Source organism: Gallinula chloropus, assembly GCF_964237585.1.
Source record: "Gallinula chloropus genome assembly, chromosome: 7".
Lineage (NCBI taxonomy): Eukaryota > Metazoa > Chordata > Aves > Gruiformes > Rallidae > Gallinula > Gallinula chloropus.
The window spans coordinates 25,782,139-25,925,514 of record NC_140092.1 but is presented as its reverse complement, the minus strand read 5'-3'; the positions used below and the strand labels follow the sequence as shown (position 1 = coordinate 25,925,514).

The following is a 143,376-nucleotide window of genomic DNA, read 5'->3' as shown; positions in this document are numbered from 1 at the left end:
GCTGGGTTGGGGTTGGGGGGGGGGTTGGGGGTGTTTTTTGGGGTGTTTTTGTTCTTTTCCCCAATCTCTTCCGTATCGCTGAATGGTTCTCGCGTAGTTTCCAAAGCAGAGGGAGCCCGCCGGGCCCCACAGCCGCAGAGCCGGGTGCAGCGCAAGGCCGGCGGGTGCCCGCACCCGGGACGGGCGGCTGGCAAGCCGCATCACCCGACAGGACAGAGTCCCACCCGAGCCGTCCCGCGGCCCCTCCCGGGCTCCAGCCCCGCTCGGGGGGCGGCCGTGCCCATCCTTCGCTCGGGGCGCTCCTCGGAACCATTATAAACCCAATCGACTCCAGCAATTCCTCCCGGGCGGTAATTAGCCGAGCATTCCGAGCCGAGAGCCTCTTCCCTGCAGACCGTCCAGAGCTGGGATTGCTGCAGCAAACAGCATCCCTCCTGATGGTCTTACAGCACGTCTTAGAGCCGGGCAGCTCCAAGACATGAGAGGAGCTTGGATCCCACTCATGCCTCAGCCATAACTTTAAAAGGCCACTTAGATAAAGCACCTGCAAGCACGTGATTAGGAGCACAGGGCTGTAAAAATACCACAGCAATCAGAAAACAGGTTGTTTTTTTCTCCCCTTCCTCATTTTTGCCCTCCAAAATGAAGAGATTGTAAATAGAAAAGTGCCAAGAACAAGCAGCTGTGATTATAAACAGATAAACACATCAGATAATCACAGCTGGGGGGTGTGAGGTGTCCCCTTGATAACAGAATTTTAAAATCCCACTCCCACAGCGTGTGACACCCCAAGGAACTAGATTCTTTTCCCTGTGAAAAGCCAGGGAAGATGATAACATTTACAGAGCCTGAGGGCTTCAGAGAAAGCAATCTACCTCACTGCTGCTGGAGAGGTCTCACTATGTACAACCCACAGCACTGGTGAGCCCACACACTAACACCAGCACCTGAGCCATGCACCCAGCCAGTGCTCAGAGGGGGCTGCTGAAGATGAGCAAGGATCCTCTTTGCCCTGGGGAGCCACGTGTGTAATTATCTTCTGCAATGTCAGCTGAGAGATTAGAAAAGGCAAAGGGAGGCATTTAATTATCGAGGACTATCCCCTCACTATTAAGTAAAGTAATTAAGAACACATTTAAGTCATACAAGCAGTAACAAAGCTCTCCTTTTTGGAAAGGGAGATACATGCAGAGAAAAGAAACCAGGTGGAACCTGTGCATCTATCTCACAGTTTCATCACCAAGTCTGGGTTTGCTTTTTTTCCCCCACACCCTACATGTGTCCAGATCATTACAGTACTGTCCAAGATTTATAAGATGTTGATGGAAAGGAGGCTCTACTAAGCCAGTAAATCCAAGGTTCCACCAATACACCTCTGTGGTGGTTCAGCCCCAACCAGTGGCAGAGCCTCTGTGGGTTGGGATAAGGACAGTTTCCTGACAAAAGCACCATGAAAATAGAACAACAATGGGTAATGGCTGGTGAGAACACAGATAACCTTACTGACCCGACCATTACAGAGTGCTGCCCGACACAAGGATGGACAGATAGACTGACCTACCTACTGACTGACCAGCCAGCCACACTCAACTGTCCTGGAAACACCAAGCCTGTGCCCTTCCCCAACCAGCCCCTTTTATGGGGAAGTGATGTCTGGTGGTGTGGAAACAGCCTGGGCTAACTCAGCTCACCTGTGCTGGCTGCCTGGGGAGGTTGACTCTGGCCTGGCCAGAACCAGGGCAGCTGCTCCACTGCTTAAGCTGAGAAACACAAATGCATGGCTGTAGCGAGTTAGCTCTGTGGGCATCCAGCACTGCGCATGCAGGGTACCAAGGGGGCGAGGGGGGTGACACTTCTGGCTGCCCCACAGTTCCCACATCCCTCCCACAACGTCCCTGAGAACCTCCTGACTGGGCTTTCCCAGCTGCTCACACACAGAGGCTGGGACTCTTCTGTACTGTGCAAGAGATTTTGCACCTGAAGCGAAGCTGCTACAGAGTATGGCTAAACAGGGTGCAGTGGGGACACTGGGGACAAACTGGAGCAGAGGAAGTCCCACCTAACCCTGAGGAGGAACTTTTTTCCTGAGAGGGTGGCAGAGCCCTGGGACAGGCTGTACAGAGAGGTTGGGGAGTCTCCATCTCTAGAGACATCCAAACCCCATGATCCTGGGTGCTGTCCTGTGCAGCCTGCTCAAGGGGACCCTGCTCTGGCAGGGGTGGGTCGGACAGAAAGGCTGTTTTATTGGGAAGGGACACCTCTCACCATCACAGGCTGCTCAAGGCCTCATCCAACCCGGCCTTTAACACCTCCAGGGAGGGGGCAGCCACCACCTCCTTGGGGACCCTGTGCCAGGATCTCACCACCCTGGTAGGGAAGTATTTCTTCCTATAATATCCAATCTAAATCTACCCATTTCCAATTTAAACCCATTCCCCCTTGTCCTATCACTCCAGGCCCTTCTAAAAAGCCCCTCCCCAGCTTTCCTGTAGCCCCTTCAGGGACTGGAAGGCTGCTGTGAGATCCCCTCAGAACCTCCTCTTCCCCAATTCTCTCAGCTTCTCTCCAAAGGAGAGGTGCTCCAGCCCTCTGATCATCTTCATGGCCTCCTCTGGACCCATTCCCACAGCTCCATGTCCTTGTGTATGGGACTCCAGAACTGGACACAATATTCCAGGTGTGGTCTCATCAGGACAGAGCAGAGGGGGAGAAGGACCTCTCTTGACCTCCTAACCACCCTCCTTCATCTGCAGCTTTGTTCAGCTGTTTGACTTGCTCCTGCTGGAGCACCAAAGTATTCCATACCTCAAAGAACAGCCTCCTCCAGCTCCATGAAGTTACTGAGCCTTTACCTGGTATGAAATTTAGTTGATCCAGGGCCTCAGCTGTTATAATGGTACTTAGGGGAAGATGGGGAGATATTATTAAAGAAATAGTTGGGGCATATTATTAAAGAAATCTTTGCACATCTTTGTTTTTAAGAAGTGTTAAATCAAATTAAAACCCAGCAAAATTTATCACCAGCAATCAGCACCTTGGCTTTTGGTGCAAGATTCCAACAAATCTGAACTGGAGACTGTTCAGAGGGGAATAGAGTATCCCTCAACTTGGAAAAAAAAAAGCATTATACTAATAAATGTAGAATAATCCATTCATTTTGTGGGACAAATCCAGGCAGCTGACAGTACTGGGAAACAATCAGAGTAGCACTGAAGAAGGACCAGGCACCGAGCTATATTCAAATCATTCAACTAAATACTTGGCTAGTAACCTTTCCTGAAATATATCTGCTGGGAAGCAAACCAGGGGTTTGTTTAGACCCAGAAATAGGTCAAATGCATGCCCTTGCCAAGCTCTTCAAAACATCTCATTGTGCTGTAGCCCTTCAGGTTGGTTAAGCAGACACACACCCTTCCTCTCGGTCATCAGCAGCCCTGCTTGTTCTTTAATTAAAATGGGTTCTCCCAGGTCCCATCAACAAGAAATCCACCTCAATGCCACCCTGAAAAGGAGGTGAAAAGGGTCAAATGGAGATGGTGCTTCCTAGCAGGGAGTGGCTGAGGGTAGGTTTTTGTTTGCAAAGGGGACTTGTGCACCAGGTTTGTAGACAAGGATGGTGCTGCCAAATGGCTCAGCACCCTGAGACCGCCTGGAGCACTCCAAACCTCAGCCCCATGAGCCTCCCCAGCTGCCAGCTCCTTCTCTGCATCTCCTCATCTCCTTGCTACCCCAGGCTGCAAGTGCACAGAGAGGGTCATCGCCCCTAATTATAGAATCCCAGACTGGTCTGGGTTGGAAGGGACCCCAAGGATCACAGAGCTCCAACCCCCTGCCACAGGCAGGGACACCAACATCCAGGCCTGGAGCTACACAAGGATGCCCAGGGCCCCATCCAACCTGGCCTTGAACACCCCCAGGGACGGGGCACCCACCCCCTCTCTGGGCAGCCCCTTCCAGCCCCTCACCACTCTCTCTGCAAAGAACTTCCCCCTAAGATCTCATCTAACCCTTCCCTCCTCCAGCTTCACTCCATCCCCCTTGTCCTGCCAGTCTCTGCCTTGAACAAGCTGATTCCCCTCCTGTCTCTCTGCTCCCTTCAGGGACGGGAAGGCTGCAATGAGGTCCCCCCACAGCCTTCTCTTCTCCAGGCTGAACCAGCCCAGCTCCCTCAGCCTCTCTCCATAGGGGAGCTGCTCCAGCCCTCTGAGCATCTTCATGGCCTCCTCTGAACCCTCTCCAACAGCACAAAACCTTTCACTTCCAACATCTAACCACCATAAAGCACATCCTACAGCTGTAAACCAGGGGATTTTTCAAGGGCTCCACGTATTTGGGGAAAAGGCCACAGATTAATCTCATCCCCAAACTCCTGCCTCCAAAGTACAGTTGGAAAGCAAGCAGAACTCAGAAACTAGGACAGGCAAGCACACCCAAAACCAGTTTAACGAGGGCGAGACTCAAGAAGGCTGAGGCAGCAAAACTCTTTGTGGACCCTGATTCAGCAGAGCACTTTTCCACGGGCTTCCTTACTTCACTGCACCTTCTTAAACTCGGCAATTCTCACAACCAAAGCTGGCTGCTGGGCATCCTCGCTGGGCAGAGCGTGAAAAGCACTTGGATTTCATTGGATCCAACCCAACTTTGCCAGATCCAACCCAACTTCATAGAATCATAGAATGGGTTGGGTTTGGAGGGACCTTAAGAGGCCATCTAGTCCCACCCTGCAATGAGCAGGGACACCTTCACTAGAGCAGGTTGCTCAGAGCCCCATCGAGCCTGACCTTGAATGTCTTCAGGGATGGGGCCTCCACCACCTCTCTGGGCAACCTGAGCCAGTGATCCACCACTCCCAGGGTGAAGAGCTTTTTCCAAATACCCAACCTAAATCTCTTGTTTTCCAGTTTAAACCCACCACCCCTTCTCCTATCACTCCATGGCCTTGGAAACAGTTCTTCCCCAGCTTTCCTACAGGCACTGAAAGGCCACTATAAGGTTCCCCTGGAGCCTTCTCTTCTCCAGGCTGAACAAGCACAACTCAGCCTGCCTTCATAGGAGAAGTGCTCCAGCCCTTTGATTTCACCAGATCCAACCCAATTTTGCCAGATTCAACCCACTCTAGACAGCTACAGGGAGACCAGAGGAGCGGCAGGGGAAAGAACCTGAGCTGAGTACAGCCCCAGAAGAAAAATAATACAAGGGCAGGGAAGAATATAACCAGAAGGATATTTTGATTTGAACAGCAGAAGACTTCAGTTGGCTGCAGCCAATAAATTGCTCCACAGATGCTGAGAATCAAACATTTCTGAGAAGAGAGAGGCAAACAACCCTTCATCCTTCGATACTTAAATTGAAGAAGGCAGCTTTTAAAAAGAAACCATCTTCTCTGAGGAACCAGACTGCACCAGAGACTGCACCCTACCAGCTTTTGGCAGCCATCAGGAGCAATTTCCATCATCATCTTTGGCATTACTCACTCATCGCTCAGCGACTTTTAAACCTTCCCTAACCAGTCAGGACTTTCACACACAGTTAAAAACCACAGAGTTTAGAGTCCTTGTTGGCTTTGGCACTGGAGCTGTCAGGAACCACGCTGGGAAGAGTGTTAAATATCCCCATTTCTATTCCAGTTGAATCAAGATAACATCAATGTACGGAACACAATGTACCCTTCGGATTCACTACAGCTGTCAGATTCATTTTGTGGTGATACCCAATCCCTGGATGAGACAGAGAGGTATGTAGGACACTGAGAGAGTAAATGCCCAGGATTTTGGGTTGCTTTTCACTCAGGCTGCTATGCACAGCTTCCCAGCCAGAAAAAGGATTAAGGGGTTGGGGTTATTTTTTAAGGTCCATTCCTTGCAGGGAAAAAAGAAGGAATCACAGTATCAGAGAATCACAGAGTCGTAGGGGTTGGAAGGGACCTCAGGAGCCCATTGGGTCCAACCTCCTGCCAAAGCAGGGTCCCTAGGACAGGTCACACTGGGAATAAATACTGTGGAGTTAGCTGTCTTTTGGAAAGGGGTAACAGGGGAGGTGCAGTAAGGAGTTTGGATGTCTCTGCAGCATCTCTGTGCACCCATGCCTCCCCCCATCTTCATGGGATGGTGCAGCGATCGCTGTCCTTTCAGGCTGGCAAGCGTAATGGGGAAAAGGAGGAGGGATACTAGCAGTTGTAAAGAGCTAAATGCTAGAGAAATAGGAGCTGGAGAAAGCCTTGGGGCAATCAGGCTGGGGGGAATCAAGTTTGCATGTTAGGTGTCTGAGTTTAAAACCCTGGCTGCCCAAACCCTCTGGAGATGCAAGCCCTCAGTCAGGCCAGCATTGCCCTGCTGGATCTGAACACTCTTGGAGTGCTGAGATGTTTGCTTTGAGGGCTGGGCTGCCTCACACAGCTCACTGCTGAGCTGGGGCTGCGAATGGGGCAGGAGATGAAGCAACAGGGCTGGCACGCTGGAGATCAAGGCGTGATGTCAGCGAACGCCTCAGCTCCACGGGACAAGTAGGGTTCCCAAGGGACCACTCTCAACCAGGGAGAATCAGAGGAGCATTGAGGTTGGAAAAAGACCCTTGAGATCGAGTCCAGCTGTTATCCAGACACTGCCAAGCCCACCACTAACACATGTCCCCAAGTGCCACGCCAGCCAGAGGGTCCCACTGAGACCCAGTGTCAAACTCCATCCCCTTCATGGCCGATCCATGTTACAAAAGGCATCAATCCCTTGGGAAAGGATCCACAACTCCTTCTCTCCCACCCAGGCATTATGAACTCCTCTCCCACCCAGGCATTATGATTCTTGCATTGGGGAGGGGGAGGATTAATTTTTTCAACATCTCTCAAAATCTGTCACAGCCCCTGGGAAGCCAGGATCACACCACATCAATTCCTACCTTTTGTCGTTATTCTGGTTGTCTGTAGGTTCCATTATGAAGCCTCCACTTGAGTCAGCTTATCTGGAAGAGAAAAAGCAGATATTCACCATCTCTCTTACAAAAGAGCAGCATGTTGTGCTCCGTCAATGCCACCCAAGCTCTGCTCCTACAGCCACAAAGACAGACCCAGGAACATCCATCCTCAGAGTCAGCAGGAGGGGGAAAAAAAAATCAAGCATGAAAACTCTTCAATTCCCAAAGCAGCAAGTCACCATGGTCCAGTGATGTCCTGCACAGTTGTTACAGTGAACAAAACATTTAATTCTCTTTTTTTCCCTTTGCCCACGTGTCCCTGTGTGTTTGGGTTGCATCTGTGTTATGTTGGAAACCTCCATGTTAAATTTAGTCTGCAAAAATTGCTTTTCACTGAGAAAACCAAGACACACACTGCTCAGCTCCAGGTATTTCCAGGGTTGTGTGAATCCCTCTGTTCTCCCTGCAGTCTAAATCATCCGTCAATTTTGCTCACGATACAACAGGAAGATCACAGAATCACCAGGTTGGAAAAGCCCTTTAAGATCATTGAGTCCAACCGTCCCTGTCCTGTGCTGACCCAGATCTCTCAGTACCTCATCTCCCCATCTGTTAAACACACCCAGGGGTGGGGACTCAGCCCCCTCCCTGGGCAGCCTGTGCCACAGCCCCACAACTCTGCCAGGGAAGAACTTTTCCCTCCCAGCTGAGCTGACCCTGCCCTGGCACAGCTTGAGGCCATTCCCCCTCGTCCCATCTCCTGTCCCCTGGCTGAAGAGACCATCGCCCACCTCTCTGCACCCTCCTGGCAGGGCAGTGGAGGTGGGGAGAAGGTCTCCCCTCAGCCTCCTCTTCTCCAGGCTGAACACCCCCAGCTCCCTCAGCTGCTCCTCAGAGGATTTGCCCTCCAGCCCCTTCCCCAGCCTGGTTGCCCTTCTCTGGACACGCTCCAGGACCTCCATGTCCTTCTTGGAGTGAGGAGCCCAGAACTGGACCCAGCACTTGAGGTGCAGCCTCACCAGTGCCCAGTCCAGGGGCACAATCCCCTCCCCAGACCTGCTGGCCACGCTGGCTCTGACACAAGCCAGGATGCCCTTGGCCTTCTTGGCCACCCAGGCACACTGCTGGCTCCTGATCAGTCACCCAGCACCCCCAGGTCCTTCTCCCCAGCACCTCTCCAGCCGCTCTGCCCCAGCCTGTAGCTCTGCCTGGGTTGTTGTGTCTCAGACCTAGAGAACCTGAGCCAGAAAATCATTTGAATTTTTGCTGTCTGACAGCTTTCTCCACAACCCTCACACCTGTCCCTGGGGGTATTGAAGGCCAGGTTGGATGGGGCCCTGGGCAACCTTGTGTAGCTCCAGGCCTGGAGGTTGGTGTCCCTGCCTGTGGCTGGGGGTTGGAGCTCTGTGCTCCTTGGGGTCCCTTCCAACACAGACCAGTCTGTGATTCAATGATCATACACACAGTTCAAGAAACAGTGTCCTGGAAGCTTGTAAATGCTGGGTACACTCTGCTGAACCCTCCTTTTGGTTTCAGAGAGACCTGCAAGAGCTGCACACGCTGTATCGTGATGAGCGTTCACAGAAATGGCCCTTAACTGTCTGGGGACAAGAAACTACATGTGGTTAGTCACCTGTCTTGAACAGCAGGGACACAGCAGCCACCTCCTGACATCAGCTCTCAAACAGGCTGTTCACAAGAGTACTAGCTACCTAAGCCAGCATCCATGTCCATCACTGCTGAGCCCTTCATGTCCACAAAACAGGCAGCTAAACTCCAGCTGGACAAGCAATGCTCATGCAGCTGCTGTCAAACAGGAGCACAGATGCTTTGATGATCAGATGAAGCAACTGACCTCTAGGTCATGGCTTTAATCCCAGGTAAAATGCCATCAGATAACTGTCCTGCCACTGAGCAGGGGAATCCTGCCAGGCACCCATCTCAACCTGCAGCTGGGAGGTTCAGCCATAGCCACACGTACCAACCTTGGATATCTGAAATCATCTGTAACCACTGTTGGTAAATAAACAGCCTTGAAAGAACAAGGTGCCCACTTTAATTTTAAAATAAACCAAGGTGGGAGAAGTAGGAAGCATGTACTGGAAGAAGTTGTCCCTATTTCCTCACATCTTTTGTTTATTTAATTCTACATTCCTGTCTTCAGATGTTCAGAGGAGTTTCCTCAGCCAATGTGTGGACCTTGTTACTCAAATGCCAAAACCTGAGCTGCAACCTCAGCAAAACAGCCCCCACCAACTCAAGAGCAAGCAGGTCCTGGCACGAAGGCTCCCCCCAAAGTTATGAATAAAAATAAGATATTCAGAAGGTTCCAGATTCTTCATCACGACTTAACAAGGCCACTCTGGCCAGCTAGGTCAGGAGCATTAAACCCCACATTTAAAAACTTGCCAGTACTACCTGCCCTCAGCACAAAGGACATGGACCTCTTGGAGCACATCCGCATGAGGCCACAAAAATGATCCAAGGGCCGGAGCAGCTCTGCTGTGAAGCCAGGCTGAGAGAGCTGGGCTGGTTCAGCCTGGAGAAGAGAAGGTTCCAAGGGGATCCTCTAGCAGCCTTCCAGCCCCTGAAATGTGCCTGTAGGAAGCTGGGGAAGAACTGTTCCCAAGGGCATGGAGTGATAGGACGAGGGGTGATGGATTTAAACTAGAAAAGGGGAGATTTAGGTTGGGTATTAGGAAGCTCTTCAATATGAGGGTAGTGAGTCACTGGAACAGGTTGCCCAGAGAGGTGGTGGAGGCCCCATCCCTGGGGATGTTCAATGTCAGGCTTCCCTTCAACACTGTTCCTGTAGCACAGATCCATCGCTATGGGCAAAGCCAATCTATCTGCATACATAAAGCCACCCAAAGGGGCACCTCACTGAGCAGTCATGGAGGACACTGGATTGGTGCAGCTAAAATACAAATCGATAGCTCTGACTCCACTGCTCCGACCTGGGTTTTTCCACAGAGGTGTAAGCACCTTGCTCCACGCCCCAGCGCAGAGCCCGAGTAGCCAGATGAGTAGCATTACTCACCTGAGTAAAAATACAGCCAGGGGAAGCTCCGTGCCCGGGCAGGTCCCCAGCTGCTGAGACCCCGCTCACAGCGCACGGGGCGGGCAGGCGGACAGGGCGGACGGACACGAGGGGAGGACGGGGCGGGGACAGGGACTCTGGCGGCGGCAGCCCAGCCAGTTCGGGGTTCAGCCTTGCCGCCCCCCCGACCCCGAGGTCCGTGCCCGCTCCTCCCGGGCAGCCCGCGCCGCAGCATCACCGCAAGCGGCTGGGAACCAGCCCGACCCGCGGCAGGGAGCGGCTGAGCCCCTCGGCCACGGCTCCGGCCGAAACCGGCACCGAGGGGGGACGGGGGCGGGAGGGCTCCGGCCGCTCCCCCGCAGCGGCTTCCGAGGCCGGCGAGAGAAGCCGCCCCTCCGCCCCACTTCACCTCTCCCCCGCCGGGCTCGGCGGGAGCCGTTCCTGGTCGTGCCCCGCCTCCCCGGCCTGTTGCGCGTCCCCCCGGGGCCGCGTCCCCCCGCCGCCGCCTCACGCTGAGGGGCGCCGGGCCGAGCGGCGGAAGGGGCTGAAGGACACGGCAAGGCCCGGGACACCAGCAAACGATGAAACCCCACCGGGAAGCCGCCTCGAGGTGGTCACCTCAGGGAGCGTCTGCGAGATGAGCCCTCGGGCATTGCCACTTCCAGATGACTCAGCCGGCTCCGGCTTTCTAGGGGCTCCCCCCCAACCCCCAGCCCCCTGCAGCTGATGGCAGCTGCTTCAGGGCTTTGAGCAGTACAAGCAGGAGGCCTGCAGCCAAGAGGTGCTGTGTCCACACACCTGATTGTCTCCTCTCAGCCATCCCTTTCAGCCGGGGGACCTTTTGGCAGCACAAAGACTGCCCTGCCAGTACTGTCCCCCTTTACTGGGTTACAAAAGCAGAGTTAGAGCTCAGAAGGGTGTTACCTAGCTAAGAAATAAGAGGGGACAGCAAGATGTCCTACCTGGGAGTACTCAGTGGGAGGGAAATAAAAGGCCCTTGAGCATTGCTCTTTGGTGTCACTGCAGGGTTGGGTGACAGGCTGCTGTGGAATCACAGAATCCCAGACTGGTCTGGGTTGGAAGGGAACCCAAGGATCTCAGAGTTCCAACCCCCTGCCACAGGCAGGGACACCAACCTCCAGGCCTGGAGCTACACAAGGTTGCCCAGGGCCCCATCCAACCTGGCCTTCAACACCCCTAGGGATGGGGCACCCACCCCCTCTCTGGGCAGCCCCTTCCAGCCCCTCACCACTCTCTCTGCAAAGAACTTCCCCTCAATATCTCATCTAACCCTTCCCTCCTTCAGCTTCACTCCATCCCCCTTGTCCTGCCAGTCTCTACCCTTTTAAAACATTGATTCCCTGTGGAACGTGAGCACTGCAGGATGCCCAGATACTCTTCTGCATAAGGACCACCCAATACCTACATCTAAGGCTCTTGCATGACAACTCCTCCTAAATAAACCTTTTTTCCCCCAATTAGCCAGTAAATCTGCATAAGAGACAAGCAAACTGCAAGGGAAGTTAATTAGTCAAAGATGGGCTTTCCTATCATCGCCCAAGTATGCGTGCAAGACTTGTCAGTTCTTGCCTTGTGTTTCTGCTCAGGCTCCAGAAGCAAATGAGGAGGATCTTATCTTCAAACATGCCGTGTGTTTCTAAGGAGCTCCTTGGAGTAGGAAGCCAAACAGTAGCAGCAGAAACACTGGGAGAGCTGACTAAGACGCCTCTTGGCCATAAAAATCACTATCTTCCTTTTTTTTTTTTCCCCTTAATGAGCAAATAAACCATTTTCACTGCATGAGTCATGTCAGACGAGGAGAGAACTCCCTCAGTGTCCACACAAGCACACATGCAGGCTGAGAGATGTTCATAAAAGCTGTGCCAGATCCCTCAGTTGGATCTTCAGGCGCTCACACTTCTGTGCAGGGGAGAGAAACCTCACTGGAGAAACCCATTTTTACAACAGGCTCTGCTTCAACCCCGCTCTCCTGTGGGTCCTCTTTGACTTACTGAACCAGTCATGTCAATCACTAAACCCTATGTGAAATATATCCCACCACAGAGTGTGTAGAAATCCCACCTCAGGCTGGGAAGCACTTAATGAAGGTGATGAGCAGTGCCTGGCACTTGGTTCCTGACATCTTTTAGGAGCAAACAGCAACCTTCAGGACACGCAATAGCAAAACACCACTGTGAGGTCTCACAGCCATGAAGACACCACCAAACACAACCTTTGCTTCAACAGAGTCAGTATCTCTGTAGCAGAAGTGACTGCCAAGCAGCAGTGGGTATTTTAGTGGCAGCTATTGGTTAGGAATGTATGAAGAGCAAGGAAAGTAATTCATTTAGTAACATCTGGGTGTCCTGGGATGTACCAGGTCTAAATTTGGACTCGTCTGAGTTAAAATGTGAATTTAGTGCTAGTCAGGGTCTCTAAGCTGTTTTTTCCAACTTTACTTAAATGCTGACACAGTGGAGGGTGTCCCAGCCCATGGCAGGGGTGGGACTAGATGGGCTTTGAGGCCCCTTCCAACCCAAACCAGGCTGTGACTCTGTGAGTCCACGACTGTCTAAGACTCTCTCCATTTCAAGTTGAAATCTGAAGCGTCAGCAGCTAGTCTAACGGGACTGTTGGGCAGGCACAATGTAATTTTGGGAACACTTTTTAATTGTCCTAATTTTCTTGAGGTAAGGACAAGAGGAGGATGGACACCCTCCATGTCACACCACTGGTGAACAGTGTGTGCAGCGCCTGCACACTGGTTTGCTGTGCCTGATACACTGCAGGTTCTGCATCAGGTCATGCTGATACTCGGTCTGATCCCATTCTAATTGCTTGGAGGGGGCAGCTGATTCAGAAGAAACATCAATATATCAGGTGGTCAGGCCCCACTGGAATATTATATCCAGTTCTGGGCTCCCTGGGACAAAAATGCCAGGGATCTCCTGGAGAGAGTCCAGCGGAGGCTGCGAAGGGGATGAAGGGCCTGGAGCATCTCCCCTGCCAGGAAAGGCTGAATGAGCTGGGGCTGTTCAGCCTGGAGAGAAGCAGCCTGAGAGGGGATCTGATCAATGGGGATCAATAGCTGAAGGGTGGGACACAGGGGGACATGGGCAGCCTCTTCTCAGTGTCTTTGGGGACAGGACAAGGGGCGATGGCCTCAAGTTGGAGCAGGGGAAGTTCCACCCCAATGTGGGGAAGAACTTCTTCCCGGTGAGGGAGCCCTGGGACAGGCTGCCCAGGGGGTGTGGAGTCTCCTTCTCTGGAGAGATTCCAGCCCTGTCTGGACGCCGACCTGTGTGACCTGTCCTAGGGACCCTGCTTTGGCAGGGGGTTGGACCCCATTGGGCTCTGGAGGGCCCTTCCAACCCCTACGAGTCTGTGATTCTGTGTAATCCTTAAAAATTGATTTTTAGACTCAATAACTGCCCCAACAGCAGTGCTACGTCCTAACCATGCACTAGCCCTTGGGCTCAGCTGGTCTTCTCCTTCACTGTGTGTTGAACGTGGCCAGCCTTGCTCAGAGGGCAAGATGCTTCCAAGCTGGCAACGCAGGTTTAAAGGGGCAGTTTTGAGGTGGACACATGTTCTTGCTGCCAAAAGTCACAGCCCTGGAAATCCCTTTTTGTCAGCCCTTCCCCTACCAGAGAGACCTCACGCACACAACACAGAACATCAGCTTTCCCAGCACGGCAGCGACCCGGGATTACAGCACTGCCCATCACATCCCACAAAGGATTCCGTGGCTAGCCTGGTCCTCAAAGACTGAGGTTGGAAGCTGAATCAGCAGTGAGTGCTCCTGGAAGCTCAGCCTCTCTGCTTGACATTAATTTGAAACATGGTAGGTTGTTAATATAAGTAATTAATTAGTAATATTAATAATAATTCCCCAAAAATGGCCTTACCCACAATTTGCAGGATGAAGTGACTCCTTGTAGAGACTTCTTGCAATTCTCAGTGTCCAGGTAGTGGAGTGAAGAATCAGTAGTTAAAGCTGCAGCAGCACTTTTCTCTCCTAAAAGGAAAGAAGTCCAGGAGTGGCAGAAGAACAGCCAAAAGCCCCCACATTGGTGTCCCTTATACTCTGTATTGTACCCAAAGATACTGCCTGTGGAAGGGATGGTACTGCACAACTAAGCCTATGAGCAGCTCCAAAACTGCCTATAAAAGGAATATTCGGATACAGCTGAACCTGTGGATGTTTTTTACAACTTCCGAAATCTCCAAGGTTGATGCTGTTCCGATGACAGGTCACAGTCTCACTGTATTTCCAAGAAACACAAGCAGGCAAATACACCAATCCACAGATTGGGGTGGAACTTCCCCTGCTCCAACTTGAGGCCATGGCCCCTTGTCCTGTCCCCACAGACACTGAGAAGAGGCTGCCCATGTCCCCCTGTGTCCCACCCTTCAGCTATTGATCCCCATTGATCAGATCCCCTCTCAGGCTGCTTCTCTCCAGGCTGAACAGCCCCAGCTCACTCAGCCTTTCCTGGCAGGGGAGATGCTCCAGGCCCTTCATCCCCTTCGCAGCCTCCGCTGGACTCTCTCCAGGAGACCCCTGTCCCTTTTATACCAGGGAGCCCAGCACTGGACAGAACACTCCAGGTGGGGCCTGACCAGGCCCCTGCCTTAACATAGGTAGAGTTTCCAAGTGCAGAGGAACAGCAGATGTCTGGGGAAAAAACCCCCCACACATGACAAGTGAAAAGCAAATGTGTTTTATTACTTGGAAACTAAAAAAAGAAATACAACTCCCAACTAATTTTTTCCATTTAGAACCATTTCTTAGTATGCTCTATAGAGGCTGGTGCCAGGAAAGGACAGGGCAGTAACTGGATTTCAACTTAAGGAGCTGAAGAAAACTCTCCCGCTGTCTTTCATGCAATTTTCCACATCATCCTGTTCTCCCTGCAGTAACCTAAGAGTTCTGCCTCCAAAGAGCCTGCTGCAAACTCACTGGATTTAGGAGGAAAAGGTTTTCATCGACTCTTTCAGCCTTTCATCAAGCCTAAAAGTCAGGGTTTGTTTTTTTTTAATGTGTCCAGAAAATACACGAGGGAGATTGAAGTTGGGATAGCAAAGTAATTAAAAAAACCCCAGATCAGATCAGGTAATAAAAAAAAAAAAACCCAAACAAGTAAGAGAGGAGGCAGAAGTGGGTCTTGTATCAAAAATAGTGTGGCCAGTAGGTCTGGGGAGGTGATTGTGCCCCTGTACTTGCACTGGTGAGGCTGCACCTCCAGTGCTGGGTCCAGTTCTGGGCCACTCACTCCCAGAAGGACATGGAGGTCCTGGAGTGTGTCCAGAGAAGGGCAACCAGGCTGGGGAAGGGGCTGGAGGGCAAATCCTCTGAGGAACAGCTGAGGGAGCTTGGGGGGTTCAGCCTGGAGAAGAGGAGGAGGGGCTGAGGGGAGACCTTCTCCCCACCTCCACTGCCCTGCCAGGAGGGTGCAGAGAGGTGGGCGATGGTCTCTTCAGCCAGGGGACAGGAGATGGGACGAGGGGGAATGGCCTCAAGCTGTGCCAGGGCAGGGTCAGCTCAGATGAGAGGGGAAAGTTCTTCCTCGCTGCAAGACTGAGTGGTCATCACACAATGGGCACCACCCCAGGGAATGAGCTTCCCAAGAACCAGGAAAGCCAAATGGCTGCTCTTCAGGACATCCCCAACAGATGTTCTGCCACACTGCAGAGAACCATAACCACCAAGAGCTTCCATGTCCCTTAAGAGTGGGGAGATTTTGCTTCTTTTAAATCACCATTTATAAAATTCCCTTCCTCCCTTTCTAGCTTTTCAGCCAAGTTTCCACACCACAGCTCCTGGGGGCCCAAAGGTGAATCTTCTACAAAACTAAACTGACTGGAACATAACATAATCCATCTCTGCACGCACAGAAGGTGGGGAATTTTGCAGGTCAGATCCTGATTTGTGGTGTTGCTCAGGATCAAGAACACGGGCAAATCTCAACAACTCAAGTGAACAAGACGTGACACAGCACAACTGCACAATAAATTGTGTTAGGGAAGCCAGGAGATCTTCAGTGCTAAGGCCTCCCTCAGTTCTACTGGATTTCTGCCCAGTTGCATAACCTTGGAGCACAGGAGGATGTTATTATATCTCCAGGAGCTTTGGATACCTTGCCTGAACCCTGAAAAAGCCAACAGAAAGCTGTTCTCAAAATCACTGTGTCCCCAGGTGCTGTGAGCCATCGAGTCACCAGTCACAGACACGTACATAATGTCCCTCCCTTGACAGCAAACAGAGAAAGGAGGTGATTTGGGGGCTAAGAAGGTAAATGTTCTTCAGGTAAACAAGGTAAACATTTCTATTAGTACATCTATGCAGCTAGAGACCTTATTAATGTTTGGTGACCTCATTAATGTCTATCAATATGTGAAGGGTGAGAGTCAGGAGGCTGGAGCCAGGCTCTGCTCAGGGGTGGCAGCGACAGGACAAGGGGCAGCGGGTGCAGCTGGAGCAGAGGAGGTTCCATGGGAATGTCAAGGAGGAACTTTTTCCCTGTGAGGTTGAGGGAGCCCTGGGACAGGCTGCCCGGAGAGGCTGGGGAGTCTCCTTCTCTGGGGACATTCAAACCTGCCTGGATGTGTTCCTGTGGGATTTAGTCTGGGTGATCCTGCTCTGGCAGGGGGTTGGGCTGGATGATCTTTCAAGGTCCCTTCCAACCCCCAGTGTTCTGTGGTTCTGTGAAATTACACTCTGGCAAATGTGTCTGTAAACCTTGTCCTGAGGTAACAATTGTCTCTAAAGCAACCATCCCCATGTCAGCGCTACCCATGACTAGACAAGCAGTTTATATCCAAAGTCTGGGGACCAGAAGTCCCAGGACAAGTAGCTTTGGGTGCTGGGACCCCAAGGATCACAGACATCCAACCCCCCTGCCACAGGCAGGGCCACCAACCTCCAGGCCTGGAGCTACACAAGGTTGCCCAGGGCCCCATCCAACCTGGCCTTCAACACCCCCAGGGACGGGGCACCCACTCCCTCTCTGGGCAGCCTGTTCAAGCAGATGTATCCATGAGAAACCCTAACCCCAGACTAGTTATTTTAATTATCAAGCCAGAGGTCAGTGGTCTTTGAGATGTTATTATTATTCATTGTTACAGAACCACTAAATAAAAAAGTCCTTCACACATACTAAGACTCCAGTGAACAATGCCAGAACCTGGACAGATCTGACCTCAAGAGATCCATAGCTTACACACTACAGTGACACAGAACAACAGCAGATGGACAGACAGCACAGGAAGCAAAACCAGACTGCATGTGCCAGGCAGACAGTCCCTACTTTGAACTGGGACTGGGTGGCATCAGAGCCAGGGTGAGCTATGGGGCAAACAAGGTGACAGGCGATCAGCTGCCTGTGCTGTTTGGGTCCAGCTCCTTCAGATGGTGCTGTGGTGGCCATATCCTAGTGAAAGTTGTCCTTCTCTATTCCAGAAAAGGCCACACACAGCAGATGGAAGAAGATACAGTCGCTGCAGTTCTGCTGCACTCCTGACTACTCAAGGACAGGGTATTTTTAAACCCACAACTGTCTGACATGAGAAATTTATTTGCTTGACAAGTGTCAAAGTAGTTGTGGAGAAAGTGATCCCATCTGACTAGGGGTGGCCAGCAGGGACAGGGAGGGCATTGTCCCTCTCTGCTTTGACCTAGTGAGGCCCCAGCTGGAGTCCCGTGTCCAGAGCTGGGCCCCCAATACAAGCTTGTTCAAGGGCAGAGACTGGCAGGACAAGGGGGATGGAGTGAAGCTGAAGGAGGGAAGGGTTAGATGAGATCTTAGGGGGAAGTTCTTTGCAGAGAGAGTGGTGAGGGGCTGGAAGGGGCTGCCCAGAGAGGGGGTGGGTGCCCCATCCCTGGGGGTGTTGAAGTCCAGGTTGGATGGGGCTCTGGGCAACCTTGTGTAGCTCCAGGCCTGGAGGTTGGTGTCCCTGCCTGTGGCAGGGGGGTTAGAGCTCTGTGCTCTTTGGGGTCCCTTCCAACCCATGCCATTCTATGATTCTATGACTGTGCAAAGCCAAGTGCTTCATCCTCTAGCCCCATCCAGCTCCCCAAAGACTCCTGCAAGCTTACTGAGCACATCAGAGTTGGCTTACCTGAAGGAAACGGAGATCTGGGACATGCAGCACACTCAATGCAGTCACCTTCGAGTTCCACGGGCTTGGCCTGAATGCTCGACACTGTTGATGTGGAACAAGAATCAGGCACCTTCGCCGAAGCTTTGAATTCCCTCAAGGCAGGGGCAAGCCTGGGGCGAAGGCCGACCCGAGCAGGTCCTGGAAGGTGAAGCGCCCGTTGTCGAAGGGCCGATGTCCTAGCGGCTGGAATGGAGAACTGCAGCCGAAGGAGCGAAGAAAACAAGCGCAGGAGGACGGGGGTTGTCTCCCAGGCACGGGACTAACGGCAGCGCTCGGAGGCGCTGCGCTAGTCTCGGAGGTGCGACGCGCACTGAGCATCTGCGTGCCCCGTGCGCTGCCGAGACACCGGGCGGTGATGTCACACTGCACCTGCACCACACCGAGGGATGCTGGAAGGCCCCAGGACCTGATCCCAGCAGGCTCTGCTCTTGACACACCGAGCAGTCCGGGAGGAGTTTGCACCAACACCCTGCCCGGAACCACAAGGGACTTCACTTTGCAGTGCCAGCCCCCCAGCAGAGTTCCTTTGACCCCTTCTCCAGTCTGCCCCGCCGCACACAGAGCTGACACCCTACAGCACTACTGCACAGGCAATCCATGGATGGAGGCTTGTGGGCTCCTTCCATGCAGCCTGCCCAGTGTAAAACCCATCAGCACACGAGTGATGTGAAAAGTGAAGTGTAGCTACTGGATTCTGTCAAGCCCTCCCCAGAAGAACAATGGATTTCAAGGGGAATGGGGAGCATCTGTTGGAGGCAGATGAAAAGAGCAGTGAAATTCAGACTGACTTGTGGTTATCTAAGCAAAGTATTTTTTAAAAAATGGAAATTCAGTAGTAAGCTTGGTCTGAGGTAACACTGAAACCTTTTCAATTATCTTAATACTAAAAGAAGACACTGCCTGAGATGGTGGTTGTGCTTGGCCTTCACTGGGCCACTGCTAATGGCCTAAACAAATGAGCTACTGTGTCTGTCCCAGCCTTCCTCAGGGATTTAACAACCCCTGTAATTCTGACTGACAATACCAAAGCTGTTACCAGAGATGTGACCCCAGAGATTACACAGCAACATCTTTAGGAAGGAAAGACCCAAAAAAGGAGGGTGCAGAGAGGTGGGCAATGGTCTCTTCAGCCAGAAGACAGGAGATAGGACAAGGGGGAATGGCCTCAAGCTGTGCCAGGGCAGGGTCAGCTCAGATGGGAGGGAAAAGTTCTTCCCTGGCAGAGTTGTGGGGCTGTGGCACAGGCTGCCCAGGGAGGGGGCTGAGTCCCCACCCCTGGGTGTGTTTAACAGATGGGGAGATGAGGTGCTCAGGGATATGGTTTAGGTCTTTTCCAACCTTGTGATTCTGTGAAGATCAGCACACTGACGTATTTTCCAGAGCAGAGCATTCACCTGAACTTTCCCAAAGAGCAATGAAGGGTTTATAGCCTGTGGGTGAGAACCCAAGGATAGCAAAACGTGACGCTGGACCTGTACTTGTCCTAAAAGCAATAAAAAGCATATATACGATTCAAAGGATCTAAGAGAACACAGGAAGAGACAGCTGTAGGACCAGCCACCTAGCTTTTTATGGGATATCCAGCACATGTGTTCTTGAGGACAGGGTGCAAATATCCAATCTGGCTTTCAAGAGAGCTGAGAAGCCAAATTAATCCATCAAAAGCTCCTTGTAACTGAACACCAGGCAGCTTCTGTGACCAAGTTAAGTTGTTCAGAGATCTGGGTGTTATACCGAGGGGCCGAACCAGAGAAAAACATTGTTATGGAGGCCGTGGCTGTCCAAGAAGGAAGAGACAATCCACTTCCGGGGAGCTGCGTGAGGACGTTAGCAATTAAATCTGCACCCAGCCCAGTGATTCATCCTGCAGATCACATTCTCTTACCCAGCAAGATCTTTCCAGCACTTCATTAAAACAAACCCAACCACTCCTTCCCTAACATCTCATTGAGAAACAAAGGTGCTCGCAGCACCTGCCTGGTTGGCTGACACAAACAAGCAGGAGTAAAGCACGGGAGATGTTCACATCCAGGTCTGAATGCCAGCTGCAGGTGTTTTGCTATTGTTTGGGGTACTATTGCTATTGTAGGGGTTTCCTTACCCCTACCCCACACTTCAAGGGAAGTCACCCCCTCACCATGGAGAATAGCAATGCTGTTACAGCACACAGCTGGTTTTCGCTCTACAAAGAGAGCTGGTTGAATCACAGAATCCCAGACTGGTCTGGGTTGGAAGGGACCCCAAGGAGCACAGAGCTCCAACCCCCTGCCACAGGCAGGGACACCAACCTCCAGGCCTGGAGCTACACAAGGTTGCCCAGGGCCCCATCCAACCTGGCCTTGAACACCCCCAGGGATGGGGCACCCAGCCCCTCTCTGGGCAGCCCCTTCCAGCCCCTCACCACTCTCTCTGCAAAACTTCCCCCTAATATCCAATTTCAACTTTCCTTCTTTTAGCTTTAATCCATCCCCCCTTGTCCTGCCATTATCTACCCTTTTAAAAAGTTGATTCCCCTCCTGTCTCTCTGCTCCCTTCAGGGACGGGAAGGCTGCAATGAGGTCCCCCCACAGCCTTCTCTTCTCCAGGCTGAACCAGCCCAGCTCCCTCAGCCTCTCTCCATAGGGGAGCTGCTCCAGCCCTCTGAGCATCTCCGTGGCTCCTCCGACCCCTCTCCAACAGTTCTACATCTTTCTCATATTTCTTGTTGAAGGTAGGGAGGCCTCTTCTGCTCCTGGAAGAAGAAATGCTTTCCCCAGAATGAGATCATCTGTTTCAGAGACTCAGCCCAATAATCTGTTTCACCATCCTCTTGCCCAGCCCAACCAGTGCCGTGCTGTCAATGAGCAGGTGCCCAGCCCTGTTTGAACTCTGCACCACTTCTGCTCTGGGATTCTTAAAGAGGATCTAAACACGCTGCTAGGAGATCATCCATGAATGAAAAGGTGTGGGGTTTTTTTCTACAGACCCTCTATCTGACAGCATCTTTGACTTACCTTCAGACAAATGCAGGCCTCTTCTGGCTGTTGCTGGGTTTCTTTGCATCAACTTGAATTTTGAAGTATTACAGGGAGGAACACACTGGTTTTCTCTTTCAGCTTCTAGGCAGAAGGTGCAAATTCAGCACTTGAGGTGGACTGTACCCAGCTGTGCATCAAGTTTTCTTCTGTTTCACTGTGATGCTTCTTTTCTTCCCTTTACTGTATTTCTTCTCCCTTTCGATCAACAGGCACACACACTTCATGTGAAAATAACTGGTGGATTACACCAGGGACACTGAAATCACAGGTAAAATGACAATATACCCCAGAAATGAGAATATACCTCTAGTGAGGGTGTCCCTGCCCATGGCAGGGGGTTGGAACTAGATCATCTTTGAGGTCCCCTCCAACCCAAAGCACCCTGATTCTATGAAACCCCCCAGAACTCGCGGTGCCTTTAACATTCAGAGCTGTTGCTACACTGTCCTCTCAAACCTACTTAAATGATGAATAACATTTCCCTGAGTTTACCCTTCAGTTGGCTGAGATCAACTGCACAAGGATGGTGGCACAGGGCAGATTCTCCCCTTCAGCCACAGACCACTGGGAATTTACCCCTGGCTTTGAGTATTAGGGGATGTAATCAATTCAAACTTGCATCTCACTGGCAGCTCATGTTCTTGAATGTCAGCAAGGTGCCTACCACCCCACGAATAAAATGTGGCCCTCAGCTCCTAGGTTTCCGTAGCTCTGGATGCTGTAGAGAAGACATCACTGAAATCATGGTTATTAAAAAGCAGCAGCACTTAGGTGAGAAGTTCTGAGAAGACACATACCAGGAGCAAGCTGGGAGCATGCAGAAGGGGCCAAGCTGCTTTGCTTTTCCCAGTTGGAAAAGGAGTTGTTGGGCAATTTTTTTGGTTGTGTTTGGGTTTATTATTTTTAAATGGAGGGAATCAGAAGCACTTTGTAAGTGTTTTACCACCTGCAGTCAGCTGATTTTGAACATTAAAAGCTTACAATTTTTTTCTACACCAGTAATCACACTTACCCTGGCCCAACTATTACCTGGTGCCTTCATTTAAGAGGCCCAGAGGGGTGGGTGTTGCTTCAGCTTCTGCCACACGCAGGGTCACTGCAGAACACCTACACTAGGATGTAGTTCACCTCACAGAGTTGTCCAGCTCCCAAGATTTCTGCCATGTCATCTTTAATAATCCTCCTAAGTCCCACCTTATCATACAGACGACTTTCTGGAGCTTTCCAGCTACCTGAAGATCCAAGAGAAGAGGCCTCTGGGCTTGCACCATGACACAGAGGTGCTGCAACAGAAACACAGGCCCACACCCCGGTAACAAATCTGCTTCCATGTACTTGAAGGAAATTAAAATCTTCCCCTTCCACCTTTCAGGATCCTCCTATCACTGGACACATGATAATCATTCTCTACACAGAACAAACTCTTCAATTAGTCACAAGTTCTTATTTTCCCCAGATAGTGAATTTTAGAAGTAGCAATAGGGCAAGAGGGAATGGCTGCAAGGTGCACCAGGGCAGGTTCAGGGTAGAAATGAGGAGAAATTTCTTCTCAGAAGGAGTGGTTGGGCATTGGAAGGGGCTGCCTAGGGAGGTGGTGGAGTCACTGTCCCCCAGGGTGTCCAAGGAAAGGTTGGATGAGGTCCTTAGGGACACAGGTTAGAGACTAATAGAAGTGGTAGGGGCACAATTGGACTGGATGATCTTGGAGGGCTTTTCCAGCCTCGATGATTCTGTGAAAGCTGACAAGGAAGAGGCTGCTCAGAAGCATCCAAGGAGCAACAGCAATGAGCCTTCAAAATAACCCCCAAGGAGCAAGTGGGATTCCCCCTTTGTAGGCTGTTGCCCTTCTCTTGCAGAGGCAAAGACCAGCAAGAAAAACACAGGTACACTGAACTACGAATGGCACAGGGCTGATACACAGCTGCTAATTCTGGCTGGAAGTGAAAAGAAGCATCCTTCATCTCCTGGGTTAACACACAAAGACAGCTTTTTAAGCAGAACCATGATGAGGGATATCTATCTATCTATCTATCTATCTATCTATCTATCTATCTATCTATCTATCTATCTATCTATCTATCTATCTCACTTTTTCTCCCCAGGCTCGTAAACTTCCCACTGAAAATCAGACACCTATAAAAAGGAAAATCCCTTTCAGCTGGAGCACATCTTGATTGCTTCACTCAGCAAGATGCTCTAAGATTTAAAAAGGGAAAAAAAAAGAAAAAGAAAGAAAAAAAAAGAGAAAAGAATTGAAAAAAGAGAGAAAAAAATAGAAGCTACCCAAGATCCATCCCCTCCCTGAAAATTATACAGTCAGCAGACTAAGAAAGCACACAGTATTTTTTCCATTCAAGAAATGAGCTTCTCAGTCATTTTTGTTCTCATTTATTTGAAGGGACTGTAAGGAACTGAGGAAGCCTAATCCTGTGGAGAAAATGGTGCAGATTTCCAGCCAGGTTCCCCATGGAAACCAAGCTTCAGCCATCACACCGCTCAAGTATGTCCATTTTCTTGTGAGAAGTTTTGAGCTGGGGGGTCTATTTCAACCAAACTGGCCACCCCAAGTGTCACAGATGACAAGTTTCACCTGCTCAGCAGAAAACAGACCCCCTCCCAGTGTCAACAAGTGTTAAACTAAGGAGTGCTCCATGTTTATTAGCTCCCCAGTACTTCAAGGTTGAGTTGAAGACCCAAAGAAACTCAGATCACTTCTCAAAAGAGGCCAATGCCACCTCTAACCATACACACATGACTTAGTAGGAACACAGGAATGCCTCCCATTGGAGACCATCTGCTTTAGCATCATGTCAGGGTAATTTGGTATCTGGCCAGTGCTTAACTCCGTATTATTCCTTGCTTTCAGCTACGTACCAGTGGCACTGGGAGGATGATTTCAGATGGAAAAAACCTAATCAAACAGATTGAAGGCAGATGTAGGGTCACATTTATTGTGCCCCTGTACTGGGCACTGGTGAGGCTGCACCTCGAGTGCTGGGTCCAGTTCTGGGCTCCCCACCATAAGAAGGACATGGAGGTCCTGGAGCGTGTCCAGAGAAGGGCAACCAGGCTGGGGAAGGGGCTGGAGGGCAAATCCTCTGAGGAGCAGCTGAGGGAGCTGGGGGTGTTCAGCCTGGAGAAGAGGAGGCTGAGGGGAGACCTTCTCCCCACCTCCACTGCCCTGCCAGGAGGGTGCAGAGAGGTGGGCGATGGTCTCTTCAGCCAGGGGACAGGAGATGGGACGAGGGGGAATGGCCTCAAGCTGTGCCAGGGCAGGGTCAGCTCAGATGGGAGGGAAAAGTTCTTCCCTGGCAGAGTTGTGGGGCTGTGGCACAGGCTGCCCAGGGAGGGGGCTGAGTGCCCACCCCTGGGTGTGTTTAACAGATGGGGAGATGAGGTGCTCAGGGATATGGTTTAGCACAGGACAGGAATGGTTGGGCTCAAAGGTCTTTTCCAACCTTGTGATTCTGTGATCTTTTTGGCTTTAGACAAGGATGCTTTGCTCTGCAAGATCCTTAATTTCCTAAAAGGAATTAAAATAGTGAGTGGGGATAGCTGGCTTTCTTAGATGGAGTTCTGTGGCCCAATACAACACCTAAACATCAGCAGGGCAAAGAGACAGGTCTATTCATTCACTAACCATGTGCTCACCTACAAAGGTAATACCTGAGAAACTGAAATACCGGCGAGGGGGTAGTGGGGGTGTTTCCTTTTCTGAGGGTGCAAAGGTTGGCAGGACAAGGGTGAATGGGTTAAAGCTGAAGGAGGGAAGGGTTAGATGAGATCTTTAGGGGGAAGTTCTTTGCAGAGAGAGTGGTGAGGGGCTGGAAGGGGCTGCCCAGAGAGGGGGTGGGTGCCCCATCCCTGAAGGTGTTCAAGGCCAGGTTGGATGGGGCCCTGGGCAACCTTGTGTAGCTCCAGGCATGGAGGTTGGTGTCCCTGCCTGTGGCAGGGGGGTTGGAGCTCTGTGCTCCTTGGGGTCCCTTCCAACCCAGACCAGTCTGGGACTCTATGAAGGTTACGTCAAGTTTATTAGCCTCTGCTTTTGTATGTGCTCATCATTAGAAGGAAATCTGGTGTAAGGTACCACATCATAGATCTCTGCATTTGTGAGGACCAGCAGTGACTCCTGGAATGTACTGCTCTGTGTTTCCTACAAGCTGTTTGCCTGATACCAAAGACAGACTTCAGGATAACCAGTATAAAAAAATCAGTTCCTCTCTCTAAATATTTTGACATGTATAAGAAAACACCTAAAGGAAGAATTCAACTGCCCTAGTTGCCATAACCAGGTCTTTTTGTTTCTAAAAACCAGGCTTACCCAAATCCCCTGAGCTCACTATTTATGTTAAAGCAGTAGCAGCAGTGTATCAACTAGCTGTGCTTACTTACTTTGCTTGGTGACAACTGCAGGCCTGAAAATCTTCCATCTTCATTTGAAAGCTCTTTCATAGAAGCATACTGTCCACGTGGCTAGTCAATTTGCCTCTGCTTTTATCTACACAGAATTAAGTTTCCTTCCTTGAACTACACTGTTCTGAAAATGGCACAATTTTTGGTATGCTGGAGGGAATAAAAATCATAGTATTACTGTGACAGATGAAAAAAACCAGATCTTTTCCTTTTTAAAGTCATGCTATTGCTAGCTAGAAAGCATTAAACAAACAAAACAGCAACTGTTTCAGTTCTGGGACACCCACACACTGTGGGCTACTATTCTAAGGAGTGGATACCTTGGATAATCACAGGCCTCTCAACTTACTTCCACCATTGCAATGTAGAACACTGTCAAATCAGTGCTCTTATACCCTTCCCAACAGTGCAAGTCACTAACTTCAGTTCTGGTAAGGACTGCTGGGATGCTGCTCAACAGGCTGATGTCAATCATTCCTTATCCAAGGTTCCCATACAGCAGAAGATGGAGATTTCCTTTCAGAACAGTTCTGACTGTTTACACTATACCACTCAGTTACTCAGAACCTGATATCCTGCCTCCCACCTCAGCCCCAGCTGCTTTAAGCAGTTGGCAGTTCACAGCAATAGCATCCAAGTCCAAACACACCCCAAACCCCGTGGCACGGGTCTCATCTCCCAGGTACACCCAAAAACCAAGGTGGGAGGAGAAAGCATCCTTCACACCATGGGAAGCAGACTGTCCAGAAAGCAACCCTCAGCTCTCCAAGGCTTTGTTTGCTCACTGAAGAACAGAAGAACACTGACAATCTAAAATGGGCACAGCCCTTTTGTTGTGACTCTAATCTCAAGTACAGCAACCCTAATAGAGGATGCCACATAAGGCCAGGAGAAATCACCCACAAACACACAAAAATACCCAGACCCACTCCTCAGTGTACTTTAAGTATACTTTTTATTTACAGAGTGGAGATGCCTAACCATTTATAAGGTCAGACACCTGATAATTCAGCTTTTTTTTTTGTAAAAGTATGTAAATATATACAGGAAACTCTAGGAAGTAAACATTATTATCTGTGGTACAGTAAACATTTGCTACTATCCTTACGCTATCAGGCACCTCTTAAGGCTTAAATGCTGGTTTCAATATACCCTCTATAAAATAGCTCTAAACTGTATTAAAAAGGGGGGGGAATATCTGTGCCATAAACAAGCTTTTAAAAGAAGCCAGTAAAATGTCTTTGCAATAAAGTTTGCCTTGATAAAAATACTGCTTCATCCCTCCCACACCCTCACCCCTTAAGAAACAAATACCCCAAAACAGCAGGAAGTACTATAAGATTTTTTTTCCTTCTTTGCCTTTTTGGGTTTTTTTTAATTAAAATATTTTTATTTCAGTATTTTATCACATATTAAGGAAGCTGCCCAAAAATTGCAGCTTTATTAAATATTATTTACCAGTATACAAAAAAAATCATCTCCTGTGTGTGTCCATGGGGCTGGAGGCATCAGTGGTATCATATGAGCTATCCCTGTTCCTTGTAACCACAGAACTTCTTTGGAACAATGGAGAGAATTTATAGAGAAGACACTTGACAGCAACTGAAGAAAGGGGCTGGGTAACTGTTGGCAGAGAGAGAACATGGGAGAGCCTCTAGACTTCCTTGTCTTGAAAGCACTTCTGCCATAGGGATTTATTTGCCTCTCTGTTGTTCTTCTTGTTGGAGATGATTCAGGACATAAAGGACAACTTGATAGCAGAAGATGTACTGATCCTGCAAGGGAAAGGAAACCATAAGAATGGGAAAAACACTGGCAGCACCTAAGCAATTCCCACTTGCCTGCACTTCACAGGGGGCACAGTGCCTGATTTCAATACTATCTCTACAACTGAACTTAAAAAACCCACCCCAAACCCCCCAAACTGGAACAAAAACCATCCCCCACCATGGAGAAATGGAGAACCTCAACTTAAAAACTCACAGGAGCTCCCCTGCCCCAAAGATGTACCTTGTATATGGGACATTTCTCCTCCCCTCACACCAAAACCTCCTCGCGCATGGCAAGTGCATCAGTAGAAGATCAAAGTGAACTTCAAGGTCTGGCATCGATGCCAACTCCAACAGAATTCTGATACAGTGCAACTAATCTTACTCTCAATCAGAGAGGTTTGGGGGCTCATTCACATTTTGGGGTGGGAGGAGGGGGTGCTAAGCTTTAAGTTTTAGGGGTTTTGGTGGTGGTTTGGGGGCTTTTTTGTGGTTGATGTTGTTTTGCCCGGTTTTAAACTATGATCTGACAACACTCAAAGAAAAAGTGCAGGCTTCAACCAGACCTTGTGATGCCCATCTCTAAGGTCAAGTTAATTTGCTCTAGATCTAGGTTGTTCTTAAAACAAAGGAGATCAAGACACCTCCCATAGCATCAGACTCAGCAGCTATAGTCAGGCCTTCTCTTCAGTTTATAATGTACTTTTTAGCCAAAAAAAGCTCAGCTGATTTTCCCTATAACACAAGCTTTCAAAGAAGAAAACTCCCAAGATTTTTTTCTTTAAAGTCCAGATCAAAACAGTCCAGTGTATTAGATAAATAGCATGTATTTGTTACTTTAAAATATAGAGTCATAGAATGTGTTGGGTTGGAAGGGACCTTTTGAGGTCTAGTCCAATCTCCGTGCAGTGAACAGGGGCATCTTCACTAGAGCAGGCTGCTCAGAGCCTCATCAAGCCTGACCTTGAATGTCTCCAGGGATGGGGCCTCCACCACCTCTCTGGGCACCCTGGGCCTGTGATCCACCATTCTGAGGGAAGAACTTTTTCCTAATACCCAACCTAAATCTCCCCTTTTCTAGTTTCAATCCACCCCCCCTCATCCTATCGCTCCATGCCCTTGGGAACAGTTCTTCCCCAGCTTTCCTACAGGCACCTTTCAGAGACTGGAAGGCATCTCCATCTCAGGTGAAACTGTTGCCTGCAGACCCCTTGTACTGCTACTCACTGGCAACGCACCTCGTCTACATCTCACAACAAAAATGTTGCATGAGAAGGCACACAGATCATCACTGCTGCATCACAGTCAGTTTCTCTGCACACCAGTGCCTTTCCCATGGGTACACCTGGAGTGGCCAAACTCACCTCTGTCTGAACCATCCCATGTCTCTGCAGACGCATCGTGCGCACCAGGTCTGAGATGTCAAACTACCAAAACAAACAGCAAGTTAAAACATTCCAAAACAAGTGAGACACAAAGGTGCATAGAGGAAACATCCCCAGCATCAAACCAAGGAACTCAGTACCTTCAGCCTTTAGCAGTGAGACAAATAACGGCTCACTATAGCCTACACAAGTCTGGTAGATAACCAGCTTGTGCTGCCTCTGGGTGATACAGATGGGCCCCCCCCCTACATCAGACACTCTCCTCTTGTTTTCACAAGGTCTTTTGCTTACTCTTACTGGGAACTGGTGCAGAAAGTAGAGCCCCTTGGCTCAAGCTTACAGAATGTTTTTTATTTCCCCAGGTCTATAAGGTTCTAGACATTTATTCTGTGGGTGCTTAGAAACCCTGCTGAGCTAAGCATGACATAGCTGATCTTCTCTACAAATCCTCAGGAAGATTTCAGGGCACTGGAGGACACACACGTAAGGAAGCTAGCACCCTCTTGTGGATCACCCTAGAAAGCACAGCCCTGGTTGTGCTGCAGAAGTTCATCCACATCCCCCCTCATCTCCAGCTGAGATGTTTGTGCATGGAGTTTTTGATTCAGTTGTTTAGATAGATACTCTGGTTGGCTTCTAGCTGCCCTCCAACAGTTCTCTGACCAACCATGTCCTAACGCCGTTTAACATGACAGCTTCACTGAATTACATCCAGCCAGGCTAAGGCAAGCATTTGAACTGTTCCATCAATCCCCAGAGTCATCACGGCAACACTGTGCTGTTCCCAAGTCTGCTATGGCAGGAGACATCACTGCAATGCACCCAGAACACCTCACATGGCACCTAACACCGTTGGACTGCTGAGGTGTCAACAAAGAGGACACTTAACAAGACTCCCAAAAACCAGCAGAGTTTAGAGCAGGTACTTTTGCTTTCCACCCTGATTTATGTTAGTTGAAGACACAGACAGCATGCTCTCAGAAGCAATGTGTATTCTTTAAACAACTGAATAGATCTGGTGGCACACCAGATGGCTAAAAGCCCATCTCAGCCCATCCCCTGGGTACTTACATCAAGGTCTCTGCTGATTAACCCCAGAACAACATCTATACAGATGAGGGTCCCCGAGCGCCCTATGCCTGCGCTGCAGTGAGTTACGATGGGTCCCGATTTGTGGATGTGCCTCATGTAGGAGATAAAAGTCAGCAGGTCATCTGGTTGAGAAGGGGTGTCGTGGTCAGGCCAGGCAATGAAGTTCAGATGGGAAATGTGCCGCACTTCACCTGTCTGAGGTGTAAGAACAACACCCACCAAACATTCAGTCGGTAAAAACGTAACACGTGGGAAGAAAGAAAGGGAGAAAGGTGAGTTCCCAAAGGAAACTGTCTTGGAAGAGAGGGATCTGCCCAATGATGTTCTGTAATTCAATAAAACAAGGGAACCAGTGAGCTGAACTGGGAATAATGGAGCTCAGCTAGCAAACGACTCAGTGGTGTAAGGTCCACTGCGCAGACCGAGCTGATCACACAGAAGAATGAATCAGCTGGACCGAATTATTAGGGAATTTATAACCTTACATATGTTTCTGCAGCCAAAGACACCCAGGGAGCCCAAATTTCGTCTCATTAGCATAATGAAATTATCTCCTGGTCCAGTTGCCTTCTCCTATAAAGGTCACAGAGCTGCACACAAGCTGCAGTGAGGAAAAGCTGCTCAGTAATGATCACCAGGCCAAGAGAAGCCATGGGCTATCCCTCAGGGTAGACATTGTGACTGAAAGCAGGCAAGCCAGATGTAGGAATAAAAGCACCAACAGTCAGGAAAACCCCCTTGCAGGATGCAGAATTAGATCCACTTACCTGAATGTCTTCTAGCTCCAGCACTCGAATGATAAAGCCCTTCAGCTGCTGGAGCCTCACCAGAGCAAGCCGCAGCCTATCGTTTATCATGGTGGTTTTATTGAGGACGTCTGGCCAGTAACGCTGGCATTTTATCTTTTCTCCTTCAACCTCCTGAGTCATCATGGCAATCACAGTACAGTTTTGCTCCCAAACCATCTGCCAGAAATCTGCTACAGTAGTAGGGAGAGGTCCTTGGCATGCAATGTAAACGAACTCCTCCTGCCCCACGGGCATGCGTATGAAGCTGGCGTTGATGTATCCACCTTCAATCCCAAGAGGTACTCTGGTGGTATCATCTGCAAGCCCCACACAACAGAAACACCTCCGTGTTAGGTGTGCACACAGTTAGACATTCACACAATAGATGCACTCTCCACAGAGGCTTCCAGATCTTAGTTTTAAAAATTATCACTAAAATAATAGCTGCTTTGGGTACTCTCTTTGAATACAGAAAGAGATGGCTAGGGGAGAAACCTAGATCAGCGGACAGGCGGGATGCGCTGTTCGAACTGCAGTACCTCTGAGGCTGACTATTTCTCACTGAAAACCAACCTTTGCCAGTTCTCACCTCCACTCATCTCCCACCCAACAAACAGAATTTTGTTGGGGGACATTTACTGACAATAGCAGACATGTCTCTCTTTCCAATCTGACATGGGTAAACCTGAAGAAAATCTTGCCTGGCTCCACGTATACATCTTGTTTAAGACACAGGATCTGCTGAAACTGAAGAATCTGTTAACATCCATCCCTATATGCAGTAACCTATCATTCACTGACCTTAAACTGCTTTATAAATGCTTGGTTATGTAGAAAACGAGTGGCAGATGTGTTTGTTTTTCCCTACTCAGCAGCAGAACTGGAGTTGAGACTCATCCCACTCCTCACCCAATCCATCTGAGCACAAGGATGGTAACAAAACACCACCAGTGAACCTGATTACCCAGGACTTACAAGGAAGGATGTTTTTATATCTGTTCTTTTTCCTGTTCTCCTTTGCTTGTCCAATCAAACACTGATCCAAAGGTTTTAATTCCTGAAGGTTCTGTAAGGAAGGGATTACTGATGCATTAGTAAACATGGAGAGCCAAGGAACCAAGTTTTTAAGAGAATCATTCAAAAATACATCCCAGTGCAGACAGGCAAAATAATTCAGTCACAGGAAGGAATCCCAGCTCACACAGCTAAGAAAATAGAACAAGAAAAAGCCCCTGCTGCTAGCCAATTCTCCCAAAACTGAGGTGGCTTCAGGCGCAGGGAAGGGAAGGCTGTTCTCAGGTTCTGCAGCTAGATTTTTGCAGCCTTTTGTTTCTGCCCTGTACTCACCTGGCAATTCACCAGATGTAAGAATAATGTAAAGCCAGTTCGAATTTAATTGCTGGTTCAAGCTAACCTTATCTGCCTTCAGGGAAAGGGAGAGAGCAACTGGGTAAAAGGAGTTGTCTCATCTCTTTAGAGCTGCAAATTAGGGAGCTGTGGTATTTAAGGCAGTGATGAACCAGCCATTATATTTCTAAGTGTTTTATACTAAAAAAAAAAACAACCCAAACAAACCGAAAAGGACTTTTAAAGGACAAATAGTTACTTACTTCGATCTCTTTGGAAGGGATTCCCTGTTCCAGCAATCCCCTCAACATCCTGATCACCGACTTCAGTTTGGCTCCCGAGTACTTGCCTCCAGGGAGCACATTCACAGTAGGCAGTGCAGAAATGTCCTCATTTCTCACTAAAGGGAAATCTAGGAGAAGGACAAGACTGACTGATATAAAAGCAAACCAACCAAACAGACAAATAGCTAAACCTAGGGAAATGTAGCTGTAGTGCAGGGCTGGGTCTCCTCGTTGCTGTTTGCCACTGGACTACCTGTTTTCTCTGGAATGCCTACAGACACCAGGGAGAGGACACAGATGTCCTCGCAGTATGGACAGGCAAAATAACTAACAAAACTGCTACGACACAAAAGCAGCTTTGATGAATGCAGAACAAAAGGAATTATTTCTTGACCTTCCAATAAATACACTGAAACAATTTCAGATACATTTTAAAGTGACCCAAGTGACAGGAGATGGGACGAGGGGGAATGGCCTCAAGCTGTGCCAGGGCTGGGTCAGCTCAGATGGGAGGGAAAAGTTCTTCCCTGGCAGAGTTGTGGGGCTGTGGCACAGGCTGCCCAGGGAGGGGGCTGAGTCCCCCACCCCTGGGTGTGTTTAACAGATGGGGAGATGAGGTACTGAGAGATCTGGGTCAGCACAGGACAGGGACGGTTGGACTCCATGGGCTTAAAGGGCTTTTCCAACCTTGTGATTCTGTAAATCTAAATTCTTCTCACAACAACCTGCAAAACTGATGAATGCACCAGGGATGAACCCTCCACCTAAACATCACATCTTGTGACTTCACTTTTAGCACTTATACCCAACAGGTCTTTCAAGTGGCAACAGTAAGATTATGAAATACATCTTTTTTTCCTCCAGTAAAGCTGACTTTCTAACAGGCCTTCATTGTTTCCCTGAAGCACTATAAAACTAATAAACCAAAAGTCTTCTCTAGCATTGCAATTAAAATCTACTGACTTAAGCCTGTAGGTTAACATGGATTATCCTGTTTATCTTAATAGATGTGGAAAAAGGCTGCTGTGTATGAATTTCAGGAGCTGACATTCCTCACACAACCTATCTTGGAAAATAAAGACTAGATTCGGTCAAGATCCAACCCTACTACAACTACAAGCCCAACACTTGTTCCTATTAATCCTTACACATTTTAAAACTCACTTCTAAGGTTTTGCCTATCTAATAGGAGCCCCAGTTTCCCAGTGATGAGCTGTTAAAAGTTCTTGCCTTTATTTACATATTCCTGGCTGATTGAGTCAATCGGCAGCTCATCACTTCCCCAAGTGATTTCATCTTCATCTGCTTGGCTCACAGGAGGCTGTGGAGGCGATCTAGAAGAGGACAAGGTAGGGAAGTAAGAAAGAACACCTAAAAATAACCAACACGATTGCAATCTAACAAAAAACAGCCAGAAAGTCATTTATAGCTACAAGTATTTCTGGACTGGATCCTGGTATGGATCTCAACACCCCCACTGTTCTTTGCTTTTTTAAACAATCCCCAGTGGGGCTTTGGAAAAGGTAACAGTGGAAAAAGAGCCAGGAAGACAAGAATTTATTAAAAACAATCACTGCAATTACTTTTCAAAGGTTAAGCAGTCCAGTAACATCCAACAGCAGATTTGTGCCATTCACATAACTCACTCCCCATAGAATATCTGTTTTCAATTGCAAGTTCTCTAGATTTGGTGAAGATGGTGATAAACATATTAGGTATTTTAGATGATAATGCCACTGCTTGTGCCAAGTCTCAACCCAAAACTTCCCAGACAATTGAAACGTTTAAAAAAAGTAGATACACTTTATTGAAGCTTCATTATTAAATTCATTATAAAATTATATATTAAAAGGGTAGATAATGGCAGGACAAGGGGGATGGAGTGAAGCTGAAGGAGGGAAGGGTTAGATGAGATCTTAGGGGGAAGTTCTTTGCAGAGAGAGTGGTGAGGGGCTAGAAGGGGCTGCCCAGAGAGGGGGTGGGTGCCCCATCCCTGGGGGTGTTCAAGGCCAGGTTGGCTGGGGCCCTGGGCAACCTTGTGTAGGTCCAGGCCTGGAGGTTGTTGTCCCTGCCTGTGGCAGGGGGTTGGAGCTCTGTGCTCCTTGGGGTCCCTTCCAAACCACACCAGTCTGGGATTCTGTGATTATTTCATGCAGAGAAGGGACCTTGGGAATTTCCAGGATTCAAGGGGACTCAAAGGGACAGCTAGTCACTTGGCCAGGCATTTCCTCATTTTTCTATGTAAAAAATAATTAAAGAGAGGCCCAAGCACCCAAATGGGGATAGAGGGAGCAGTGGAACTGTCTGGTTTTGTCTCCCAGCTCTAAAACCAGATAAAGTAACATTAATGAAGGCTGTAAAGCATCAAACTGCAGATAGCACTGTTGGAATGTTTTCTTCTCCAGCAAATACCAAATACCAGTATAACGGGTTAAGTTACCTGGAGCTACCTGAGCACAGCCCAGTTACTCCTTATAACCTCCTATCAAAGGAATAAACAGAGCTATGGCAGAGTAAACCCAGTATTGAGGCAAATCATAACCTTTTAAACAACAAGAATAGACAGAGAGCAATTCATCTAGACGCTGCAGAGATGTTTGACCGGGTTCATTATGATTTGGGGTGGCTTGTTTCAGTCTGGTGGTTTTTGGGAGGTTTGGTTGGGTTAGTTTGGGGTGGTTTTTTTTGTGATTTTTTTCCCCCTCTTTTTTCCCTCCCTTTCCTCATTCTAACATATCCCTTTTCAGTTTCAGACTTCACAGGTTTACTTTCAAGCAACACCAGGAAAAGAAATCCTACCTTTCTGGCATAGCTTTTACTTCACAATGGTCTTCACAACCATTTACTTGTGTTGGCTAGTGGAAGAAATAGTTCAAAACACATTAGAGGACACAGTTACAGCACTTGCCCACTGTAGATTTTAAAAGAATTAACAGCTTCTCAGACTATTTCTGAAGGGTACTAAGTTCAAAGCAGCATGCAATGGAAGACTTCCCTCTTTTTGACATCTCATTAACCCAAAATAGCAGAAGATGAGAATGCTGAGCACTTGGAAAAAGGTTCTACTGTAACAAGGCCAAAAAGCTGTTTTGAAATTATCCCTGACTCACAGCACCAGCAGAGGCATCTAAATTTTCTCCAGTTGACTTTTTTTTTCTATTTCTAATATTTAAAAACCCTTTATGAGGCAATTTTCATAGTGACAACTTCTGCCTCCTGCCAAGCCACCACTCCTACACAGGAGAAAACTTGGCTTTACCTCTAGATGACAGGTACCTCTCTCTCTGCATGTCTTCCTCAACAGATAATTAAGACTCAGCAGAGAAATAATTTTGATCCTCCTTTCAAGAAAACCCTACAAAACCATTTATAAGGCCAGCTTTCAAGTTTCCACTGCCATACGTGAGAATTTCACTGGTGGATCTCCTGACACAGAGTTAGGTTCCTCATTTGACTCTCAGTTCTACTAACTGGACAGAAAGCAGCAACAGCCAGGGATAAACAGAGTTCTACTGATGTGAAATGTAAGACAAAACCTGGGCATCTAGTGACCAGTGAAATAAAAGAGATCATTTCAATATGAAACAATGTAAAGTAACTCTATCCTTTGTTCTCTCACGTAGTTAATTTACCATGGAACAGTCCTACACTATTTCAAAAAGAAACGTTCCTACACCAGCTACAGATACTTCTGACAAAGATATTCCCATTTAAAAGACCTATACATTTATTTCCACAAGTTCTATGCCAATAAGAACAATAATACATTGAAAAAGAGTCAAACAACAACAAGCAAGCAGACAAACATCTGCCAGCTTCTTGCCATCCCACCTCTGAAAAATCTTCTGGTAAAGATGAGCCATCACAGTCTGTGTCTTCAGATTTATCTTCTGTCAGCTTTCCATTCATCTCTGATGGAACAGGAAAATCAGGAGATATGGGATCAACACACCGAAAGGAGCCCAGGAGCCACCTCGCAGGTGCGACTCCTGTCACCCCTGTGTGGCACTATGCAGGGAATACAGGTGTCAGAACAACATAGAAATATCTTTACCTCCCTCTGCTTCTCCTGTGTTAGAAAAGAGGACTTAGTGTACAAGACAATCAGGCTGTAGGCTTCGTTCTTCAACGAACAGCACTCATTACATGTCAGCTGTTTGCACAGCTAAGAGAGTATCTGTGCTGCTTGGTGTCAGTGAGTTACTGGGTTCTCATGTCAGCAGTGTTTCTGCAACTCAGTTACATTTGCACCAGCAGAAGCTCTAAACCAGGATTCTACACGCTCCTTGTATTAACCAGACCTAATTAAGATGTGCCAGATAAAATCTGACTTGGATCTGTCTGCTGTAGTTACAGAATCGCACATCACAGAATCACAAGGTTGGAAAAGACCTTTAAGACCATGGAGTCCAAGCGTCCTTGTCCTGTGCTAAACCATATCCCTGAGCACCTCATCTCCCCATCTGTTAAACACACCCAGGGGTGGGGACTCAGCCCCTTCCCTGGGCAGCCTGTGCCACAGCCCCACAACTCTTTCAGGGAAGAACTTTTCCCTCCCATCTGAGCTGACCCTGCCCTGGCACAGCTTGAGGCCATTCCCCCTCGTCCCATCTCCTGTCCCTGGCTGAAGAGACCATCGCCCACCTCTCTGCACCCTCCTGGCAGGGCAGTGTAGGCCAACCTATAAGATAAAGTCAACCCAACGTCCTGTCTTATGGATTCAATTGATCTTCGGCTGCAAAGGCCAGATCCTAATTACAAGAAATGGGGAGTAGTGGAGCTCCAATGGCATCCCTCAGCTGAGGTCCTGACACAGCCAGAACATCAGTGTTCCCTGATTTCTCATGTCATGACCAATGACAATAACCCAATGAAGTTGAACAGCAGCAAAAGAGGTGGGATAATTTTAGCTTTGGAAGGTGTATTTTGAGTTTGAGAAGGGACTCTACAGGAGCACCAAGCATCTCGCTTGAACTTTTGGAGCACATGTAGGTAGTGTGACACCAAAAAGGAACAACAAAAATATCACTATGTGCTAAAGTTAAATATAACTGGAACTGGGAAGAAGGAGTGAAGGAAAAGAACCATGCACAGAGAGAAGCAGATACTGGCAAAATTAAGTTTTTCTAAAAAAGACAAATCAAGTTGGCAAATTGTTGCATTTTGAGAGACCTCGACACATTTTGAAGTTGTTCAATCAATGAAATGTTGGAAAACTTCAGCATTTCAACATGACTGTAGCTGCAGAAGCAGGTACCAAAACAAGATGAATTCCCACTTAAAAGACAATTCCAGAATGACATTTTTTTTTCCAGATTTCTTAAAGTGAAATTCAGATTTCTCAGCCCAAAACTTGGACTTCTTAAATTGCTTCTGAAGTTCACTGGAATCAGCAACAATTTGTCTATATTGTACTTGGGAAGTTTTTCTAGCTTACAGACCAATTCCATGTCAAAGTACCTTGCACCATGTTTTGAGAAGCATTTCACTGTTTTATTTTCATAGAATCAGAGAATCGTAGGGGTTGGAAGGGACCTCAAGAGATCATCAGGTCCAACCCCCCACCAAAGCAGGTTCTCTTAGGACAGAGACATATTTTAATGATATGTTATTTTTAATGGTTTGTGTTACCTGGCAGGTGATCTTCTGATGTGGCCTTTTTCAGATGTAGAAGACTCTGAGTCTCTGAGGTTGCATTGTTACGATTTAAGAGGTTCTGAGCTTCCTCATCTACAACATCCAACAGATACTGGACAACTTCATTGTGATCATCCTCATCGTAATACTCATCATCTGGAACCTCTGTTTCTAAGGAGAAATAATATAAAATGACAAGTTTTCCCAAAATACTCTGTCTGTGGGGACACAGACAGGAATTAAAGGGCAGACAGGGTGTCCTTATTTCTAGCTGTTATCATTTCTCCATTTCTCTCCACCATCCATAAATCTACTTCCAACATCAACTGACTCCTCTACAGCAGAGCACATGGCTTTGTGTGATCTTCTTAGAGATGATGTTCTAAAACTGACTGCCAGCCCAACAACGCCAAATTTCACCCTACCCAACAACACCTTGGCTCCCTCCACACTAAAGACTAAATGATGCAGTCTCCTGTCCCACTTCCTCTTACCTGATTTGTCACTGTGGTTAGAAAAATTCGACAAGCCAAGGTAAGGTGTGTCTCCAGATTCTGAGAGATTCTTTAGTCCTTTTGTGTGATGGACATTGTTTGCTGTATTTGCCTGAGAAGGTCCCAGGGTGCCGTTGCCATTTATCTAAGAAAGTGAAGAACAGTACAAATCAAACCTGTAAAGAGCTTGTGAAGTTTGCTGGAGGAGAAAGCAACCCTTAAAAAATTCACTCCTCTGCTCAGCAACAAACCAACACCCCCTACTGATATCATATTCTCGTCTGAGGTAGCTGCACGATGGGTGGGCAGCTTTTAAGGCATGTTAAAAGTTTCACAAGGAAAGAGAAAATTAAGAATAATTAAAGCAACTAAGAAGGAAATACATCATGATGAAGCAGCAGCTCCTAGAAGAGAACACACAGTAGTACTGAATACTATACAACCTCAATAAAACACATATGAAGGCTTCCAGGGGGAAGAAAGAAACCCATGTACCCCAGGTGATATGCAAGCACGTGAACAGAACGGAGCTTTCTGGATCACAGCCTTGAATCCTTCTCATGAGACCATTTGTCTTGCAATAAAGTGGTCTCAGAGAAAGAGGAGATAATTACAAAACTTACATTTTTGTTATGATCTGTGTGTATTCATGTCAACTGACAGTAGGGGAGCAGGTCTGGGGAAGGGAATGTGCCCCTGTACTTGGCACTGGTGAGGCTGCACCTCGAGTACTGGGTCCAATTCTGGGCTCCTCACTCCAAGGACATGGATGTCCTGGAGTGTGTCCAGAGAAGGGCAACCAGGCTGGGGAAGGGGCTGGAGGGCAAATCCTCTAAGGAGCAGCTGAAGGAGCTGGGGGTGTTCAGCCTGGAGAAGAGGAGGCTGAGGGGAGACCTTCTCCCCACCTCCACTGCCCTGCCAGGAGGGTGCAGAGAGGTGGGCGATGGTCTCTTCAGCCAGGGGACAGGAGATGGGACGAGGGGGAATGGCCTCAAGCTGCCCCAGGGCAGGGTCAGCTCAGCTGGGAGGGAAAAGTTCTTCCCTGGCAGAGTTGTGGGGCTGTGGCACAGGCTGCCCAGGGAGGGGGCTGAGTCCCCACCCCTGGGTGTGTTTAACAGATGGGGAGATGAGGTGCTCAGGCATATGGTTTAGCACAGGACAGGAATGGTTGGACTTGATGATCTTAAAGGGCTTTTCCAACCTTGTGATTCTGTAACTTTCATTAGAGGATTAATTAATTTTAAAAGCCTGTGCATAGTAGATCCTTTCCCCTGTTTGAGGGTAACAGGCACAGCTGAGGGTATTTACCTTGGGCCCATACACATCACTTGTCTTTTCTGTTTTCTCCCCGGGATCTCCACAGGAACAGCCTGAACAGAAATGGGAAGAGACAACTTCACAGCATGGGTTTTTTCATAGAAATTGAGTCACCCCCATCCATTTTTTTTAATAAAAGGAGCAAGGTATAGAATATTATGTTACAAAATCAGTAACACTTCTGCTGGCCTAGTGACCAGCCGCTGTGAAATGGCTGATGGACAGCACTTTGTAACAGCTGTTTGAGTGTTACGGGCAATGGAGTCAGAACCAAGCAAAGAGAAGTGTTAATTGCTTAACGACATACACTGGCAACACACAGTTTTGGGAGACAGGACATGATTCCCTTTCCTCTTACATGCACAAAATACAGCCCCACAATCACCTCTCACTATGGCTTTTTTCCTTAAACATCACCTGGGTCTTTATCTAAAGCTACCTTTCCCTTCTTGGTAAAAATAGAGTGGTAGCATGGTATCAGAGACAGCCTATCGCAGACATACCATCACTAGCACAATGAATAAGACAAATTGGAACCAGTAGATACTACATACATAGATACTAGTGAAGTCCTGGATTTTCACATACATTACACCCATACAAGGAAACTTCTAGATGAAATAATTGAAGTGTAACCTTGTATCTTCTGACTCCATGCATGACAAGTTATCTATAGGAAGGGAGTTTTAAGTGGGGTCTTTCAAGGTCTGGTTACAGGGCTTGTTCCTGATGAGTATCTTGACTATGTTTTTGACACACAGCGTGTAGTGTATTTGGAAAATATGTGAGCAATGCTAAACTGCAAGAGCTGCAAGAACTTCACAAGGCAAGATCAATACTCAAAGTTACCCAGACATGTTAAAGGAAGTCTGAAAAACAACACTATGATGGAACAAGACAAATACAAAGTGTCACATTTCAAAGAAAAAGCAAAGGTAAAGGATCCTGAGCCTTAGGGAACAAGGAACTATTTAGCAAAAGGAAGTTAATTAACAGGCATGTTGTCTGGAAATAATTCTGCCTGGCACTGGTAAGCCTCACCAATGCTGTGTGTGTGGTCAGAAGTACCATACTGGAAGAGGAAACAGCCAGATGTCAACAGACTGGAGAGTGGCAACAACATCAATTTGGGCTCTTTTGGACATGAAAAAAAGACGACCAAGGGGAGACCTGAAGCCCTTTCAAATGTAGAAAACTGGTATTTTTCTGGCTGGTCAGGAAAACATCATCATCACCACTTTTAACATCAATTACCATGACGATGGTAAATTGATCTTGGTGTTTGGATTTTTTTAACTCCTTGAAAGACTTAGGCTTGATATTAGAATTTTTAACCTACAAGAGAAATGGAATCACAGACTAATGCTGAATCTCTCTCCACGGAGCTTTTAAAAGAACAGTCAAGCAAACACCAGCTGGAGCTGAGCTCAGTAAGAAGAGTTCTAGTGCAGCCACAGGACAAGGACTGTATCTAAACACCCACATCAGTTCCTTAATTTTTATAAGCTCATTTCACGTGTAATAAACAAGCAAGGAAATCTTACCATTAGCTTTCACTGGCTGTGGGTTTGAGCTATCGAGGCTTTGGGATTTGGGAAGCACTGCATGACCATCCCTATGAAAAGAAACGTTGACAGAAATTTTTACCACAACAATACATCAATCATGGTCATCATCAGCTATTGACATACATGAGTACTACCAATAACATTAGGGCTCAAAGGCATAAAACTCAAAGTGTTTCCATCACATGTAAATACTAAAAGACTAATCTGAATTGCTTTTTAGACCATTGCACTGCAGTGAAAGAAACAACAGGGATCAAGGAACATACAGCGCCATACCAGGATCTGTGCCACAGGGTTTTGACATTCAGCAGGGTGCTGGGACATCCACGTGACAGTAGAACTCTTTAAGCATGAAACTACATTCTTATCTCCTTTTCACAGAGTCACAGACTATTAGGAGTTGGAAGGGACCTCCAGAGACCATCTAGTTCAACACCCCTGCCAGAGCAGGATCACCCAGACTAAATCCCACAGGAACACATCCAGGTGGGTTTGAAAGTCTCCAGAGAAGGAGACTCCCCAACCTCTCTGGGCAGCCTGTCCCAGGGCTCCCTCACCCTCACAGGGAAAAAGTTCCTCCTTATGTTCCCATGGAACCTCCTCTGCTCCAGCTGCACCCACTGCTCCTTGTCCTATTGCAGGCCATCATCTATTATTACAGAACCCTCAGTATCACTTTTAAGACAAAAGGAGTAATAGTATTTAAATAACCTGCATCAGACTTTGAAAATGGTATTTTGAACATTTGCACTTCACAGCTGGCCACAGCCTTGGCTTGACACTAAGCAGAGCAAGTTCTAAGTGCCTTTCCACCCCTTCCACTTCCCTGAAGCATAAACCCCCACGAATACACAGCCCCTTTTTGTGGCATCAGTCCTCAATAGCACCTCACCTAGTGTCACTGCGGCGCTACAGGCTGGGGCAGAGCGGCTTGGAGAGCTGCTGCGCAGAAGGACCTGGGGGTGTTGGGTGACTGCGACTGAACACGAGCCAGCAGTGTGCCCTGGTGGCCAGGAAGGCCAACGGCATCCTGGCTTGTGACAGAGCCAGTGTGGCCAGCAGGTCTGGGGAGGGGATTGTGCCCCTGTACTGGGCACTGGTGAGGCCGCACCTCTAGTGCTGGGTCCAGTTCTGAGCCCCTCACTCCAAGAAGGACATGGAGGGTCCTGGAGCATGTCCAGAGAAGGGCAACCAAGCTGGGGAAGGGGCTGGAGGGCAAATCCTCTGAGGAGCGGCTGAGGGAGTTGGGAGTGTTCAGCCTGGAGAAGAGGAGGCTGAGGGGAGACCTTCTCCCCACCTCCACTGCCCTGCCAGGAGGGTGCAGAGAGGTGGGCGATGGTCTCTTCAGCCAGGGGACAGGAGATGGGACGAGGGGGAATGGCCTCAAGATGCCCCAGGGCAGGGTCAGCTCAGATGGGAGGGAAAAGTTCTTCCCTGGCAGAGTGTGGGGCTGTGGCACAGGCTGCCCAGGGAGGGGGCTGAGTCCCCACCCCTGGGTGTGGGATGGGTGTGTCTGCAGATGGGGAGATGAGTTGCTCAGGGATATGGTTTAACATGGGACAGGAATGGTTGACTTGATCTCAAAGCTCTTTTCCAACCTTGTGATTCTGTGATAGAGTGGTCATACCAGAACCGTGTTTTCCACATACACTCACACAACCAGGCGAGAAAAACAGCTCAGAGGAGGATTTGCTTCCAAAACATACCTAGTGGCTTTGAGCACCACTTTTGGAAGGTAGGTTTCCAGCATCCTCTTGGCTTCTTTCAGAGTCATTCCCTGTGTGCTTACTCCATTAATGTAATGGATAATATCTAGCACATGGAGACTCTGCTCCCTGGCAGCAGCCGATCTGGGGAGGATGTCACTGACATAAACAACCTGGTAAAGGCTGTCGTGACCTCCTGACAACTGCAAACCTTTGCAGGAAAAAGGGAAAACAAAAGAAATTAAGTTTGTCCTTTGTAAATGAAGGGGAAAATTTTGCTTTAGAGCAAGATGCAAGACACTATGGTCTTACCTAGCTCCTCCTTATGGCACGTTAGTGTAATGTCAGGCAGTAGATGAGGCAACACAGGCATCTTGGGTACCTCCAAAACACGCCCTAGCACTAGTCTGACAGTCTTGGGGGCAGCGCGGAGAAAGTTTACAGCATCGGTGTGACTCATGTTAGTGACATCAATATCATTAACCTGCAAAGATAAAAGACACAACACATTCTTGTCAGGGTCCAAGTGAAACAGTCAGCAGCACTGCTGAAACACTTATTCCCCTTCCTATTGTTGACATTTGACATTAAGGGACACAACAGTAGATGCTTTATAGACAACAGTTGCAGTTCATCATGCTTACCCCAGGAGACAGGGTTTGTAAACCTAACTGAACTTTGGCAAGTGAAGAAACAAGTTCACAGCCCAAATGTCAAAATACTAAACCATCTGGAGAAGTACACAGAATCACTGAGTCAGAATTGTAGGGGCTGGAAGGGACCTCCAGAGCCCATCGGGTCCAACTCCCTGCCAAAGCAGGGTCCCTAGGACAGGTCACACAGGTCAGCGTCCAGACAAGGCTCGAGCTCTTGTGCTCCTTGGGGTCCCTTCTAACCCAGACCAGTATATGATTACATGATTCTTTGTCCTGTCTCATTGCAAGGGGGCTGGGCTAGATGATCTTTAAAAGTGCCTCCCAGCCCAAAGCAGTTTATGATTCTATGACGAACATCTGTACTACATGGTATGAACCTGTACACTCCTCAACAGCAAATCCCTTAGTATTTATTTCCTAACAATATGCTGGCCATCGATGCATATGGCCAACAACTCTTCCCCATACTTAAGAAACCATCTTATTTAATCAGCTAATGCTTTCTCTTCAAGCCATTTTTGCCTTCACGAACGGCAGTTGCACACACGCCTAGCCTAGCTGTGAGACATACCAAAATTCCTTCCAGAAACCTTCCAACATTTTTCCCTGATTGTATTTCTTTCATCTAAGTATTATCAAATTACGCCTCAGGTCTTTGATGCCTTTGTTCCTTTCACCACATCTACTTTGGCCCAGAGTTTGCCTTTTCATTCTTTCTTTTTCAACTCCAAGTTGTCCTTTTCATGCCATCCCTGTATCTGACAACGCTCATTCCCTCACTTTGATCAGTCGGTCTCCGGGCCGCAGTCTCCCATCACTCTTGGCAGGATCCTGAACGATGTCGTGAATGTAGCAGCCGATGTTATCGTGGCCTTTGGTCACTGTAAATCCAAGGCTGCCCTTTTCTGACTTGGTCATAGTGACTCGGAGCTCTGCTTCCTAGGGGAAGGAAAAAGCACTTTACAACACAGACAAACAGGAGCAGTTCTAACTCTTCACTAAATTTAAAACAGTTAGAAATATTGGTTTAAGCGGAACACAAGCCTGGACAGTACCAACATGTCAGCAGGCTCAGCTTAGCATCTCTTTTGAACTCAGATGGACAACTGTTCTGCATGTAGCTAGCCTTGGGTTAAAGGCCTGTGGGCTAAACGAAACTGTGAAGGCACATGCCAAAACTGACAGCTTGTATTACCCTCAACTAGCTGCTGTATATAAAAAAGGCTCAGAGTTTCTTTAAATAAATCAACCACATCAGGATTTATCCAAGGAGGTGAAGGTATTTTCCTACAATGAGATACACCACCGTAACTTATCTTGGAACTGAACACAGGGATGTGTTTTGCCTATTTTAATTTGCATGTATTTTGAATTAAAAAGGTAAGAGATCTGTCTCATTCGCATAGAAACTCACAGAGTACCAGGAAGGTTTGAGAAAAATTTCTTACGAAGGGACTTCTTAAGAAGGAAAGGAAGGTTTGTTTCTTCACAAAACAGAGTGTGGGCTAGAACAACTCTGTAACCTGAAAGACCCTAATGACTGAGGTGTATCAAGGCTCAATTTTAATTCTTTTTCCAATCTGTGAATAGAGTATGTGAGGATATGGAAGCAGGAGTCCTTTCTGATACACATTTCTGGGGTGGCAAGAAGTTATCTCAGAAGAGTCTCAAAAATATGCTGCATTTTGCAGCAGAGCACAAAGTCTTTGGGATTCATAGATATAAATGCAGCAGAGAACAGGGTCTCTTGATGTCCTGGCTGCTCCAACCAGGACAACCACACAGAAAACTAACAGGGAGAAGACAGATAACCTGACATTTAAGCTTTGTCTGAGTACGTGGTTTAGAGGTAAGTAAATATTTAATGCAAGTTTTCTAGGACGAAGCGACACACAAAATAGATGCATCCATATCTACCTATGTACACACAGGCACTTCCACATTTACGTAGGGAAATAAATCAAGTCCTAAGAGCCCAGACATAAAAGACCTGCAGATGTTCTTACAAGCAGCTCACTGGTTACTAAGGGCACATGCATGTGAGGTATTTATCAGGCACGTACCCAGGTTAGTGCATGGATACAGTACAGCTATCCCATTTGTAAATGTACAGGCCTAACATCTACCCAGTCACTCCCAACATCATGCTAACACAGCTTCCAGTTGGCCACAGCACTAGGGATGTTTATGCTTCTGGAAGATGGAAAGAGTAACTTACTGGTTCATATTCTTCAGCATTTTTTTCCAGCTGGCTGAGTAATGTATCTGTTGCTCTCAGGTGTGGAGTCGGCTCCGAAGTGGGAGTAGCGTAACAGTCATTTACTAAACTAGACGTGGTAACATCAGGAACAGTTCTACAGGGTGGGATCGATGGCAAATCCAGTGGCAGATTACTACAAAAAAACAAGCAAAAAACAAGGATCAGCTTGTACAACGTGGCTGTCAAATAGAAATGGATATAGCAGCAGTGTGCCCCGGGGGCAGAGAAGGCCAATGGGATCCTGGGGGGCATCAAAAGAAGTGTGGCCCACAGGTCAAAGGAGGGGATCCTCCCCCTCTGCTCTGCACTGGTCAGGCCCCACCTGGAATATTTTGCTGGGCTCCCTGGGATGAAAAAGCCAGGGATCTCCTGGAGAGAGTCCAGCGGAGGCTGCGAAGGGGATGAAGGGCCTGGAGCATCTCCCCTGCCAGGAAAGGCTGAGTGAGCTGGGGCTGTTCAGCCTGGAGAGAAGCAGCCTGAGAGGGGATCTGATCAATGGGGATCAATAGCTGAAGGGTGGGACACAGGGGGACATGGGCAGTCTCTGCTCAGTGTCTGTGGGGACAGGACAAGGGGCGATGGCCTCAAGTTGGAGCAGGGGAAGTTCCGCCCCAATGTGGGGAAGAACTTCTTCCCAGTGAGGGAGCCCTGGGACAGGCTGCCCAGGGGGTGTGGAGTCTCCTTCTCTGGAGAGACTCCACCCCATCTGGACGCCGACCTGTGTGACCTGTCCTAGGGACCCTGCTTTGGCAGGGAGCTGGACTTTATCTCTGGAGGTCCCTTCCAACCTCTACAATTCTGTAATTCAGACTGACAGTGACTTCCTGCAGGTCTACAAAGCCAAACCAACCCAGCATTTCCATGATAGGTCCCATGACCTATTTCTGTAAACACCATCTGCACTTTTACAAGGGTCATTACAAAGAGCATACCTGTCCTCCAGCTCTGACTTGCTAGAAGCTTCTTGGTCAGAATATAAGACGGTGCGAACAGGTTCCTCCTGACCCCCGTGTGCCTCACAGTGACTGTGCCCCTGTGCCACAGCTTCATCTGAAGGCTGGTATCGTGCAGAGCTCCAGCCAAGGCCCACCTGAGCTGGTGAATCTACCACCTCCTCATCGCCACTCCTGCTGCTGTCACTGTAGCTGTCTCTTCTGGAGGGGGTTTTTAGCCTTTTCTTGCTCAGATCAGTAGTATCATTTTCATCTGAGCTGTCACCACGCTCTCCATTTGATGGACCAGAAGCTTCTCTACTGACATCTGGAAATACTTGTTGGGGTGAATGGATGGGAGTCTACAGAGAGCAAGGACATTTCATTCATCCAAGTCCAGTTTTAAAGACAAAATAAAGTTGCAAAGACTGCATAAAATTAGCAAATAGCAATTAGTCACAGGCTTCTTCCATTTAGATATCACCTCAACTGTATCATAGCACATTTTCACCAAGTTCAACACAACTTGGCCAAGACAAACTCTGAAACACAAACTGCTAAATAACTGTAAATTCATCTATGGAAAACAAATATACTCTTGGTTCCAGCCTCAGACAGCTTCCTGAGAGATACCTTCAAGCTGGGCCCAGCATTCATCTAGACAATTACTGTGAATCCCTTCCAACCAGAACATGCCGCTGATGCTCACAGGGCACCTGAAGTCAAACTGATCTCACACAGGAGGGAGACAGGGATGCTTTCAGGGAAAAAGCCACGTAACAGACTACAAAAACTATGGTCATTTATGCCAAGGGGAGACTGGCCAGCCAGGTTATTAACTCCCAGGAGAATGAAGACTGGTTTTGCCAAGAATTAAGCATTTCCAGGAATGTTTAGAAGCAAAGGTGACAATTTTCATTAACGTTTTTATGGCCAAACTATTGTTTCCATGAACACACTGATCTGTGATAATGTCATAAACAAAAGTGTTCATTTTTCTGGTTGGTTTTTCTCTTAATATATGCACTGGTTTAATAAAGTTATTCCATATAACAAACAGGGTCGTTGCAGGACCAGGTGTTTGTGTTTGTTAAGCTGCTTATCTCTTATTCTGAATTTAACTTCACTTTAATTTGTTATTTGCACATTTATGTTTGTCATCAGACTTGAATAGTTTGTATCGTTTGGAAAGTGTATTAAAAGAACTGAAGTGGGAGGCTTGTCTCCATTGGTTTTACACACTTCTGCGTAACAGAAAGCTTATTTTCTGGGACAAATTCCCCCTCTACATTCTCTTTTGCTGCAATCACATTTAATTTCCACTCCTTCAAAGTAACCTAAGATGCCCTTCTGTTCTTCTGGGTCACTTATTGGAGCAAGTTGAAAATATTCTTTGGGACACGTGTAATTACAGTAAGTACACACAGCAACCTTTCCCCTGGGTTTACGTGCACCAAAACCAGACAAATTGGTGTTTCGCAGATTATTCTTCCCACACTTTACAGAAACATCCAATTTCTCTTTGAGATCAACTTCAAATCACTGGGCTGCAAAGAACCCCTCCCCAATTTCCAATGTCTAAAGACACAAAACAGAGGAAAAAACATTAAAGCCCTGCATTCTTTTCATGTTTTTGCAGAACGCTTAAGTATGTTCTCGAGGGCTTTATTGTAGGAACCGCACTGCTGTGAGCACCTTGCCCATCTTTCCATCTCCATCTTGCCTTTCACTAACCCACCCACTACATTGAACACATGAACCTTTAAATAGCAATTAAAAGAAGTAATCATATGCCATACACCTTACCAATAAAGAAGGATCAATGTCTGGTAGTATACCAGATGGTGGTCGACAAAGTAGAAGAGAGACTTCTGGAGATGTTCCCCTCAGAGCAGAGATGACTTCCTGTGGTCACAGTGGGATTAATCATTAGATACAAACCCTCAAGACTGGCAGGACTACCACAGTGTGAATTTCATTAGTAAGATACAAACCTGCTGGGATAAACCTTTTAGCGATGCCCCGTTGACTTTCAGAATGACGTCCCCGATTTCTATCTGCCCACTCTCTGCGGCAGGCTGCCCAGGGAAGAGCTTCTTCACCCTCACAATAGTTGAGCCCAGTTGCTCTGGGGTAAGGTTATCTTCACGGCAGAAGCTGAATCCAAGGCCCGAGCTGTTCTTCAACAGCTTGACCTCAAAGGTGTTCTCTGCAAAAGAAAGAGTAACTTCTCATTTCCAGCACGTTGGCCATGAGAAGGTGTCTGGTGCTCTTACTCCAGACGTGACACCACACGCTCTCCCCCTCACAAGTTCTTCCACTTTACACACAAGCATCACCTAAAACATCCCTCCACATGAAAAGAGGATAAGAAATCCATCACAAGTTCTGACAACATCCACACTTAGACCAAGCATGGGTGTCTCCAAAGCGCTGTTAGCCAGGAAGTTCATTGCACAGCCTCTTAGAGCACAGTGACACAACCTTTCAGGCCGCTGATCAGACATCAGTAAGAGCAGCAACTGGAGCTCCTGGCAGACAGGACAGATCCCATGCAGGAAGAGTAAAACTGTTTCCCTCATCTGGGTAAGCTTCCCTCCTCTTTCACAGGTCTCCAGCAAGAGAAGCTGAAATATGGCCAACCTCTAGTCAGCTACACACACCCCCTTCTCTCTTCATCCAGCTTTTGATGTCTTCTTTCACCTAGACAGGAACAGCAGGATCTACAGAAGCTCTCCTTATGTATGAGTACCTTAACCTCCCCTTGGCACTCTTTAGCAGCAGCCCTCTTACTCCAACCTTACTACAGCCCTGGCCTGCAAGACTGAAGAAACTGGGGAACAACAAGGAAGAGTGAGAGAGCAAATAGGTTATAGTAACTCAACAAAGTTACAGAGAGGTGAAGGGAGATCTTAAAAACAAATGAAGGAGGCACAAAAAAGAAGAGACCACATTATGTACAGGGTCTTGGTACAGTTTCCTGCCAGCTCTTTCTCCTATCTTGCCTCCCTCTTCTATAGGTTTCAGGAAAGATAGAAAAGCTGAAGGATCAATTGAAAGTTCAGACAATTTTCCTACGTGTCCCCACCTGTGGTGACAAAGCTGTAATCCTTGGCATTCATTGGTTTTGTGGCTGGTTTCTCCTGTGGCTCACACTGCCCCACCTGACTGGGAGGTGTGCACTGTGGTGTTACTGGAGCATGAACCTTGGCCACGGAAAGCTGACCTTTTTCCAACAGCAGATGCACCACCTAAAGAGATGAAACATTCTCCAGTTAACTGGCAGTGGTTGTGGAGATAGTGCAGTCTAGAGTAGAGGTTTCTTTATAACTTGTCATGGTCCTGAGGTTTTCAGCAGCAAACTTTACAGACATCTCCCTTTGCTCCTCATTTTAAGGGCTGTGACAACCTCCAGAACACACCAATGACCTTGCAGGCTACCTCCCAACACAGAGGAAAAATAGGTTCTCTTCCAATGAGGCTGTGAGGGGGGTAAGAAGTGTCAGAGAGTCAATAGTTAAAATCAACTGCCATAAATATCACTATGAAAAGAGAAGACACCACTGACAGCATCAAGCGCCATCCAAAAAGGTCAAGACTCAAGGAAAGCTGCAGGTATGGAGGCCCTTGGTCTCCCCAGGGTTCAGACTCAGGACCTGCCTGCAGCATGCTGCTACACCTGCTTCCAAACCTGTGCACCTGGGCTTTCTTCCTATGAAGCACAAGGACAAAGAGAACTGAGGCCCAGGAAGCTGAGGAGCCTAAGAAAGCACACCTAAAGCAGCCAGGACAACAGGGAGAATTCCAATTTCAGGTTCCTTCACCTCTTTTCACTCAGGAAGATTGGGTTCACTACACCACAGGAGCAGAACCAGCCCCTTACCTGCCCGGTGTTTCTCAGTGTCTCAACAGCTTGTTTATGGGTAGCACCTTCCAGACTAATCCCGTTGACGGAGAGCACACGGTCACCTACACACAATCAATGAGTAATTTAAGACAAGGTAGGCAGAACATCAGCTATAAAACATGTGTGATCCACAGACACCTTCAAGTCTCAGCCAGACAGTTATTAAAATAAGTTTTCCCTCCCCTTCACACTCTGGGTCGAAAAGAGAATGTCACAACTGAACTACATGGATGGGCTCCATCTCACAGGTCTTTTCCAACCTGAGGGATATGAAGGGATAACTCCACATCACAGCTAGTGTGAACCATCAGAACAACAGCCTGCCACGAAGCTCAGGCTCTTCATTAAAACCAAACCAGCCTACAGCAAGAATTCTCACTTCAATGAAGAATGTGGCCTGGCTTGCTGACAAGAAGAGCTGTAACAATGCCAGTGATTTTCTGTACTGAGAAGCCCAGCATGCCAAGCAAGAAGGCCACAAATAATACAAAGCTTGCTCTCTCTGGGGCTGGAACAGAGAAGTGCTCTCCATTAAAAAAGGCTGCAGGAAAAGAAAGGAAAAAACCCCCAGAAAGTCCTGCAGCTTGTCTCCTGTTTTGCTCCTTGGTAGTTTTCTGCTGGTTCTGCAGTTGCTCTACACCATTGTTTGAAACCTCCACCTGCAGAATTAGCTTTCAAGGGAGTATTTCAGAGAACAACTTTCAAATGCAGTAGAGCTTGGAAAAACAGCCCTTCTTTCCCTGTGAAAAAGGTATACTGGAAGTAAGGCAAACAGAGTTGCCAGCTTCTAGGCTACAGCGGATCATCAAGCCCACCACAGGTAATTAATTACATGCCCCTTTTTCAGGCCAGAGTCCCAATTGCAAGGACAAAATACTACCTTTTTCTATTCTGCCGTCTGCTTCAGCTGCTCCCTTTGGAATAATTGCTTTCACATAAATACCACCGTGCCTTATGCTGGTATTTACACCACCCTAAAGGGAAAGCAAAAATAGCATTCGTTAAAAGTCTCTTTGCAGCTAGAATATTTAGTAATTAAACACAGTGTTACCCAAGGAAAACTGTACTGAGGAAGCACTTGGGCTACTGGCATGTGCAAAGAACAGCCAATCTATCAAACCCAGAGTATTACACAAAGCGTGTTCTCGCAGGCATGCAGTTCACCACACATGGAGTTGGCGTGGGAGGGTGGTAAAAACACGATGCATCTCAATGCAAGTGCACCCCAAACAAATAAGTGGCCGTTGGCAGAATCATGCCTGTGCTACACTAGCCATCCTCTACATGCTTGCATGCATCTATCAAAGCTGAGAGATGTGGGAGCGCACGGCACGCGGAAGCAGAACATGCATACTCATGCGGTGTTCTACTCCAATATACCCTCTCTGATGCAAAAAGAGCCTGAGGAGTGCTGCTTTCTCTCAGTTCATACAAATTTGAAGGTCTAAGCTGAAAAAAACGTCTGCTCAAGGTCAAATGGCATTGTTTTTGGAGGGCCTTAGCCTTTCTGCTCATTGCAGGGTGGCTGGACTAAATGATCGTTAGAAGTCCCTTCAGAACTCTAAAAAGCCATTAACGGGGGTTGGACCTGATGATCTCTTGAGGTGCCTTCCAATCCCTACAATTCTGTGTAACTGTACTAACTGTACACCTCTCCTTTTCACCAGTGTACAGGAGAGCACTGCAAGGGGCAGGTCAATGAACATCCCACCTGGCCATCTTTGCATCGGTTGGCACCTGCAAAGCCAACGCGCATGCAGAGCAGGGTCAGTGCTACTCAACAGCATCGCTCAACACTCAACCTTTGCTCTTCCAGCTGTCCCAAGGTATGAGCTTGAGAAAGCAGCCTGACTCTGACAGGCTGGGATGGTAAAATAACAGAGTTTCATTCTGCTCCTCTTACAATGCTAGCTGCATTCAGAACAGTGCTAGGCTGCTGCATTGGCACCCCAAGTATATGAGTATGGCCATGTTTAAGAAAAGGCAAACTTAGTTTTAGGTATAAACAGCCAGGAAAAGCCACCAGTTTTGAGCTACTGCCACTAACTGCTCTTTCCTGTTATGATTTAAGCAACTTTTCTTTTTCCACATCACCATGTAGACTGGGGCTCAATCAACCAGAGGTAACATCTGAACATTAAAATAGCAAAATGTATTTCTGAGCCCAATACCAGAAGAGGAGCAGTGAAAAATATGTCCATCTCAGTTATAAATCATCCTCTTCTTCCCCAAAGTGCTCCTCTGCAGCATGGCAAGCCCTGAAGGTAAGCTACCTTTGTAATTTCATAGGCCAACTAGCCCATTCAAAAATCCCTTTTTGCCTCACATTGCAGGAAATCCAATCTTCTGTGGATTTAAACAGCTTTTTGCTTTACCAAGCAGAGGGAGGACACTGAGTATGGTGAATGTGTGTGGCTGTGCATGCTCTTTAAGTAACACTACTGCTTGTGCTGCCTGTCATGCCAGTTGGGGAGGTCTCACTTCTCTACCTTGTAGATCTACTATGTTATTAGGTAGAAAGGGACAAAGACCATCGTGCTGTTGTACTTACAAAGCAGCCTCTGTGATAAGGTTCTATTAGGACTTTGGGGCTCTGCCATGAAACAAGAGTTACTTAAAAGGCAGATGACAAGAAAAGGGATATAAAATACTACCACTTCTCTGCTTTGGTAAAATTAATCCCACATCAGTAAAACTTAACAGTGACTCCAAACAATATTTTGCTTCCTTGTAATTTAGCAATTTAAAGGGTTGCTGGGAGTAGAGAAAAAGAGAAAACATCTAAAAACCTTGTCAAACAGTACCGTGACACTTATTCCCAAGCCGTTATCTTTTTTTGCTAGTTCAACCTCAAAGATATCTCCAGGTTTAAGAAGTGCTGCAGTAACCTGTTTAGAATTCATTTTGTTTGCTGCATTCGCTGAGGAAGGTTCCTTTATTAAAACAAACAAACAAAACACAAAACAGAAACACAAGGAGAGAATGATTTGCCATTAGAACAGAATTCAGAGTTAAGAACCTCAAGGCTGGTTTTGAGTCAGGTGGAACCAAAAGGATCCCACATGGCAAAGTCCCAAAGTACACGTGGCAACTTGCAAGGCTCACTGCTCCAACTCTGCCATTGCTGAGAAGGCTTAGCACAGAAACATGCTCGGCCTTCAGCAGCTGAGCTTTTATTCTCAGAGCAGTGGGGTGGTCACAGAACCAAACTGCTTTGGTATTAGAGCAGCCTTGGATTAATTTGCAGGAGCTGCAACAACTTGACTGCATAACCTCCATCAGCTGAAAGGAGGCATCACCTCAAAATAGGAATTAATTTCTAGTATTTGCTCTTAGGTACTTGTGGCAAGGTGAAGCAGCAAGGTGTCTCTGTTCAGAGCATGGCTTGCTGCTGAACTTCACTACCAAAGAGTAGTTTTCCATGGATTAGATCAGTCACAGAAGTCAACATGTCCTGCTGCTACCCCTTCCAGATGCAGCACTACTACTTTAATCCTGGAAAAATCTGGCAAGGGAATAAACTTACCTCTGGGGTGGTCACTAGGCTATGATAATATTGGACCAACACAGAATCAAAAGGAGGTTTTGTTCAGAATCAACCAGTGTTCATATGCTCATCCCAAAGCTCAACCTGCCTCTAGCAGGACATGCCCACCTTGTGCCGCTGGGAAGCTGTTTCAAGTTTGAGGAGTGATTTTCTCCATTTATTTGAACAAAACCACTAAACTATTAGAAATAAGCTATGAGCATCTGCCATTAGAAGGATAAGCTGCAGGCTAGGCTGTCCTGCCCCCATCTCTTTCAACTCTATTCTCACCCACAGCCAGCTATTTCACTAGCTCTACTGGTGGGAAATAGCCATACAAAACACACTGTGCCTTTTTAGCTGGTTGCTGCTCCTGACTGCTGGAGTAAGTTGCTTCATCCATGTCAGAATCCCCTCGGTCAGAATATTCCACAGACTCCACTACCCCAGGCCTTTTAGATTTAGCTTGAGTACTGTCAGATGAGGATCTTCTCTTTTCATTCATTTTAGAAAGCCCAGACTGGGAATCACTGTAATGCTGAGGATCCTTCTGGGCTCTACCACTGGCACGTTTGCTGAAGAAGCTGGTTGTCTGGCTCTGGGACAGGCTGGCGCTCTCGGTTCTGGAATCCTGGGAGCTCATGCTTCCGTCACGTTTGCCTCCTGACAAACCAGACAAGCTCCCTGAAACAGGCCTTTGGTGACCATGGGACCAGTTGTGTTCTTCTGAAGAGGACTCTGCCTCGTTGTCCTGCACCGATGATGGTCTCCTTAAATAACCTCTGGTTCCATTGCTGATGTGGGCAGCGTTAGATGACGCTGAAAGCCAGGAGACAAGACAGGAATCAGTAATGGATTACAGAATCACAGAATATTAGGAGCTGGAAGGGACCCCAAAAGATCATCTAGTCCAACCCCCTGCCAGAGTAGGATCACCCAGACTAAATCCCACAGGAACACATCCAGGTGGGTTTGAAAGTCTCCAGAGAAGGAGACTTCCCACCCTCTCTGGGCAGCCTGTCCCAGGGCTCCCTCACCCTCACAGGGAAAAAGTTCCTCCTTATGTTCCCATGGAACCTCCTCTGCTCCAGCTGCACCCGCTGCCCCTGCTCCTGTCGCTGCCATCCCTGAGAAGAGCCTGGGTCTGTCCTCCTGACTCTCACCCTTTACATATTTATAAACTTTAATAAGACCAAGTTTTCAGCTTACAACCACCTACAGTTTGGTTTCACCCCTTCATATTATGCAGAACACCTCCTGTCTCCAATGCAGCCAGTGTCCCCTCACCAGTGGTCACCGTAACACCTTTCTTCATCCACTCCCAGAACATGATTTAAAACAGAGTGGGGTTCCTTACAGTGCCAACTGCAGTCAGGATGATGTTTTCACAGGATCACAAGGTTGGAAAAGACCTTTAAGATCATCAAGTCCAACCCCCCCATCCCGTGCTGACCGATATACCTGAGCACCTCATCTCCCCGTCTGTTAAACACACCCAGGGGTGGGGACTCAGCCCCCTCCCTGGGCAGCCTGTGCCACAGCCCCACAACTCTGCCAGGGAAGAGCTTTTCCCTCCCATCTGAGCTGACCCTGCCCTGGCACAGCTTGAGGCCATTCCCCCTCGTCCCATCTCCTGTCCCTGGCTGAAGAGACCATCGCCCACCTCTCTGCACCCTCCTGGCAGGTCAGTGGAGGTGGGGAGAAGGTCTCCCTCAAGCTCTCTCAGCTGACTGGATAAGTAATCATAATGAAACACAGGAAGGTGTCCAAGAAAGCAGAATGCTCAACCTCAAAGAACTCTAGTAATAAGGAATTTTTCTCTCCATACCTTTGGATAGCTTGTCCTTGGGCTGAGAGATAACGAGAGTCACATCTTCAGGTGCATTCTCCAAGATTTCTAACGCTGCGTGGTGGCTGACGCCTTCCAGACTCGTGCTGTTCACGGATATCAGTCGGTGTCCTGCACAAAAGCCTTTGTTCAGACACAACCTGACAGCTACATTTTTATTCACCTGTGGAGAACAGGTCTGAAAAATCTCTCCACAATGCATGGATTAAAAATAACTGAAATGTGAGTGATGCTGGAATAAGTAACCCTTATCACCTTTCCATACTATGATTTCTAGCTTCCCTCCTGCTGTAAAAAAAAACAGATGAAAAAGCAAAAATTTAAGTAGCAAAATAAGCAACAGACAGCTCAGTTCAGGGAACCAAAGAGGGAAATGACAAAGCAAAGTGATAGGTATTAAATAAAGTAATTCCCTTCCTCATGGTATCCATGTGGTTATGTTCACTTCTTCCAAAATCAAAGGATACAACTGGGAGTTTTAAAAAAATTGAAATGGCAGAGAATCACAGAATCCCAAGGCTGGAAAAGACCTTTAAGCCCATGGAGTCGAACCGTCCCTGTCCTGTGCTGACCCAGATCTCTCAGTACCTCATCTCCCCGGCTGTTAAACACACCCAGGGGTGGGGACTCAGCCCCCTCCCTGGGCAGCCTGTGCCACAGCCCCACAACTCTGCCAGGGAAGCACTTTCCCCTCCCATCTGAGCTGACCCTGCCCTGGCACAGCTTGAGGCCATTCCCCCTCGTCCCATCTCCTGTCCCCTGGCTGAAGAGACCATCGCCCACCTCTCTGCACCCTCCTGGCAGGGCAGTGGAGGTGGGGAGAAGGTCTCCCCTCAGCTTCCTCTTCTCCAGGCTGAACACCCCCAGCTCCCTCAGCTGCTCCTCAGAGGATTTGCCCTCCAGCCCCATCCCCGGCCTTGTTGCCCTTCTCTGGACATGCTCCAGGACCTTCATGTCCTTCTTATGGTGAGAAGCCCAGAACTGGACCCAGCACTTGAGGTGCAGCCTCACCAGTGCCCAGTCCAGGGACACAATCCCCTCCCTGGACCTACTGGCCACACTATTTTTGATACAAGCCAGGATGCCATTGGCTTTCCTGGCCGCCCGGGCACACTGCTGGCTCATATGCAGTCTGCAGTCACCCAACACCTTCAGGTCCTTCTCTGCCTGACAGCTCTCCAGCCAGTATCCCCCAAGCCTGTAGCGCTGCATGAATGCATTCATGTGTGCACCTCTCCTTATTTACAGTACTCACCTGGTTTTAATGATCCTTCCAAATCAGCCGGTCCTCCTGGAGAAATGGAATGAATAAAAATCCCCAGATCAAGTTTCCCTGTCTTCTCTCCACCAACTATTTGAAAACCTGTTAAAATAAGCAGGCAAAAACCTCAGTGACCACTGTGTAACAACAAAGTGCCTGTCTCAGAACAGAGAAAAAGTAATTCTAATAAATCTAAAGTAAAAGAAAACTCTGTATCTCAACAAAGTCCCCATGAAAGGAAATGGTAAAGGTTTTCTGATGAAGCTTTATTGTATTCCCTGTTTTTGAGCAAGCAATTCAGACTTTAGAGAATCCCAGACTGGTCTGGGTTGGAAGAGACCCCAAGGAGCACAGAGTTCCAACCCCCTGCCACAGGCAGGGCCACCAACCTCCAGGCCTGGACCTACACAAGGTTGCCCAGGGCCCCATCCAACCTGGCCTTGAACACCCCCAGGGATGGGGCACCCACCCCCTCTCTGGGCAGCCCCTTCCAGCCCCTCACCACTCTCTCTGCAAAGAACTTCCCCCCAGTATCTCATATAACCCTTCCCTCCTTCAGCTTCACTCCATCCCCCTTGTCCTGCCAGTCTCTGCCCTTGAACAAGCTGATTCTCCTCCTGTTTCTCTGCTCCCTTCATGGACGGGAAGGCTGCAATGAGGTCCCCCCACAGCCTTCTCTTCTCCAGCCTGAACCAACCCAGCTCCCTCAGCCTCTCTCCATAGGGGAGCTGCTCCAGCCCTCTGATCATCTCCGTGGCTCCTCTGACCCCTCTCCAACAGCCCCACATCTTTCTTGCATTGGGGACCCCAGCTCTGGACACAGGACTCCAGCTGGGGCCTCACAGGGCAGAGCAGAGAGGGACAATCCCCTCCTTGTCCCTGCTGCCACCCCTCTGCTGATGGGGGTTGCACTTCCAAGCTGCAAGACCATGCTGTTGGCTCATGTCTTCCAGGCTCCTTAAACCTCTAATTAGTGTTCCACCTGATGATATTGTAAGAGTAAGAACAACAATTAGCTCATGTCTTTATAATGTGTTGGGGGGGTTTTGTTGTTTTTTAAAGCCTTCAAACCATCACAGCTGCAAGGTGTCTCCACGGATGAAAATCTTGTGCCTGGACACAGAGATAAACTTTAAAGGTCAACTTTTAGGCTGACTAGCCCATAATATAAATATGCTACACTGCCAATATGGAAAAACTGAGAAACAGACTTGCTAAACATCTCTCAACAGATCTGCAGCAGACACTGTTCAAGCAAGCCCAGGTTTCAGCAGCTTTAATGCCTTCAAAACCCAGCTACTGCATGCACTGTCTTCCTATTTATCACAGTCCTATGATAAATACCCCAACACAGACCTGAAACCCGGTTTTGGCTTCTACGATCACACCCCCAACAACAGTTTTAGAGGCACTTACCTAAGCCAAATTTCTCATCCTTTTTCAAGTTGACCAAAGTGATCTCTCTTTCTGGTGAGGCAACTCTGGTCTGTGTTGTTTGCAGAGCATCAACTGAAAAGCCAACGTTTCATGGTCAGATACTGCCTCCATGTTTCCCTTCAGGTTCCCCTTCAAGTTCTTATTTCTCTGATAACCTGGAAACCTGTCCTCAACTAGTGGGTCCAGCTTTCATCTTCCAAGCCATGTCCAAATAAAAAACCACCCCCACCACCATTACAACCCACTCCTGTCTCTGGCAGTTAAAACCCTTTATTCCTCCTAAGAAAAGCACCTAAAACTCTCTCTTGGAAGCACAACACAACTGAATTTTCCAATTTATTAATCACAGTTCAGGGAAGTATTGAGGTCCATGTGTATGAGCCCCGCTTGGGCAGGCAGAACATAAGCACGTTGGTGAGAGTGAAACTGGGGCTTAGTATATGAGGTTACTAAAAGGTTACTCAGTGAGTTCTCTTAACGGTAGTCCTTTGTTAAAAACCAAGCAACTTTAGAAACATCTACTAGAAGCTATCTTGTTTCAATTTATTTCCTTATTTGCAGATCCACAGGCTGTGGATTCTGCCTCATCCAAAATCTGAACACCCTTTCAATACATTCATCTGACTCTTGAGGGTTACCAACAGGCTCAAGTAGACACAGGCACAAGCAGAAAGAGCATCATTTGTAAAAAAAATAAAATCCAAACTCCTGAAACTTTGGGAAAGGGCAACATATGGTAAGTCAGAATTCATTAATTTGCTACCTAGAGAAGACACAACTCCTTTAGAGGTGAGAATTCCACAGTGATAGAAACCTACTGAGCTCTACACAGTGACACAAGCAGAAAGTGGTGATGCAAGGAGAGAGGTAGACACACTGCAGCACCCAGAGAAGGGTTTTTTTCTCCCACAAAACCAAGTCAAACCTAAAAAATAAAAGAACTAAAAGGAACACACAGTCTCCTCAGGCTTCACAGAGCTAGTAACCGCATGAGTAAGGGAAAGGAGCTTCAAAGAGCATTCTATGTTAGGTAATTGCACCCCTTAAGTCTCAAACTAAGAAGACACTATTCGTATTTGAGAAGTATCACACACACATGTCAATCTCCCCCAAGAAGCAACCCAAAAGAAATACTAGGAGTTGTATTTAGGAAAGGTCCTATCCAGCTAAATGGCAGAGGTATTGGATTCAAGAATAGCAAAGAAATGGGACAGGTGGAACAGTGGCAAACAGCCTCAATTAATTCCATCAGCACATTATTTATCAGCTTACCACTCTCTGTTACCAGCATCGCTGAGGGAAGATTTCCTGAGGTATTCATGCTAACGCCTGCAACAGGAAGGGAAACAGTAAATGCTGTTAGAATTATTTATGTGAAAGCTACCAGAAGCATTCCAGACTCCACACAGTACTCACAGGCTCGTTTACACCTCCACACTGCTGACTTATTTTAAAAATAAACAAACCAGGAAGTAGTTTTGGATGAACAAATCCAAACCACTCACGTCCTTTGGTTGTAGCTCAATGTTCAGAGAAATGGTAGCTCATACAAAGGCAAGGAGTTAAAGAAAGGACAGAGGTCTGAGCTCTAAAACTACTCTTAAGTCCAGATAAAGTTAATGGATCTTTAAGAGACTAAAAGGCTCATTTTCCTAACAGGAGTGCACGAATATGCCTAGCCTATTAAACCAACACAACAGGAGTCTTGTAAGGGTAGATATAGTAATGAGTAAGTGTCCGCACTACGAAGCAACATCTTTCAATGGGTTCACACACACAATTGGATTGTCTTTGGAATGATCAATGCTGAGCAAATACTTTAAAAAGGAAGGAAAAAAAAAGTCTTAAGGTAAGATAATTCAAGCTCCTTAGCAAAGCAGCCCTGGCCTTTTCCAATCCTCTGAACTCTCAGGTTGCATCTTTCATCATGCAAAGAATGTGTGGCCTCCAGCACAGGTGATGTACTTCTGCAGGACTTTCTGCCACATGGCTAAGATGCTTATCAGAGTAAGATGCTGTCCATAAGATTAGGGATAAGAATCACAATCACAAGGTTGGAAAAGGCCTTTATGCCCATGGAGTCCAACCGTCCCTGTCCTGTGCTGACCCAGATCTCTCAGCACCTCATCTCCCCGGCTGTTAAACACACCCAGGGGTGGGGACTCAGCCCCCTCCTGGGCAGCCTGTTCCAGCACCCAATAACACTAATTGTTAAGTTAAAAGCACAGGAAGGATAAATGGCTGCAACCAGTCCCTACAGTAACTCCACATACAACTCCCCAGTGTGTAGATTACAGTCTATTTAACTGCTCTAAACCTTTTACTTTTTAATGTGAACTCTGTATTTTCCCTGCCTAGTAGTAAGCCTATTTATGGGCAGTCACATCCTTGCCAAGAAAATGGACTATGTCTGGCTTAGTTTATTGCAAGAATGGTTTTGTGAAACACCTGACATGCTGTAAAAACCTCGTACCTTCCTGGCTATTTGCAAATGAGACCAAACAGAAAAGAACCTCACAGTTATGGCTCAGAGGTACTAGCCCATAGCCAGCTTATGGCAAAGTGAGTTCACGTCCAAACATCACTCCCTGCACCCTTTCCACACAAAAGAAGTTCAAGCTTGACAAACCAACCCTGAAGACTGGCGAATTATTATTAATAATATTCAATAAAATGGCATTCTGGAGTGACAAAATCAAAGATATTTTCTGGAATGGCTTTTTTTTTGTCATGTACTCATACTCTGCACAGCTGTGTATAGACTGGTGTTGTCCAAAGAAGGAATTAAAATAATTTGAATGGTAGGGGTTAGGAGAGACTTCTGGAGATCTCCCGGTCCCACCCCTGCCAGAGCATGATCCTCTCAAGCAGGCTGCACATGACAGCACCCAGGATCACAGGGTTTGGATGTCTCCAGAGATGGAGCCTCTCTGGGCAGCCTGGCCCAGAGTTCAGCATTCATGGCAACAGTTATTCAGGAATAAACGTGATACTCTTGCTCCCTTTCTCAGAGAGCATTTCTATCAGTTAGTAAGTACATCAAAGCTCAACACCCAAAGCAAGTTTAGAGGTTAGTTAGCAGATAGAGTAACATTATGTTTTACATGCTGACCTACAACATAGGCTTGACCGGTCTCTTCAATGGATGAGGAGTCTGATTCATTTTTCTTTCTCTCAGGGCTTCTACTTAAACCTGCATGAGATTTTGAACTTAAAGGGGAGAAGGAGAGAAGGGGAACCAGACAGAGGGAAAGGGAAGGATCAATGTAACAAAATTATTGTATGAATAATAAATCAAAACTGATGCAAAATGTACATTGACTGTACACAAAGCTGTTGGGGGGTGGTCAGAGAGGCTCTTACTTGCTCAACTTTAATGCTCCTGCTGCTGATCCAGTATCAAGCTTTGGCATTTGCTGAAAGACTCTTCCCATTATGTCTTCTATTTTTTTAGGGGAAGAGTCCAAAGCAGTAATAATATTCTTCCTTGGGGGGTAAACCGAGATGTGGCTCTGACTCAGATCATGAAACGACTTGCTCATAACCCTTGGTCTTTCCTCCCATGAAGTCTTCTCGTTCTTGTCCTTTGAAGAGCCAGGAAGTGGCTGGAAGAGTGAGAGCTCAGAGCAGGACAGCCTCTTGAGAATCTCTGCCTGAACAGACAGAGGTCGAACAGCAAGTCGATTCAAAGTGCTGCTGGCCAGGCTGCCGGTGCTGATGGCTCGTCCCATGTTGAAACCTTTGACAGAGTCTGCATGAAGGTTCAGGCTCCTAAACGAAGCCCTTTCTGTGGATTTTATTCAAATGAAAAACAAACAACATTGAAGTAATGCAGCAGAGTTAGCATGATCTCCCTGTGTAAAGCATGTATTTTAAACAGCCAGCTCACACAAATTTCCTCCAGCTGCTCAGCAACACGTACTGTCATCCCGCACATAAGAACAACTACAGCACAGTCTGCTCAGGAAACAAGGTTTGGAGCTCACTACCCCGACCATCTCCTGCAATGAAATCCAAACCCACAGAATGGTGGAATAATTATCCCTTTAGAATCATATAGAATCATCAAATGCATTAGGTGGGGAGGGACCTTCCAACACCATCTAATCCCACCCCTGCAATGAGCAGGGACATCTCCACTAGAGCAGGATGCTCAGAGCTTCATCAAGCCTGACCTTGAATGTCTCCAGTGGTGGGGCCTCCACCACCTCTCTGGGCACCCTGGGTCAGTGATCCACCACCCTCAGAGCGAAGAATTTATTAGTATGAAGACTGATGTTCCCTGTTAAACTACTGGGCTTTATATACAGACATGTCATCTCTTTTTGCAAAGCAAATACTATCTCCACACCACATGACCTAGAAGACCAGACTTCCTTTAAACCTGCTCATGTAAGTCTTTTCCAGAAGCTGAACAAATAGGGCTCCCCCACCTCTACACTACCAGATCCTACCAAACATCCATCCATCAAATCATAGACTTGTCTGGGTTGGAAGGGACCCCAAGGAGCACAGAGCTTCAACCCCCATTCCACAGGCAGGGACACCAACCTCCAGGCCTGGAGCTACACAAGGGTGACCAGGGCCCCATCCAACCTGGCCTTGAACACCCCCAGGGACGGGGCACCCACACCCTCTCTGGGCAGCCCCTTCCAGCCCCTCACCACTATCTCTGTAAAGAACTTCCCTCTAAGACCTCACCTAACCCTTCTCTCCCTCAGCTTCACTCCATCCCACTTGTCCTGTCATTGTCTATCCTTTTAAAAAGTTGATTCCCCTCATGTTTCTCTGCTCCCTTCCATCCCTCCCTCACCTTCCTCCTCATGAGTTCCTGACACACAATGCAGCTGCAGAGTCACAGGGGCTTGGCAGCATCTCTACCTGGTTAAAGAGCATCAGTTCACTCAGGCACACTTGGGGACCTCCCCTGCCAGAAACCCCCTGAATATCTTAGCACAGGACACAAAGTGCTGTCTGGGGCTGGCCAGACTTTTTGACTCATGAAGCCAGATTCCTTTGAGCAGCAGCAAGAAACAGGGTGGGGATTGTGATTAAATCACTGTCAGGGAGTCGTGGGAACTGTCTGGGTGGATTTCTTTAGCTGAAAGCAAACTCAAGAGAACACAACTTAGCCTAAACCCCTCTTAATTCACAGCAGAAGCTGAGCAGGGCTCCTTTCCATCAGCCCAACTGCCTCCTAAGGCTAGCAGTTGAGTTCCTGTGGCTTGGCTCTCACAGGGAAATTTGATCAGCTGTGGCAGCATGTTTGCTGGTTAGAGCCTTTAAAGGAAATCCCACCACCTGAACCCTGCATAAACCTCCCTGATGTCTTGGAGTCAGTTCACAGGAAAGTCTGAGGAAAAGCAATCCTCAATTTAGGGCTAACTAGAGGGGTTTTTAAACTCTGCAACAGTAACTTGGGCTTTCTCTACAATAGGCATCCAGATTTAGTTACGGAAGGGTTTTTTTTTTTTTTTGGGTCCTTTTAATTATAATACTGGTTTATTTGTTCTGATGGTGACTGACTGATGGAATTTGAATTCCAAGTGATCTGCACTGCACAGGAGCAAGCTACCACCTCCCAAACTCTCACAGCACTCAACACGTAGTCCATCTGTAAGAGTGACCAAGGTAGCTGCCTAGCCCAGGAAGCCTTTCATGTACTGCTTCTCTTTGCAATGCAGGACAAGTCAGTACTGAGACAGAGAGAGGTCAGCAGAAAAGCTTTAACTCACTTGCTCCTATTTCTCTGCACAGAGTTGGTTGAGGCTAACAGACCTGAAAAAGGCTGCAGAGTTGCCACATGCCTTTCCCTCCCTCCCTTCCCCACCCTCTCCTTTTTCTGCCCAAATTAGAAATCACAATCTCCACAGCAATGGGGTCAAACTCCATCCAAGCTACCACAGTGGAAGTCTGGAATGTAGACAGATAAAACCAGGGAACAAAGAATGAGCAGGCAGCCTGACCAAAGTAGAGCTTCCAGGCTGTGCTGAAGGCCAGCCAGACAAGAGAACTCTGCTCCAGCTAGTGAAGAAATTAGTACAGATGGATTTTTCCCAAGGATTGCATTTTCCAATTAACATTTTCCATCTAAAAAACCCACATGTAGCACTCAGCAGAACTGACTGAAGCTCAAGTTCAGTTTCTCTCCTTACTGAAACACATATAGATCCCTATTAGAAACCACCACAGCGTCACAGCCCTTACCAATATCCTGAGTATCTTGGTTGCTCTGCCTGGTTCTCATCTGTAGTTGGAATTTGTGCTGGGAAGAGCAGAGATGCAAAAGGTACTGGCAAGTCTTACTGCTGTCGGTCTGAAATGCATGCTTGATACCATCTGACGTGTTCTGCAAAGTTATTTTCTTCTTCTACATGATGGAGAAAGAAAAAAAAAACGAAGACAACAATGTCTTTTAGCCTACAAAGAGTTTAGTTACAGCATTCACACTTTCCTGAAAGAAAGTGCACCTACAGAACATATTTCCCTTAAAATATGGGCTGAAAGCAATTGCAGCTTTACAAAGTAGCACTTTAAAACTGCTTCTGGGCTAGCTGAGATGGGACTTCATTATTATTTAATCAGTTTCTGTTACTGCTGGTGGTACTAATAATAACCAGCACTACTACATCTTGTAGGGTGGGGTTTTCAAAGGCCTCTGAGGAAGTCACTAAGGGTGCTGCCACTGAGGGAGAAAGAAGAGATGCCCATCTAACTACAGAATCCATCAGTTAATGTCCCAAGTCTTAAATTCATCTTTGTAGCCATTTTTAAACTTCAGTTTCCCTGTTCTAGTTAAACCAGGTGTCACAGATGACACAGGCTGTAGCCTTTCCATCAGGAGTTAGAAGTAAGCCCTTGATGCTCAGCTGCCCACTACAAACTGACACGACCACCACATGAGCATGGTGCACCCACGAAGGTTGGCTGATCACAGGTCAGCCCCTGTCATCTATCATTTAACTTGGCTACTCTTGGAAACACAACAACTTAAAAGCAACATAGGGGCATCTCCTAGTTCTACTGAGTATATACACTGGCACTTGGCAGCAGCCAGCCCTCTAATGCAGGGTTCTCTCTACAGTGTCCCGTACGGCAGCGTGGGCAGATTGCCTGGCAAAGCAGAAAATGGGCAGAGCTTCTCCCCATGCTAAGAGCAGCCCTTGAATTACCTTCACAATAGCTCTGAACCCTTGGAAGGCAGTGAAGCTGTGTTTCACAGCAATACAGGTTTTCCAAAACACCAGTATTGAACTCTCCTCTGAGGCTGGAACCTCAGGATAACCTAAGGGCAGCCAGGCTGGTGAGGGGGCTGGAGGCTGAGTCGTATGGGGAGTGGCTGAGGGAGCTGGGGGTGTTTGGCCTGAGGAGGAAGGGGCTGAGGGGAGACCTTATCATTGCCTGCAACTGCCTGGGGGGAGGTTGTGGAGGGGTGGGTGATGGTCTCTTCAGCCAGGGGACAGGAGATAGGAGAATGGAGCAGGGCTGTGCCAGGGCAGGGTCAGCTCAGATGTCAGAAAAAGTTTTTCCACTGAAAGAGTTGTCAGCACCTGGAACAGGCTGCCCAGGGAGGGGGCTGAGTCACCATGCCTGGCTGTGTTTAAAAAAGGTGTAGATGAGGTGCTCAGGGATCTGGTTTAGCACAGGACAGGAATGGTTGGACTTGATTTTAAGGGCTTTTCCAACCTTGTGATTCTGTGAGTTAATAAAAGGAAAACAAAACCCCAACAACCACAAAACCCCCAAAAACCCCAACCCAATCTTCAAATACACAACTCCCACTGTGATCCCATAATAGAACACAGCTCAGCCATGCAAACCACAGTCCCACTGTGCTGTAAAACAGCAGGTTAGTTCCCAAAAAGAGCACAAACATGTGAGTGTCTGGAGATACAAAACCAGGTGTGCACACACAGGTAACAGGAAAGGAGGCTGACTTACACTGAAGGATATTTTCTTGGTCTCTCTCCAGGGGAAGCGTAGTACCGGCGTACGGGCCCCGTTGTGAACTTCAAAAATAACAACTCCTTTGGAGCACACTCCCAGAAGGATCCCTGTCTGGGATCTCTTCTCAGGCAGCACATGATGAAGATGAACACCATATTCTGTGAGCCTCTGACATAACTGTACAGATGAATGCAATGAAATTGGTAAGAATATGAAATTAGGGCTATTGCAAGTTTTCAGAAATCTATCTTTCTAAAATCCATATATATATTTCTGCCTTGTGATTCCAATTATATACTTTACAGATGTTACAAGAGACACCCATCAGCTGCTCTAGATGGTTCAACATCTTGGTAGTACCTCTTAACCTGCCAAACACTACAGGAATTGAACCTAGCATTTATTGACATCCAACAAGGAAAGTGTGAATCAAGAACACCCATAAATCACACTCACACAAACCAATCACTGGTGACAATCTGTCACTAGACACATGCACGTGTTATCCACACATTTCTTAATCACAGAATCAGCCTGACATTGCAGCTCTGTGATCACATCATGGAATCCCAACTGCCAAAAGACCCAGTTTCACACACACTGCACTCCCAGCCATTGATCCCTACTGCCTCTTTGTTACTGGCATAAGGGATTGATGTAATTAACCAAACAGGGGAGTCTAACAGCTCTCCCCACCTCCAGTCAGACTAGGTGGAGCTGGGATCAAGTCACCTACTCTTGTTATCTGTGGTTAAGTTACAACAGCCTTACAATCATAGAATCATAGGCTGGTCTGGGTTGGAAGGGACCCCAAGGAGCACAGAGTTCCAACCCCCCTGCCGCAGGCAGGGCCAGCAACCTCCAGGCCTGGACCTACACAAGGTTGCCCAGGGCCCCATCCAACCTTACAATGGGCAAAGTCAGCTCAGTGTTTCTTCTCAATGCTTCTTCAGCTTCTCAAAGAGACCAGAAGTATGTTGTGGCCGTGGAATTACAGTGTCAGGGTTATCCAATGTCTCAGCAGCAAACCATCACCCACTGAACTCATTTGCAGCCACTGCATCAAGGCAGGACTTGATTTCATTAGCAACAGCAGCAAAGCCCCTAATTACAATTCGTAACAGGTCCTTTTAGAATAAACCAAATACATCTGTGATTAAAGCTTTTCATCATCTTACACAGCACCTGCACAATGAAGCCTCCTTGGCAACACTCCTGGCTTGCTTCATGCCAAGCACCATGAACAATACTCACTGTAACAAAATGTTTCCTAGCTTTATTTTTGTCTTCTCCTCAACAGAAAGAACAAGGAATGCAGGGAACACAGGGAGTGCTGCCTAACAGCCATACTCCCTTCAGACTAAACACAAGGGCCAACAGCTCATTTTGACTAGTTTGAGCTAGAGCAGGAGGACCACTGGTTGGCCAAAACCTGTAAGGACTTCCTTCCTCATCTGGTACAACTTCTTTTCACTTGCAATGGTGTGTCTTTTGAGAGGATCGCTTCAGCTTTCTTCCTTCAGTGTTCATTTCAGCTGGGTTCCTTTCAGAGTTACGCAGAACACGAGGTGTTTCTCTCTGCTTTCGCTTGAAGGCCACACATCCCTATTCCCACATGGAATTTCTTAAGTCACAGCTTAAGGAATCAAAGTGCTGCTCACTTACCTTCAAAAATTCTAACTCTGTCTCTTTTTCAGATGCCCCCACGTAAGTGCTATGCAGTTTTGGCAACTCTTCCTTGACATAGGACAGATCCAGTTTCTCCAGCACTCGAGCTGGGACATAATGTTCTAGTCTGAAGTAGGACATGCCATGAACCTACAAGACAAAAGATATTTGTTATGGTGTCCCCATACACCACACTATGAGCACGACTGAAGCATAAACACTCATTTTAGAGAATTACTCAGAATCCCAGGATTGGAAAAGACCTTTAAGACCATCAAGTCCAACCATTCCTGTCCTGTGCTAAACCATATCCCTGAGCACCTCATCTCCCTGTCTGTTAAACACATCCAGGGGTGGGGACTCAGCCCCCTCCCTGGGCAGCCTGTGCCACAGCCCCACAACTCTGCCAGGGAAGAACTTTTCCCTCCCATCTGAGCTGACCCTGCCCTGGCACAGCTTGAGCCCATTCCCCCTCGTCCCATCTCCTGTCCCCTGGCTGAAGAGACCATCGCCCACCTCTCTGCACCCTCCTGGCGGGGCAGTGGAGGTGGGGAGAAGGTCTCCCCTCTGCCTCCTCTTCTCCAGGCTAAAATGTAATTATACATTGCTACTGTCTAAGGGGAAGTATTCAAAACCTCAACCCTGACCCAGAATTTTATTTCACACACGGCTTCTTCCTATTCCAGCCTGACTCTACTTCCACAGAAAGGAGTGGGTTCAACATGCAGATCTTGAACTAGATTCTGCAGTGGCCCTGCATTAGCCTAAAGAAAACTTTCCCACAGCAAAAACTGCCAACAGTTGAGCATGCGGTCCAGGGAGTCTCCTTCTCTGGAGATATTCAAGACCTGCCTGGACACCGACCTGTGTGACCTGTCCTAGGGACCCTGCTTTGGCAGGGGGTTGGACTTGATGATCTCTGGAGGTCCCTTCCCACCCGTACGATTCTGGGGTTCTGTGTGTGCCAGCTCACAGTCCACTCCTTAATTAGGCAGTAAGAAAATGTTTCTCAAATGTGAAACTGATGGTGTACCTCTGCCTGGTAATCTCCATACTCAGCTTGGAGAGCCAGGGATGCTAACAGTAAGGCTGTCTCATCATCACAGTGCATCCTGTCTTCCAGGATGTCCTTTCGCAGCTGCAGATAATACTGGTGACAAGTCAGAGTATGCCTAGAACAGGAAAACAAAACAAAAATCAAGTCAAAGCCCCACACCATCTTTGGTACCCTTCCCATTACAGAAAATGCCCAATACTTGATGAATACCTATTTCTGTCCATAAATTTAGGGCTTAGGGGTTTTAAAAAAAAAATCAATCATAAACTTACTGTATAAGGCTGACATCATCCACAAAAAACTTTATGCGAAAAAAGAGAGTGAAGTTGACAGGGGGTTTGTTCTTTTTCTTTGTTTCTTCTTTCCACCCTTCTGGAGCCACTTTACTCAGCTTTATGTCAGGATCAACGAAGAAAAATTCATTGTCTGCCATGAATGTTAAAGAGAATCAGAGGGAAAACATTAAAACCAAGTACTTCCTCCAGCTGGAGGGGTTTACAATTCTGAAATTCAGTTTTGAACAGGAAAGTTTTCTGTTGAGTAACAATGAGTTACAGAAGCAGAACAGGTATTAAAGAGGATACTGGGTAAGGGCAGAAGAAATAGTTTTATAGTGATCCCAAAGAAACGGGTGAGATAAAAATAAAAGAGGCACCTGCTGTGACAGCTACAGAACAGGAATGAGAGTTTCTTTAAAATGTGAAATTTCTTCTCATAGAATCCCAGACTGGTCTGGGTTGGAAGGGACCCCAAGGAGCACAGAGCTCCAACCCCCTGCCACAGGCAGGGACACCAACCTCCAGGCCTGGAGCTACACAAGGGTGCCCAGGGCCCCATCCAACCTGGCCTTCAACACCCCCAGGGATGGGGCATCCACCACCTCTCTGGGCAGCCCCTTCCAGCCCCTCACCACTCTCTTTGCAAAGAACTTCCCCGCAATATCTCATCCAACCCTTCCCTCCCTCAGCTTCACTCCATCCCCCTTGTCCTGCCAGTCTCTGCCCTTGAACAAGCTGATTCCCCTCCTGTCTCTCTGCTCCCTTCAGGAGCCAGAACCCAGTGCAGGAAAAACCCAAGTTCAACTTCTGGCCTGTTCTAATAGTGAAAAAGTAACAGCTCAAGAGCAAATACTTTTTTAAAGCAACTCCCTGTGTACAAAGGGCCTTTCTACACATCCCAATGGGTCTGCCTCCACAAGAGGCTGCAACATTTCCTAGGCCACAGTAACAGGACCCAAAGCCCTTACACGTCCTCCAAGGGGTATTAGTGAGTGAAGGCAACAAATGGCACAGAAGAAAACTCAGCAACCAGAGTGAAAAGGCTGCCCAGGATGAGCTACCCTTGCTCAGGCAAACAGAATTTCATTGTGCTAAATTGTTCTTCACTGGGGAATGTATTTTGCCTCCACACAGGAGAATGCAACTCAAAGTAAATGCTTAGGAGAGGCCAGGCATTCTCTGATTATCTTTTCTCAGCACCAAGTAGCTAATTCTTCTTATTCTGTACCTGTCAACTACATCAAATCATTATTCTTACCTCTTAAAGTAGCCAGTCCAAACAAGTGGTGCTCCACCAAGCCAATATGGGCAACAACCATATCAAAGACATCTTTGCATACTGTTTTGGTATCACAGGTCAGCTCCAGCTTCTGCCCACTTAGAAGCATCACATTCACTTTTCGCCTGGTGTCATCATTCTTCCCTTTCTTAGTCTGCATTTTGTGAGGTAAGACATCCCAATATTCATACTCATGATACAAGTGATTCTCTTGGTTTAATGTAGTTCCCCTGCCCACCGATTGCTGAACAGCCCCTTTCTTACCAAGATAGACTTTGGTAGATCCAAGGAGATGAATGGCTCAATCGTCATTTTCACAAACTCAGGGCCAAAGAAATTCTGCAAATCACAAGAGTAGAAATGGACAGTGGAACAACAGAACAAGGCACAGTCAGTCCCTGGCCTGAAAATGCCAGAGGAACCAAAGGACAAACTAGAAAATCATACTGAATTCCTCCCACAAGCCATGAAGTCTAAAGAACCTGATTTCACCAGCATGTGTGCCACATACCACTGGCAAGCTACAGCCAAATAATGTTTGTGACATGATTACTCTGCACACTTTCCTTCCTTTGCTGGGCAAAAAGCCAACCCTCTATTATCATTTGTCTTCCCTTAAAATACAGAGTGTGGGCTCCACACTCTTTATTTTGGGACCTCCTAGGCTTATCTCAGTAGGCAACTGCCTGACATTACTAAGCTTTTCCACACTGGTGGCAATTCTGCCTTGACAAATCTGTCTGTGACACTAAGTCACATCTCCTGAAGACTGAAATGTTTCAGCCTAATTACATCTGCTGGGTTCAATTAGAGATCCTGGCCAATTTCTGTCTGCCTGTAGGCAAACAAATGTTCTACTAACCCACCGGGAAATTACAGGAGGTTTCCTGTCCAAACTGTTCAACTGCACAATACCCACTTCAATACCACATTAAAAAAGTGGCCCAAGATTTACCTTTTGAGAGAAAACCTTCACTGGCTGCTGCCTATTACCTGCTGTGTACTATATGTAAAAGAGCTGCATGTAAACCTCTTAAGGGCCAACTGGGTTAGTTTAAGTCTACATGAACTCACTGGCCAGAGTGCTATGAACTGGAGACAGATATAGAAGCTATGACCCTGGATTTGGACAGCAAATTCATCTGAGTCTTGTTTCAGTTTTCCCATCCCTAAAAACATAGTAACAAATAAATCCAATTCACTGACAGCAGCAGCAGAGGGCATCAAGCCATTGCCTCTTCTAAACATCAGCCACTTGATTTACCTATACCTCTGTTTGCCTCTCTCTAATCTTATGTTTCATCCACATACCAAGACAGCTGGGAAAGGAAAGGGGAGTCTGCATGGTGATTCAGGGTGAACCCACGAACCAAATGAACCCTCTCAGCCTTCCTTTTACCTTCCCATGTTGTTAATTTAATGGCCTTTGATGACAGTGGGACAACTCCACATTCAGCTAAAGAAATAAATGCAAATCAAAGTGGTTGAAAACACCACAGAAGGCAGGAGAAGACTATACCTTTCCTTTGGCAGGACATTATACTGTTTAATTGAGGCAGTCTCTAGTCAAGGCTTGCTGTCTGTTTTAGCATCTCTTGGTATCATTTTAGGCTACCTAGCCACTAATGCCACAAAACCTCAGACATTTACCATGTGAGATTAGGTCTTTCCTACCAGGACAATTCCAAACACCCAGTATTGGATCTGTTTATAAGTGTTTATTACAGGGCTCAGTTTATGAATCTATGTATTAAGAGTTTCAGGCAACACACTGCTCTGTTTCAATGTAAATAAGAGTTCACCTGCAATCAGGGCATTACCCTCAGTTTTCTTTGTGTCATGGCTGTTTCCAGAGCTATTTCTCTCAGTGGATCTCGGGTGATGTCAAGCATTGAGGACTTAATTGCATCTCCTGGGTAGAGGTTAGGTCGGGACTGCCTGAGAGCCACTCTAGCTTGCAGTTGCATCATTTCTTCTTCCTGACGCTTCAACATCACTTCTTGACTTATCAGATTGCCTTCAAAGGATGCTTCATGCTGCCTATGGTATGGTCAGAGGGGATGAAAGATATTAGTGGGTATAAGCAAGACATTCTGCTGATTTCAACACTCACCTAGGTGGAAACCCAGAATGCAAAAACCAGTTATCAAATCCTACACTCAACACCTTCTTTATTCAGCAGCTAGGAGGTTATCAGGGATCCAGCAATATAGAAAAGGAGCAAACATGCCCAGTTTCTACAGCTACCTGACATTTATTCATATCAAGAAAAGGCTCAGCTGTGGTCTAAAAAAATCCTTGATGCTACAAACCCAGGGAATCAGTACAAACCCAATGAACACACAGGAGGAAGAATATTAATGCTTTGAAAATATCTTAATTTCTCTATTCAAGCAGGAACTGTGAAAAAGGCAGGATCAAAAGTGTGTTGGCAAACCCCCCCTAAAATAATAATGTACCTTCTGTATATACTGCTCCAATCACTTTTTCTGTGGCAATTATTTATGAGCTCTCTCTGCAGCAGTTATTTATTCACTAATTTTTCCCAAGCAGTAGTACAGCATGAGATATTTATATAAATATTTTATATGTATCAACATACTAAATTATTCTAAATATCATTTTCTAAATGTTTTTATCATCTTATTTTGCTGGGAAAAAAAAAATCCCTTTTCACTGTGCAACCTGTCCTAGGGACCCTGCTTTGGCAGGGGGGTTGGATTCGATGGGCTCCGGAGGTCCCTTCTAACCCCTACCATTCTGTGAATCTGTGAATTTTCTTTTAAATTCCCAAGAATGGCTTGGTTGGCACACAGTCATCACAAAAAATAGATCTAAATTAGTCTAAATTAGTAATCAAAAGGAGAAAAACACACACACACAAGCTTTCCCCATCAGTATTTCTGAAGAACACAGCAACCTGCCCTCCAGTTCTTTTTTCAGCAGGTATGGATCCAAACTGCCCTATAGATTTTTTTCTACATGGAAGGAAAAAAAATCCACATCCATTTTGGGTGAACAAAAGCCCTTTTCTATTCAAAAATCAGGAGGTTATGAAATGTGAAGAAAGGAGAAATGCAAGAGAAGTAAACCCAACTTCCACTTCTCTCCGCCTGTCCCACGCTTACAGAAAACACCTTTAAACCCCAAACTGAACACAAACCAATCAAGGCTTCTTTAGAAATCCTGAAATGAGAGAAACTGATGTTCTTCCTCTGTCAACATGACTATCAGAGGCAAATTAAAAACAAACATGGGCAGGGGAAGCTAACATGAATTTCATCCCCCAAACCCCACTTTTAGGAAGTCTAAGCTGTTAGTTCAGATAGTACCTGCTTAGGCAGGGGGCTGGACTCGATGGATCTCTTGAGGTTCCTTCCAACCCCTTTGATTCTGTATGCTAGACCAATGAAGAACATTGAAGTGCACAGAATGTGTTCTGAAGCCTGTGCATCACTGCACTGTGGTTTAGGAATAGAGGTAAATGCAGAGCAAGTCCCACAGAGACACCGAGACACAGCCTTTCACAGTGAAAGGACATCTACAGAGTTTTCAAGGCTGAGAATTTATAAAGGTACTTTTTAAAAGAACCTAAGTATATGCTTGGGGAAGGACAAATCAGTTGATGAACGAAGAGAAAATGCAGCTGTCCAGACAGCACAGTTGTCTGTGCTAACTCGTGGACATGATTTCAATTTTATCATAGAGCGACAGCCTGGTTTGGGTGGGAAGGGATCTCAAAGCCCAACTAGTCCCATGGGCAGGGACACACCCCACCAGCCCAGGGTGTCCCACGCCCCATCCAACCTGGCCTTGAGCCCTGCCAGGGCTCCAGGGGCTCCCACAGCCTCTCTGGGCACCCTGTGCCAGGGCCTCCCCACCCTCAGAGTAAAGAATTCCTTCCCCACATCTAACCTAACCCTGCCCTCGTTCAGCTTGAAGCCATCGCCCCGTGTCCTGACCCTGCACTCCCTGGTGACCAGCCCCTCTCCCACATTCCTGCAGGACCCCTTTAGGGATTGATAGGCTGCAATTTTATCTTCTTACAGCAAAGTTTCTAACAAATGCCAATAATGTGATTGGTGCACTGCATTATATTTATTTTTATACTAATTTTTCATTGGTTAGCATATAAGCCAGCGTTAAAATAAGAAGAGATGAGTTCAAACAATTCAGTGCTACTAATGTGCCACAGACTGAGCAAAACAACACTCAGGTTCCTCAGATGGAGTTTCAGGGAAGGCAGGGAGTAGGTGCAGAAAAACATAAAGCCATTATCCTTTCACAGTGCGTCACTTCCCTTCTCCTGCCTCTGTTTCTTTCTGCAACACACTTAATAAAGGGCCAAGAGATGAGAAGAGGCCTCAGACCTGCAAGGACTTGTGCACACGGTTGGCTTTTCAGCAAGAGGAAGCTTATCAAGATCAGCCTATGTGGGAATATTCACAATGAACGAAGTTAAATACACCCACAAGTGCCCTTCAGGTCAAGGTTTAAGGATGGGCTCTGAAATAAAACAAAAACAAACCCTTTCTGAACATAAGTATCTATGAATTATCCCAGATGATATGAAGGAGACAGACGTGTTGCAACTGGCTATATCTGAAAAACACTTGGCTAATGTCAAAACCCCTGCTGCAGGAAAAAAATTGCCTCTTTATTAACACAGAGATCTGTGCAATAGAAGCAATCATAAGCTGGTAAGAAAGTATTATCATCAGATGTTGGTTTATCCTCTTTCTTGACATGTATTAGTTTCTCTGAAATTGGGGTGGGCGTGGGGTGTTTGGGAAGGAAGCTGAAAAATCTAATGAATTCAAAGATTTCCTAACTTGGTGTATACAAACTCTCAGGGACCAGAAATCAGCATGTTTCAGGGTCTTGGGTAAGTAAAACCAGCTTTGGCATGGTCAGACTGCCACTTTTCTATGAAGGCTATCAGGGCGATTCACTCCTTAGGTGCCTAGACCAGGAATGCATCTCTCATTCTGCAGGACAGGAGACCCCACCGTCAGTGAAGCTCAGAACACACAAGTGTCATTATTCCAAGGAGAAAAAATGAAATATATAATTCAGAATTACATTCCTAACAGATAACATCATAGAAGTGTGTTCCCTTGTTGCTTCATCAGACAAGTCCTTGGCTGCTGCTCTGTATTTTCACTGATGCCTGACCGCCAGCCAGAATCCCAGAGTTATTTATTAACCTGAAGATGGTAGGTGAGCAGTCACCTGGAAGGCTGACTCCTATAAAAGGGGGAAGCAAATTAACTCCTCACCAAGTGTACTTACCCAGAAATGAGCAGGTTTTGGATCAGAGGAGGAGGCTGGAGGGAGGGAAGCAGGTAGGTATTCTCTAATGGTTAGCGCAGTGGAAAGATCAGGGATAGATTGAGCAAGATGGATGTCATTTGGTAAGGTAGGGAGGATATGGAAATGAAATCTACTGGAAGGATAAGGCAAAAGAAGAGAGAGATCCAGGTCAGCTCCTAGAGAGAAAAAGGAAGAAACAGTAAAGGAAGAAAAAAAAAAAAGGAATAGACACATAGAAATACGGAATACAAATAGCAAAGAGGAAACACAGACACAAGTATCTGTTGCCATGAGGAAAGCATTCCAGGAAGCTTACAGGGTAACAACAGTCAGAGAGCATGAGAAGGGGCTGAGCATCCTCTGTTCTACTGAAAAACCTGTGGTTCTGCCAGTTTGAGAACAGACAGCCCAAAGCAGCACAGGTCATGCTGGCTCACAACTCTGAGCAGCCTCACGCTTCTGTTTTGGGGTTTTTTTAAGATTGGCTTCAGACTCCCTCAAATCCAAACCCCCCTATTTGATTTACAACTCAGTTTTACAAGGATAATTCTGTGGGTAATTAATCAGGCTGCCCCTAAGGACCTGCCCCAGAAGCAGTAAATTCAACATGTGCTGAAGTACAGATGGTATCTCTGAACACAGAGACAAACACTGAAACACGCTCCCAAGTGCTGACGGAATTCAAGCAACAGATGAAGTTACTTCCCCGAACCCTGAAATCAAAGGGCCAACTGAAAAATGGAAACTCTGAGGATTTCTCCTTGGAACTACTTGTTACCATTAAGAGTTCTACTTTGAGAGCTTGTATTTCTGAAATTACACAAGCCACAGTCTTCTACAACACAGGACATTTTAAAACAGCAACATGCAACATTCTGGATAACAACATTAAGTTATTTTTTCAGAAATCTCCCTATTTCACCAGCTCCATTGTCTGATGGATTCCTTTTTACACTTGTTAGCACTGGAAAGCTTTAACAGCTGTTGGAGAAGGAGAGGGGGAGCATGCGCTGTTTTCTCTTCAGCTCACATAATTAACAGAGATATTATCTAAGTATTATTTTAGGAATAAATCCTGCTCGTGGCTGCTTTCCTGTTTCTTAATAGGTCTAGTAAAATTAGCTTTGAGGAGTTCAGCCTTATTTTTCCATCTGGGATACCCTTACTAGTCTGGTACCTAGATGAAAAAGAAAAGTCCCAAACTTCCTCATCTTATGGAAATGGGGGGAACAACCATGTAAACTGGTAAGGAACCACCTGTGGTGCTTCTCTGTGATGTATTTGTGCAAGCACAGAGTGATGCCTTCTAGTGAATGTACAGAGAAGAGCCCAAGCAGAAACAGGAAATTAAAAAGCAATACTAAGCCTTGAGCCAAGGTTCAATATGCAGAAGAACTTCTTCCCAGAGAGGGAGCCCTGGGACAGGCTGCCCAGGGGGTGTGGAGTCTCCTTCTCTGGAGAGATTCCAGCCCCATCTGGACGCCGACCTGTGTGACCTGTCCTAGGGACCCTGCTTTGGCAGGGGGTTGGACTCAATCTCTGGAGGTCTCTTCCAACCCCTGTGATTCTGTGACAGCTACATGCTTGTTAAACTCACCCCTTTGCTAAGCAAAACAGTTAAATCCTCACTGCACTTACAAAAGGCCATTTCCCCTTCAGGATTTCACCCATTTACAAATCACATCCATCCGAGGTACCAGCCTTAAAGCAGCAACATAAACCAATGTAAAACAAGTCATGAGAAAGTATTTTCTGCTTTGCCATGGCACCTTCACTTGCATAACAGGCCCAATTAATTTCCAACAGTGTGACTCATTTACATACCACATACTACTTTCCCTTTCTGAAATATTTTGTAAATAGAAACAGAAGTTCTCTATCAGCATCCACAAATCACTGCTGTTCTATTCTGGAGCACAGCTAGACTGTTGAATTGGCAACTTTCCTGGGTTCAAGTCAAAGATGAATGAGGGGTGACTTAGCACTGTTCACCAAAGGAAAACAAACAATGGCAAGTAAGTAAAACAAGCCTTATGCTCATTCTGTACACACAGTAGTAACAGCCTACTACACCTTTTTAGTGCAGTCCTAGAGACAAGTAAAATGCAAAGCAGGTATTTACAGCCTCAGTGGGGTTGGGTGGAACTTAAAGTTCTAACTTCAGTCCTTGAAACTCTGCCCTAAAAGCTCCTATACCAGCCAGAATCCTCCAAAGTCGAGACAGGCTGGATTTCTAGGAGCGTTTGGACCCTGCAGTGTAACACACACTGTTGTTACACAGATACCACATTCCTGCCAACAAAGCAGTGCTGACCCTGCCAAGCAATGCCTCAATAGTTCTTCCCCACAGGAAATGCCAACACACACATTTCTAAATGACATGGCATTTTTCATGCAAAGAGGGAGTAGTAAGAAACCCAATGTTGCTGCTCCAGCTGCCGACAGCCACAAGAGTGCCACCTAACAGCTGTCCTGTCCTTCTGCAGTCAGGTATAGCACATTCTCAGATCCACTTAAGGCACACCATGTAGTCAAAGATGATGTTTGGAGTGCTGATGTATTAAAAAATATTCAAACAGAACAACATAAAGTAAAAGTTTGCCAGAATAACCAACTAAACATACAGGTTTTGGCTTGTTTCGGAGAAAGAAAGAAATGAAATTTATTTTATTCTATTAAATAAAATACCTGAAAATTAATCTTTATTAGTATCAGTACCTCCCAAACATGTATTATAGAAAATTATAATCTAAATTATTAAATATTTCCAGGCTGAGCATAGCCCAAGACCTTCTGATAGATGATAGAGCACAACCCAGTCTCCACTAAACACAGACAAACGGAATTTGGACTCCTAACTGGTGTACTTCCCTCTCCAGCACAGTGCACCACCACACACAGTTACAGTGAAATGCTATTTTTTTTGAGTACAACATATTATTTCATAAACAGAAGTTGGGATGAGAGTGAAAAATTCCATGGTAGATTTAGAATACTTTCTTCAATAAAGACAAAGCACTGCAAGGTTTACCTTGCCCTCTGAGAATTAGCTTGACTTGATGTGGAGATATCATCAGCGCTTGGCAAAGCACCACTGGTCTCGTCTCTCTTGAAACCTTCATTTCTTCTCACTAGCAAACCAAAAGACAAATTAACACTGGACAGTGTAACAAAGCACACAGAGTAATCCTGTCTAAAAATCAGTCATATGAGATTAATGAGGAGGAATCAGATTCATGTGTTCTACATGACATCATTACATTTGGAGACAAACTACCACGTGAAGCTGATTTCAGTTTTCAAAGTGATCTTACAGTTTCCCCCAATGAAGACAGCTCCATCACACCATTCCTTTGCAGATTGATACTAAGAAAGGCTGTAAGAAACCTCAATAAAACAAAACCCCCACAGTTGTGTAGACTCATTTCCAAGGTTAACACATTTCGTTGTCAGCCATGAGTTGGGACACATAAACAGCAAAGAAATCATACAGAACAACTCCAGAAGAGAGCATCTAGGTAAAAGAATTAAGTATCCAGTTCACAACACAGGTAAGAGAACTCTGTGTATGTGTAAGGATATTGTGAGCTCTTGTGTTTAATTTGGGCTGGGGGGAGGAGTGGCTGTAGAGCTGTCAGGCAGAGAAGGACCTGGGGGTGTTGGGTGACTGCAGACTGCAAATGAGCCAGCAGTGTGCCCAGATGGCCAAGAAAGGCCAAGGGCATCCTGGCTTGTGTCAGAGCCAGTGTGGCCAGCAGGTCTGGGGGGGGATTGGGCCCCTGGACTTGGCACTAGTGAGGCCACACCTCGAGTGCTGGGTCCAGTTCTGGGCCCCTCATTCCAAGAAGGACATGGAGGTCCTGGAGCGTGTCCAGAGAAGGGCAACCAGGCTGGGAAAAGGGCTGGAGGGCAAATCCTCTGAGGAGAGGCTGAGGGAGCTGGGGGTGCTCAGCCTGGAGAAGAGGAGACTGAGGGGAGACCTTCTCCCCACCTCCACTGCCCTGCCAGGAGGGTGCAGAGAGGTGGGCGATGGTCTCTTCAGCCAGGGGACAGGAGATGGGACGAGGGGGAATGGCCTCAAGCTGCCCCAGGGCAGGGTCAGCTCAGCTGGGAGGGAAAAGTTCTTCCCTGGCAGAGTTGTGGGGCTGTGGCACAGGCTGCCCAGGGAGGGGGCTGAGTCCCCCACCCCTGGGTGTGTTTAACAGATGGGAGATGAGGTGCTCAGGGATATGGGTTAGTAGAGGACAGGTATGGTTTGACTCAATGATCCGAAAGGCCTTTTCCAACCTAAGGATTCTGTGTGTGCATATGCCTGACCTTGGTTTGTTTTTTTCTGGGGGGATGTGCTGTTTCAGAGTTTTACTGGAGAGGAGGTTGGGTTTTTTCATGGTGTTTGTTTTATAAAGCAGAGGTCTTACCTTGCCTGAAATCTGGTTCCGAAGAAATAACAGATGGACTTTCACTGGAAGTGCTATAAACGTCGCTGTGGTAAGATTTGTACCTTCTCAAAGGCTCTGCAAGTTTAAATCAGGGTATCAGAAGAGAGCAACAGTTCTAATGCAAAAATCAAACACCAATCAACATTTGAAATTTCCTGAAATCTTTTCAAAAGGTTTGTAAACACCTGCCTGTGTCTACAGAGACCAAAAGCACACCCTCAACCACCATGCAGTTCCATACTGTCTCTGAGGTCTGCCTGGCCTCATGGCCATCCTAAGAGAGCCACCTCCTCTGAACTTCTCTCTCACCATCCCAAGTTGAAATGGATATTTAAAGGAACAACAAAAGGCAGACCAAAACACAATCCCTCCTGCAAAGGAAACCAATGCAAACCTTTGGTGTGAACTCAGTCCCTGGGTTCCTTCACACTGAGAAAGAAAAAATATCCCAGAGACAAAGCAGGAACTGGAAAATTACAATTCATTCAGCTCATCTTTGACATCCAGACAATATGATTAACCACCACTTAATAAGCCCCTATAGGATATTTAATTAACCAGAACAACCAGATGCAGGCAATGAACCATGAAAGCAGCAGCTGCAGTTCCAACTCTCAGGGGATTCTTTAAATACCAGGCTGGAGCAAGGGACTCCACAGAAGGGGGATGTACCTGCCATTTGCAAGTCTCCCAAACCTTCCCTAAGCACATTTAAACCCATCTGGATGCCGACCTGTGCAACGTGTCTTAGGGACCCGGCTGTGGCAGGGGGTTGGATACGACGGGTCCTGGAGGTCCCTTCCAACCCCTACAAGTCTGGGATACTGCACATTAAAGGAGAAAACAAAACAAAGTCCCCACACTCTGAGGTTGGCAATGCAGCACTGAGAGAGAGGAAGCTTTTCAAGTCTTTGCTTGCTGAAGACTTGTCTCTGGTCCAGCAAATATTTCTGCAAACAGAAGTGGTGATACAGAGAAGACACACATGACTGTGGTTACAGCCCAAATCACTGCAGAGAGTACAGAATGTGAGCCCACAGAATGGGGAAAACATGAGCAGATGAGTCTGGACACTGTAAAATGCAGTTGGAGGTTCCAACTTCCCACATCCAGAAAACAAAACACCTGGTGAAAAATTCTGGAAGAACAATAAACCTTCGGCATAGCCTGTGTTAGGCCAGAGGACAAATCAGAGCTGATACTGAGAGCAGCCCAGGACTTAGGGGACTGATTGATGAGAAGCTCAACATGAGCTGGCAGTATAAGCTAGCAGCCCAGAAGGCCAACCATGTCCTGGGCTGCATCACCAGAAATGTGGCCAGCAGATTGAGAGGGGAGATTCTGCCCCTCTGCTCTGCTCTGGAGAGACCTCACCTGCAGTGCTGTGTCCAGGTCTGGGGCCCCCAGTAAAGGAAAGATGTAGAATTGTTGAAGCAAGTCCAGAGAGATGACAAAGATGATCAGGAGGCTGGAGCACCTTTCCCCGAGGTGGAATGGCCTCAAGCTGCCCCAGGGCAGGGTCAGCTCAGATGGGAAGGAAAAGTTCTTCCCTGAAAGAGTTGTGGGGCTGTGGAACAGGCTGCCCAGGGAGGGGGCTGAGTCACCACCCCTAGGTGTATTTAAAAGGCAGGTAGATGAGGTGCTCGGGGATATGGTTTAGTAGAGGACAGGAATGGTTGGACTCGATCTCAAAGGTCTTTTCCAACCTGTCATTCTGTGATTCCCACGATGCCAGGCTGTAAGCATTGGGCTTGTTCAGCCTGGAGAAAAGATGGCTCCAAGAAGACCTAATTAACAATACTTAAAGGGGTCCAACAGGAACATGGGAGAGGGATGGTCACCAGGGAGTGCAGGGACAGGACGTGGGGTGATGGCTTCAAGCTGAACAAGGGCAGGGTTAGGTTACACGTTAGGAAGAAATTCCTCCTCGTGAAGTTGGGGAACACTGGCACAGGGTGCCCAGAGGGGAAGTCCCCAGATCCCTGGAGGCATTTAAGGCCAGGTTGGATGCGGCTTTGGGAAACCTGGTGTAGTAAAATTGTCCCTGCCCATGACAGGAGGTTGGAACTAGATGATCTTTGAGGTCCCTTCCAACCCAAAGCATTCTGGCATTCTATGCAGTCAATAGCACTACTGATTCAGATGGGCATGAAAAGAGAGAAGATAATGCAGCAGACCAAGATCAAAGACTAGTTCATATTAGATTTGGGAATATCTGCTTCCCTACCCTTCTTCAAAGCCAGCATTTCTCCCATTTCTGCCAGGTCCCTTGGGTTGTGCAGTTCCCTGCTGTCTGTCCAAAACTGAGACCCTCTAAGAAAACTGGGATAATGAAGCAAAGCCTCCCATCAAACCCAGAAACCAACTGCTCCCACTAGCCCATCCCAGTCACACACAGCAGCATAAATCACAAACTCCCAGAATCGTAGGGGTTGGAAGGGACCTCAAGAGATCATGGTGTCCAAACTCCCTGCCAAAGCAGGCTAAAATCCCAAATAAACACAGAATCACAAGGTTGGAAAAGACCTTTATGAACATCAAGTCCAACCCCCCCTGTTCTGTGCTGTCCCAGATCTCTCAGTATCTTATCTCCTTGTCTGCTAAACACACCCAGGGGTGGGGACTCAGCCCCCTCCCTGGGCAGCCTGTGCCACAGCCCCACAACTCTGCCAGGGAAGAGCTTTTCCCTCCCATCTGAGCTGACCCTGCCCTGGCACAGCTTGAGGCCATTCCCCCTCATCCCACCTCCTGTCCCCTGGCTGAAGAGACCATCGCCCACCTCTCTGCACCCTCCTGGCAGGGCAGTGGAGGTGGGGAGAAGGTCTCCCCTCAGCCTCCTCTTCTCCAGGCTCAACACCCCCAGCTCCCTCAGCTGCTCCTCAGAGGATTTGCCCTCCAGCCCCCTCCCCAGCCTGGTTGCCCTTCTCTGGACACACTCCAGGACCTCCATGTCCTTCTTATGGTGAGGAGCCCAGAACTGGACCCAGCACTTGAGGTGCGGCCTCACCAGTGCCGGGTACAGGGGCACAGTCACCTCCCTCAATCCTACAATGTTCCCTGTTGCTCTCAGAAGCAAGCTATACTGCTTGCACGTTTGCAAGCCAACCTACAGCAAGACAAAGAGAATTCCCTGGGAGGGGTGTCAGGGGGTGGGGTTGCTTTTGTCTTTCACAAGGGCAACTCTCAGCGTTCTGGGTTTTACAACAAAGCAGCACACCACCAATCCAGCAATTACTTGCCCAACAAGAGGAAAAAAAATCCCAAACAAACCACAAATTCAGTGGGTAGCTTTTGGAGACGTATTTTTAAAACACTCCCAGCCCTCTGAGGCATCAATCCAAATGGGATACTGGAAACTACAGGAAGAAAAAATTTAACTGGAACCAGATCCCTTCTTTCCCAGTAGTATTGTTAGCTATAGGTTTTTCAAGGCTGGTGAACTGACTGTGAAGAGAGAGAATGGGAAGGGAACAGTAAAATAGAACTTGAGATTTGATTTAGTTTGTTTTCCACCTCGTCAGCAGTTTGTGCTTCCTGATTTGCACACAAACGGTGGCTCCATCCTGGTTTTACAAGATGTGAAGGTTTGCAAAAAGAAATACAAAGCCATAAGCCAGAAAGAGGCCGTTAAAACACCAAGCCAGGGTTGGTACGTGGTGGCACGACATCTGACTCCACGGCGTGTTTGACTTCTCTTGACTCATCCCGCTCGCCGGGGCTGACGCCCTGCTGTAGGCCAAGGGGTAAAGCTCACGAGCCAAGGAGCATAAAGCAAGACTCCTGATCCCTGCTTATCTCAGTGCTTTCACAGACCTCCAACACGAGCCCCAGCCAGGTTTGAATCAATTCCCCCCGTATTCACAAGCAGAGACAGAGATGGGACCACCTAAGCAAGACCTTACAACTCAGCCCAGCAACACAAGCCAAGGTACCCTCATCTTCTGGAGGCATTTTACCACCTTTCCACATTGGGGTGCAGCAAGAACCATCAGCTTGTTCAGCCTAAGGACAAAGATTTAAAGGCAATTAAGAAACTACAACCTGAAACTCAGATTAAAACCTCTTTTTTTTTTCCCTTCACTTTGCTCAGTTTAAGGAAAACACATACAGATGTGGAACTGTTTGTTGCTGGGGCATCTTCTCTTCAGCAACCACCTTCCAGGTCTCTGTTGGTTTACAGATAAGTCTATGTACCCTCCCCTAAAATAGCACCTCCTCTTAATCAAACATGAATCTTTCCTGGGGCAAACATTCAATTCAATTGTAATTATTGAGACTACTGTGTCTATGCTGCTTGCAAAGTTATCCAAATAATTTATGCTGTCTCCTATCCTCAATTCTAACATATATTAGGATTAACTTCAGAGAAGACACTTGGATCTGGTCCAAGCCAAACTTAATTAAGAGCTGGCATCCACAGTCCCAATTCTGGGATCAAGTTAAAATTAAGCTTTTCATACAACAGTGTCAAAAATGAGAAGAAACTTCTGGCCTGTCTTGGCTGGAAAGCAACTGGAAGATGACATCAATTAAAAGCTAACGATGAAAACAGCTTATTTCCTATACTTACATTTTTCCCTGGGATTTTTGAATGGCTTTAGTTTGTTGTGCAGTTTTTTGGGTTTTATTGTTGTTTAGTTGATAGTTGGGGTTATTTTTTTGAATACTTTGGTGACTCCAGAATTAATATAAGTTCTAGAAGCTTCATACACATTGCACTGACAATTATTTTACCAGTTACCTTTCCGAACACGTCAGCATTTAGGTTGCAGCCTCTAACAAGAACACCTCAAGACACTTGGTAACTTAGAAACCCAAGAAACAAAGCTGAGTTAACGCCTGTTTAAAGAGCCTGTAACTAAAACGAAGATACAAAGCATGTACAAGTACTGTAAGTTAACACATGGTAGCACCACAAAGCAGAGCTGAATGAAGCCATTACATGTAATCAATGTGTGTCTGTGCTGCTCAGCACTCTGGAGGTGCTTTCTCCCTGCAGAGCACATCCTTCCAGGCACCCAACGCAGCAGAAAATAACAAAACCCACTATTTGGGCAAGGCAAGAGGTGCAAGCCCAGACAAGCAGTTTACAGAAAGCCTCATGTCAGCCAACTTGAGCAGAAGAGAACCACATTTAACTTGGAATTTCATTATCCTACCAACATGACTCAAATTAGATACATGGGGTTCCAAATACACTTTACAGAATCATCGCTGGCTGGACAGAGAGTGGCAAGGACAGAGAACATGGCAGAGAGAAGAAGGAACAGAGCTCTTGTTTGCTCTTTTGAAGTTGTTTAGTGAGTGTTTCTATTTTGCAAGAGCGTTACCATAATGCCAGGTAAAACCCATTAACTGTCCTTCAGGAGAAGCTAGGACTTGCTTCTTTCACAAGACTGTAAGCAATAGGTTAGAGCCTTCCTCTTGCTCTTTCTGATGAAGAAAACCTGAATTATCTCATGCCAGTCTGCATAGGTTTAACAGGAAGAACACAGGAGATCCAGACTAAATCCCTATAAGGATTCATACGTAAGAAGCGTCCACCCTCAGCAAGTACCCTGATGATACAAAGCTGGGAGGAGTGGCTGACACACAGGAACACTGCGCTGCCATTCAGCAAGGGCTGGGCAGGCTGGAGAGCTGGGCAGGGAGAAACTAGGTGAGGTTTAATAAAGGCAAGTGAAGAGTCTTGCCGCTGGGAAGGAATAACCACTGGAATCAGTACAGCCTGGGGGTGACCTGTCGGAGAGGAGCTCTGCAGAGAAGGATCTGGGGGTCCTGGTGGGTGACAGGTTGCCCATGAGCCAGCAGTGTGCCCTGGGGGCTGAGAGAGCCAATGGAATCCTGGGGGGCATCAAAATGATTGTGGTCAGCAAGTCAAAGGAGGGGATCCTCCCCCTCTGCTCTGCACTGGTCAGGCCCCACCTGGAGTGTTGTGTCCAGTGCTGGGCTCCCCAGGGCAGAAAAGCCAGGGATCTCCTGGAGAGAGTCCAGCGGAGGCTGCGAAGGGGATGAAGGGCCTGGAGCATCTCCCCTGCCAGGAAAGGCTGAGTGAGCTGGGGCTGTTCAGCCTGGAGAGAAGCAGCCTCAGAGGGGATCTGATCAATGGGGATCAATAGCTGAAGGGTGGCACACAGGGGGACATGGGCAGCCTCTTCTCAGTGTCTGTGGGGACAGGACAAGGGCCGATGGCCTCAAGTTGGAGCAGGGGAAGTTCCACCCCAATCTGGGGAAGAACTTCTTCCCGGTGAGGGAGCCCTGGGACAGGCTGCCCAGGGGGTGTGGAGTCTCCTTCTCTGGAGAGATTCCAGCCCCGTCTGGACGCCGACCTGTGTGACCTGTCCTAGGGACCCTGCTTTGGCAGGGGGCTGGACCCCATGGGCTCTGGGGGTCCCTTCCAACCCCTGCAATTCTGTGAAATGGTGAAGGGTAACAAATCCATTTGGTCTTCCAGAGGAGCAGGCTTTTTAACAGGATTTCCACCACCCACACTGCAAATGAGAAAGCTGTGTTATACACGCAGCCATCCCAGTGACTTTCCAGAGAATCTAAGGGACATCTAATGGGTCTGGGGCTAGCCGGATCCTCTGAAGCAACAGCAAGAACCAGAGCCTTGCAGAATTGCAGAAAACACACATCTCTTGGGTTAGGTTGAAAAGGAAAACAGCCAGATTAAAAATAACAACTTCAGAGCCTGATAAGAGCTTGGTGTCTCAAAAAGACAGCCTTATCTTCTGGATCTGGATCATGCTGCCCAGGATAAGGTATGTAAATGGACACAGATTGGAAGTGTGGCCAAGAAAGCTGTTGAAAGCTTGATAGAATGGATCAGGCAGATGCCACTTTGCTGTGCAATTACGGAATTGTAGCTGCTGTTTGACTATCTTACGCTAAACTATGTACTTCAGAAGGAAATAATAGCGGCTGATCCCAGAGTATCTGTACTTGTGTCGATCCCACGGGTAATTTCTTTCTTTTTCCTTAGAAAACCAACTTCTTTAGTCCCAGTAAAATGAACAACTGGAAATTTTCTATCTAGTGTCAGTCCTTTATCCCACACCAGTTCACGTTCCCTTTATCCTACCCTACCCTAGTTCGACCTGAACTTTACCCTTGGCAAACACACCAACCAGATGAGAACCAGCTTCACCACTCCTGGCTTTAAATCATACTGCAGCACCAGGACTGGAGGACATGTGTAAGCCGAGCCTTCCATTGCTTTCACACGCAATTCAATACACCACGGCGGGTGGCTCGATACACCACGGCGGGTGACTCGATACACCATGGCGGATGACTCACATTTCCTCTGCTTAGCCTACACATGAACTGAGTAAATAGAATTCAAGAGAACAGAGGAGCATCGCTGCTTCCCTCAACTGACAGAGCTAAGTCTGTAAAGCAGCTGTCCCTATTTTGCCCTAACTGCAATCTTCCCACTTAACCCATTTCTAGAGCAGTTCCCAAATTCAGATCTCCAGGGCTTCATTGGCTGGGGTATGTTTATTACCAACAGCTGCCTGATTAACTGCAGAAATGTTCCCTTACTAAAAAATGTAGTTTCAAACTAAGAGCTTTTAAAATTTGGACTGTTAGAGTATCCCTAACCATAAATCTCCACCTAAACATGTGCAGTCATAATATGGAAGCTTTACAAATGAGGTGCAGACGAATTGTCAGGTTAGCTAATGAAAACATTGTTTTGTGAAATAAAGACACAAAAGACTTTGGGAGCAAAACCCATCTCTAGACACATGGAGAACTGGAAACATCTTGGTGAAGTTTACATGTCACAGAAGTAAACTCCATCACTCTTCCTAGGCTTTAAACCCAAATAATAACTTGCTCCTAGAATATCTTGGGGTGAAGTGCCTACTTGCACCCCAGCCCAAAGTACTGGAAAACCTTCTTTGAACACGCTGTCCAGGGAAGTGGTGAAGTCTCCATCCCTGCAGGGATTTAAAAGACAGGTAGATGTGCTGCTGAGGGACATGGGTTAGTGGTGGATGACACGTTAGGGTGATGGTTGGACTTGATGATCTAAAGGGTCCCTTCCAACCAAGGCAGTTCTGTGATTCTATAATTCTTGCTGCCCGTGCAGAGTAGAGCAAGAAATGGACAAAAAATTTAGAAGAGGACTTCATCATCTGGGTTCAGTTGGAAAAATCAAAGGTAAAATGAGAGAGTGATAAATACAACATGAGTCCCTGGGACTCATGCGGTTCCCAACTGCAAAAACATTTAACAAAAGCTTGAGAATATTCCCAAATGGCCCCATTCCCCCACTGCTGAGTTGAGCACCCCAAAGCTTCAGCAAGATCCCCTTTTTTTTGTATTCTCCCCTATGTTTCCTTCCAGTCTGCTATTTAACCCACAGCCAGCAACATTACTACTAACTTCTATGCTCCTGCATTGCACCAGGACATAGGCAATCTTTACACCTCACTCCCTTGAGCAACTCGTTTATACCATCCTCCTAAGCATGTGATTCAGGAAGATGCACATTTGATGAACAAATACACCAACTGGCTTTGAATCACGGATACACTCAAAATGAGCAAGTCCAGAGAAGGGCAGCCAGGCTGGGGAAGGGGCTGGAGGGCAAATCCTCTGAGGAGCAGCTGAGGGAGCTGGGGGTGTTCAGCCTGGAGAAGAGGAGGCTGAGAGGAGACCTTCTCCCCACCTCCACTGCCCTGCCAGGAGGGTGCAGAGAGGTGGGTGATGGTCTCTTCAGCCAGGGGACAGGAGAAGGGACGAGGGGGAATGGCCTCAAGCTGTGTCAGGGCAGGGTCAGCTCAGATGGGAGGGAAAAGTTCTTCCCTGGCAGAGTTGTGGGGCTGCGGCACAGGCTGCCCAGGGAAGGGGCTGAGTCCCCACCCCTGGGTGTGCTTAACAGATGGGGAGATGAGGTACTTAGGGATATGGGTCAGCATAGGACAGGGATGGTTGGACTCGATCTTAAAGGTCTTTTCCAACTTTGGGATTCTGTGAAAAGAAGGGGGGAAAGCTGCTCAGCAAATAAAAGGGAGAGATTCACACGTGGCCACAGTCTCACAGCTTGTGCCTTGCTGTTGTGCCACTGGACATTAGGACTGGACTGAGACACAAGAACTCGTGTCTGCAGTTCATGACTCTCAGAAGGTATGATCAGTTCTGTGAGGAGAAGCCTGGGAGCAAGGGAGAGCAGGTTACACGTTCATGCTCTACACTGTCAGTGTGGGCTTGCAGAGCATAAAAGAGAGAGTATTATTTTCTCTCTGAAACAGGACACTATCAGTTGGTGCCAAGCAACAATTTCCAAGCTTCAAAAGAACAAGGAAACCAGAAATCTGGTACAGATCAACTGCTTGGGTTAACACCTAATGGCTTCATGACCCTAAATGGTTCTGCCTAAACTCATAAGACCTACAGTGGGATGCAGAACTTGCTCATCTCTTGGCAAGATAACCCATCTTTTTGCATCTGTTCTCAGTGTTCAGAGTTGGCTGTTCCTGAAGTCAATTAGTCTCTGTCCTTTCCCTCAACTGGCCAAGCACCTATTCACACACGATAGCGTTCAGCATACAGGAGATAATCTCCACCCTGACACTGTACAGCAGAATAACACCTAAACCTGCAGGTTCCTGAGCAAAGTGCTTGCAATGACATTGTCTTTGGAAGGCTTGTGAAGCTCAATCTGAGATGTTCTGACTGGAAATCACAGCGCAGTTTAGATGGGATGCAGCTCACTACAAACCTCTCTATTACAGCCCAGCTGTAATTAAAGCCCTGTCGTTCTTTCCACTATAAGCTCTACTTTTTATGAGTTTATAACTTGGGTCATAAAACTGTTCTGAGTGAAAGCTTGGCATAGCAGAGTCCGTGCATGACAACATTTTCTTTTTCCAAGACAGTCAGCTCCTTAAGGTTTTATTAATAACAAAAACGTTTGCCAGCTTAACCCAAAATAAATTAAAGAAGAAATAAGCCACATGTTGCTTAAGTTCCTTTGTAGTTTCAGGAGGGAAGTTTTATCTGGCCATGTTCAACCTGCAGCGAGTCCAAACGCCACTTCACAATTCTAACAGCGTACAGCCAAAAGCAGAGGCTTACTGCAATTCACTCCACCAAACTGAAAACATCCCCAAACCTACCAAAGAAGTGGCAGCCTGTGTCCTCTTTATGAAACCCAACCACCTCCTCTGTTTCCATGACTCCTTGCCCATTCTTCCCCCACAAACTCAACAGAATCACAAGGTTGGAAAAGACCTTTAAGCCCATCAAGTCCACCTGTCCCTGTCCTGTGCTGACCCAGATCTCTCAGTACCTCATCTCCCCATCTGTTAAAACACCAGTGCCAAGTACAGCGGTGGGGCCTGTGCCACAGCCCCACAACTCTGCCAGGGAAGAACTTTTCCCTCCCAGCTGAGCTGACCCTGCCCTGGCACAGCTTGAGGCCATTCCCCCTCGTCCCATCTCCTGTCCCCTGGCTGAAGAGACCATCGCCCACCTCTCTGCACCCTCCTGGCAGGGCAGTGGAGGTGGGGAGAAGGTCTCCCCTCAGCCTCCTCTTCTCCAGGCTGAACACCCCCAGCTCCCTCAGCTGCTCCTCAGAGGATGTGCCCTCCTCAACAAAACACTCCTGACTGCACAAGCTTTTGTAATACCTTATTCTGTTTTTCCTTTCAGTGCCTCTCCTTTGAGGTTGTGATGTGTCCCACCACAGGTAAAAGCAGCAGTTCCTATCACGTTTGGTGGACTTTTCCTCTCCATTGCCAGCAGTTGCCTGCCTGTCCACTGTGTGACTACCAGCTGTGGGCAGGAAGACACCCTCACATCAAGCGGTGCTCGAGAAACTCCCACTGCTACCTTTATCAAGATAGATAACGTGTTTGCCCACTGCTTTCCATTCAGTTGCTCCTATCTCTCAGCTAGGCTGGGTTTATGTCAGGCCAGGCTTATGTCAGAACAGCAGCAGCGTCGTTCTCATCCATGGTAATGCCTGGGAACATCTGTCTACCCACTAAGGGCTTGGAAATTACACATGACAGCTAGGCACAAAAATCCTGCAGTCTGTATTCTTCATTTCTCTGAGAGATGCAGCTAAGGATAGACTCCTATGAAAGGTGTCAAGGGTTGTAAACAAGATGTAAAATAAGGAATAGGAAAGCATATGGAGCAAAAAAGGAAAAGAAATCTTATAAGACTGGCAGACTTGAGATATTGATGCTTTTGTGATCTGCTCATTAAGGTGGAATAGAGTGCTTTCTGTTGGGCTTCTCAAGCCCTCTAAAGCCAGCAGTAACTAACTAACTCCCACGTGCAAAGGTATTCCTCATCCATCCTACTAAAATATGGCTCTAAATGGCTGTCATGAAAAATTCAGTCCCAGCTAGGCTCTGGCCCAAAACTCCTCTATAAGCAGTTAACTAATCAAAAAAAAAAATGCACAAGACAGCTTAAAAGAAAAGAGCAGAGTGCACACACACCTAATAGAGTGAAACAACTTCCTTCCTCTGTAGAAAGCTCAGAAGACAAGAACATTTCAACTCAACTATCTGTTGAGAAAGCATCTTCGCTTTTGTCCAGCAAGTGCTGACTAAATTCAGGATGGGTGGGCAGGAAGTCACCAGCTACCACCTCAGCCTTCCCCATCACATCTGTCACAACTCTGTGACTATCAAGCCTCAGTTCCTGGTGTACCCTGAACGCACTTTCACCTGCTCCCTATATGAATCGAGTAGTTTCACACATCTGAGCTACCTCAGTTTCCAAAACATGGGCACGTTATGATTTCTGCTGTCTCCCCATCTGAGTGGGAACGGTAAACTCTTGCTCATCAATGGGTTTGGCCAAGCTTTTGGTTTTGGTGTTGTGCAACACAAACTTGCACAAAGCTGCACTCCTGAATAACAAGGCTATTAAGTTTTCCCAATGCAGGGAGTGGCCTCCTCTTAAACTCTGTCAGCTACCTATCTCCAAAGGTCCCAGTTGACTCATAAACTTGAGATGGTCCCCCTCAATTTCAGGCTCCTAAACAAAAACCCCAACCAACCTTGCCTGTAGCCCATCAGACATCTCTGTAAATAATTACAGATGGTGAACTTCCATTGAGCTAACAACAGTACCTCCACAGTACTGCTACCACCTGTGTTCATTGCTTCACGTTATGTTGTAACCCTCATCAGAAGATGCTGATGTGATAGCATGAAACACTCCAGCTGTCTGGCCTGTACAACCTTGACAGAAATCACAGGAGCTTTTTCAACTACTCTGCCCTGGTCAGGCCCCACCTCGAGTATTGTGTCCAGTGCTGGACAACCTGGGCCCTCCTGGAGAGAGTCCAGCGGAGGCTGCGAAGGGGATGAAGGGCCTGGAGCATCTCCCCTGCCAGGAAAGGCTGAGTGAGCTGGGGCTGTTCAGCCTGGAGAGAAGCAGCCTGAGAGGGGATCTGATCAATGGGGATCAATAGCTGAAGGGTGGGACACAGGGGGACATGGGCAGCCTCTTCTCAGGGTCTGTGGGGACAGGACAAGGAGCCAATGGCCTCAAGTTGGAGCAGGGGAAGTTCCACCCCAATCTGGGGAAGAACTTCTTCCCGGTGAGGGAGCCCTGGGACAGGCTGCCCAGGGGGTGTGGAGTCTCCTTCTCTGGAGAGATTCCAGCCCCGTCTGGACGCCGACCTGTGTGACCTGTCCTAGGGACCCTGCTTTGGCAGGGGGCTGGACCCCATGGGCTCTGGAGGGCCCTTCCAACCCCTGTGATTCTGTGCCATCTCAGTCGGACTCCTTTCTGGAGTACATGGCTTGGATGTGTAGGAAAAAGAACCGGCTTCCCTTGCTAATTGCAACATAAGCATCTCCTGATATGGCCATGATGGCCATGAACAGGCATCTTTAGGTTATAAACGTTCAAATTCAACCTTTATAAAAGGCTTTATTATCTCTCTTTAATAAGGAAGTGTTTCCACCTCACCGCAGGGGAAGGAGGGAAATGTTGTTTGGGTTTTTCTCTCCCACAGAATTATTTCTGACAGGAGGGCACAAGTCTTCAATTGAACGGATCTGAAATCCTATTGAAATGCAGCTGTGTAAATGACCAAGCTTGCTCTGCACATACAGCTCTTCCACTCCTTACCACAGAAGACCAAATTCTGCCTTCTGGCCCAGCACAAGCAGAATCCAACTGAACTCTCAGTTCTGAACTCTCTGTCCCAAATTTATGACCCCTGAAAATCATGTCACGTTTTCAACACAATCAAAACACGCAGTTCCCCTTACAGGGTTCTCTAGAGAGACCATTTTATAAGTTTACAGGGAAAAAATACAAAGCCTGTATTTTTTTCCCCATGTGGTCTTTTAGCTGATGGAACTCATTCCCACTGAGGTGTAATGATCTTAATGAGTGCCGCAAAAATTTCATATTTAAGAACTTTCATATTTAAGGTCCAGAATCATACAGTGCAAAAGCTGAGAGATCTGGAGATTAAATTCTCCCTTTCCTCAGGGTTATAAATCCATGTCTCTTAGCTGGACATACAGATTGTCCTTCAAGGAAATTATTTGGCAATGAGCTGTTACCAACTTCTTTTTCTTTTTCTAATTTTAATTAATGAACTTGATACTGGCTGACTTAGAGATCAACTGGTTTCACTGGGCAAGCAATGTGGACAAGAGCATTTGCCTTCATTAGTGCCTTCACTTTACCAAACAAAAAAAAGAAGGTGAACTCAAAGTTATGATAAGGAGAAATCTTTGGTCAATGACTGGAATACTCAGAACATCAAAAACTTCACTCACCTTCCACATTCATCGCTTCCCTCAGGAGCTGCAACTTCTTCTGTCTCTCTCTTATCCTATCAAAGGCACTTGATATTGCTGCTGAAGTTGATGTCTCAGGCACGTGGCGCATTTGGTCCAATTTCTGTGGTCCAAAGACATCCAGTGCTATGCTCCCATCAGAGTATCTTGCCTCCTTGTTTCTGGCAGTAGTAGAAGTCCGTACTGTAAATGCTTCACAGTGATGGTTGTGCCCCTGAGAGCCTCCAGCATGGTCCCTCTCAGCTGTCTTATCAGTTGTGCAAAGCAAATCCGTGGAGGAAGCCCATATTTTCCGTTTGGGAGCGACATCTGCATGAAGGTGACCTTTTTTATCAAACTCACTGATTTTACATCCATGAGGGCAGAAAACATCTTCCTGTCCCAAGTTGTAATCTGAAGAAATGCCCTGGAAAAACTCCTCCTCGCCTTGAGTTCCTCTAATGGACAGAAACCCCATAGACTTGCTAAGTCCTTTGTTGAGCATGGTCTGTTGAGAGAAGTGAGCTTTTTGTCCATCAGGTGCATCAACCACCAAGGTTTTTCCTGCAGGAAGGAGACATTTCAAACATGTAACTTTGTGCTTCATACACAAGGGTGCAACACAGGTTCCTTACTGTAAAGGGTGCACTGAGGATGCATTTTGTCCACCTGGATTTTGTCAAGTGAAACATCAAGAGCACTACATAGGGCTACTTAAAAGAACTCCAACTACTTCATATCTGATGGGCATTTTATTTCTTCTATTAATTAAGTGATCAAGGAAAAAAATTATGGCTTATTATAATTCAGAATTACCATTTTAAAAAAATACATCCATTCTGAAAGTTCTGTTCTCATTTGTTTTATTTTAAAAATAGCCTGGACTATCACCGAAAGTACTCTGGAACGATCAGGCTGAAACCAGGAGTTCCTCTCACACCCAAAGACAACACCTACAATTTTTAATGACAACTCCAAGTTTGTTCTACAGATTTTTAGATGTGTTGCACTTGTGTCAGGAGGAAGAGTGACTGTGTAGTTTAACAACCTTAGAAATCCTGGATCTTCCTTTAACAGCTGGTTTTGGTGACGACAGTATCTCCAGATAAAGAATACATTAAAATAAAACCAAGTAAACTTCAAAGATCAAAGTGATTCTACAAGCTTGGACACTTCATGTTTCATTGATACAATCTCCCCTACTATGAAATTACTTCCAGAACAAAAGAGAATGTCAGATGTGGAATAGCATCAATGAATATGATATTCTGAAGAATATATCACATCATGGTCACTGTGAAGTTTGGGTGGTGTCTCAGGCATTAAGTTTTCTCAAAGTATTAGCCTGATTTTCCCAAACTAATTGCAAACACTGGGAAGCACAATCATCATTTTTTTTAAATTAGCAGACCTACAAGTCTACCTTTCAAGTTCTTAAGCCCTCCTGAGGTCAAAGAGTTATAAACACCATAAAGAGTGACATGGAAGTATCAGAGTACTGCCCAACTGCTACTTACTTTCTGTTAGCAAACTCATTTTTTTTATGCTTCTGCATTATCAAAGTTGAGGAAATCCAATGTTACTGTAGGTATCACACATGCAGTAATCTACTCATAGCTTCAACTGGTCAAGTACACTGCAAAAGTTATTATGAAGTCTCATTGTTCCAACCTGCAATTCCATCCTGAATTAACACGGCAATCTCAACCTCGTACTAGAAAAACAGAATCACTTTGGATGGAAAAGACCTTTAAGGTCACCAAGTCCAACTGTTAACCCAGCACTTCTGAGTCCACCATGTCCCATGGTACTTGTTGAGGCACTGGAACAGGGTGCCCAGGGAGGTGGTGGCTGCCCCCTCCATGGAGGTGTTCAAGACCAGGTTGGATGGGGCTTTGGGCACCCTGGTCCAGTGAAGGTGTCCTTGCCCATGGCAGGAGGTTGGAACTTCATGATCTTGAAGGTCCCTTCCAACCCAAAGCATTCTGTGATTCTATGATTCTACATCTCCACAAAATGCCTCTGTGAATGGTGACTCAACCCCGTCCCTGGGCAGCCTGTTCCAGTGCTTGACAGCTCTTTCAGCAAAGGAATTTTTCCTAACATTCAATCTAAATCTCCCCTGACACATCTTGAAACCATTTCCTCTCATCCTATCGCCAGTTACTTGGGAGAAAAGACCAACCCCCACCTCACTACATCCTCCTTTCAGGTAGCAATAAGCAATAAGGTCTCCCTCAGCCTCCTCTTCTCCAGGCTGAACAACCCCAGTTCCCTCAGCCGCTCCCCATCAGACCTGTGCTGTAGACCCCTCACCAGCTTTGTTGCCTGTCAGCAAAAGGTCTCACGACATCACTGATGATAAAACCCAGCTAAAAGCATTCCATGCCAGGCTGCCTAAGCAATGCCTGCTCACCCAGGCAGAGTCAGTAAGGCATGTGATACTTTCCTTAGAGCTACCTCCCTATGGTACCATTTGCATCCTGTAAGCAGCAGAAGCCTTGGAGACATCCTCACAAAACAATGGAGTTATGAGCTTATTGTGCTCTATCTACTGCTCTCAAAGGGGGCTCTGCAGTGCTGCTCTTCCAAAGTCAACTGAAATGACTGTGCCTCATGTCCACAGTAGGCTCCTGCTGATCTTTACCTAGACTATATTATCCTTTTGCATTGAGTTCCACAGATGCTTTAGGCATGCTCCTAAAAATGTTTAGCTACACACCTTTCAAGTGACCTTCTATTTGAAGGGGGGCCACTAGGTTTGTGTTTCTATTTCTGCAACGTTAAACTAACAACAGGTGTTTAAAAAAAGCCCCAAACCTAAAGCCAAATGCAAACAAGCAGCCCCTTACTTCTCATCAACACACACAGAGTGGTAAAACGTTAGTGTTCAGGTTGTCTAAAAAGTGTCTTGTCAGAAATTACACAGTTCCCACACGTCCCAGCCAAGAGAATAAAACAATAACCTGTGCCAAGGGCAATGAACTCATCTTCTGAAAGCACCTGATGCATCATGTTATATTTTACCAATAAGGCTTTAATCGTAAACTCAAGTAAATGTAATTATCTTTGTGGTAAGGTAAACATTATGTTATGACCTTATTCTCTGACTATACATCCCTCATAAGGCCCATGAATTACATATATAATGTCCAGAGCCGCAAAATAGCTGTTCACTGTGAAGTTCCACCTAAAGCAGCAAGATGAGGCCAGGTTGGATGGGGCCCTGCGTAGCCTTGTGTAGCTCCAGGCCTGGAGGTTGGTGGCCCTGCCTGTGGCAGGGGGGTTGGAGCTCTGTGCTCTTTGGGGTCCCTTCCAACCCAGACCAGTCTGGGATTCCATGATATCCATTCTGCAAACATGGCCTTCACACTGATGTCCATGCACATCAGGGACTGACCTTTCTGCAGAGGATTTCAGCTTTGCTATTTGAGAGAATGATCAAAATCAAAACACCGCAGTATTTAAGATGGTCAAAAAACCAAATCAGAAGGAGTTCCAAGATAATTTTAGGCTGGAAAACCCCAAACCAACCTATTCTACACACTGTTTTCACATTATTTTTTTAAATGTAAAAAACCCCACCCAAAACAAACCCACCTCTTCAACACTGGAAGATTTACATGCACAAGACCTTACAGAATGAAACAATGGCAAAGAAAGCAGAAGGAGAAAAAATCCCAAGGCAAAATACAGCTGCAACTCCAATATACTACCAAGGATATAATATTAAGTCCAGGATTACTTGATACATCACTGGTCGTGACTCAGAGGAACATTCCTGGTTGAAAAGATCATTTACCCCACCGCACATTGCAGCTTTACCTTGTTTGAGGATCACATCCAGTGAAAGGAGCCACAATGAAGTTTATGTACCACGAGTATCCTCACCACAGGACGCTGGTGAGAACCACAGCCAAGGAACCCAGCTGCCAACAAAACAGAGAGCTGGAAGGGAAGGACCATCCTCCTGACCAGAGCCAGTTTCGATGGACTGGAAACAGTCAGACTAGATGTAACAGAAGCCGCTTCCAGTCCACACTTCAGAAGGTTCAGAAGACACAAGCTCTTTGCCTCAGCATGTAAGAGATGCTTTCTAGTCCCCAAGTCATCTACCCACTCATCGCTTCCTCATGAAGAAAAGTGAATGCCATGAAAGTTATCTCATCAGCAGTGACTGGAGAAGTACTCATCGCTATGGCTTTGCCACTCATTCAACTAACTGCGTGATGAGACAGGAGATGAGCTGTCCTATGAGGAAGCAGAGCAGGAGGCATTCCATTCACATGCTGAGTGGAGATCATAGAACCACACACCTGTAGGGGTTGGAAGGGCCCCCCAGAGCCCATGGGATCCAACCCCCTGCCAAAGAAGGGTCCCTAGGACAGGTCACACAGGTCGGTGTCCAGACGGGGCTGGAATCTCTCCAGAGAAGGAGACTCCACACCCCCTGGGCAGCCTGTCCCAGGGCTCCCTCACCGGGAAGAAGTTCTTCCCCACATTGGGGTGGAACTTCCCCTGCTCCAACTTGAGGCCATCGCCCCTTGTCCTGTCCCCACAGACCCTGAGAAGAGGCTGCCCACGTCCACCTGTGTCCCACCCTTCAGCTATTGATCCCCATTGATCAGATCCCCTCTCAGGCTGCTTCTCTCCAGGCTGAACAGCCCCAGCTCACTCAGCCTTTCCTGGCAGGGGAGATGCTCCAGGCCCTTCATCCCCTTCGTAGCCTCTGCTGGACTCTCTCCAGGAGATCCCTGTCCTGTTTGTGCTGAGGAGCCCAAAACTGGACACAATACTCAAACTCATACCCTCATTGATTTATGCAGCCAACATAGTACCAAAAGGAATTTACAGCTGGCCTTTAAGCATTCACTCGTAAGACTCTCAAATTCTTTTGGACATCTTTCAGCTTCCCTTTATTACTTTCTCCATTCCCACTTCTGCTTTTCACCAGTCTTGGCACTTCTTCCCACCTTTGCAAAACCCATCCCTCTCTACAAAACATCATTTCAAGCAGCCTTCCCCAAACTGGCTGGCAGCGTCAACATGATTTGCTTAAAAAATCACCCTTAAAGAAGAGACTAGAGGGCAAGGAGTACAGAGCCTGCTCAAGTTTGTCATCCTGAGAAGGCACCTAAAACTAAAGCAGCAATACAGACCTTTCAGAGCCGTATTTTAGATTAGCCAAGAACACATACTGCTCTTGGCACGAGCAAGCAGAGGTCAAGGACAAGACTTCTCAGTACAGAGCAACTCAATTGCAGATACCAGTGAAAAACATGGATCAGTCAACCAGCAATCAGACCAGGACAACCCTTCTGTATTTAATAACTTAAAGCTGTCCTCATCCCTCCTAAATATTTATAAATACTACTATAGACTCCATTAAGTCACAAAATCCACTGCTAAGGTATTTTCACTGTTTTTTTCCCTGGACTTACTCAATGTGCTACCTCAGCATTACTGAGATCAAGGGTCTTAAAGGACCACACAAGCACAAGGCTCATGTGTCTACCTTCCACCTACCAGTACAGCTCCATACTAGAGCAGACAAGAAACATTGTATGTCCTTCTTTAATACCTGTATTTTCAGTTGAATGGCATACACAAGTGCAAATTCATTAAGTCAATACATAATTTATTCATCAACTTTTCCCCCAGCTTTTACGTTGAATCATGTGGGAATGTTATATGAAGGATAAAGATTCAACTAGTGAGCAAAATCAACCTGAGTGTATAATGGAGCTTTAAATTACAACGGATGGCAAGGCTCATTTTCACAGAACATGTAAGGGTGGGAAGGGACCTTCAAAGCCCATCTAGTCCCACCCCTGCAGTGAGTAGGGACACCTTCACTACAGCAGGTTGCTCAGAGGCCCATCAAGCCTGACCTTGAGGTGGTGGAGGCCCCATCCAGGGGGATGCCCACCTCTCTGGGCACCCTGGGCCAGTGTCTCATCACCCTCAGTGGGAAGAACTTTTTCCTAATATCCAACCTAAATCTCCCCTCTTCTAGTTTAAATCCATCACCCCTCCTCCTATCGCTCCGTGCCCTTGGGAACAGTTCTTCCTCAGCTTTCCTCCAGGCACCTTTCAGGGACTGGAAGGTGCCAGAACATCCCCCCGGAGCCTTCTCTTCTCCAGGTTGAACCAGCCCAACTCTCCCAGCCTGGCTTCACAGGAGAGCTGCTCCAGCCCTTGGATCATTTTTGTGGCCTCCTCTGGATGCACTCCAACAGGTCCACATCCTTCTTGTGTTGAGGGCTTCAGAGCTGGACACAGCTTTCATGACCTTCCTTTAAGAAAATGCATTGTATTTGTAACAGAAACCTAACCAAAGTATCTTGGCTCCAGTAAAGGCATTCAAGTATCTCATCTGAGACCACCCAGAACTACCCCACGCTCCAGATACCCAAGTGTGTTACAAGACAGTGAAGTGCTTCCCTACTTATCAGCAATGCTGATAGGACAAGCCGTTAGCAATTAAGATACTACAGCATGAAAGCAGCTTCAAAAGGTGTGCCTTCTCCCTTCCCACTTACTCCTCTACAGAACCAAACTCTCCTTTCTCACTCAAATGTACATAGGTTCTTGATTTCACATATTGCCCTTGGGTGTTTATCCTCTACTTGATGTTATATTAGTGCAATTATTTATAATTACTGTAAATAATTCAAATGTAATTACAGTAATTGCATGATTCCAAAGCATAACATACAGTGAGGGGATACATACAATAAAAATAACAACTAATGGCCAAGCGTTCGCAACGAAATTCCCTTGTGGTGCTAAACTGAAAATCCAGTTTTCTGCACACCTTCAACTAGCAAGTATCATGTTTCCTAAACAACCATGGATCTGGTTGCTTCTTACTTTGGTGTCTTCAGCTACGAATGCAACCACATCTTATCTGACACCAGTGTTATTCACAAATCACATTTCACTCACACTGGCTGCAATCTGGTTGACTTTCCTCTGAACAAGAGATTCGTAACCTGGTTCTACCAAAATTCAGTCTGCAGTTACCCATGTAGGACACAGGAGGACAAGGGCAGCCTCTTCTCAGTGTCTGTGGGGACAGGACAAGGGCCGATGGCCTCAAGTTGGAGCCCGGGAAGTTCCACACCAATGTGGGGAAGAACTTCTTCCCGGTGAGGGAGCCCTGGGACAGGCTGCCCAGGGGGTGTGGAGTCTCCTTCTCTGGAGAGATTCCAGCCCCGTCTGGACACCGACCCGTGTGACCTGTCCTAGGGACCCTGCTTTGGCAGGGGGTTGGACCCCATGGGCTCTGGGGGTCCCTTCCAACCCCTACGATTCTGTGTATCAACACAAGGAATTAATCAAACCTTAGGTGGGTGCAAGCACGCTCAGTGCCATCACACAATACTGCAACTTCTTCCTGAATAAACTCAGCTCAAGTTCTTTCAAAAGCCTTTCTGATCACCCCCTTCTTTTGTTTGCACAAAACAGACTTTTTCAGCTTCATTTTAGCAAAGCTTCTGGATATACAAATATATAATACACACACAGTGGGATGGGGGGAGAAGGGAGAGAGGGGCTGGGGAGAGACAGAAAAAGATTGCCTGCATGTGCATGAAAGAACAAACCATCACTGCCAAAAAAAAAATGTTTGAAAAGAGGAAATTATTGTACAGGAGTTTGAAAAACATCTCCCACACCATCTTTGTGCAGGAAAGAGAACTAAAGAAAAATCCTTCTCTTGAGACAACACAGTTTGTTTCTCATATTTGAGTGGGTAACTGCTGGAGGAGGTGGGTTTGCAATCCCTTTGGGGCAGGCTGAGAGCCAAACAGAAAACAACAGAGCCAGATGTAGTCCGTGGGCTGACCACAAGGAATGGCAGCTCCTCCTTCCTTTTCCTTTTTTTTTTTTTAAAATTGTTGAGAAAAACCAAGTTTCAGATGGAATTACTCCTAAAACAATGTGCTCTTTGTGAAGGAAGAAATGAGCTGGATACAAGGATTGCTGAAAGCACAGTTAGTAACAGCCAAGCTATAAATCCAGAGGAACAATTTGCAGGATAACATGGCTCCTCTAACAAAAAACCCAAATAGCTCCATGAAACTGGGTCCCTGGGTCAGAACAGCAGCACTGAGCTTTGGGAGGCAGAGCTTTGTGAACATTTTACCTATTCCCTTCCTCAGCACGTCTGCAGGTAAGACAACAGCCCTGTTGCTCTTTGACACTCAAATTTCTGGGCTGATTTTATGTGGTGTATTTCTCAACCAAGTAGGTAAGAGAGCTGCCCAGCTATTCATATCCTGGATTTCTATAGTGCCCACAAGAAGCTCAGTGGTACAGCTGCCTTTCTGCACAGATACACCATTTGATACCTCCAGTTCAGTCTGATTTTTATGTTTTGTCTTTAGCACCACAGTGACAGTACTTCCCATATTGTCAGGCTGGAAAGCTCAGGAAAGCTGTAGGAACTACAGTTAAACTTAAAGGATCTCTACCAATACCAACCACCAACACTGCTGGACACAAACAGAAACCTTACTGGGAGAAAACAGTCGGTTTCTGGAATGCAAGAGAATTTATTGTTTTTTAAGTAAGAAACCTTCATCTGGCTTCCATTTAGCTTTGCTGAACTCTGGAAGTTATCCTCCACCTAAGCAGTTCTTTTCCTCTAGTACTGAGACGACAGGGCTGGGGGGTGGGGGGGGGGAGGAAGGATTTTATTTCCAGATGAGAGATTGTCAAGTGAATGGAATTAAGTTTACACTGTATTTTTTTCCTGAGTTAAGTCTGTGTACTTATACTTAGCAAGAAAATAAGTACGGTGTTCTAGTTCACACGTGGAGGCCATCACTATAAACCATTTCTTTAGAGACTAAAAGCTGCATTTTCACCCAGATCAGGAACTAAAACATAAGCCATGATCCATTTCCCTGGATCAAAAGCAGAGCCATCCATTTTCATTTCTCCAAGAGCTCCTCCTGGGGAGCTACATTGGCAAATGAGATTCTGGAGAACGGGAACGAAGTGCTAGAGTTTCTTGTTAAAATCAAAAGCAGCTTCACTTTGCCTCAGAATGTGTTATTCAGTTTACACCACTTACCATTTCTGCTGCACCTGACAAGGGTGTGTGTATATATACACACACACAGTGTAACTAAACACAGAGTTTATCAAGATCTACAATTCTGTTCAGTATTTCCAACTATTTCCTGTAACATGTGGTTCAGGTGAACCTTAACGATCTTCTAAACTCATTTCACGCTACTCACTCAGGCAGCACGTGAGAATCAGGAGGCTGGAGCCAGGCTCTGCTCAGGGATGGCAGCGACAGGACAAGGGGCAGCGGGTGCAGCTGGAGCAGAGGAGGTTCCATGGGAACATAAGGAGGAACTTTTTCCCTGTGAGGGTGAGGGAGCCCTGGGACAGGCTGCCCAGAGAGGCTGGGGAGTCTCCTTCTCTGGAGACATTCAAATCTGCCTGGATGTTCCTGTGGGGTTTAGTTTAGGGTGACCCTGCTCTAGCAGGGGGTTGGGCTGGATGATCTTTCAAGGTTCCCTCCATCATCAACAGTCTGTGAAGGTCCGAATTTTGCAGGATGCAACCGCTGCATTGTAACAGACAAGGCTGGTCTATCACTATGCCCAGGTCTAGTGGCGATCAGAGGTAGGGAAGCATCGCCCAGACACCTGTCAGCTCAGTCTCTTCAAATGATGAAATACATCTGCAAATGTCACTCCTTGGTGTACACAGATCATCAACCTCAATGGCTACTTCGTAAATAGAACCAGAACATGACCAAGCAACGCTTCTCTGGTGCAGAAATTCATAGAATCTCCTGGTTTGGGACCCCTCAGGCCCATCAGTCCCACTCCTGGCTCCACACAGCCCAGCCCAGGCAGCGCAGGGCACTGAGTGCAGCAGCCAGACGCTTCTTGCCCTCAGCCCAGCTCGGGGCTGGGACCCCTTCCCTGGGGAGCCTGTGCCAGCGCCCGACCCCCCTCTCAGCACAGAACCTCTTCCTGACACCCAGCCTGACCCTCCCCTGGCAGCTTCACACCGTCCCCTCGGGTTCCAGCCCTGGGCCCCAAAGAGAGGAGAGAGATCGGCGCTGCCCCTTCGCTCCCCTGGCCAGGAAGCCACAGACCAGGGTGAGGCCTCCCCGCAGCCTCCTCTTCTCCAGGCTGGGCAACCCCAGGGCCTTCAGCCTCTCCTTGGGAGCCTTCCCCTCTAGACCCTTCCCCATCCTCTGGACACTCTCCAGTAGCTCCATGCCCCAAACCTGCCCTCAGGACAGGAGGTGAGGCCACCCCAGCACAGTGCAGAGTGGGACAATCCCTCCCTGGCCTGGCCCAGGGTACAGGGCCCTCCACCTGCCTGGGCATGCTGCCAGCTCGGGGGTAACTCACTGTCAACTAGAACCCCCAAATACTGGAGGGCTGGGAACCAGGCTGCCAGGCGTGTACAAGTTACAGAGGTTTCCAATGGACTTTAACTAGACAGTGCATCTTTTTAAAGGGTAAGTGCCATAGTTTGTGGTGAAGAGTAATTAATTCTTGCTTTATGCTTGGAGGAGTTTGACAGTAACTACTCTGTTGTCACACCAAAAGAACTTTATCAAGCAACTTTCACAAATAATTCTTGAAGTAAGGACTCTTTAGGTCTAAAGTGTCCTGAGTATGAAACTGAAACATCACTTGGCTCGGGTGACTCACACCAGGTTTTACCACTTCTAATTCTGCTGGCTAAGTCAGTTCCTAAATACTGTGTTACAAGTATAACCTGATTAAAAGCAAACATTTTGTAATAATTAATTTAGAATAAATTACTTCTTCAGTCAGCCCTGCCATAAAGCTCATTCACCAAGATGGCCCCATGAGCCACGAAAGAGACAAACCCCCAGAATTTTGGAGGATAATATTAACATGAAGGTATTTACCAATTTAATAGTTATCTTCAAAACCTATAGATAGAAATGAATAACTGAAAATATCCAACCTTGGTACTTAATGAAAACAAAATATCTGATTTATACACATGAAGTGGAAAAATATTTCAAAATAATTGTCCTAAACCAACAATAAAGCCCCAGGAGTTACAATTTTGGATGAACCAAAGTATGAAAATTCATCTTAATGACTCTCAAAAGACTTAAAGCAGAATTCTTAACATTTTTCAAGACTGCAAATATATTAACAGGTAGGAGTTAGGAGGTATTAGTTGGCTACTTTCCAACTAGGAGCACATCCTTCTTGCTGGACCATCTCTATGTTCATGAACTTGACATAATTTATCAACTATCTAAAGTTTGATACTCATAGTAACATTCCAATACTCTAAGTTCTTACCCAATGCCTTAGCTCTACACAGCTTTACTCTCCACAGGACAGCTATGCTGTTCATTGCAAATTCTCTTTAAGATTTTTCATGATGACTCAACAGAACTTCACCCCAGTGAGTCTCCTGTCCTCTCCAGGAAAGATACCTGCATTTACTTCCTTACACAGGCTGGAAAAATGACTGGTTAGAATAGACAGGTCCTTACACGTGCCCTGCCCAACCCCCACCACTTTCTCAGTGCTAAGAAGGACCCAAAGTGTTTTCTCAGAGGAAGTCAAACCCAACCATTTAGATAGAACATGACCGATGTCCCTTCTAACTTGCTAGAAAGACAGTTCACTCAATCATAATCCTGCCTGGTGGCTTCCTACCTCTCCAAGTGCTTGCTGGACTAAGAGGCATCTATTTCATCTATACACAGCAAGTGAACAGCACAGTGTCAGCAGAAATAAAAAGGGCTCTATGCTTTTGCAAGCTGGAGCAGAGGAGGTTCCATGGGAACATAAGAAGGAACTTTTTCCCTGTGAGGGTGAGGGAGCCCTGGGACAGGCTGCCCAGAGAGGTTGGGGAGTCTCCTTCTCTGGAGACATTCAAACCCACCTGGATGTGTCCCTGAGGGATTTAGTCGGGGTGATCCTGCTCTGGCAGGGGGCTGGACTGGATGAGCTTTTGAGATCCCTTCCAACTCCAAACATTCTGTGATTCTCCAAATTGGCTTTTCATCTAGTTTTTTTCCTGTTACCATTACTATTTTCCTTAAACCTTCGTCTAGCCTTCTACCTGTGGCTCCCTCAATCTACAAGATTATGATCAGTATAATTAGTACTACATTCCACAGCTCACTTTCCAGAAATCTAAAACCTGTGCCCCCAGGGCAGCTGAACTGTGCTGTTACTGCCAGAATTTACACCAGCAAACCAGCATTCCAGAGAAAGAAATAACTGAGCATCTAATTGCCATGAGCTGTCTCTCACTGCTACCAGATACCCCTTTCACTGGGCTCTTGCTCTCGAACGCAGGTCAAGTGCAACTGAAAACACCTAGAGCCACTTTGGTTAGGTGGGGGGTGATTTTGGTCTGGGTTCCCTGAGGTGTCCCTGAAGTACAGACTGAGGAATGTATCTAAGATCAAAATACAGAGATGTGAGATGGTGCTGTTAAGAATACCAGGAAATGGGGCTGGTAACAGAAGTAGAATTGGGAAAGGTTTGGGGAAAGCCAAGAGGGTTTGTAACTCTCTATGGAAAATGATAAAAGATAGATAGAGTTCCACAGGTAATGAGCGTGATACAGAGAAACCAGAACAGGCTGAGTGAGAGCAGGATACCAAAAATAAAGGCACAATTAACTTCAGTTTATATTCTTTTCTGAGAATAAAGACTCAAATGGCAGAAAACACGACAAACATTCCCTACATTTGTACTACTAAGGATGAGGAGGGAAGAAAGCAGCCTAACACCAAAATACCATACAACCCGCACAATAACTGGCAAACATTTTTCAGGTTGACTGTTCATCTTGACAACAGGAGGAAAAATTCAGTATTCAAGAGCATCTCACCAGTAACTCAGAGCTTTGGGACCTAGCTCAGGGTGATACAGACAGAATGATGTTTGCACTAGAACAGTGATGGGCAAACATTCACTCCCTGGGGTGCCACACGTTACCTCTACAGCTCTGGTGAGAGTTACCTTCTTGTAACTCAAACAGTGCTGTGCTTTGAGTTTAGGATAAGAACAATGTTGACAACACACTGATGCTTTCAGTTGTTGCCAGGTAGTTTTAGTGTCTACACTAAGTCTCTTCAGCTTCTCACACCCTGCCAGGTGCAGAAGCAGCTGGGGGAAAACATCCAAGATCCAGACTGTCCAAAAGCATGTTCCCTACCCTGAAAGGTCATGCTCCATGTACAACTAGGGAAGCTACCAGGAGACCAATTTGCTGCTCACAAACAGACTGGGCATCAGATTAGTTTGGGGCTTTTCCCCCCTTTTGCTAGTGGTGAGCAATTGCATTAGTGCATCACTTCTATTATTGCTATTACTATTATGATTCTCTTCCTCTGTTCTCCTTTGAAGGTGTCTTCATCTCAACCCACAAGTTTTTTTTCTATTCTCTTCCCAATCCCCTGGGAGGGACAGGCGAGTGACAACCTACATGGTACCTAACACCAGCTGGGGTTAAAACCACAACAGGTCTTTTTTGGTGCCCAGTGTGGGGCATGGAGGTAATGACAGATCTGAGCATGTCAACCCAAATTTGTTGTAAGCATTAATTGTATTTGTTTGACTGCCACTAGGCACAAAGCTGGTGGTTTTTTTTTGTTCTCAGAGTTGTGTTACACAAGCCTGACTTGCCCTACACATTAGTTATCAATGTCTCTGTGTGATGTGTCACCTCTGGGTGTTGGATTAAGGTTAGCTCTCTGCTGGCTGGTGCAGTACCTGCTAGTGGTATGATAAAATCATTGATAGGCTGAGTAGTTTTATAGTTGGTGGAGGCTGAATCTACATTCAGCAGTGGCAGAGCAACAGGCATGGTTTCATCTCTCTATTTTGGGAGCAGTCTGTGGGAAGCTATTAGTTAAAACATTTCTTCTCCCCATCCCTCAGAGAGCCAGTATGTGGTGGAGATGCCTTCCTTCCCCTTCTGCAGGCTAATTACAGCAGCTCCTGAGAAGGCTGAATATCCTCAGGACGTTCAGACCAGCATAACACCAAAATACCATACAACACACACAGCAACTAGAGAACATTTTTCTGCTTGACTGTTCATCTTGACAAAAGAAGGAAGAATCCAGCATTAGAGAGCACCTCACTAGTAAGTTGGACCTTTGGGACCAAGCTCGGAGTGATACAGCCTCATGATGTTTGCACTAGAATGGTGATGCACGAACACTGACTCCCTGGGGTGTCACATGTTACCTCTAACACTCTCTGCACACATTCAGTCAACTCAAAGAGACACAGGGGTTAAAGGACGATGAGTATTCAGCTGATTTTATAGTTTGGGGTTTACCAAAGTCACTCATTTCAAATTATTATTGGGGTGAAGATTATGCTTCATTAGATCTCTCCAGACAATGTGATGTTCCATAGAAAGAGAAACCTTTTAAAACAGCCATCTGGAGTGAGGTCACTTAAAACCCTCTGAGTTCACTGGTCAACACCAGCTGAGCCAACTCTTCAGTCTGAGACCCCTTAACTCTGGCTGCTCTTCCCCGATCCAGTGATTTCAGAAGCAGGGAACACGTTCTGCTTGGCACTCTGGAAATCCTAGATAGAGCCAGAGGTGAGCACACAGCAGCAGGACATGATCCAGCTCCACAGCCCTTCAGAGACTGAGGCGCTGGATCTCAACTGAACTTTTCAGTAATGAAAAGCAACACCTCTAAATCATCTGAGAAGCAAAGTCATACATACTAAGTGATTAAAAAGAAGCAAGGGTAAGAGGAAGGAATATTCTAGCCATGACATTATTTCAAGTCAGAGGATACAGTACAACCAACAATTAGATCTAGCCTATAATCTTTAAGTTAAAGACACAATCCTCAGAAGCTTTCAGATGTTAAAGTGATGTTATTCACCCTCGTACTGAGCCAGAAAGCCATGGAGATACAGGCTGGAGCTGCTACATTGATCTCCAAAATTTAATAGAACCGAAAGAAAGGGGTTTTGTTAAGATATACTTAAGACTTCAGGGACAAACATTACTTCAAGGGGGGGAATGATGTTCTGATCATTATCAAAATGTGCAGAATAGATGACAGAGTATGGAAATGGCAACTCTTGAGGCAGTAGCCAAATGGCAGCGTGCTCAAAGCTATTAAAAATTTATATATAAAAGTGAGGAATATGGTATAGTTTAGTACTGGCAAAAAGAACCTGTCAATATGACAACACTGGAAATTGGGAAGAACAGGGTTAAAAAAATACAATTTTTTCGTTGATTCCCACCAATTTCCTGGGGGTTGTACCAGAATCTCAGTGTTCTGATTGTCACTTTGTTAGTTTAAGAAAGAGCTTACTAAATGCCTTTATTTTCTGAACTACTTCTGTGGTTTACGAATCAGTCAACTGGACTGATTCAGTCCCAAACCCTGGATTCCTACAGATCCTCCTACTGCTACAGAAACAGTCTGGAAAAGGAGGAGGAAAAAGAAAAAGGCAGTAAGAAAAGAACCCCCTGAGAAAGCAGTCAGTACAGTGCACTTGTGCCAGAAAACAAGAGACAGCTTGTACCAGAAACTGTTCCTAAACACATAATGCTTTACTGGAAGGGCTGGCAACCACCAACATAAGGTTTTTATATCAAAAACTAACCTCATCCAGAACTCATCTCAAAAAGGAAGCCCACCTTGCCAGAATCACATCTCACTTTTGCAGTTTCTGTTGCCACTGACAACTCCCTGGTTTATTTTGGTTCTTGCAGGTTGCTGCAGTGCTGCCTGACACAAGTAAATAACGGTGCAACTCAAGCACACCAGCAACACAACTTTGTTCCAAGGTCACTGGTTGTAAATAGGCAGAGGGGTAACATGAGGTGGGTGAAAACCATGTTGCTTGATGTGGTATTCAGTATTTGTGGTGATGTTGCATTCTAGCAACAAAACACTCTACTCATAAGCCTTTTAAGGTAAGAATGGTCTCATTTAAATATCACATCTCACTGCCTGCATCCCAGGGACTTAGAGAGGTCCAAGTTGATGCCTTAGAAATGCTCCTACCCAGCTCTACAATTCTTCCAGAAACATACAAGATCAGGCTTTTGGCAGAGTACATCTCCTTACCCAAGAAGCTCAGCACAAAGCTGATGCTGCCACTGATGTTAAACAAGGACATGTAATGCAGCCATGGCCATCATCAGCTGTCAATCAATGTGACTTTATCCCTTTTCCTTCACAGTGGCAACAGCCTGCCTCCAAAGCAGCCTGTGTCCTCCCGACACAGATCCCACACCCTCTTTCCTTACTTCCCTGATACACCAGCACAATCCTACCTGCCCTCCACATTCACCTCCCGCTGTCAAAGCTCTGAACTGTGACAGAACATACACTGCCTCTCCTTGGGACAAAAGAGGAGGCAGAAAACAGCTCTGTGTGCAAGGGAAGAGCCCAGGGCTGCCTGGGAAGCAGGGGAAGAGGCTGGGCTGTGCACAACTAGACCTATGAAGAAAAAGCAAGGTCCATGGGAATGAAGGAATGAAGAAAAGCCGTTTCCTGGTCCCCTAAGCTAACCTACCTTCAGGTGAAGATTCCCCTTCTCTTGAAACAAAACCTTTGGCTGAGAACTTAAAATAACCCTCTTCCTATGAACTGGAAGAGAGAGACATGTATTCCCTTACAGCAGCTATTCTCGTGTCGCCATGGTTTAGCCAGACACTGAACCATCAGAGTCCTGCGAATGCCAGCAAGTCCTCTGCTATTCACTTTCTTTGGCCACAACATCTACCCCGACTTGGTCTTCCACAGGACGGTGTTTATTGCCATAACCCTTACTAGGATGAAGCACTTACCTGCAGGAAGTCCTTTTCCCCTCAGCCTCTCACGAATAGCTTGGCTCCTGTCTGGCTGCAGTTTTCTGTCTCCACTGCAGGACAGTTTATCCACCTGCAGAACAGGCAGCAACACAGAGTCAACTGAAGAGCTCCCATTAGTATGGAACAAGCAGCCATTATGCAAACGTACAGATTATTCAAATATGGGTAATTCCAGGAAATGTTCTCACTGATGAATCTGGGGCTTATGAACAAAGTTTGCACTTTCCACACTGAACTTCACAGAATCACAAGGCTGGAAAAGACCTTTAAGATCATCACATCCAACTGTCCCTGTCCTGTGCTGACCCAGATCTCTCAGTACCTCATCTCCCCATCTGTTAAACACACCCAGGGGTGGGGACTCAGCCCCCTCCCTGGGCAGCCTGTGCCACAGCCCCACAACTCTGCCAGGGAAGAACTTTTCCCTCCCATCTGAGCTGACCCTGCCCTGGGGCAGCTTGAGGCCATTCCCCCTCCTCCCATCTCCTGTCCCCTGGCTGAAGAGACCATCGCCCACCTCTCTGCACCCTCCTGGCAGGGCAGTGGAGGTGGGGAGAAGGTCTCCTCTCAGCCTCCTCTTCTCCAGGCTGAACACCCCCAGCTCCCTCAGCTGCTCCTCAGAGGATTTGCCTTCCAGCCCCTTCTCCAGCCTGGTTGCCCTTCTCTGGACACGCTCCAGGAGCTCCATGTCCTTCTTGGAGTGAGGGGCCCAGAACTGGACCCAGCACTCGAGGTGCAGCCTCACCAGTGCCCAGTACAGGCATTAGTGAACTTGACCCTAACTGTTTGGCACTATTTTTACTGTACCATCTGGCTGTCTTTTTTCCCCCATTAAGTGTAACTTGAGGTCAATAGCACATAACATTATCCCCCTAAAACAAACTGAGGAGTCAGCTACTTTCAAAAACCATGTTCCATGCAACATGACTGGAGCCTGCCACTGGCCTGATGAATTTTCTGTATGATGGGGAGAACCATCTTGCACCTGATAGTTTTAGGTTGATACCTCAAAGTACCCACAGCCATAAAACCTCATGCACGTGTGAGAAGCCTCTTTAGCCCTCTGGCACGTTCCTTTCATGCATGAGGCTTCACTTTTAACTTTTTTTAACCATACTTCCCTAAAAAAGTGATTTCACATGTAGGATCAGCCAAAGAGAAGCTTTGGAGATGTCGTTAGTGATGTTTTTTGATACAGTGAGAATCATCATAACTTGGGCAGCAGCTTAGCTGGGTGGGGAGGAGGAGTAATCAAGCAGTTGTTCTTCCATCACAGTTACAACACAACTCAGTTAACACTGAACAGACTAATCAGTCCTGTGCTGTGCACACTGCCCTTTATGCAGCACACTGAGGTGAAAACATTCAAACAGGACCCCTCAGCTCCACTTCACAGACCACCAAATGACCAGTCATTTGGCTGAATGAAGGCTGAGTGAGCTGGGGCTGTTCAGCCTGGAGAGAAGCAGCCTGAGAGGGGATCTGATCAATGGGTATCAACAGCTGAAGGGTGGGACACAGGGGGACATGGGCAGCCTCTTCTCAGTGTCTGTGGGGACAGGACAAGGGGCCATGGCCTCAAGTTGGAGCCCGGGAAGTTCCACCCCAATCTGGGGTGGAATCTGTGTGACCTGTCCTAGGGACCCTGCTTTGGCAAGGGGTTGGACCTATGGGCTCTGGAGGGCCCTTCCAACCCCTATCATTCTGTCATTCATAGAGCTAAGACCTCCCTAGCCTTTGATAAGGCCAATCAAGATACAGCAAGTTGTGGTATAGTTCTGAAACAATTTTATACAGTTTTCGTATGAACTTAAAAATTCCAGCACACACAGAGAAGCATTAAAGCCAGCAGGGATATTTAGCTACGCTGCACAAAAGCACAGCAGCACAGCTCTGTCACTGTTGGTCCATCAACACTTGGTGCTTTTCAGCTATTTCCTTCTTGTCTTCTTGCAAAGGCAATGCAGTGACACATTCTGAATTAGGTTAAAAAGGTTACTAGTGAAGGAAATCTAGAAGATTAGTAGAACTTCAGCACTGGGTAGCACTGCCAGCTGTCCTGCTCCATTATCAGCATGGTACAGGAGACAGGAACAGACTTGCTGGATTCAGTTCTCCACTGGATTTTGTTCCCTGCACTTGGGACCACTATTGCTGGCTGGGGAAGCATGTCATGCTGGTATGTCACACTAACCTCCAACTCCCTCTGAGAGGCTGATGACAGGAGCAAGATAAAGAAAAGCAAAAAATTTGCTAAGCAGAAAGAGCCATCAAGAACCTGGAGACTTATGACTCACTCTTCATAGCGGCTGTTTCTATAGCTCATGGCACACTTTAAGGTTTGGATCTTTATTTTAATGGCTTCACTGAGCTGGACTCAATTGCACTGAATCACAGGCTAGCTTCACTTGGCAGCTGCACAAGGCTTCAGACACTACAGTGAGGAGCACTAGGCTGACAGTGTAGAGGTCATACTATTTCTAGAGCCCTGGAATAAACAGCTGCTGCCAAATATTAGACAAATGCAGGGACCTCTCATCTCAGGCAAGTGCTTCTTAACTAGTTTTATGCAGAAACTACCTAACAATTAGATCATAACATTTTAAATAAAGGAAACAATATCAAGTCAAACATTTTTCTTCCTATTACAGTGTTGTGGTGTCTCCAGACAAGTCTTACATTGGCATAAAATTTAAAAAAAAAGAAAGGAGTTTCAATATTCTAAACTGGATAAAATTCAGGACCATCATGGGATATCATTCCAGCAACAATAAACCACTTAGTGTTTGTTACAATTATAAACAGAACTCAAGGAAAGCAAGTATTGACCAGAGAACAAGCTAACAATATCGACAGTTTCTTTCTACTCAGAGGCTTGAAATTATTTCTCTATTCTGGGGTTATGTCGTAACGCTTTAGGTGAAGGGAGAGGTTGCCTGACAGGAATAGTAACTATGCAATAGGAGTTCATGTAGTTTCTTTCACTTCTGGAAACAGTGTAATACATTTGTCATCAGCAGACAGTAACATCCTCCACAATTATCATATTCAAGAGCTGAGAAGTGCAAGAGAATTAGCGCACTAAGGAATTCACTCTTCCTGTTAATAAGCAGCTCCCCAAAAGTCAGGCATAACATTGAAAAAGAAAATTCACAGCAATTGTTTTTGAAGCATTTGTGTTGAGTTCTGGGCTCCCTGGGATAAAAAAAGCCAGGGATCTCCTGGAAAGAGTCCAGCGGAGGCTGCGAAGGGGATGAAGGGCCTGGAGCATCTCCCCTGCCAGGAAAGGCTGAGGGAGCTGGGGCTGTTCAGCCTGGAGAGAAGCAGCCTGAGAGGGGATCTGATCAATGGGGATCAATAGCTGAAGGGTGGCACACAGGGGGACATGGGCAGCCTCTTCTCAGTGTCTGTGGGGACAGGACAAGGGGCCATGGCCTCAAGTTGGAGCCCGGGAAGTTCCTCCCCAATGTGGGGAAGAACTTCTTCCTGGTGAGGGTGAGGGAGCCCTGGGACAGGCTGCCCAGGGGGTGTGGAGTCTCCTTCTCTGGAGAGATTCCAGCCCTGTCTGGATGCCGACCTGTGTGACCTGTCCTAGGGACCCTGCTTTGGCAGGGGGTTGGACCCCATGGGCTCTGGAGGTTCCTTCCAACCCCTACGATTCTGTGATTTCAAATAGCAGCAAGTCTAAGGCCAGTCCCAGAGTTCAGAATGGCTTTTCCATCTCCTGTTTTTCCCTAATTTTCTTTCCAAGACAACAAAGAGTTCACAAAATCACCCCTCTCAAACAGCAGCTGTGACTGTGTATCACAGGAGGGATTTTTAATTGCACAAACTGTTACAAGGGGAGAGAAGTAATTCCTTCCTTTCAACACTCCCCCTTATAAAAATCACAGCATCGTAAAATAAGAGAATGAATTACTGCAGAGCAACTCTGAATTAGCAGCCTTGCCCCTCTTCCTGCTGATCTCTATTATTCCTCAGATGTGGATGCAGACTTACCCCAGACAGGCTTCCCAGCACCAGCCTGACCAACTGCTTCACGTACGAAAAAGAAGGGGCACAGTTACTGTTCCTTATGTGGGCGCTGCAAGCATCCAGAACAGTCCGCACAGACACCCGGGCATAAATGACATCCTCACACATGCCGAGCAGTATGCTGTTGAGATGGTCTCCGAGTTTGATGGGCTAGTGACAAACAGAAGCAGGAGGGATGGGAGAATCAATTGTAACAGTGACTTGCGGTACACACAGGAAAAAAGGCAGACATTCAGCTTGGGTAAATAACAATTCACAAACCTTACTGTCTAAGTTATCTGAGCACCAATTTGAAATTTATAATCTAGGTACTGAAAAACACTTGTGGCTGACAAGACATTCAGTGTCAGGTCACGCCAGACTGGTCTGGATTGGAAGGGACCCCAAGGAGCACAGAGCTCCAATCCCCTACAACAGGCAGGGACAACAACCTCCAGGCCTGGAGCTACACAAGGTTGCCCAGGGCCCCATCCAACCTGGCCTTCAACACCCCCAGACACGGGGCACCCACCCCCTCTCTGGGCAGCCCCTTCCAGCCCCTCGCCACTCTCTCTGCAAAGAACTTCCCCCTAAGATCTCATCAAACCCTTCCCTCCTTCAGCTTCACTCCATCCCCCTTGTCCTGCCAGTCTCTGCCCTTGAACAAGCTGATTCCCCTCCTGTCTCTCTGTTCCCTTCAGGGATGGGAAGGCTGCAGTGAGGTCCCCCCCACAGCCTTCTCTTCTCCAGGATCAACAAGCCCAGTTCCCTCAGCCTCTCTTCAGATCATCTGGTTCAAACAAGATGCCTAATCTCAAAGGTCAGGACACCAATGCTTCCCTTTCTCAAGGGCTTAATGACTGGTGAAAAGGTTCACAAGAAATTTTCTTGGCTGGTTTTTAATCATTCTGCCAGTTGCAATCATGCAATTCAACCCTCATTGTCAGGGAAGGCAGCAGGGCTACCAGCAGCCTGACTCTCCTCACAGAAGACGTAGGCCCTGACAATATCCTCGCATTCCCATGAGACAGGAAAGTTACTCATGCCAAGAGGTTTTTGGTAATCACATTCTCAAAAACACAGCAGCCTTGAAGACAGGAATACAGACTGCCCTAAACCAAGGAGGATTTGTGGGAAGGTATTTGGGAATAAGTGAACGTGTCAAAAACCATCTGTAGTAAATGGTCAACACAGCAGGTGTGCAGATAGTTTTAGACAAAGGTAAACTAACAGTGTTTAGCTATAAGATATGCTTATCAGAACCTGTTATAATCACTAACCAATCAGCTTGGTGTGAACAGTGTGTTGTAACCAATTAGCAGTTTTTTATCTTGCCACATTTGCAGTGTCAAATGTCTATAATCTGTGTGGTTTCGCTCAATAAAGGGCTTCACCTGAATTCATATCAAATTGTGTGTTGCCCATCACCTCTCTCCGCTCCTCACTGCAATCATTTTACAACCCTCTGGCCACTATGCTCATTTGCTACAGTGTCTTCCCTCACCAGTGCTCTGTAGCCACTGCCTTCGCATTTCCAAAGTCCAATGACATCATCAAACAATCCCAATAATTAAGTATGGAATAAAACCTCAAAGCTGGGGCTGCTCAGTCTCAGTAGGGGGCACCTAATTAATGTTTATAAATATCTTAAGCATGGAATGCAGGGGGGAATGGCCAGCCCCTTCTCAATGGTCACTGGAGACACGGGGCAATGGCTGCAAGTTGGAGCCCGAGAATTTCTGCCCTCCACAGTGAGGGTGAGGGAGCCCTGGGACAGGCTGCCCAGGGGCTGTGGAGTCTCCTTCTCTGGAGAGATTCCAGCCCCGTCTGGACACCGACCTGTGCAATATGAGCTGGGGAGCTGCTTTGGCAGGGGGTTGAACCCAATGATCTCTCGAGGTCCCTTCCAACCCCTACGATTCTGTGATTCATACTTCCAGGACAACACCCCTATGGTTAAGATCAATCTAGAAGTTATTCTCCTCCATTTCAGCCTATCCAGCACACTGTACGTAGAATATCACTCTGTGGAGCAGGCAGTTTGACAGCAATAACACTTGTTTGAAGATGCCACAGGCATTTGGGACCAGAGCCTTCTGAACTGCAGCTCTCCCAAAGTGGGTGGTTACCCACAAAGTACAAGCAGTGTTGTTCTTTGTGAATCAGGGAGCACTTCAAACCATTACAATCTCCCAGTCCTCCCTGTATTAGTACTCTTAAAAATACACCACAATAATAAAGTATTCTGGACCACCTTGTTTTGATTAAATTAAGTTTAATTAACATAGGCGTTTCCCACCTGTTTGTTTAGCACTTGAGAACCACTGTAAAAATCACTGTTGTATTCAACCAAACACCCAGCACAGAAGCAGCTCCTGAACTAACACAGGCAGCAAAAGTGGAAAAAAATAGATTTAAGAACAGGAAGATCCACACACGGAAACCAACACTTCAAGGCAGTTCCATACACAGACTGTCCTGTTGCCTCCACCACCTCCACAAGGCAGAGGCACCACATAAGAACATCCCACACGTAAATTCTAGACCTTTGCTCCCCCTTCTCTTCCTATGCAGACCCCACCACGTTGTGTTTGGAAGAGCACTGTTATGTATCTAAGGGTAAAGCACTCCCTGCACTACTGTCAAGCTGTTGCTACAATACCACAGGAAGAAACAAAGAGAAAGGGGACTGAAATTCATGGCCACCTTCTGCTTAACACCTCTACCTACCTTAAATGACTCTCTTGCTATTGCTGGTTACTGTTTCTTTCACCTCCTATGCAACAGGAGAGCAAAGAATGGGGATAGCTGTCTAGAAAATACTGGGGCTTTTGGGACAGGCACTGTAGGCATTACAAATAAGTATCCCTAAACCAGCTGTAGCTTTTCTGACCCTCATGTTCAGGCATCTGCTTCCAAATCAGAACAACAGAGAACCCAACTACCACTCCTAATAGTCGAAGGAAATATTAGAAACTGAATACTGGAATTGCCAAAGGGCCTTTCAAAGTTTCTTTCTTCACCCTTACACGTTAACACCAACTGGAAGGACTAAACCCAAACATGAAGCAGAAAGAGCTCACTCATCTCCTTGAGCCACACAATGCTCCCCTAGGTGCAAGTTCCTCACTAAATGCTCTTCCAGATGCATTTCACCTTATTTTCACCCTTTCAGACATTGACTTCTCAGAGTTTAACTGGGGGTGGGGAAGGAGCAAGGCGGGAAGATGATGAATCACATCATCTGCAGCCAGTTTTCGAAAGACAGGAGTTTTGCTGGGTGTGTGAAATAACTCCACTGAGCAATAGCACCTGGCTGCAAGCTGTCTGCAACCCTGCCTGCACTGACTGACAAGTCAATAGCAAGAGTCTACTCCCTATTCCAAACAATTCCTACCCTCTCTTGGCCATTGTGTAACCTAAGTATCTGTATGTGCCAAGTCCAGACTCACAGTAGTTATGGCAGCACAGAGAACAAGCTGCTTTACTATGAGTAAAGCAACAGTGTTATTTAAATATTTGATTTTATATAAGCCTAAACCAAACCAAATATTTTTCTCCTTTGTCAGTGGCTTAAGCTGTTGTGTCTCAGCCTGTAACTCCACAGGACAGACCAGCCAAGACATATCTTAATGGGAACTAAAAGAAATGTAGTGTCATCACCATCTTTCTGCAAGATACCACCACCTCCTCCCCCACATGCTCCACAGGATAAGCCTCCAAGCACAGGAAAGAAACTTGCTCTGGGTGTCTCATTAGGACACCCTGTCACGTTTACTCAAATTCAGCCAGACTCTCAAGCCTGAAGCTGCAATATTAGCCAAAATAAAATGTTAAAAACCTTACCTGACTTTGAGGAACTTCATGGTCAGCTCCCCAAAAGAGTGCCATACCGAGAGAATAAATATGGACCTGTCATAAGACACAAACATTTGTCAGCTCATTGATCAGGGCTGGAAACGCAAAGCAGAATTGAACAGTAATTAATTTATCCTAATTTTGCTGCTATTTAAGATCAGTCGTCTTTCAAATCGTTCTCATTTGCCACGAGGGTCAGAGAAGGAAATCCTACTGGTACAAAACACACTGCAACTACCCAGTGCCTCTGTCTTCTCTGTTCAATGTTAAGCTTTCCCAGTGAAGCCAGAAGCACACGTAATCCCTGTGATCAGCCTGTTGTGGGATCCAGGCTGCGTGGTTGTGCTGAAGGCTTCTTCAAACTTTGCTCTGAAGGCAAGGTAGACCTTTCAGGACTCAAACAGTGGGTTACAACTGTCAAGTCAAGCCCAAGATTGGGATCAAAGGAAAAAAGGAACCAACACAAAAGAGCACCAACACATTGAGCAGTCATCTTAATCTATCATTGATATTTTAAGATACATATACAATAATCATTACATGTATAATTAATGATTAACATCCACACAAATCTATCTTTGATGTGTTAAGCCCATCAGGACAGGGAATAAGATGTTTAAGTATCACAGAATTAAAGAGCCCCCGTAGGAGACTGAAAACACCCCAGTCAGTGCAGAAAAAAGCAGTTTTTCTAGACTGTGTAAGTAACATATGGTAATGATGGCTCTACTACCCAGTTATTAGCAATGTTTATGCTACTTAAAAGCAACAAGTTTATTAAATAATTGCACAGGTAATGAGCAACAATTACAGAGAGGGCGATAAATTAAAAGCCATTTACTTAAGTTGGCCTCTTCACTAACTAAAAGCAAACCAGACTAGAAATTCCTAGACTCAGGTACTTCACATCTTAACAATGTGAGTGTAAACTGAGCGTACCAAGGGAATGGAAAACTCAACAGGAACTAGGAAAACTCCTCCAATGGGGGAGGAGGCGGCCCAGGTGCCAGAGAGAAAGATGCCTCTGCAGCCCCTGGAGAAACCCATGGAAAAGGCCCAGATCCCACCTACAGCCTGTGGAGCTGCTCCACGCTGGATGGAGCAGGTGGAGACATAGAGGAGATGCTGTGACCCTACGTTGGAACAAGCCCCTGCCAGCACTTGCAGCCATGAGGAGAAACAGAGACACAGAGATGAGAAACAGAGACTTTTGCATCAGAACAGGTTTGCTGGGGGGAAGCTTATAACCCGGTGGAGGACCAGGACTGATAGACACTGTGATAAAAACATAAAGCCCTGGGGAAAGTGTTCACATTGGAGAAGTTCATGGAGGACTGTCTCCTGTGGGTGAGACCCCACGGTGCAGCAGGGGGAAGGTGTGGAATGAATGCCCCCCCTCCCCCCAGACGAGAAGGAAACCAATTTGCAAGGGACTGACCAAAGCCCCCATCTCCCAGTCCCTGCCCCCCTGTGCTGCAATCGGGGGCAAGAAGGGAGAGAAATCATGACTAGAGTGAAGTCTGCTAAGAAGGGAGCAGGGAGGGAGGTTAGAGGTGTTTTAAGATCTGGAAAAGGAAAACAGCTCATGAAGAAGTAACAGAGAACCCCATTTTTTCCAGTCCCTGCCTCCCTGTACTGCGAGCAGGGGGAAGAAGGGAGAAAGATCACGGCTAAAGGGAAGTCTGCTTAGAATGGAGGGGAGGGGGGAAGGTGCCACCGAGAACCCCATCTTCCCCAGTCCCTGCCCACCCTGTACTGCGAGCAGGGGGGAAGAAGGGAGCAAAATCCTGACTAAAGTCTGCTAAGAAGGGAGTGGTGGGGGGAAAGTGTTTTAAGATCTGGTTGTGTTTGTTTTAAGATCTGGTCACGCTCCTGACTGGTTTTAGTGTTCTCTGTAGTATAGTGTAATAAATTAGATACTTAATCTCTTCTTCACTCTGTGTTGAGTCTGTTTTGCCCACATGGTCGATGACAGAGTGATCTCTCCCTGTCCTTATGTTGACTCCTGAGCCTCCTTTTATTTTGTCCCCTGTCCCAAGAAAGGGAGTAATAGACTGACTTTGGTGGGTGTCTGGCCTCCAGCCAAGGCTAAACCACCACATGTGAGTAACTTGCCTATGCAAAGCCAAAGCTTGTGTATTTCCACATCCAGCTCTTTCCCAAGGAAAACAGCCACATGGGTGCTACAGCCTTGAGCCTGAATTTTGACACCACCTTTCAGCAAGCAAGGTGATACTGATGCCATGAAATCAATTCACATAGCAATAACTTGTGAGGGTTAATCAGCAGGATGCCAGTGCTTGGTGATCACCTATCAATACGCGCTGTGGCCAGCAGTCCCCTGGGTGTTCCAGAGAGAGAAACCTCTCAGGGACAGCTCACTCTTTATTGCAAAAGGAAAGAAGAAACACAGCAAATGAACGCTGGCAGAGAAGAGAGAATGCAATCAGCTCTGACAAAGGTCACAAACACAGCATTTCAAAACTTTTGAGGTGTTTTTAAAGGCCTGGTTTGTGTATTAACTCCAGAGCTGGCGGTAGAGGTAATGTTACTGTCTTCAGTGTTGTCTCTCTTGAAAGAGGATAAACAATTCCAACAGTATGACTACAGAGCTTGGCAGCAGCCTCCTACAAACTGATTCTGAATCTTGCATTGGGGTCACTGTTATTTTTACTTCCCACTTAAAACTTTCAACCTAGGGTATTAATTGCTTATAGTTGTCATAGATTAAAATAGTATATATATTTTATTATACCACTAATTTTGGCTATGCTGTAGGGCAAGAAGGACATCTAGCAGTGATTTTCAGTAGGTATTGGTGATAGTGTCCTAAAGAAAACTGACTGTTTACAAGGCTTAGAAGAACAAAAGCTGTAAACATAAAATCTTCAACACAGAAAAACGTTTTAATAGCCCTTGTGCACACAAGAGCAATCAACACCAATACTGTCTTCCTCTGGAGTAAGAGCATGCTGCTGTTCTTCTTGGAGGAATGCTTCCAGATGTCATAATTGTTCCCAGATTACAACAACACTGGCTGAGGCCAGCTTCCTTCTCTAAGGATTATCAATCCAGAGAAGCCAAGGAGATGGAAACAGCTCAGCTTCCCTCTTACTCCCACTTCTAAATATCTCCGACTATGCCAAGGGAATGGTTTTCTGCAGAAAGTGTTACCATTTGTAACCAATTACTGTTAAGGAAACATCTCAGAAGCTAGTCATTCTGACCATGCATATCACTGACCTGGAGATCACATACAAAACCCCTTACTTTCCTGAACATCTAGCCTTGGGGAAAACTTAAAGAAGGAGGAAAGGAATATTTTGCACACAGCTGAGGAATACTCATGTTAAATAAAACCTTTTGTTCTGAGATGAGCATAGGAATATCCTGTTTCTCGAAGCCCTGGACTGCTTGAGCAATTCCTTTGCTTCTCTCTCAATCACAGACTCATAGGGGTTGGAAGGGCCCTCCAGAGCCCATCAGGTCCAACCCCCTGCCAAAGCAGGGTCCCTAGGACAGGTCACACAGGTCGGCGTCCAGACGGGGCTGGAATCTCTCCAGAGAAGGAGACTCCACACCCTCTGGGCAGCCTATCCCAGGGCTCCCTCACCCTCACCGGGAAGAAGTTCTTTCCCAGATTGGGGTGGAACTTCCCAGGCTCCAACTTGAGGTCATCGCCCCTTGTCCTGTCCCCACAGACCATTGAAAAGGGGCTGGCCATTTCCCCCTGTGTCCCACACTTGATATATTTATAAACATTAGTAAGTTCCCCTCTTAACCTTCTTTTCTCCAGGCTGAACAGCCCCAGTTCTGTCAGCCTGTCCCCATGGGGGAGATGCTTCAGTCCTTTAATCATCTTTGTAGCCCTTGGCTGGATTCTCTCCAGGAGAATAACCACTCTTCTACCATCGCAAAAGAAAACACCACTTACACAGATGAACCAAAGGACAAAAAATGAAAAGGCCATTTAAAGCTATTTTGTGAAGGGATCAACAGCAAAAGGCAGCAGCTGGAAGCAAAGGAAGCCAAGGAAGAGGTACTGTACCTTTTCAACATCTGACAGAGATGATAGAGAATGGTTCTGCAGAACCTCTGGTGCTGTGAATGCTCGCAGGTCTTGCTGGGAGACATTTTCATCAGTAAATGATACACTGCCGGATGGAAGCAACAGGAGTGACCATGGAGAAATGATGAATCCCAGGGCAGTAGGATCAGCTGGATTTGAAAGGGGGAAAAAAAAACCAACCCAAAATTAAAGCAATGTTGATGCCCTTCCTTAATGCTGTATTTTATTTGCTCAAAGACAAATTTAGTATCAGCCTAACATATTATTAATAGATTCATGCTTCCTTTTCTATCTGTGACATTTATAGCAACAACTCCTCAATTTGAATCACACTAAGGTGTAACACCAACCTTTTTTGGCTATTCTTTGCCATTATATCACCAAGCTCAGGAAGAGACTGCTAAAATATATGCAAGTTGTCCTGTCTCCAGGTTATTTCATTTACGTTACAGTCAACATTTAAAATCATCACACTTGGCAGTGTACACATCAGTAAGGATAATTCCTACGTAAGAATATTGTTTACTGCTATACTAATACAGCACTGCTGCAGCAGTAAACAATCTGAAAAGACAAAGTTAGTAGAGAGGCAATCTTATCACAGTAGCTGATAGAACTGGACAAAACAGAGTTCTGGGGCAAGGAAGTCCTTTTTCACCTAAAAAGTAAAAGATATTTCAAAAGAGAAAAAGAAAACAGTTCTAGGCAGTAGTGGAAGTAGGCAAAGAACAGACCTGCAACCTTAGTGAGGTTGCTCATTCAAACCCTGTGAGTAATTCTTGAAAACTGTAAAACAGGGGTTGAAATTGGAGAACCAGAAGTGACAAAGAAAACTTCCTACACCTTGAATATGCAATTTGCCAGCGAGGTTTTTGATGCCTGATAATTCTGTTGTAAGACCTCTGGCCACAGATCTACTGAAAAAAAAAAGGGGAGGGGAACAGGACAGGTCACATGCGTGGGTGAAGTTGTTAAATCCACAAGATCTACCCTGAAAGTAGAACTTAACTGTGGCAGGAAAAAGACAGACCATTTCCTCAAGTCAAAATACCTCAATCAGTAAGTCAGCTCAGCTTTACTGAAGAAAGCAAAAGCTTTTATCTAAGTAAAAATAAATTTAATTTGCATTTTCAGACTAAGAGATTGTTGCTGTGTTTTCTGCTACATGATACTTAACAGATCTGAAGAACCATGCATCTGAAGAAGTCTTTTCCTTCTACATAGTAAGCAGCAACAGCAGAATAATCATTTTCTCCTTCAGCTCCACTCCTAATAACATTTTCCACTCTCCTATCAGCTCGGGACACTCCCACAGTGCTGGTCCCCAGGCCATTCAATTATCTTGTAATCTAGAATATTTCTAATCTCCTAGGAGATGTATTAAATTACTCTTACAGGTATCAGATGTAAAAGGATCTACCAAGTTCATCCTGCAATTTCTTTAACTCCCCTTCCTCCAAAAGAAGCTAAATTGCTTTCAGGCTTTTCTAAATACTCTGAAAACAAAGCAAAACTAATATTAACAACCTGGTAGTACCATTATCAGAAAAACCTTGCCAGCTTTCAGCTCCTGAAGCTCTGGATGTTTCCCCTCCTACCCGCATGTAGACAAGATCTCATTCAGCAGAGAACCCAATAATTCCTTTTTTAGCCTAACATACATGTTTTTCTGAACATACCATAAACCACAGGCAGAATTTTGCTTTACAAAGGAGAAGGGACCAGAAAGCAAAGCTTCTAGAAATTTAAAGACCCTACAGAGTCTACTTCAAGTTGTTACTCCAAGTTGTTTAATCACAGGAGACCCAAAGGGGTTTTTCTAATGCATTTCAGGATCCCAAAGAGTTTTGCTGACAGACACCAGCACGAGCTCAGGATTTACACCGCAGAACTGGCTTCCCCCTGCTCTGCTTTTTGTGACATTCCAGAGAGATGGAAGCCTTCTCACCTCAGGGGAGCGCATGTCATTGCTCCAGCTTTCTCCCTTGAATCACAGACCCATGGAGGTTGGAAGAAACCTCCAGAGATCATCAGGTCCAGCCCCCTGCCAAAGCAGGGTCCCTAGGACAGGTCAGGGCTGGAATCTCTCCAGAGAAGGAGACTCCACACCCCCTGGGCAGCCTGTCCCAGGGCTCCCTCACCCTCACCGGGAAGAAGTTCTTCCCCACATTGGGGCGGAACTTCCCGGGCTCCAACTTGAGGCCATCGGCCCTTGTCCTTCAAAACTGAATGTTAGAAATACCTTGCATTGTGAAAGAGTCATCAGATATAGAAATTGTAAAATAAGATGAGTTGAAGAGAACTCCTCCAGAAAGAACCTTACATAGCACCTGTGGTGACAGCAGAGGAAATTGACTTCAATCAACTGACTTAATTAAAGTTTTAATTAAGAAAGAAAGTAACATTATCTGTTCCTCCCCAAGAGATGACGTTTTGCACTGTACCTCTACCCTCACTTCATCTGAAACAAGAGAACTGCTCTTTGCTGTTGTGGCAGTAAGTTCAGATGCTCAACAGAAGAAACGTAGAGATGCAAAGACTCTTCCTATTACACATTAAAAACATCTCATTGTATAGCAAAGCATTTGTAGAAAATTGGCCTTAGTTGACCATAAACTTCTAAAATGAACTCTGCAGGTAACTACTGGGTTTTTTAAATATATTTAATATTTTAATGAGTTCTGCATGTATACACCCCCAATATAAACCACTCCCCCCCCATCATAACCTATTGTAAGATTTGTCCTTAAAAGTCCCAGCTCAAGAGACCCTAAACAACATGTATGACAAAAAACTTTCAAAGCAGCGCTACAGGCTGGGGGAGACTGGCTGGAGAGCTGTCAGGCAGAGAAGGACCTGGGGGTGTTGGTTGACTACAGACTGAACACCAGCCAGCAGTGTGCCCAGGCAGCCAAGAAGACCAGTGGCATCTTGGCTTGTATCAAAAACAGTGTGGCCAGTAGGTCTGGGGAGGTGATTTTGCCCCTGTACTCGGCATTGGTGAAGCTGCACCTTGAGTGCTGGGTCCAGTTCTGGGCTCCCCACCATAAAAAGGACACTGAGGTCCTGCAGCGTGTCCAGAGAAGGGCAACCAGGCTGGGGAAGGGGCTGGAGGGCAAATCCTCTGAGGAGCGGATGAGGGAGCTGGGGGTGTTCAGCCTGGAGAAGAGGAGGCTGAGGGGAGACCTTCTCCCCACCTCCACTGCCCTGCCAGGAGGGTGCAGAGAGGTGGGCGATGGTCTCTTCAGCCAGTGGACAGGAGATGGGATGAGGGGGAATGGCATGAAGCTGTGCCAGGGCAGGTTTAGATTGGATATTAGAAAACAATTTTTTACTGAAAGAGTTGTCAGGGCCTGGAACAGGCTGCCCAGGGAGGGGGTTGAGTCACCATCCTTGGATGTGTTCAATAAAAGGGTTGATGAGGTACTCAGGGATATGGTTTAGCATAGGATGGGAATGGTTGGACTTCAAAGGTCTCTTCCAACCTTGTGATTCTGTGATATGAACTCTAGTTGTTGTGCCACGTTTCAGAACATGTAATGAGAAGAGTAAGCTTTAAGAAGAATAAAAAGACCGCCCACATTTAGCCTAAAGTCTTCCCAATATTAATTTAAACAAGCTTTAATTTAAACAAGCTTTTAATTCCCAATATTAATTTAAACATTTGTCCCCTACAGATGTAGAGGCTGAATTTACTGATTCGTGTCAAATGCTTCCATCCACACTCCAGACTCTTCATGATCTGGAAAAAACATGCAAGGAATGTGATTTTCAGTTTAAAAAGGGCTGATTTGGCCAAGCTCCTTTTTTAGCTGCTTCTTTTACTATCTTTTAACTAAGATCACAGACGATGTTGCTCACATCACAGCCCTGGCGATCTATCGCCTGTTAAAAGGATGAGAACAAAATAACTCATCACAGAATCACAAGTTTAGGAAAGACCTTTAAGATCATCAAGTCCAACCCTTCCCATCCTATGCTTCCTAAGGTGGAGGTCATCTTTCACCTCCTTCCTTAAGGCATGCTTTTCAAAGCAAAACAACTGTCCCATGCAGACTTCACCTAAGAAAAATTGTACTAAGAATCTCTCCAAAAAAAGTAACAAAGATGCAATGCATCAAATCACTGGGGACCACAGGAAAGCAAACTAAATTCATGTCATCATCTGTTTAAGCTTTCAGAAGAATTTATAATAGCAGTGAGGGAAATGCTCCCCAAAATACAGAAGAAAGTGACAAAAGATAAAGAATAAAGCTTCAAACCAGTCTTTCTAAAGGACAACAATTCAGGCTATGGCTCCTGGTCAGGTTGTCTATGCAGGAAGCTTCCAGCCAGCCTTCTGAGTTAACTCCAGAGCTGTGCAGCTTGGGAACAAAACACTTTGAGAGTGCAGTTTATCCAGCAGTGCCAAGACAGCGATAAATGGTGTGGCCTTAAAGTGACAGTGTGAACTGGTTTTAAATGCAATTAAAAAAAGGAGTGATCTTGGGTTACGGAGCAACATAAACAAGTTGAGGACTTTTAAAACAGCCCTTTCCACAGTTTAACAGGATACAAATAGTCAGAGACATAAAAATCATAGAATCATAGACTGGTCTGGGTTGGAAGAGACCCCAAGGAGCACAGAGCTCCAACCCCCTGCCATAGGCAGGGACACCAACCTCCAGGCCTGGAGCTACACAAGGTTGCCCAGGGCACCATCCAACCTGGCCTTCAAGACCCACAGGGATGGAACAACCATCCCCTCTCTGGGCAGCCCCTTCCAGCCCCTCACCACTCTCTCTGCAAAGAACTTCCCCCTAAGATCTCATCTAACCCTTCCCTCCTTCAGCTTCACTCCATCCCCCTTGTCCTGCCAGTCTCTGCCCTTGAACAAGCTGATTCCCCTCCTGTCTCTCTGCTCCCTTCAGGGACAGGAAGGCTGCAATGAGGTCCCCCCCACAGTCTTCTCTTCTCCAGGCTGAACCAGCCCAGCTCCCTCAGCCTCTCTTCAAAAATAAACCCAGCAGACTGTAAGAGCCAGTAAGTTCAGGCAGAAATTGAAAATGGGTCTGGTTTACAATACTGACGGCAGGTAACTCTGAATTCCCAGACTACACGCACACAGTTCAAGCTCTTCCAGGTTGGTGCTTTCCTACTTCTCTGTTAGCCCACAGCCAGCAGCAAAAATGGTCCAAAGTGATGATCCAGCTCTATCAAGATACAAAATACCTTAAAAAAACCTAACCCAACCAAAATAGAACCCAAAAACATTCACAAGGTTTTCAACACTAACCTTGTCCTCTGCTTCACTCTGCAGCTCTCACTGAGATGAGATTTCTCCTAGCAGAAAGGGACCTGGAGATATTTATGCTTAGACCAGGCTGGAGCTGGGTAAACCACTGATGCATCCCTTGACAGGCCAGGGTGAGGGAGCATTTCCATCCTAAGCTCTGCACTCTGAGCTGACACACCATGTCCCTGCATGTCTGGTGTGCGGGAGCAGCAGCACTGCAGCACTTCTGCTCCCTCTCCCTTGGGCATGAAGGGATGTGGCTGAGCAGAGCAGCCTGGTGTGATGCTGAACCACTTGGAAGCCAGCAGAGACTCTGAGAGGCCAACTGCGATTGACTCATTCCTGAGAATTCTGGAGCAAGAAACAGGCTGAACAAATCGTTTCTGAAATCGCCTGCGATGCTCCTGAGATGCTCCCCAGGCAGCATAACACCACACAACACTTTATCATTACCCTGAGCACATCCAGTGGTGTGATGGAAAGAGCAGAAGTAGTAACTGAGCCTCATTTGTGGCCAGAAAGAGGGAGAAAGATAAAAAAAAAATTAAAAAAAAATTACCAAGTGCCACAGAAGCCTGATGCCTTCTCGGAAATCAAACCTGCAAGTGTTATCAGGAAGTGAAAAACAATCATTCCTCAAAATTTATGGGTGAAGGGAAAAAAAGCAATCTCATTCCTGGAAGCAAGGTGTGGCTGTAAAATAAGGATTTTTATTTTTTTCCCCTTTTTCTATTGCATTTTACCTCTTGTCAACTGAAACAATCCACTTCTCCCTCAATCTCAAGTAGGTCCATGACTACTTGGGACACACCACCAGTTCCCATCAACACATTTCACACTCCCCCTTCCTTCTTTTCATTATGCTTACCCAAACTAAGTAGATGCAATCATTAGGCTGTCAACAAGACTTACAACCCCCACACACAATAACAGTCACCCTTCTTCACATCCACTTTCAGATGATAGCACTTTTCTTTACAATAAATCAGGGAGGGGAATCAGCTTGTTCAAAGAATAAACAGTGGCAGGACAAGGGGGATGGAGTGAAGCTGAAGGAGGGAAGGGTTAGATGAGATCTTAGGGGGATGTTCTTTCCAGAGAGTGGTGAGGGGCTGGAAGGGGCTGCCCACAGAGGGGGTGGGTGCCCCATCCCTGGTTGGATGGGACCCTGGACAACCTTGTGTAGCTCCAGGCCTGGAGGTTGGTGTCCCTGCCTGTGGCAGGGGGTTGGAGCTCTGTGCTCCTTGGGGTCCCTTCCAACCCAGACCATTCCATGATTCTATGAAATCACTTCCCATACACAAATTTGCATGACAGACAATTTGTAAAGCTACTCTTTCTTTGCTCAACCTGCCTTTCTATTATCAGACTCATTTTATTCCCCCCACTTCTCTTCCCCCTCCCTTTAAACACGTCTTGAAACAGAAGGTCCAACTACTTTAAGCCTACACAACACAAGCTTTAGCATAGGAGTGGCCTACATGACACAGAGTCTTTCCCACTTTCAAGTTTTGATAAATCTTCCCCAGTTAAACCTACCAAATTAGAGGGACGCCTGGTTTGTAATTCTCAGCAGCAGAGAGCACAGCACGCTGCTTTCACTTCAATGCTCCCATCCGAGACACTTCAAAGACCTGTTCCTTTGACCTCATGGAGCACCGAGTACAAGACACAGCACGTCTGAAACAGCTGATACACCCTCCCAACAACAAAACAGTTATTGCAGATAATTAAACAGATGTAAGAGAAGGGCAGGTCTGGTATCGGCCTTTTCAAATCTCCAGATTAATCTCAACGTCACTAGTACAACTGATGTCAGATCTGCAACTCAGGATACTAGATTGTCCTTCTCCTCCATTTAACAGCTTATAATATGCTGACAAGACAGCTAACAGGTGATTTTGTAAATCAGTGATTAGCAACTGGGCACTTTCAGTCTGATCTTTCACTGCTTATAGCAATTGAGATAAATTTATAAAGTATTTTGGCAGAGTTCATAACCTGTTAGAATCGTAAATACAGACAGGCATGAAAACATGCAGGTTCTGCATCACTCACAGAATCACAGGGGTTGTAAGGGACCTTGAGAGATCATCAGGTCCAACCCCCTGCCAATGCAGGGTCCCTAGGACAGGTCACACAGGTCGGTGTCCAGATGGGGCTGGAATCTCTCCAGAGAAGGAGACTCCACACCCCCAGATTGGGGCGGAACTTCCCGGGCTCCAACTTGAGGCCATGGCCCCTTGTCCTGTCCCCACAGACACTGAGAAGAGGCTGCCCATGTCCCCCTGTGTCCCACCCTTCAGCTATTGATCCCCATTGATCAGATCCCCTCTCAGGCTGCTTCTCTCCAGGCTGAACAGCCCCAGCTCACTCAGCCTTTCCTCGCAGGGGAGATGCTCCAGGCCCTTCATCCCCTTCGCAGCCTCCGCTGGACTCTCTCCAGGAGATCCCTGGCTTTTTTGTCCCAGGGAGCCCAGCACTGGACACAACACTCCAGGCGGGGCCTGACCAGGGCAGAGCAAAGGGGGAGGATCCCCTCCTTTGGCCTGCTGACCACGCTCCACTTGATGCCCCCCAGGATCCCATTGGCTCTCTTAGCCACCAATTCAATTGCTGAATTACACATGGTGTGATACACAATTAAATCTATCATAGATACAGATTTTCATCCTGAGCTGCTTTTATTCAGTGCTCTGATGAGTAAAATGATAGACTCACTACAAGACATGCAGAACTTTCACAAATTTGACTTCCTGAGTTATAATAGAAGCTTGTCTTGGGCATTTTTCCTTAATTTCCTGAAACTAGTGTAACTACCAAATTAGTTTAGGAACATGGGCTCAGTTGTAGTAATAGCAAGGATTCTCACCTTCAGACTACCAGAATTCCTACAGGATGACAAATAAATGGTTACTTGGGTTGGTGAATCCTTCAAATGTGTGGCTGCTGGGCTGGTGTAGGGAGGATTCCAACAGAATCTACAATTTCCATGGCCTTTTTATCCCTTTCATTTCAAAACAATTGGACCACAGACTGTTGAATATCCCTTGGTTTAATTTTTAAAGAAATTAAATATAGAAAATGCTTAACAAAACTTAGATTTTGTTACACAACAACATATTCAGGGACTCCAGAGCTATACAAGGAGGAATAAAATTGTGTCTCTGAGACTGGTCAGAGCTGAACATGCTGTGAACTTGCAGAAGCTCCTCATTGCCCTCTGCCCAGGAACAATAGGTCAGTTCTGAAAAAATTTGGGAAAAATAAAATGGCTCTTCGATGCTGCATGAGAGGTCTGAAATTTGACCAAGGAAAACAGTATGTTCCTAGGAGGCTCCTTTCACTGCAAGTCCTCCACAAATAAATAACAAAATTTACTCAGACAAGCCTACAGGAAACTTAATTCTCTGTTCCTGCATCTCTACGAGGCATCCTTCCAAGCCAGCACAGAAACTGATATTCAAGATGACCAAAAAAGGTTTCTGAATTGTTTCCTTAGTGAAGCCAGATCTTATTAAAGGCTGTCTGTTACCCTAATCTTGCTAGGAGGAATTAGATTGCCTTTGTCAACCTTAGGTATATAGTAAAGCTCTTTCATTTGGGTGTCTCCTGAAGCACATTTTACCACAGGGCTACATCCCAGGTTAATTAAGAGCATGCAACTGAAAATAGTTTGCTGAACTGGCAGAAAAACAACTCAACAAAACAGCTTCATCTCCAAGAAGAAAGATTGTTTCTGGCACTGATTTTATCTAAATTTGTGTTTTCATCTTCATTGATAGGAAGTAAAAGCTGCTGCTTCTGCCACCTTAGCCAGTCTTGGCTAGCAAATATTCCCCTACCTTAAAAGCACATACCAGAAGTCCTGGGGCACGTTTTAATTTTGTGCTCTCATCTTTCAGTAGTTATCCCTCTGAAGGAGGGCTGACTGTTCTCATTCTCACTGCTTGCACACAGCCTTCACAGTAATTACAGTAACTCCTCTCTGCAGTACTCTCATGCCAAGAAAAGGCAAGCTCTTATTTTCAGCAGAGGCTTCCTTCATAAAAAGAACTTAGACCTAGGATAATGTCTTAAGTGGTTTCACTTATATATACTGGTGCTACTGTGATCTTTCAGGTGGATTTCAAGATGCAGCTGGATGTGTTGATCTCTGTAAAGCCTATGAGAGCCAATCTCTAATCATTCAAGATCCCTATTTGAAGTCCCAGTCTCACTTGGTCTCAACAACCTGCCGTCCTAAACAAAATAAAATCATTCCTCTGATTCTTCTGAGACACATCAAAGAGACAAGAATGGATTAAAGCTGAAGGAGGGAAGGTTTATATTAGATATTAGGGGGAAGTTTTTTTACAGAGATGTGCTGGAACGGGCTGCCCAGAGAGGTAGTGGATGCCCTGTCCCTGGAGGTGTTCAAGGCCAGGTTGGATGGGGCCCTGGGCAACCTTGTGTAGCTCCAGGCCTGGAGGTTGGTGTCCCTGCCTGTGGCAGGGGGTTGGAGCTCTCTGCTCCTTGGGGTCCCTTCCAACCCAGACCATTCTATGATAAAAAAGATGCCAGCTTTCCCTTTCTTGCAATACAAACAGCAGAGGGACAGAATAGCCAGTCATACTGAGATGAGAAACTCAGCATCCCTATAGGGGACACTTACCATGCATGGGCTATGAGCTTGCTGGTAAAGGGGAGAAGGGAAATTTCTATGGGATATCAAAACTACCCATAATTTTTCAATAAAATATTCTAGAGTAGTTGATTAAGTTTCATATTTATTGTGCTAAGTAACTTGGTCAGAAATCAAACGCCATATGGCACTTTCTGCCCACAAACACCTTCCTTGCTGTCTGTGCAGTACCCAAGACAGACCATGGCCAGAGGTTGTGCAACGTGTGACACAGAGCTACCAAACCCACTCTTAACACCCACAACCCTCAAACCACTTCAATGCTGAACGTTGATGGAACTGTAATCTAAAATGCATGTACAACAGCCTTTGCCCCCGATAACGTGGATGTGCCCCTTGCACAGCAGTGTGGCTGTTTAAAAAGCATGAGCTTTTGCTCTTTCCTGACTAGCTTGCAAATGCATGTGCTCAAATACTAAGATGCATCGTGAGAACTTACACTCTGATGGCACATTAAAGATGTCACCAAAGTTCAGGGCTCATTTAAGTTTTTATTGATATAGAAAGAAAATAAAAGGGGGGGATGACTTAATGATTTCCAGATTTTAATGAAAAGAAAGCATAAGGAAGAGGAAGGGTTCCACACTTAGAGCCAGTGCTAAAATGCATAATTAGTAGCAGAATTGCAGATGCTCAAATTGCAGCTTACTAAATGGGAAGAATGGGAGAGAAGAGATGCTTACTGCTACTCCTTTAAAGTACAAGAAGCCACCACTTTCTCCTCAGTAACTAACTGCGTTCTGGGGCGTGACACCTAGCCCTCTGGTCAAGGTTTTAGCAGCTCACCTTTGCCTCACTTGAGGCTGAATCTCTTCAGAGAGATTGGTCATGACTGCACTGTACCATGCCCGTTTTCATACCCACTTCAGGACCAGAGTTCTCCAAGGGTCTCAGACTTATCTTATTTTTTTTTATGTTTCTCTCTCATTTGAATGAGTGTAAAATAATGCAAACATTCTGACAGCTTCCTAGCAAAGTGGAATGTGCCACAGGTCCTGACAAAACACAAAGCAATGGCTGAAAACACAGAAGCATAGAACCACAGAATTGTCTTGCTTAGAAAGGACCCTTCAGATCAAGTCCAACCATCACCCTAACCTGTCATCCACCACTAACTCATGTCCCTCAGCACCACATCTACCTGTCTTTTAAATCCCTCCAGGGATGGAGACTTCAGCCCAGCCCATTCAATGCCTGACAACCCTCTCTGGGAAGGTTTTCCTAACATCTTTTGGGCTGGGGTGCAGGTAGGCACTTTACCCAAAGCTACACTAAGACCAAGTTATTGCTTGGATTTAAAGCCTAGGAAGAACAAGGGAGCTTACTTCTATGCCATGTAAACTTAACAAAGATGTTTCCAGTTCTGTGCATGCCAGCCTTTAGAAATGCTTACCTTTTCTGAACAGTTCTTGAAGGCTCTCTGCACTTTGATTCAAAATAGCCCATATTTCCTCTTCTTGCAGTGGACCTCCCCGAACCTCCAGAGCCTCTGCCAGTGACACATGCATGTTACCTGAGAAACAAGACACAATGAGTTAAAAGGATGCAAGACCTATTTTCTCCTACATATAATACTCATGTTCAAGTCCATCACAAAAACTCTCTAACATTAATAGTATCTATATTTGATGGGATCTAAGAAACATTCACCATAATGATAAAGACTTCTGAACACCTATTATGAAGAAGAAAAACTTGGGTTAAGACAGCAATCATCTACATTAATACTGTAGGCTACTAAATCAATGAACTCAAGCTGGCATTGTCCATATGCTAGGGACAAAAGTTTACTCTGTTTAAGCTGCTGATAGGAAAGGAAGCTGCTCTTATACATTTCCACAGGACTGTTGGTGTTATTTCATGACGAAATAATAAGCAGCACTGATGGCAAACAAAGTATTTTGCATATTACATTCCCAGAAAAAAGGGAAGCCTTCCCTCCCTAGCTAGAAGATGTCAGGCCTTTTTTTTTTTTTCCCAAAGAGTTAAACTATTTTCACCATGCCACAATATGATATTCAGCTGTCTAAGAGCAAAACCACTTTGAAAGCTGAAGAATGCATCCCTCAATTTTGTGATTCTGTAAATACTGTGGCTAAGTCAAAGCATCAGGAGCATGTGCCTGCTCCATTACTCCAGTTTTCTATGGACATTAAACATTCTCAGATTGAGTACTCATGCCAATGTATGTTTCTGATGGAGATGCAGCTGCAGTCACTTCTCTCCAAAGCCCAAAGAACAAAATCTCAAGGCAGTGAGCCACAGTAAAAGCCTAAAGTATAGTGTCAGTCATCACTGATGAGTTTGCCAGGTCTCCAAAGTTGCCTCTAGAAATGGAAAGAGTTCCACAAACAGCAAGTATTATCCCGAAATCAGTAACTGATATCAACAGCTTTCGATGACCCAACAGTACCTGCTGGAGGTTCCTCCCTCTCCCTTCCAACCAACTACTTGGAGCTACAATCCTGGCTCACATGTACACTCATGGATATTACTCTAGCAGTTTGCAAAGAGGACAGGCTGATTAGCTATATTTAGTTTCCCACCTGCAAAGGCAGTTTCATGCCTTGCATGGTTTTTTTTAATTCCAGATACCATGGGCTTTAAACATACTGCTGAAGTACTTCCCAGAGCCCTTATACCTAGAATTCTATACCGTGCTATTGAAAAAATGACATACTGTCGCCTGCATTTCGTCAGGCAGCTTATTTTTCCTTTCTTCATAGCTTGCCAGCTTTTAGTATTCAATTATTCTGCATATTTACTAAGCCTGATATATTTTCGATGATTATGTTCAAAAGTTACGATCTAAAGATAATATAGGAGAAAACAGATCAAGATCATATTTAAAATAAAGATAGAAATACAAACATGAAGAGAACAATAAAAACACCATTCAAAATGGGAAGCTAAGGACCAATACAAACTTGCAATAAACACACAGGAACGCAGAGAGAAACATGTTTCTAATCAGTAGGAGAGTTACATATACCTGGCACAAAGTGTCTGCTCTATCGTAAGTCCAGAGAATTTAGTGATTTCATGTTACTGCCTCAAATTCTGGTACAAAAAAATACAAAGTTCTCCTGGAGAGAGTCCAGTGAGGGCTATGAAAGAGATGAAGGGCCTGGAGCATCTCCCCTGCCAGGAAAGGCTGAGGGAGCTGGGGCTGTTCAGCCTGGAGAGAAGCAGCCTGAGAGGGGATCTGATCAATGGGGATCAATAGCTGAAGGGTGGGACACAGGGGGACATGGGCAGCCTCTTCTCAGGGTCTGTGGGGACAGGACAAGGGCTGATGGCCTCAAGTTGGAGCCTGGGAATTTCCACCCCAATGTGGGGAAGAACTTCTTCCCGGTGAGGGTGAGGGAGCCCCGGGACAGGCTGCCCAGGGGGTGTGGAGTCTCCTTTTCTGGAGAGATTCCAGCCCTGTCTGGATGCCAACCTGTGTGATCTGTCCTAAGGAATCTGCTTTGGTAGGGGGTTGGACTTGATGATCTCTCAAGGTCCCTTCTAACCCCTGTGATTCTGTGAATCAAACTGAATTATTCAGACTAAAAGATCACATCATCTCCTAGGGACTAAAAACATATGTCCCATGAATTAAAACTTTGTGCTAAATATTCTAAAGCAAGTATGCTGGGCATATCACACCAAAAATCCCACCAAAACCCTCCAAAACAAACTTCTCTGCCACATTTTGCCCTATACTGCAAAACCCTTTCATCTGTGATTAAATAAACATGGACTGTTCTGCAGCAGGTGTAAGCGAATTCCCTATTTAACATCTCTACAGAGGCCATACACACCTGCTCAAACAATAAAAGAATGCTACAGAAAACTGTTTCTTGATTATAGAATGGTCAGGGCTGGAAGGGACCTTGAAGACCATCAAGTCCCAGGCCCCTGCCAGGAACACCTTTCACAAGCCCAGGCTGCTCAAGGCCCCATCCAACCCGGCCTTGAACACCTCCGGGGAGGGGGCAGCCACCACCTTCCTGGGCACACTATGCCTGGGCCTCACCACCCTTGCTGTGAAGAATTTCCTCCTAACATCCAATCTAAATCTGCCCCCTTCCAAATTAAACCCACAAATTTAATCACAGGAAGAAGGTATGAACACGGAAGCTGCCACACAGGCCTCGCCTGCAGCACTGTAGGCAGTAAGGCCTACTGGTGCACTACACAGCACAGCAGCCTGCTAAGTAAAAGCAAACAGCACAACCCACCAAACCCAGGGCATTTCAAATCAACTTTGAAGTCCAAGACAGCATACAACAGAACATCAACCACCATAAACCCAGCCACATAAAAAGCACCACAAGTGGGCTCACTGACGTGCATCTCTTTTGGAAACTTTCTGGTAATCTCCCCTGTAACTTTTAAACCTTAAGACTATCTTGAAGCTACAGCTCGTCTGTCACAACAAAGAGCAGACCAACACATTGGTTATGAAGAGTCACAAAGGGAAAAGAAGCTTCCATGAAGGGTTCTCTGCCACCGAGGAACTGACTGAAGCAAGCTGGGGTGAGGTGCTCGCAGGCAAAAGCACAGTCTCCATCTGTACGGTCCACCTCTTAGCTCAGAGACCATTAACTGAACACTGCAAAGCTAACAGAGGAACTGCCTGGCTAAAAACATAGCTCTTTCCTCTGAAGTTCATTTGCAAGACATGTTTTTTACAAGGAGAAAGGAGAATTTTGGTGGAATGATAGTGTTTGCAAGGCACAATGCTTCCAAGTTTGCTGTCCTCTCAGATTCTGGGAGCCTTCAGTCATGGTTGATCCTTCGTAAAAACAGAAGCTGAAAAGCTAAATGCTCAATATTTAAAAAAACACTTTAGGTTTTGTGTAGTGCCTGAACATTTTGGTAAATTGCAACATAATGAGAGTATCAATTAATTTATGCAAGTGAGAAACACAAAGCTTTTGTAGAATACTGTATCAAAACTATATGGACTGCTTAGCTTTACATTTTAGCCCTCTAACTGCATTACATCCAAGCTAGATATAGTTACATAGGATTAACCTTTCAATTAAAGTAATTGCCATTTACAATGTGTATTTAAACTCCCACAGTTAAAAACTCAAAGAAAGAAGTTGGGTGACAGCAACAAGGGACAACAGATGAAGAACAGCAACCTCCTAAAACATGGGAAAGAGAAGACAGACAAAGGTGAGTTACCCCATCAAGGGTAAACTTTTAGTTGATTTAAATTGAGCAAAGAGGGGCTAATCCAAGGAGAGAGGATCTCAAGAAACCTGAACAGCGTTGGCCTCAAATGCCAGAATGCAAACTGCAAGTAAAATGAAGACTTTTATCTTGTACTAATTGTACAAGACAGTCTGCTTCAGGTTTCTAAAGATGCTCCTAGCAGTTCCTGTGTTTTTCAGAGTATCACCCTGCACTAGCAGAGTTCTCAGTGGACTCTAAAGGTTCCTGTCAGACCATTGTCTTGCAATGAATCCTCTCCCTGTCTCCATTTCAGGTAAGCAAGATCTGTTGTGCTCTTCCTTTCACTTCTGACAATAAAAAAGGACAGATTATAGAACACTGAAAGGTGCACCATCTACAGATGAGTTCACTTCCTTTTTCCTTGGGACAGCTTTATGGTAGCATCGTAATACAAAGCCACACTGACACACAGCTGGAGATGGGATCAGGAGGCTCATGCCTCAGAAGGCTAAGCACAGCTTCACAAGATGAGAAGTCCAGGTGCAGTCATGACCAAGAGGAATGTCAAAGTGCTACATGGTATGAACTCAGCATGAACCGTGAAGGCGTGGATTCCCCATGCACACAAAACCCACAAAGACCGTAGCCACAACATCCAAAAAGGGACAGTCATGCAGCAGAGGGTGTATGTAGTAGTGGACAGTGGATAAAAACATATATTTAACACTGGAGAAGCATAGACATTATATCCAGGTTGCTTGCTCTGGGTCAGAATTTACTCCTGGATCATATATATCCAATTTCCACAGGAAAGCAGTTGCATCATGTGGAGGCATCTCTTTTTTGCTTCAGGACAAGAGAGTAAATTCAGGTGTAAATCATTTGTATCAACAAGCCTTGAGTGCAATTTCTCACCCTCCACGCCATTCAGCCCCAAGCCATACAGGCAGCTTAGTTCCAAGAAAGAACGCTGCTGAAGCCAAAGCCCCTCCCACATCTCAAACATTTCCTTTAAAATGCCTGTTTACCTCATGAGGACCAGCTGCCAGCTCTTCCCTCTGAGGCAGACAGCTTATACACGCCCCCATGAGTGGGATGTATCTTCCCAGTAAGCTCAGGAACCTCCGTGTCTCATCTTCTATGATCCAAACAACCCAAGTTAAAGCACATCACCTATGGAACGGGCAGGCAGTGCCAACACAGCACATGAGGCAGCAGCTTTCTCAGCCCAATGTAAGAGAAAGTACCACAGGAGCAGCCCCTCACACTAATACTGTCAATATCACTATTTGCAAGGTGTATTTTTATTGTCCTACAACTTAGTTTTCAAAACACCACACTTTTAACTTCTTTTATTTATGCAGCACAAGTTAAATGCTCAAAATTCAGTTTGAAATTGAAGGTCCCCAACAGCAACCATTAATTAGAAAAGGTCTTCATTGAATCTTGCTAGCTGAGATACCAAAGTTATTGCTATAACTGTGCTTAATACAAATTATAACATTGGTAATTTTGACAAAAAGCTCCTAAAAACAGACTGAAAGTCAAAAGGTTCAACTGGTTCAAGTCTAATGGTGCTTGACAACGTAGTGTTTCAGTTTTACTGACATATATCCCTTATACTTCTCCTTACCTTCTGCATCAGCATTTTCCTCATAGTGTAATTTCAGAACCCAAACTAAGTCAGAAGTTGTGCTTTAACAACATCAGCCAATTAAGGTAACTCATTCAATATCTCATCAGAACGTATCACCAAGAAACATGGAGAGCAGCTGCTCTAGACACACTCTGCAAAGTTGTTTTAGATGTGCTAGAAGCACTGAAAAATATCTACAAGATAGAAACACTTATGAGTTTCCAGAGATTTTTCCCCCCCGTTTTTTCCCTTTTGACAAAATTTAAAGCAGAGAAAAAGAGCAAGCAGGATCACATTTAACAAGACCAAAAGAAGCTCTTAAAATTCCCCTTTTTAAAGCATTTTAACTACTTAACAATAAAACACTGATGCTTGTATTCAGCACTGTCAAGTGCTTTCTAAAAGCACTTAGTATGGACAGAGCCCAGAGAAACCAAACTGGAGCTAGACCTGAACAGTTTTGCAAGTCTGGCCTCTCCCATTTCAGAATCTGGAATCATTACCATGCCCTGTAATTTGAAAACATTGGCATCTACACTATTTATTTACATTGACCCACATCTTACACCCCTGAAGACAACTTGGAATGCATCTATCAATTAGTTTATCCTCAATAATACTGTTGCTGAAACTGTGCTTAAGTGCAAGACCCTGGGGCCAAGTCAGAAAGTTTGCACTTCAGGAGTCTCTGAGACCTTATTTCCAAACACACAATTCAGTGTGTGCACCTAAGACTTGGAATTTGGTTTCCTATAGCTGCAGGTCCATTTTGCATACACTCTCTGCAAAATAAGGTGGTATTTACAAATACTCAATCAAGGTAAATATAGATTCTAGTCAAGTCAACTGTGTTTAAAGAACTTCTTGTAGAATCCTGGTCTCAAATTAATTACTGGACATTATTTTCATTTATTATACTGAAGGATATGTTAACAAACACTTGTGTTATGACCATTTTCCCCCTTATTTCTGTAGATATAAAGAGGGGACAAAAAGCCTCACAAGATGCAAATAACATCTCCTCTCACTTTTTTTTAAGTCTCTAAATAGCTGACAGAAATTGTGGGAATCTAAGTTTTTGCCTTCCATGGTTCTTTTCATTCAGTTAACTATCTGATAGGATAGTATAAGCATTATTCATTCCTCCTCCATTTCGGAAAGGCCAGCAGAGTACTAGTACCCAAGAACTTCCTCCCTCCCAGTGCGGACATCAGCTTCTCCACTCACAACTTTCTTTCCATGTTGTTGTTTTTGTTCGAGTTTTTTCTCCTCTCTCCTGTATGCAAGAGAGGAGGAAACATCAGCCAAACAGTCCCATGCTCCTGGGCCAATCTTCAAACCATATAAAAAAAGTTGCTTTAAAATTGCATCTCCTCTTCAGACTGACAGCTTGCTGCTTAAGCTCAAACCTCCTACGTAAAGGAACTTAAACCAGCTCAAATTTGTAATAAAACAAAGAACATGAGGACACTCCCAGAAGTGTAGGGCACTGCTGGCCTTTTATTTAAGCATACAGCGATGCTCTCACATTCTCTGGGACAGGGGAGATGTTGGTATTTCTCCTCCCAAAGTCTTAACTTGGTCCTGTATTCCAATGTCTGTAAGACAAAAGAATGTGACATACTGAGAGTCTTGGCTCACACCTCCAGGGCAAGTGGTGTTTATTTTACTTGAGAAGTGCTTACTTTCTTTCCTGGAAGGTGGAAAGAAATCAGCTTTTGGCATTGGGCTGAACTTGCAGTGGAAGACAAGCAAGGGTTATTGCTGACTCCCTCCTGTGCTTTTCTGTCTATCACCAGAACCAGATAAACTTGTTTATCTGAGGCTTGTATAAGACAAACTAGTAAATCCAGTCCAAAAGGTATATAATAATCATGAAAGTCATGTTTTCTAGGCAACTGCAGAATGTTCTTTTATACATCAGGGTAGCTGATGTTTCACATCTGATATTAAAATTATATTCAGAAGAGTATATAATTATCACTACAAAGTGAGCTTAATCCACATAAATCGGGGCATGACTCTTGTATCCCTCTCTTAGTTTAATTGTCAGCGTAAGATCTTTGGGCAACTCCCTTATTTTGCTGTTGATCTGCTCCACCTCTGAGAGGCACGTCTCCTCAGTGCGTTTCTCATACTTGCAGCTTTCATTTTAATTGCTAAGTAGGAACTGCAAAGAGGACCTGTGACTAAGGCAAGAGTTATACAGGGAAAAGTAGAAATTCCAGGACTGAACCCCCCCACCCCCATTTGGTAGGAGTAACGCTTCAAATAAATTATCCAATACTACTGTTATTCACACTTAACAGCTGAAACTCCTCTAACATCATGTAACTATCACCAGCAAATACAGCTTGCTATTGACAACTTATTACGTAGCGATGTGTTGTATCTTATGAGACAGATGAATTCCAGGCAGTTTTGATGGAGATTTGATGAAGTGTGCTTTCCTTGGCATCCTTCCACGCTGCTTTTTGTTCAGTGCACGCTGACAGTAACACCATGAACATACAGTTATACCAGGGTATACACAACTGTTGCTAGGTCTGTGAAGGTGACACACATCACTGCCGTGGCAAGGACAGACTACACTGAGAGAAACCAAGACTGGCACCTCCGGCTTTGGTCCAGCAGTTATCCCATTGTTGCACACAAGAGCTATGCATTCCTCACATACTACAGAAAGGTCATGACTGAAGCCTGTCCTTACTCACTTGCAGCTCTCAGCAGCTGAAGAGGGAATGAAACTTATTGTCAGAGGAGCAGGAACAGCAGCAGTAGCACACACATGATGTAAATACTGTGGAGTCACTAGGAAGCATTACTCTAAGTCAGTAAGTACTACTTCCTGACATCCATAGTATATTAAAGGTACCTACAAGTAAGACAACAAGACTGTGACAAGCAACAAGTCAATAGTGACAACTGCAGGGAGCTTGTGTATCACTACAGTTTCCAATGTTTGAGAAGAATCATGACCAACTATTTAACACTGAGACATAAATTGCTATAGACTAGTAATTCAGTGACTCTACAAGGAAGTTTCAGTGATTTAACAGGTACAAATTAAGCTGGCATTGCTCAACAGGAACCTTCACTCACAAATAAACTTACTCTACAGTGGATTTGTAAAAACTCAGCTTAAGATCTCTTCTGTGGTAACGAAGCAATGTGTACTTTATTACATTGAATTATATTCCACAGCACTGGAAGGTTCAGGTTCTGTTAGATATTGATCCTTCCAGTCCCAGTTAACAGAGAATGGTACCTTGCTTTATAAATGCCTCTACTCAGAACA

General features: G+C 46.3%; 1 protein-coding gene across 1 annotated transcript; it reads right to left on the bottom strand.

Moving 5' to 3' along the window:
• Nucleotides 1-27,233: 27,233 nt before the first annotated feature.
• Nucleotides 27,234-134,778, bottom strand: PTPN13 (protein tyrosine phosphatase non-receptor type 13; the record flags this gene model as incomplete). Its single annotated transcript, XM_084266598.1, has 47 exons — nt 27,234-27,314; nt 28,673-28,735; nt 29,765-29,980; nt 30,553-30,890; nt 31,549-31,639; nt 32,184-32,332; nt 33,435-33,538; nt 35,004-35,059; nt 36,036-36,115; nt 37,836-38,012; nt 38,336-38,480; nt 39,644-39,705; nt 41,197-41,267; nt 42,927-43,137; nt 43,239-43,410; nt 44,363-44,521; nt 45,801-45,975; nt 46,775-47,136; nt 48,581-48,679; nt 48,769-48,983; nt 49,863-50,025; nt 50,658-50,743; nt 51,562-51,655; nt 53,471-53,601; nt 54,553-55,026; nt 56,036-56,167; nt 57,312-57,419; nt 58,734-58,826; nt 60,027-60,083; nt 61,867-61,964; nt 62,118-62,541; nt 64,962-65,124; nt 66,696-66,878; nt 68,367-68,519; nt 69,403-69,541; nt 69,699-69,852; nt 70,963-71,137; nt 71,248-71,322; nt 72,804-73,023; nt 79,328-79,427; nt 80,715-80,810; nt 94,514-95,077; nt 111,347-111,440; nt 115,370-115,555; nt 119,231-119,296; nt 123,291-123,460; nt 134,664-134,778. The coding sequence occupies 47 exons, from the start codon at nt 134,776-134,778 to the stop codon at nt 27,234-27,236; spliced, it is 7,539 nt and encodes a 2,512-aa protein (XP_084122724.1).
• Nucleotides 134,779-143,376: the final 8,598 nt, after the last annotated feature.